This window comes from Ornithodoros turicata, chromosome 6, assembly GCF_037126465.1.
Source record: "Ornithodoros turicata isolate Travis chromosome 6, ASM3712646v1, whole genome shotgun sequence".
Lineage (NCBI taxonomy): Eukaryota > Metazoa > Arthropoda > Arachnida > Ixodida > Argasidae > Ornithodoros > Ornithodoros turicata.
This window is the reverse complement of record NC_088206.1, coordinates 29729160-29873028: the sequence shown is the minus strand read 5'-3', so window position 1 is coordinate 29873028 and position 143869 is coordinate 29729160. Positions and strand designations below refer to the sequence as shown.

General features: G+C 44.8%; 2 protein-coding genes and 2 long non-coding RNA genes across 7 annotated transcripts; 3 read left to right on the top strand and 1 right to left on the bottom strand.

Annotated features, from left to right (window-relative positions):
• Nucleotides 1–2098: 2098 nt before the first annotated feature.
• On the top strand, nucleotides 2099–4042 carry LOC135396499 (uncharacterized). 2 transcript variants are annotated; one of them, XR_010423406.1, is made up of 2 exons: nucleotides 2099–2184; nucleotides 3183–4042. It is a non-coding gene; the product is annotated as an uncharacterized LOC135396499 (long non-coding RNA). The 2 variants fall into 2 exon arrangements; XR_010423407.1 differs by lacking the exon at nucleotides 2099–2184 and adding an exon at nucleotides 2689–2736.
• A 19270-nt stretch (nucleotides 4043–23312) lies between these two features.
• Nucleotides 23313–24772, bottom strand: LOC135397786 (uncharacterized). The gene is made up of 3 exons (XR_010423751.1): nucleotides 24671–24772; nucleotides 24049–24109; nucleotides 23313–23648 (listed from the first exon to the last, which is right to left on the bottom strand). It is a non-coding gene; the product is annotated as an uncharacterized LOC135397786 (long non-coding RNA).
• Nucleotides 24773–52370: 27598 nt separating this feature from the next.
• Nucleotides 52371–57034, top strand: LOC135398431 (uncharacterized). Its single transcript, XM_064629836.1, has 6 exons — nucleotides 52371–52422; nucleotides 53063–53336; nucleotides 53385–54196; nucleotides 54279–55910; nucleotides 55955–56584; nucleotides 56820–57034. The coding sequence occupies exons 1-6, from the start codon at nucleotides 52371–52373 to the stop codon at nucleotides 57032–57034; spliced, it is 3615 nt and encodes a 1204-aa protein (XP_064485906.1).
• Nucleotides 57035–65115: 8081 nt separating this feature from the next.
• Nucleotides 65116–125257, top strand: LOC135396498 (probable ATP-dependent RNA helicase DHX34). 3 transcript variants are annotated; one of them, XR_010423405.1, is made up of 19 exons: nucleotides 65116–65678; nucleotides 65753–65838; nucleotides 67657–68417; nucleotides 86140–86421; nucleotides 95735–95939; nucleotides 95995–96209; nucleotides 99147–99335; nucleotides 99446–99631; nucleotides 106200–106430; nucleotides 106591–106737; nucleotides 106800–106945; nucleotides 110947–111057; nucleotides 112179–112300; nucleotides 112374–112532; nucleotides 114754–114844; nucleotides 114919–115052; nucleotides 123667–123806; nucleotides 124136–124233; nucleotides 124569–125257. XR_010423405.1 is itself a non-coding variant. In XM_064627506.1 (18 exons), exons 1-17 carry the CDS (start codon nucleotides 65443–65445, stop codon nucleotides 123804–123806), a joined length of 3441 nt encoding a protein of 1146 aa, XP_064483576.1. In that variant the 5' UTR covers nucleotides 65116–65442; the 3' UTR covers nucleotides 124569–125257. The 3 variants fall into 3 exon arrangements, 2 of the variants coding, with proteins under 2 accessions (XP_064483576.1, XP_064483577.1); XM_064627506.1 differs by lacking the exon at nucleotides 124136–124233; XM_064627507.1 differs by lacking the exons at nucleotides 112374–112532; nucleotides 124136–124233.
• The last annotated feature ends 18612 nt before the right edge of the window (nucleotides 125258–143869 follow it).

Genomic DNA, 143869 nt, shown 5'->3' with positions numbered 1-143869 from the left:
TCCGTACAAGGTGGCGCCACAATCAAACCCATTATTCGACACGTTCGGCTCACGTGTTTTGCTCTAGGCCTGAAGTAATAGGGTTTCGTTATGCACGTGGTTTTGGAAGGCACTGTAGGACAAACGTTTCCATACACGTTTTTCTCTTTTCAGCTGACGTAAAAAAAAAAAAAAAGTAACTGTGCTATCATGTATTAGTTTTTCATTCCATACAAGACTGCGGTGGCGCCACAATCAACCCATTATTCGACACGTTTCGGTCACGTGTTTTGCCTCTAGGCCTGAAGTAATGGGTTTCGTTATGCACGTGGTTTTGGAAGGCACTGTAGGACAAACGTTTCCATACACGATTTTCTCTTTTCAGCTGACGTAAAACAAAAAAAAAAAAGGTAACTGCTGCTATCAGTATTAGTTTTTCATTCCGTACAAGACTGCGGTGGCGCCACAATCAACCCATTATTCGACACGTTCGGCTCACGTGTTTTGCCTTAGGCCTGAAGTAATAGGGTTTCGTTATGCACGTGGTTTTGGAAGGCACTGTAGGACAAACGTTTCCATACACGATTTTCTCTTTTCAGCTGACGTAAAAAAAAAAAACGTAACTGCTGCTATCATGTATTAGTTTTTCATTCCAATACAAGACTGCGGTGGCGCCACAGTCATCCCATTATTCGACACGTTTCGGCTCACGTGTTTTGCCTCTAGGCCTGAAGTAATAGGGTTTCGTTATGCACGTGGTTTTGGAAGGCACTGTGGACAAACGTTTCCATACACGATTTTCTCTTTTCAGCTGACGTAAAAAAAAAAAATAACGTAACTGCTGCTATCATGTATTAGTTTTTCATTCCGTACAAGACTGCGGTGGCGCCACAATCAACCCATTATTCGACACGTTTCGGCTCACGTGTTTTGCCTCTAGGCCTGAAGTAATAGGGTTTCGTTATGCACGTGGTTTTGGAAGGCACTGTAGGACAAACGTTTCCATACACGATTTTCTCTTTTCAGCTGACGTAAAAAAAAAAAACGTAACTGCTGCTATCATGTATTAGTTTTTCATTCCGTACAAGACTGCGGTGGCGCCACAATCAACCCATTATTCGACACGTTCGGCTCACGTGTTTTGCCTCTAGGCCTCAAGTAATAGGGTTTCGTTACGCACGTGGTTTTGGAAGGCACCGTAGGACAAACGTTTCCATACACGATTTCCTCTTTTCAGCTGACGTAAAAAAAAAAAAAAACGTAACTGCTGCTATCATGTATTAGTTTTTCATTCCGTACAAGACTGCGGTGGCGCACAATCAACCCATTATTCGACACGTTTCGGCTCACGTGTTTTGCCTCTAGGCCTGAAGTAATAGGGTTTCGTTATGCACATGGTTTTGGAAGGCACTGTAGGACAAACGTTTCCATACACGATTTTCTCTTTTCAGCTGACGTAAAAAAAAAAAAAAACGTAACTGCTGCTATCATGTATTAGTTTTTCATTCCGTACAAGGTGGCGCCACAATCAACCCATTATTCGACACGTTTCGGCTCACGTGTTTTGCCTCTAGGCCTGAAGTAATAGGGTTTCGTTATGCACGTGGTTTTGGAAGGCACTGTAGGACAAACGTTTCCATACACGATTTTCTCTTTTCAGCTGACGTAAAAAAAAAAAAACGTAACTGCTGCTATCATGTATTAGTTTTTCATTCCGTACAAGGTGGCGCCACAATCAACCCATTATTCGACACGTTTCGGCTCACGTGTTTTGCCTCTAGGCCTGAAGTAATAGGGTTTCGTTATGCACGTGGTTTGGAAGGCACTGTAGGACAAACGTTTCCATACACGATTTTCTCTTTTCAGCTGACGTAAAAAAAAAAAACGTAACTGCTGCTATCATGTATTAGTTTTTCATTCCGTACAAGGTGGCGCCACAATCAACCCATTATTCGACACGTTTCGGCTCACGTGTTTTGCCTCTAGGCCTGAAGTAATATGCCCGTATTCACAGTCCCACTTAGCCACTGGTTTAGTGACGTCTGGTTTAAGTTGATCACGTGAGTACTTCGTCCGCCAATCACGAACAACCACCCCGCTGTCTAACCCGGCTACCGTGAGGCCCATGGCGGCCTCCATGGAGTTTGTGTGCACAACACATAGGCCTAATCTACGCTTCGACGGAAATTTTTCGGCGAAATACAGGTAAGTTTTGACTTATAAAGCTACTAGAAGCGTTTGTAAGGCGAATGTTGTTGCACTCCAATCAATATTTGCCCTCAACGTCTCATTTCGTTCGCCGTTCACACGACGTAAACCCGGCGGCCTAGCGATGGTCTAACTCCCATGTATTTGCATAGGACTGATTTAAACTAGGGATGGGGGGTAGTTTAAAGCCGGTCTACCGCGGAGCAGCTGTGAATGAGCCTTTCGAGAAACAACCCAAAAAATAGTTTTTGCTGGACGCTGTTTTCAAGTTTTCAATAGTTTTCAAGTCGAAATTGCGCAAATTAAGCAAAAAGAACGTTGTGAGGAACAGGTGAGCGAAGTAAGTGAAGTAATAAACCCGCCAGTGAGTTAAAGTTAACGATCGGTATGAAGTGAAATTTTGAAATCCGCTCTCCTAATTTAGGACCAATATCGTCAAATTAGTGATGTCAACATTGGCAGCTAGACACAAGTCACTTTCCGATCCAAAGCTGACAGGAAGTCGTGCACAAACAGCTGTTACTTCCAGCAACAAAAACGACGCTGATTGTGCGTGGTACTTTTAATACAGCCCCTAGTGCCTCTGTTATACATCACTAACAATAGTTCGTACTGTGCTGCCGTTACTGGTTCTGATTGATACATTTAACGACTTGCTGCACACTTCAGTGATCGCCGATACTTGTGAACGAGCTTTGTGTTCCTAGGTTACTGTTAAGTGTTTCCTGTTAAAAATGCATCCATCGTGTTTGTCTTCTAAACTAAACGGAGGTCACAAGAGGGAGGGGAGGTTCCATGGAGCAGTTATACCTCATGTGCCTTACAGCTATACAGCGGAGTATGGTACATGTTACCCAGCATGTAGAGGCACAAATATCAAGCACGTAGCTCGCCTTTGAAATGCTATGAGTGACATTCCAAAATAGTAGCATTGAGAGGGTACCTGGAGTTATATGTTGGATGTCCCAGTGCATTAACAAGGTACAATATTTCAGATCCGACTCTGGAAAGGACACCATATGGAGGAAGCTCTAGATCCCCTTGGAAGCTTGATTTGCTTGCCCAGAAAGATGCAAGCCCTATAGGAAAGCACTATTATGTTCTGTCATTATGAAAGCACTAATGTTTTTTGGAAATCACTATGAGCATGTTTGTTGGCGCAATTTTGTGCTGGTGAGATCTGGCTATGCTTATCGGCTTCAATGCAGAGTGCTGCTGTATATGTCGACTGGGAGAAATTTTGACAAAATAGCGTGTATTTAGGATATCAGACTTGGTTATTCGATAAAAGTACAGGTAGAAATATCCCGCAGAGGCATACAAGGAAATATTGTGAGCAATGTTTTGTGTCGACGAATTTGTATGGACAAATAAGAGCCTTCACGGGGCATATAAACACAACACTAGAGTGTCAAGCAGCCCATGTAGTCATGACGTCGATACCACTGTCAGGTGTGTGCAGATGCTGCATGCAAAATTGTGAGCAGGTTTCACCTTGCCGGTTCAGGAGAAAATCCACAGAGAAGTGAAGGTCTCAAAATTTTATAAGGACGCACATGTAAGTACATGTGTAGCTAAAATGTGTGCGCTACCACTTCCAGCACACCACACCAGAAGGGGAGGGCAAATATGCCAACAACCACCATTTCTGCAATGATGATGTACCGTAATAATAGAAAATATTCAAGGTGACAGCTACTTGCTTTTATGCTCACATTTATCATCTGCTAACAGTAGATGTGGCTTTGTAGACTGCCACCGCAAGAGACAAAACACAAGGAACCTGGCTGCAGACTTTATCAAAGCAACATATTTCTGGGATGCGATTACTGCCAATACAAGCCCATGACCATGATTCACACAGTGTTCCCCTTCATTGTGTGCGCAGCACTGCGTATGTCCAACACTTTGTTTCTTTTCTTCCAAATTATCTGTTATGGGCACAGCAGTGCCTGTACCTCATGCTTTTGAGTTGTTTCTTTGCATTAAATCAATAAAACTTGTTACGCATTTCCATAAGGATTATTATTATTAAGGATATCAAGTATTTGTTGTGAAGTACAGATGTTTGTCCCATGCCACATGCTATGGAAAAAAGAAATATTTACTACATTGTGCATGGAGACACAACTCCAATGCATTGATAGTGCAACAGAGCGGAATTCCATTGGGCAGTTTAGCATGAAAAGCAGAACCACTAGCTGACACTCTTACTGCACAGGAAGTACCAACACTGAAGAGTTGAAATTACTGCTGTACATTGGACATGAAGAGTGATTGAATATCGGAAATGCTATCTGTTACACATAACGAGCAAATAGAGATCATGAAAAAGGGAACTGTGATGGAAGGACATGTAGGGCGTGTCTGAGCCGGTGCAAAGAGAACCAGTAACACAATTACCAGTACTGTGAAATATATGTAGATCACAGGGACCTGTTGTTATTTGTAGTGCTGTTTTTCCACCTTGTACTGCGGCGCACAAGTACATTGATCTGTCTGAAACGCAGCTAGGCTGAGGACAGTCACCACGTGGCAGATTGACATTTGTATTGTCTGTGCTAAATCATGGGTATCATTATGATGTGACTGCAGATGTATGACAGATCATGTGATCTGAGAACCCAGGCATGCTCATTTTTTGCAAGATTTCCTTGTAAATCTCACATGCTATGCATTGTTGACAGCTGTCATGATACTGATGTCATGACATGGTGGCGACACGGATGTCAACGACACTCCAGCTTTACACTGGTGTGATCTGTGCACTTGTTGTGTAGTCTCATATGCTGTAAGGCGCAAATCTTAAGAATAGAAAAACACGCCCCTGTGTAATCAGGTCACAAGATTTATTCTATACATCTGCATTCACATCCACATTGCAACCATGCCTCTATTTATCATGAATGCCCAAATGCCTGTAATTTCGTTCTGTTGTGTCTGTCTTCAATGTGTTCTAAATAGCTGAGTTCGAGCAATAAGTATAAAATAGTAGAAATTGTAGTAATACTGCATGAACCAAACCAATGGTCACTTCTAATATACACTTCACTTCACTGTACTTTCAATTATGTTGCAACTTCGTTCTCCTTACACCAGTACAGGTACGTGCTAAGTGCCCACGGTTCTTCCTTTTTGACATGTCCTGTATATTACCTGATAGGAACAGGTACTCCCATTGCTTACTAGCTCACCTCTGCCTTGACTCACACTCCACTCCTAAATGCACAGCAGTGAATGAAGAATGAACGCAATATGGGCATACTACCGTCACAAAATTCTGATGTAATTAAGGGTGTTGTTATCAGCATCATTACAAATGATTCTAATATGTATGAATCTGTCACTCGAAAGCCCACAGGAAAGAGTGCCTATAGATGCTGTTACAATGCAAGACACTACGGCACTCATTTACATTTCGAAAGATTGAAGCTTCCTTCCTTCACATCATCACCAGGAGAATATGTGGCGCCTCAAGCATACTAGTTTTACTGCATAACTGGCACAAAATGCCGGTGACATATGTTACACCTTCTTATTTAGTTTGTTTCAGGAAAGCAGTTCTTCAATGCAAAACGTGAAGAAAACTAATTGTCGTACAGATATGTGGCTGGAACGTGACTAACCCTGCTTAAATGCATGAAAAACATGTCATTGTAAGAGTAGAAACCATTGCTTCAGGAATATTGCGGTTGTGTATGCAGAATTTTTCCTTTCTTCTAAAGAGGAGTTTTGCACTACCTCTACCTCTGTTTCTTTTTGTAACCCTGCCCGCTCTCATTTTTTTTTTGTAATGCACCCTTATGGGTACATAAAGTTCAACAAAGAGTAATGAAATAACTATATGCCCTTCCTGTGTGCCAACATAGATGTGTTTGCCCAAAATCTGTGAAACTGTTGTTGCTGTTGGGTGCTGTTAACTTGCAAACCATCCCCCCCTCCCCATACGTCACCTATTAATTTCCAGAATACACCAGCTGAAGACATCGCATGTTCATCACTGGCTATTGAAGTTAGGTGGTCAGCCATGCAAAAACATCTATGTTATTTTTCTGAATATTAAGCAATGTCCCACATTTCTGCTCCCAGACTTTGTCCTTGATGATGCAGTACACCGCGTTCACTACCCTAATATACTGTCTGGTTGTGTAGCTTTGTGCTGACACAGCTGAATGAATATGTCGGCTTTTGCAAAGTTACAACTGCCAAAGTGTCTCAAAAGATAACATAAAATGTGGAAGAAAGATATACAATCCTGTATTTCCTAAAAAATAATAGCAGCACATTGTAGATAAGATGCATCTGATTTCAAGTTTCATTCTTTTCTTTATATGAGCTTATTTGCATTGCATTCATTTGTCCATTGCAGCCTTCCACTTACTGTCCATTACATATCAATGCAGAAAGCTAGCAGACAATGATCAGTGCTGCTGTTTGCTTTGATATTCCATGGTGTTGTTTCTCAAGAAATAGCACAGTCTCTCAACACACAGCTGTGCAGTTTATAACTGCGTAACTACGCAGTGCACAAATGCATGGGGCACATGCACAAATTTTTCAGAGCTTTACCATCTGTATTTCAGGTTGTCTGCAATACAGGACAGTGTAGAAAACTGGGAACAGTCAGGGAACTATAGCATGACTTAAAAGCTAAAAAAGAAAATTCTCAAGAACGCTGTATAGAGCTGCTGATGTAATCGTGCAATACCTTAATTTGCACAATTGGACAGTGGCAGTTCTCAGAGCAGCCTTGCCAAAGGAGAAGCAGAGCTCACACGGGCCTCTCATGTGATTTTACTGTCAAAGTTGAGCTATCTGTGTCAGATTGAAGTGGTAACTGCAACTGCATCACCATAGAAATTCGTTCTGAACAAAAAGTCTAAATTAAAAGCCTCAGCTGGCATATTATAGCATGGCATCAGCTGTGGGGAGTTTTTAGGCGTTGGTGGTGGTGATTGTTTGGCATGTAATGGTGCAATGATAATGGAAGTGAGATTGTTTACAATGCCAGTATGAAGTCAAGAGAGGAGCTTATAAAGAATGAGCGCAGAAAAAGTCCCTGACCAGGTATGTAAGCGTTTCCTCAATAATATATGACTCTGAACAAGCAAGCACAATGCAAATAGCAGCACGGATTTGCTTGTAGCTGATGTTGCAGCTGTTGTTGTATGTGTTTGCCTGTGTCCATTGTATGTTTGCTCCACCCTTGAAACACCATTATTGAGACAAATAAGACCTTCTGTACGAGATATTTGACCAATTTTAACAGCAAAGACAAGATTGTTTGTATTTTGTGTATGTGGTATCAATAAACAACAAACTCTGAATGGCTCGGATCTATTGTAACGACACTAAAGTGTGCCCTTTTATTTTTGCAGATATGGCGTCTGTGATGTCAAGTGCGCTCAATATATGACTGTAGGACAAGTGTGTACATTCCCATTCTGTTAAATTCCAGCAACTGACAGTCACAGCACAGCCAGTCTTTGTTAGCTGAACAGAATAAATCACTTCAGTGCTTGATGATTTGTACAAGAATGCTATATGCAGAGATACGGAGATAAAGGAGGTCACAATTAACCATAGCACCGCACTGATAGAACGACAGGAGGTCACGACACTGGCAACTTCCACACAACTCACAGGCAGGGGCACCCTGGGTAACATAACGAAAACAGCGCTAACACGCACACACACAGGATGCGGATGTAAACAGGACTGCACAGTTCGTTTTCAGTCGTGCGCCCCGAACAAACGCAGCCAGCGAAGAGTTGCTTTAACGCGTTGCAGATTTGTGACACCTTGTAAAGTACCACGTCAATTTCTTGAAAGCATAACGCTATAAAAGTTATGCGTGTGGGAGCCCGATGCAGGATATGGCCACCCTTGCACCAATGTTATTGCTGTTTACTTACAGGCAGCCTACCGTTACGATGCGCCTGCACACACGCTGCGCACATGACACCAGACTTGAAAGCGTAAAAACACGCTGCTGACATGCCCCAGCGATCGAAAGGCTGTCGTTGCAATTCACCACATATGCAGCACAACAAACGATAAACAAGCGATGGTCCATGGAGGTGCAGTTATTATACGCAACCACAATCGACGACCGAACACTGACAAAAGTACAACGATCGCCTCCACGAGAATACGTACTCCTGCCTCTTCAAAAACATGGCAAACGCGCTCTTTGTACATTGTTTTACCGGTCATATTAACAAACACAAAGGCAGGCTTAACCGCCGGCCACCCACACACCATCCCGCAACCACCTGTAGCAGCGCCAGCCAGCGCCGCCTGAACTATTCTTTATCAACCTCATAACAAACAAACAAACAAAAAGAAAGGGAGTCTTCCTCTTTGCGGCTCTTCCGTCGTCTGCTAATTTCTCCCTCCCCTCACCCAACTCGTGACAATGTGAATAATGCGCATGCGTTGTGGTCAAACGGACTTCAGAGCCGGAGAGATCACGTGATCAACTTAAACCAGACGTCACTAAACCAGTGGCTAAGTGGGACTGGTGAATACGGGCAATAGGGTTTCGTTATGCACGTGGTTTTGGAAGGCACTGTAGGACAAACGTTTCCATACACGATTTTCTCTTTTCAGCTGACGTAAAAAAAAAACGTAACTGCTGCTATCATGTATTAGTTTTTCATTCCGTACAAGGTGGCGCCACAATCAACCCATTATTCGACACGTTTCGGCTCACGTGTTTTGCCTCTAGGCCTGAAGTAATAGGGTTTCGTTATGCACGTGGTTTTGGAAGGCACTGTAGGACAAACGTTTCCATGCACGATTTTCTCTTTTCAGCTGACGTAAAAAAAAAACGTAACTGCTGCTATCATGTATTAGTTTTTCATTCCGTACAAGGTGGCGCCACAATCAACCCATTATTCGACACGTTTCGGCTCACGTGTTTTGCCTCTAGGCCTGAAGTAATAGGGTTTCGTTATGCACGTGGTTTTGGAAGGCACTGTAGGACAAACGTTTCCATACACGATTTTCTCTTTTCAGCTGACGTAAAAAAAAAAAAACGTAACTGCTGCTATCATGTATTAGTTTTTCATTCCGTACAAGGTGGCGCCACAATCAACCCATTATTCGACACGTTTCGGCTCACGTGTTTTGCCTCTAGGCCTGAAGTAATAGGGTTTCGTTATGCACGTGGTTTTGGAAGGCACTGTAGGACAAACGTTTCCATACACGATTTTCTCTTTTCAGCTGACATAAAAAAAAAAAACGTAACTGCTGCTATCATGTATTAGTTTTTCATTCCGTACAAGGTGACGCCACAATCAACCCATTATTCGACACGTTTCGGCTCACGTGTTTTGCCTCTAGGCCTGAAGTAATAGGGTTTCGTTATGCACGTGGTTTTGGAAGGCACTGTAGGACAAACGTTTCCATGCGCGATTTTCTCTTTTCAGCTGACGTAAAAAAAAAACGTAACTGCTACTATCATGTATTAGTTTTTCATTCCGTACAAGGTGGCGCCACAATCAACCCATTATTCGACACGTTTCGGTTCACGTGTTTTGCCTCTACGCCTGAAGTAATAGGGTTTCGTTATGCACGTGGTTTTGGAAGGCACTGTAGGACAAACGTTTCCATACACGATTTTCTCTTTTCAGCTGACATAAAAAAAAAAAACGTAACTGCTGCTATCATGTATTAGTTTTTCATTCCGTACAAGGTGGCGCCACAATCAACCCATTATTCGACACGTTTCGGCTCACGTGTTTTGCCTCTAGGCCTGAAGTAATAGGGTTTCGTTATGCACGTGGTTTTGGAAGGCACTGTAGGACAAACGTTTCCATACACGATTTTCTCTTTTCAGCTGACGTAAAAAAAAAAACGTAACTGCTGCTATCATGTATTAGTTTTTCATTCCGTACAAGGTGGCGCCACAATCAACCCATTATTCGACACGTTTCGGTTCACGTGTTTTGCCTCTACGCCTGAAGTAATAGGGTTTCGTTATGCACGTGGTTTTGGAAGGCACTGTAGGACAAACGTTTCCATACACGATTTTCTCTTTTCAGCTGACATAAAAAAAAAAACGTAACTGCTGCTATCATGTATTAGTTTTTCATTCCGTACAAGGTGGCGCCACAATCAACCCATTATTCGACACGTTTCGGCTCACGTGTTTTGCCTCTACGCCTGAAGTAATAGGGTTTCGTTATGCACGTGGTTTTGGAAGGCACTGTAGGACAAACGTTTCCATACACGATTTTCTCTTTTCAGCTGACGTAAAAAAAAAAACGTAACTGCTGCTATCATGTATTAGTTTTTCATTCCGTACAAGGTGGCGCCACAATCAACCCATTATTCGACACGTTTCGGCTCACGTGTTTTGCCTCTAGGCCTGAAGTAATAGGGTTTCGTTATGCACGTGGTTTTGGAAGGCACTGTAGGACAAACGTTTCCATACACGATTTTCTCTTTTCAGCTGACGTAAAAAAAAAAAAAGAAACGTTACTGCTGCTATCATGTATTAGTTTTTCATTCCGTACAAGGTGGCGCCACAATCAACCCATTATTCGACACGTTTCGGCTCACGTGTTTTGCCTCTAGGCCTGAAGTAATAGGGTTTCGTTATGCACGTGGTTTTGGAAGGCACTGTAGGACAAAACGTTTCCATACACGATTTTCTCTTTTCAGCTGACGTAAAAAAAAAAAACGTAACTGCTGCTATCATGTATTAGTTTTTCATTCCGTACAAGACTGCGGTGGCGCCACAATCAACCCATTATTCGACACGTTTCGGCTCACGTGTTTTGTCTCTAGGCCTGAAGTAATAGGGTTTCGTTATGCACGTGGTTTTGGAAGGCACTGTAGGACAAACGTTTCCATACACGATTTTCTCTTTTCAGCTGACGTAAAAAAAAAAAAAAAACGTAACTGCTGCTATCATGTATTAGGTTTTCATTCCGTACAAGACTGCGGTGGCGCCACAATCAACCCATTATTCGACACGTTTCGGCTCACGTGTTTTGCCTCTAGGCCTGAAGTAATAGGGTTTCGTTATGCACGTGGTTTTGGAAGGCACTGTAGGACAAACGTTTCCATACACGATTTTCTCTTTTCAGCTGACGTAAAAAAAAAAAACGTAACTGCTGCTATCATGTATTAGTTTTTCATTCCGTACAAGGTGGCGCCACAATCAACCCATTATTCGACACGTTTCGGCTCACGTGTTTTGCCTCTAGGCCTGAAGTAATAGGGTTTCGTTATGCACGTGGTTTTGGAAGGCACTGTAGGACAAACGTTTCCATACACGATTTTCTCTTTTCAGCTGACGTAAAAAAAAAAAAGAAACGTTACTGCTGCTATCATGTATTAGTTTTTCATTCCGTACAAGGTGGCGCCACAATCAACCCATTATTCGACACGTTTCGGCTCACGTGTTTTGCCTCTAGGCCTGAAGTAATAGGGTTTCGTTATGCACGTGGTTTTGGAAGGCACTGTAGGACAAACGTTTCCATACACGATTTTCTCTTTTCAGCTGACGTAAAAAAAAAAAAGAAACGTTACTGCTGCTATCATGTATTAGTTTTTCATTCCGTACAAGGTGGCGCCACAATCAACCCATTATTCGACACGTTTCGGCTCACGTGTTTTGCCTCTAGACCTGAAGTAATAGGGTTTCGTTCTGCACGTGGTTTTGGAAGGCACTGTAGGACAAACGTTTCCATACACGATTTTCTCTTTTCAGCTGACGTAAAAAAAAAAAACGTAACTGCTGCTATCATGTATTAGTTTTTCATTCCGTACAAGGTGGCGCCACAATCAACCCATTATTCGACACGTTTCGGCTCACGTGTTTTGCCTCTAGGCCTGAAGTAATAGGGTTTCGTTCTGCACGTGGTTTTGGAAGGCACTGTAGGACAAACGTTTCCATACACGATTTTCTCTTTTCAGCTGACGTAAAAAAAAAAAAACGTAACTGCTGCTATCATGTATTAGTTTTTCATTCCGTACAAGACTGCGGTGGCGCCACAATCAACCCATTATTCGACACGTTTCGGCTCACATGTTTTGCCTCTAGGCCTGAAGTAATAGGGTTTCGTTATGCAAGTGGTTTTGGAAGGCACTGTAGGACAAACGTTTCCATACACGATTTTCTCTTTTCAGCTGACGTAAAAAAAAAAACGTAACTGCTGCTATCATGTATTAGTTTTTCATTCCGTACAAGACTGCGGTGGCGCCACAATCAACCCATTATTCGACACGTTTCGGCTCACGTGTTTTGCCTCTAGCCCTGAAGTAATAGGGTTTCGTTATGCACGTGGTTTTGGAAGGCACTGTAGGACAAACGTTTCCATACACGATTTTCTCTTTTCAGCTGACGTAAAAAAAAAAAAACGTAACTGCTGCTATCATGTATTAGTTTTTCATTCCGTACAAGACTGCGGTGGCGCCACAATCAACCCATTATTCGACACGTTTCGGCTCACGTGTTTTGCCTCTAGGCCTGAAGTAATAGGGTTTCGTTATGCAAGTGGTTTTGGAAGGCACTGTAGGACAAACGTTTCCATACACGATTTTCTCTTTTCAGCTGACGTAAAAAAAAAAACGTAACTGCTGCTATCATGTATTAGTTTTTCATTCCGTACAAGACTGCGGTGGCGCCACAATCAACCCATTATTCGACACGTTTCGGCTCACGTGTTTTGCCTCTAGGCCTGAAGTAATAGGGTTTCGTTATGCACGTGGTTTTGGAAGGCACTGTAGGACAAACGTTTCCATACACGATTTTCTCTTTTCAGCTGACGTAAAAAAAAAAACGTAACTGCTGCTATCATGTATTAGTTTTTCATTCCGTACAAGACTGCGGTGGCGCCACAATCAACCCATTATTCGACACGTTTCGGCTCACGTGTTTTGCCTCTAGGCCTGAAGTAATAGGGTTTCGTTATGCACGTGGTTTTGGAAGGCACTGTAGGACAAACGTTTCCATACACGATTTTCTCTTTTCAGCTGACGTAAAAAAAAAAAAACGTAACTGCTGCTATCATGTATTAGTTTTTCATTCCGTACAAGACTGCGGTGGCGCCACAATCAACCCATTATTCGACACGTTTCGGCTCACGTGTTTTGCCTCTAGGCCTGAAGTAATAGGGTTTCGTTATGCACGTGGTTTTGGAAGGCACTGTAGGACAAACGTTTCCATACACGATTTTCTCTTTTCAGCTGACGTAAAAAAAAAAAACGTAACTGCTGCTATCATGTATTAGTTTTTCATTCCGTACAAGACTGCGGTGGCGCCACAATCAACCCATTATTCGACACGTTTCGGCTCACGTGTTTTGCCTCTAGGCCTGAAGTAATAGGGTTTCGTTATGCACGTGGTTTTGGAAGGCACTGTAGGACAAACGTTTCCATACACGATTTTCTCTTTTCAGCTGACGTAAAAAAAAAAAACGTAACTGCTGCTATCATGTATTAGTTTTTCATTCCGTACAAGGTGGCGCCACAATCAACCCATTATTCGACACGTTTCGGCTCACGTGTTTTGCCTCTAGGCCTGAAGTAATAGGGTTTCGTTATGCACGTGGTTTTGGAAGGCACTGTAGGACAAACGTTTCCATACACGATTTTCTCTTTTCAGCTGACGTAAAAAAAAAAACGTAACTGCTGCTATCATGTATTAGTTTTTCATTCCGTACAACGCGTGGCGCCACAATCAACCCATTATTCGACACGTTTCGGCTCACGTGTTTTGCCTCTAGGCCTGAAGTAATAGGGTTTCGTTATGCACGTGGTTTTGGAAGGCACTGTAGGACAAACGTTTCCATACACGATTTTCTCTTTTCAGCTGACGTAAAAAAAAAACGTAACTGCTGCTATCATGTATTAGTTTTTCATTCCGTACAAGACTGCGGTGGCGCCACAATCAACCCATTATTCGACACGTTTCGGCTCACGTGTTTTGCCTCTAGGCCTGAAGTAATAGGGTTTCGTTATGCACGTGGTTTTGGAAGGCACTGTAGGACAAACGTTTCCATACACGATTTTCTCTTTTCAGCTGACGTAAAAAAAAAAAAAAAACGTAACTGCTGCTATCATGTATTAGTTTTTCATTCCGTACAAGACTGCGGTGGCGCCACAATCAACCCATTATTCGACACGTTTCGGCTCACGTGTTTTGCCTCTAGGCCTGAAGTAATAGGGTTTCGTTATGCACGTGGTTTTGGAAGGCACTGTAGGACAAACGTTTCCATACACGATTTTCTCTTTTCAGCTGACGTAAAAAAAAAAAAAAAAAAACGTAACTGCTGCTATCATGTATTAGTTTTTCATTCCATACAAGACTGCGGTGGCGCCACAATCAACCCATTATTCGACACGTTTCGGCTCACGTGTTTTGCCTCTAGGCCTGAAGTAATAGGGTTTCGTTATGCACGTGGTTTTGGAAGGCACTGTAGGACAAACGTTTCCATACACGATTTTCTCTTTTCAGCTGACGTAAAAAAAAAAAAAAAAACGTAACTGCTGCTATCATGTATTAGTTTTTCATTCCGTACAAGACTGCGGTGGCGCCACAATCAACCCATTATTCGACACGTTTCGGCTCACGTGTTTTGCCTCTAGGCCTGAAGTAATAGGGTTTCGTTATGCACGTGGTTTTGGAAGGCACTGTAGGACAAACGTTTCCATACACGATTTTCTCTTTTCAGCTGACGTAAAAAAAAAAAAAAAACGTAACTGCTGCTATCATGTATTAGTTTTTCATTCCGTACAAGACTGCGGTGGCGCCACAATCAACCCATTATTCGACACGTTTCGGCTCACGTGTTTTGCCTCTAGGCCTGAAGTAATAGGGTTTCGTTATGCACGTGGTTTTGGAAGGCACTGTAGGACAAACGTTTCCATACACGATTTTCTCTTTTCAGCTGACGTAAAAAAAAAAAAAAAACGTAACTGCTGCTATCATGTATTAGTTTTTCATTCCATACAAGACTGCGGTGGCGCCACAATCAACCCATTATTCGACACGTTTCGGCTCACGTGTTTTGCCTCTAGGCCTGAAGTAATAGGGTTTCGTTATGCACGTGGTTTTGGAAGGCACTGTAGGACAAACGTTTCCATACACGATTTTCTCTTTTCAGCTGACGTAAAAAAAAAAAAAACGTAACTGCTGCTATCATGTATTAGTTTTTCATTCCGTACAAGACTGCGGTGGCGCCACAATCAACCCATTATTCGACACGTTTCGGCTCACGTGTTTTGCCTCTAGGCCTGAAGTAATAGGGTTTCGTTATGCACGTGGTTTTGGAAGGCACTGTAGGACAAACGTTTCCATACACGATTTTCTCTTTTCAGCTGACGTAAAAAAAAAAAAAACGTAACTGCTGCTATCATGTATTAGTTTTTCATTCCGTACAAGACTGCGGTGGCGCCACAATCAACCCATTATTCGACACGTTTCGGCTCACGTGTTTTGCCTCTAGGCCTGAAGTAATAGGGTTTCGTTATGCACGTGGTTTTGGAAGGCACTGTAGGACAAACGTTTCCATACACGATTTTCTCTTTTCAGCTGACGTAAAAAAAAAAAAAAACGTAACTGCTGCTATCATGTATTAGTTTTTCATTCCGTACAAGACTGCGGTGGCGCCACAATCAACCCATTATTCGACACGTTTCGGCTCACGTGTTTTGCCTCTAGGCCTGAAGTAATAGGGTTTCGTTATGCACGTGGTTTTGGAAGGCACTGTAGGACAAACGTTTCCATACACGATTTTCTCTTTTCAGCTGACGTAAAAAAAAAAAAAAACGTAACTGCTGCTATCATGTATTAGTTTTTCATTCCGTACAAGACTGCGGTGGCGCCACAATCAACCCATTATTCGACACGTTTCGACTCACGTGTTTTGCCTCTAGGCCTGAAGTAATAGGGTTTCGTTATGCACGTGGTTTTGGAAGGCACTGTAGGACAGATGTTTCCATGCACGATTTTCTCTTTTCAGCTGACGCAAAAAAAAAAAAAAAACGTAACTGCTGCTATCATGTATTAGTTTTTCATTCCGTACAAGGTGGCGCCACAATCAACCCATTATTCGACACGTTTCGGCTCACGTGTTTTGCCTCTAGGCCTGAAGTAATAGGGTTTCGTTATGCACGTGGTTTTGGAAGGCACTGTAGGACAAATGTTTCCATGCACGATTTTCTCTTTTCAGCTGACGCAAAAAAAAAAAAAAAAAACGTAACTGCTGCTATCATGTGTTAGTTTTTCATTCCGTACAAGGTGGCGCCACAATCAACCCATTATTCGACACGTTTCGGCTCACGTTTTTTGCCTCTAGGCCTGAAGGAAGAGGGTTTCGTTATGCACGTGGTTTTGGAAGGCACTGTAGGACAAACGTTTCCATACACGATTTTCTCTTTTCAGCTGACGTAAAAAAAAAAAAAACGTAACTGCTGCTATCATGTATTAGTTTTTCATTCCGTACAAGGTGGCGCCACAATCAACCCATTATTCGACACGTTTCGGCTCACGTGTTTTGCCTCTAGGCCTGAAGTAATAGGGTTTCGTTATGCACGTGGTTTTGGAAGGCACTGTAGGACAAACGTTTCCATACACGATTTTCTCTTTTCAGCTGACGTAAAAAAAAAAAAAACGTAACTGCTGCTATCATGTATTAGTTTTTCATTCCGTACAAGGTGGCGCCACAATCAACCCATTATTCGACACGTTTCGGCTCACGTGTTTTGCCTCTAGGCCTGAAGTAATAGGGTTTCGTTATGCACGTGGTTTTGGAAGGCACTGTAGGACAAACGTTTCCATACACGATTTTCTCTTTTCAGCTGACGTAAAAAAAAAAAAGAAACGTTACTGCTGCTATCATGTATTAGTTTTTCATTCCGTACAAGGTGGCGCCACAATCAACCCATTATTCGACACGTTTCGGCTCACGTGTTTTGCCTCTAGGCCTGAAGTAATAGGGTTTCGTTATGCACGTGGTTTTGGAAGGCACTGTAGGACAAACGTTTCCATACACGATTTTCTCTTTTCAGCTGACGTAAAAAAAAAAACGTAACTGCTGCTATCATGTATTAGTTTTTCATTCCGTACAAGACTGCGGTGGCGCCACAATCAACCCATTATTCGACACGTTTCGGCTCACGTGTTTTGCCTCTAGGCCTGAAGTAATAGGGTTTCGTTATGCACGTGGTTTTGGAAGGCACTGTAGGACAAACGTTTCCATACACGATTTTCTCTTTTCAGTTGACGTAAAAAAAAAAACGTAACTGCTGCTATCATGTATTAGTTTTTCATTCCGTACAAGACTGCGGTGGCGCCACAATCAACCCATTATTCGACACGTTTCGGCTCACGTGTTTTGCCTCTAGGCCTGAAGTAATAGGGTTTCGTTATGCACGTGGTTTTGGAAGGCACTGTAGGACAAACGTTTCCATACACGATTTTCTCTTTTCAGTTGACGTAAAAAAAAAAAAAAACGTAACTGCTGCTATCATGTATTAGTTTTTCATTCCGTACAAGACTGCGGTGGCGCCACAATCAACCCATTATTCGACACGTTTCGGCTCACGTGTTTTGCCTCTAGGCCTGAAGTAATAGGGTTTCGTTATGCACGTGGTTTTGGAAGGCACTGTAGGACAAACGTTTCCATACACGATTTTCTCTTTTCAGTTGACGTAAAAAAAAAAAATGTAACTGCTGCTATCATGTATTAGTTTTTCATTCCGTACAAGACTGCGGTGGCGCCACAATCAACCCATTATTCGACACGTTTCGAATCACGTGTTTTGCCTCTAGGCCTGAAGTAATAGGGTTTCGTTATGCACGTGGTTTTGGAAGGCACTGTAGGACAAACGTTTCCATACACGATTTTCTCTTTTCAGTTGACGTAAAAAAAAAAAATGTAACTGCTGCTATCATGTATTAGTTTTTCATTCCGTACAAGGTGGCGCCACAATCAACCCATTATTCGACACGTTTCGGCTCACGTGTTTTGCCTCTAGGCCTGAAGTAATAGGGTTTCGTTATGCACGTGGTTTTGGAAGGCACTGTAGGACAAACGTTTCCATACACGATTTTCTCTTTTCAGCTGACGTAAAAAAAAAAAAAAACGTAACTGCTGCTATCATGTATTAGTTTTTCATTCCGTACAAGGTGGCGCCACAATCAACCCATTATTCGACACGTTTCGGCTCACGTGTTTTGCCTCTAGGCCTGAAGTAATAGGGTTTCGTTATGCACGTGGTTTTGGAAGGCACTGTAGGACAAACGTTTCCATACACGATTTTCTCTTTTCAGCTGACGTAAAAAAAAAAAAGAAACGTTACTGCTGCTATCATGTATTAGTTTTTCATTCCGTACAAGGTGGCGCCACAATCAACCCATTATTCGACACGTTTCGGCTCACGTGTTTTGCCTCTAGGCCTGAAGTAATAGGGTTTCGTTATGCACGTGGTTTTGGAAGGCACTGTAGGACAAACGTTTCCATACACGATTTTCTCTTTTCAGCTGACGTAAAAAAAAAAACGTAACTGCTGCTATCATGTATTAGTTTTTCATTCCGTACAAGACTGCGGTGGCGCCACAATCAACCCATTATTCGACACGTTTCGGCTCACGTGTTTTGCCTCTAGGCCTGAAGTAATAGGGTTTCGTTATGCACGTGGTTTTGGAAGGCACTGTAGGACAAACGTTTCCATACACGATTTTCTCTTTTCAGTTGACGTAAAAAAAAAAACGTAACTGCTGCTATCATGTATTAGTTTTTCATTCCGTACAAGACTGCGGTGGCGCCACAATCAACCCATTATTCGACACGTTTCGGCTCACGTGTTTTGCCTCTAGGCCTGAAGTAATAGGGTTTCGTTATGCACGTGGTTTTGGAAGGCACTGTAGGACAAACGTTTCCATACACGATTTTCTCTTTTCAGTTGACGTAAAAAAAAAAAATGTAACTGCTGCTATCATGTATTAGTTTTTCATTCCGTACAAGACTGCGGTGGCGCCACAATCAACCCATTATTCGACACGTTTCGAATCACGTGTTTTGCCTCTAGGCCTGAAGTAATAGGGTTTCGTTATGCACGTGGTTTTGGAAGGCACTGTAGGACAAACGTTTCCATACACGATTTTCTCTTTTCAGCTGACGTAAAAAAAAAAAACGTAACTGCTGCTATCATGTATTAGTTTTTCATTCCGTACAAGACTGCGGTGGCGCCACAATCAACCCATTATTCGACACGTTTCGGCTCACGTGTTTTGCCTCTAGGCTTGAAGTAATAGGGTTTCGTTATGCACGTGGTTTTGGAAGGCACTGTAGGACAAACGTTTCCATACACGATTTTCTCTTTTCAACTGACGTAAAAAAAAAAACCGTAACTGCTGCTATCATGTATTAGTTTTTCATTCCGTACAAGACTGCGGTGGCGCCACAATCAACCCATTATTCGACACGTTTCGGCTCACGTGTTTTGCCTCTAGGCCTGAAGTAATAGGGTTTCGTTATGCACGTGGTTTTGGAAGGCACTGTAGGACAAACGTTTCCATACACGATTTTCTCTTTTCAGTTGACGTAAAAAAAAAAAAACGTAACTGCTGCTATCATGTATTAGTTTTTCATTCCGTACAAGACTGCGGTGGCGCCACAATCAACCCATTATTCGACACGTTTCGGCTCACGTGTTTTGCCTCTAGGCCTGAAGTAATAGGGTTTCGTTATGCACGTGGTTTTGGAAGGCACTGTAGGACAAACGTTTCCATACACGATTTTCTCTTTTCAGTTGACGTAAAAAAAAAAAAAACGTAACTGCTGCTATCATGTATTAGTTTTTCATTCCGTACAAGACTGCGGTGGCGCCACAATCAACCCATTATTCGACACGTTTCGGCTCACGTGTTTTGCCTCTAGGCCTGAAGTAATAGGGTTTCGTTATGCACGTGGTTTTGGAAGGAACTGTAGGACAAACGTTTCCATACACGATTTTCTCTTTTCAGCTGACGTAAAAAAAAAAAGAAACGTAACATCTGCTATCATGTATTAGTTTTTCATTCCGTACAAGACTGCGGTGGCGCCACAATCAACCCATTATTCGACACGTTTCGGCTCACGTGTTTTGCCTCTAGGCCTGAAGTAATAGGGTTTCGTTATGCACGTGGTTTTGGAAGGCACTGTAGGACAAACGTTTCCATACACGATTTTCTCTTTTCAGCTGACGTAAAAAAAAAAAAAAACGTAACTGCTGCTATCATGTATTAGTTTTTCATTCCGTACAAGACTGCGGTGGCGCCACAATCAACCCGTTATTCGACACGTTTCGGCTCACGTGTTTTGCCTCTAGGCCTGAAGTAATAGGGTTTCGTTATGCACGTGGTTTTGGAAGGCTCTGTAGGACAAACGTTTCCATACACGATTTTCTCTTTTCAGCTGACGTAAAAAAAAAAAAACGTAACTGCTGCTATCATGTATTAGTTTTTCATTCCGTACAAGACTGCGGTGGCGCCACAATCAACCCATTATTCGACACGTTTCGGCTCACGTGTTTTGCCTCTAGGCCTGAAGTAATAGGGTTTCGTTATGCACGTGGTTTTGGAAGGCACTGTAGGACAAACGTTTCCATACACGATTTTCTCTTTTCAGCTGACGTAAAAAAAAAAACGTAACTGCTGCTATCATGTATTAGTTTTTCATTCCGTACAAGACTGCGGTGGCGCCACAATCAACCCATTATTCGACACGTTTCGGCTCACGTGTTTTATACGTGTTTTGCCTCTAGGCCTGAAGTAATAGGGTTTCGTTATGCACGTGGTTTTGGAAGGCACTGTAGGACAAACGTTTCCATACACGATTTTCTCTTTTCAGCTGACGTAAAAAAAAAAAAACGTAACTGCTGCTATCATGTATTAGTTTTTCATTCCGTACAAGACTGCGGTGGCGCCACAATCAACCCATTATTCGACACGTTTCGGCTCACGTGTTTTGCCTCTAGGCCTGAAGTAATAGGGTTTCGTTATGCACGTGGTTTTGGAAGGCACTGTAGGACAAACGTTTCCATACACGATTTTCTCTTTTCAGCTGACGTAAAAAAAAAAACGTAACTGCTGCTATCATGTATTAGTTTTTCATTCCGTACAAGACTGCGGTGGCGCCACAATCAACCCATTATTCGACACGTTTCGGCTCACGTGTTTTGCCTCTAGGCCTGAAGTAATAGGGTTTCGTTATGCACGTGGTTTTGGAAGGCACTGTAGGACAAACGTTTCCATACACGATTTTCTCTTTTCAGCTGACGTAAAAAAAAAAAAAACGTAACTGCTGCTATCATGTATTAGTTTTTCATTCGGTACAAGACTGCGGTGGCGCCACAATCAACCCATTATTCGACACGTTTCGGCCACTGATCTCTATGTATAAAGGCTGGATGGCGCATGGGAGAGGGGCTCGCGGGGGAGAGGCGTGCATTCGGGCCGCCATGTTGGGAGGCCCTAAAGCGCAGTGTGCGCCCATAGAAAACAATGGGAGGCAACGGAGATTGTGAGTATTTATAGCGCTGCAGGCGTTGATCGTTGCTTGTCATCACACAATTTTGTAAGGTGCCAGTATACTGATGTATCCTAACAGTGTTTCACAGGTGTCCTGCCGTTCGATTCTTAATTACGTTATGTTTTGCATTCCGAAACTAGACCGTCACAGCAATGCAGCGCTGGGGATTGTACTACAGTACGTTTCCCAGCCAATATTTCAACAAGAAACGATGTGAGATTAACAACCACCATGTATGTAATATCCCGTGCTGCGTTCTGGACAAAAATTGTTCCATAAAGAACGGTCCGGGAAAGGATATACTCGCATATGGCAGAAAGAGATCGTTCTGTAGAATCACAGCCGTTGTTTTAGCCGTGTATCGGTTTCGTATGATTTATATCAAGCACCGCCGCAGAAAGTGTCTTTTAGTGAACGACTGCGGTGCTTTGCCTCGCAAATATGGACACACCGAAGCAGCCCAAATACGTTGTGAGCGTGATTTAATTGCTTTACGCAATTAGAACACGCTCGTTAGGACAGTTAATGAGGTAGTAATGTAAGCTTAATCAATTAAGTTACTTAAAAGTGGTAACACCTCCTTGAGACACAAGATTTACCTCTTTTTGAAGTACAGCCCTTCTATGTTTGTTTGTTTCTTCCTTCATTTGTTCTGATTATTTGCAGGCGCGGTTGTGCCAAACTGAATGTCCTTCTCGGGTACTCACATGCTTTTGCTGAATACAACTGCAGCGTGAGCAAAGCTGCTTAGGAACGGGGCCTGCTATCCAGTGCTGACTTTGTCATGCTTGTTATGTGGAGCACGTTCGAAAAAATGCAGCTGCACATCTGAAACTCCAATGAGTATCATCGTCATCTAAAAGAGAGCGCCGTAGCACCGTTGTGAGACCAGACACGCTTTCTGAATATCTTCTATGGCACCTTCCGCAGTTTGCACAATTTTGTTCAGCATCGAAGTCTCTCACAGGAACCACTTTGCATTAACTGTGACTCCCATCTTACATTTTGATGTGCAAGGGCCTTCTTGCACTACACACGTATGGTCTGCAACAGGATAATTGCAGCAGGACGATTTGGAGCTTGAAACAGTTGTGATTTTGTAATTTTGGCCCTCGTGTACACCGTCTGTGAAACGTAAACAAAAAAAATCTAACACGATATGCTTTTGTAAAGAAGGTCACTGATGGTGAGTAAAGAGAATATACAAGTTCAAGTTTATTCAACATTTTATATCATACATTATATTATTCAACATTTTATATCATACATTATATTATTCAACATTTTATATCAAGTTTATACAACATCAAGTTTATTCAAGTTATTTCTTGCACTTATGCGTTTCAGGATACAATGAACGTGCAGGGAGGTCACAAAAGACTACATTTATTGTTTTATGACCTTGCTACAATGACAATATATATTTTAGGAATGACAATGGACAGGTACTCTCTCTAAATTTGTAGCACTCAATTTTAGGTTAGAATGAGCAATGAATAGCAACTTCCCTCCTGGTATTTTCTTATATATGATGAATTTTGAATGTAATGTGATCAAATATGTGTTAATATAGTAATATATATAAGAATATAATATGTGATAAATGAATGTGATCAACAGTAGATGTAAACAACACCAGTAGCCAGAGAAGTGCATTCTCAAGAAATAATTTTCTTCTTATAGCATATATGTGCATGCCTATTAACTGAAACAATTATCACGGTTCTCACGGTTTTAATTTCTGAGAGTGTACTGTAGAGACGGCTTAGATCTACAACAGTTAATACAAGGTATTATATACTGTGAATCCCATGTTAAAAATTCCATGTGACACATACTTTTTGGAGGTGCTGTGGTAATCAAAGTTTGCGGGCATTACGCAGGTTCTGCACCCATTTCTTGAGTATGTCGAGGCAGCTGTGAAGTAACCTGCATTGATGATGATTATTCCAATTTTTATGGTGCATCGACAACAAAGGAAATAATACATCAGAACATTGGTTTGGGTGCAACCAGTTAAAAATGAATATGTTTTTAATAAATGCATTGGACAAATGTTAAAACATCAGTTTAAAACATGGTTTACAATCCCTGTATCTTCTAAAAATTAAAACGATGAAAAACTATTCTAAAAAGAATATGGGGAACTCTTCTAAAAAGAATTATAATTATTATATTGCTGGGTGAAGGAGCCTAAAGTGTAAGGTGTGTTTCTGATGTGAACATGTAAGAAAATATGCAAAACTGAGAGAGGCTAACCACAGTGCGTGCACTGAGGTTGTTCCTTCCTGTAAAGTAGAAACCAGTGGATGAGGAACGTGATACTTACATGTACACCCAGCCGTATCACACTACACAGATTATTCACTGGGTAGCCCTCATGACGAAACCTGTATTGAGAGACCACCCTTAAAAACTGCTTCAAATAGCACGACACGCTACAAATTATTACTATCGTAACAAGCTGACGATACAGCTCAGACAAAGGCGTTATTCAAGTCGCGCCACACCACCGTTACGTAGGATTCTTTGTCACAAATCAAACCAAGGCACAAAACAATACCAATACATGAAAAAAGGTGACAATCGTGGTCTCATTATGACGTAATACCGAACTTGTGCGCGAAGGTAATTCAAAGAAATGAATGTGGCACTTGCTTCCGCAGAGAACACCGTGTACCATGCTAGCAATGCATGCAAAAAAGCGCTCGAGTGCTCGCACATATATTGATGACAACACTACCTGTGTAGTGTAACGTGTTCTTTCAAGCATATTATGCACTCAAACTGTATTTGCCGCCGGGTAAAATGCAAGTGTGCTCGAGTGAACGTCGGAAGAGCGATCAAGCAACCTGCATCCAGTGCTCGTTTTGGGCAAAAAAACACTTCATAATGGTCAACTAAATATACAGAATGAACGCCTATTTATTCCTCGAAAAAGAGTGACTCACCTGTATAAATTTAGGCCCTGTAACCTTGCCAGTACGGTTGGTACGACCGTAATTGCAAGAAGTTGCCATGATCGCTGCGGCGACTGTTGTGAGCACCGTAAGATGGCGGCCGGTTTCTTCACGCTCGCGCTCCCTATCCGCGATCCAGCCTTTTACAATCGAGATCAGTGGTTTCGGCTCACGTGTTTTGCCTCTAGGCATGAAGTAATAGGGTTTCGTTATGCACGTGGTTTTGGAAGGCACTGTAGGACAAACATACACGATTTTCTCTTTTCAGCTGACGTAAAAAAAAAAAAAATCGTAACTGCTGCTATCATGTATTAGTTTTTCATTCGGTACAAGACTGCGGTGGCGCCACAATCAACCCATTATTCGACACGTTTCGGCTCACGTGTTTTGCCTCTAGGCATGAAGTAATAGGGTTTCGTTATGCACGTGGTTTTGGAAGGCACTGTAGGACAAACATACACGATTTTCTCTTTTCAGCTGACGTAAAAAAAAAAAAAAAACGTAACTGCTGCTATCATGTATTAGTTTTTCATTCGGTACAAGACTGCGGTGGCGCCACAATCAACCCATTATTCGACACGTTTCGGCTCACGTGTTTTGCCTCTAGGCATGAAGTAATAGGGTTTCGTTATGCACGTGGTTTTGGAAGGCACTGTAGGACAAACGTTTCCATACACGATTTTCTCTTTTCAGCTGACGTAAAAAAAAAAAAAAAACGTAACTGCTGCTATCATGTATTAGTTTTTCATTCCGTACAAGACTGCGGTGGCGCCACAATCAACCCATTATTCGACACGTTTCGGCTCACGTGTTTTGCCTCTAGGCCTGAAGTAATAGGGTTTCGTTATGCACGTGGTTTTGGAAGGCACTGTAGGACAAACGTTTCCATACACGATTTTCTCTTTTCAGCTGACGTAAAAAAAAAAAAAAAACGTAACTGCTGCTATCACGTATTAGTTTTTCATTCCGTACAAGACTGCGGTGGCGCCACAATCAACCCATTATTCGACACGTTTCGGCTCACGTGTTTTGCCTCTAGGCCTGAAGTAATAGGGTTTCGTTATGCACGTGGTTTTGGAAGGCACTGTAGGACAAACGTTTCCATACACGATTTTCTCTTTTCAGCTGACGTAAAAAAAAAAAACGTAACTGCTGCTATCATGTATTAGTTTTTCATTCGGTACAAGACTGCGGTGGCGCCACAATCAACCCATTATTCGACACGTTTCGGCTCACGTGTTTTGCCTCTAGGCATGAAGTAATAGGGTTTCGTTATGCACGTGGTTTTGGAAGGCACTGTAGGACAAACGTTTCCATACACGATTTTCTCTTTTCAGCTGACGTAAAAAAAAAAAAAAAAACGTAACTGCTGCTATCATGTATTAGTTTTTCATTCCGTACAAGACTGCGGTGGCGCCACAATCAACCCATTATTCGACACGTTTCGGCTCACGTGTTTTGCCTCTAGGCCTGAAGTAATAGGGTTTCGTTATGCACGTGGTTTTGGAAGGCACTGTAGGACAAACGTTTCCATACACGATTTTCTCTTTTCAGCTGACGTAAAAAAAAAAAAACGTAACTGCTGCTATCATGTATTAGTTTTTCATTCGGTACAAGACTGCGGTGGCGCCACAATCAACCCATTATTCGACACGTTTCGGCTCACGTGTTTTGCCTCTAGGCATGAAGTAATAGGGTTTCGTTATGCACGTGGTTTTGGAAGGCACTGTAGGACAAACGTTTCCATACACGATTTTCTCTTTTCAGCTGACGTAAAAAAAAAAAAAAAACGTAACTGCTGCTATCATGTATTAGTTTTTCATTCCGTACAAGACTGCGGTGGCGCCACAATCAACCCATTATTCGACACGTTTCGGCTCACGTGTTTTGCCTCTAGGCCTGAAGTAATAGGGTTTCGTTATGCACGTGGTTTTGGAAGGCACTGTAGGACAAACGTTTCCATACACGATTTTCTCTTTTCAGCTGACGTAAAAAAAAAAAAAACGTAACTGCTGCTATCATGTATTAGTTTTTCATTCGGTACAAGACTGCGGTGGCGCCACAATCAACCCATTATTCGACACGTTTCGGCTCACGTGTTTTGCCTCTAGGCATGAAGTAATAGGGTTTCGTTATGCACGTGGTTTTGGAAGGCACTGTAGGACAAACATACACGATTTTCTCTTTTCAGCTGACGTAAAAAAAAAAAAAACGTAACTGCTGCTATCATGTATTAGTTTTTCATTCGGTACAAGACTGCGGTGGCGCCACAATCAACCCATTATTCGACACGTTTCGGCTCACGTGTTTTGCCTCTAGGCATGAAGTAATAGGGTTTCGTTATGCACGTGGTTTTGGAAGGCACTGTAGGACAAACGTTTCCATACACGATTTTCTCTTTTCAGCTGACGTAAAAAAAAAAAAAACGTAACTGCTGCTATCATGTATTAGTGTTTCATTCCGTACAAGACTGCGGTGGCGCCACAATCAACCCATTATTCGACACGTTTCGGCTCACGTGTTTTGCCTCTAGGCCTGAAGTAATAGGGTTTCGTTATGCACGTGGTTTTGGAAGGCACTGTAGGACAAACGTTTCCATACACGATTTTCTCTTTTCAGCTGACGTAAAAAAAAAAAAAAACGTAACTGCTGCTATCATGTATTAGTTTTTCATTCCGTACAAGACTGCGGTGGCGCCACAATCAACCCATTATTCGACACGTTTCGGCTCACGTGTTTTGCCTCTAGGCCTGAAGTAATAGGGTTTCGTTATGCACGTGGTTTTGGAAGGCACTGTAGGACAAACGTTTCCATACACGATTTTCTCTTTTCAGCTGACGTAAAAAAAAAAAAAAACGTAACTGCTGCTATCATGTATTAGTTTTTCATTCCGTACAAGACTGCGGTGGCGCCACAATCAACCCATTATTCGACACGTTTCGGCTCACGTGTTTTGCCTCTAGGCCTGAAGTAATAGGGTTTCGTTATGCACGTGGTTTTGGAAGGCACTGTAGGACAAACGTTTCCATACACGATTTTCTCTTTTCAGCTGACGTAAAAAAAAAAAAAAAACGTAACTGCTGCTATCATGGATTAGTTTTTCATTCCGTACAAGACTGCGGTGGCGCCACAATCAACCCATTATTCGACACGTTTCGGCTCACGTGTTTTGCCTCTAGGCCTGAAGTAATAGGGTTTCGTTATGCACGTGGTTTTGGAAGGCACTGTAGGACAAACGTTTCCATACACGATTTTCTCTTTTCAGCTGACGTAAAAAAAAGAAACGTAACTGGTGCTATCATGTATTAGTTTTTCATTCCGTACAAGACTGCGGTGGCGCCACAATCAACCCATTATTCGACACGTTTCGGCTCACGTGTTTTGCCTCTAGGCCTGAAGTAATAGGGTTTCGTTATGCACGTGGTTTTGGAAGGCACTGTAGGACAAACGTTTCCATACACGATTTTCTCTTTTCAGCTGACGTAAAAAAAAAAAAAAACGTAACTGCTGCTATCATGTATTAGTTTTTCATTCCGTACAAGACTGCGGTGGCGCCACAATCAACCCATTATTCGACACGTTTCGGCTCACGTGTTTTGCCTCTAGGCCTGAAGTAATAGGGTTTCGTTATGCACGTGGTTTTGGAAGGCACTGTAGGACAAACGTTTCCATACACGATTTTCTCTTTTCAGCTGACGTAAAAAAAAAAACGTAACTGCTGCTATCATGTATTAGTTTTTCATTCCGTACAAGACTGCGGTGGCGCCACAATCAACCCATTATTCGACACGTTTCGGCTCACGTGTTTTGCCTCTAGGCCTGAAGTAATAGGGTTTCGTTATGCACGTGGTTTTGGAAGGCACTGTAGGACAAACGTTTCCATACACGATTTTCTCTTTTCAGCTGACGTAAAAAAAAAAAAAAAACGTAACTGCTGCTATCATGTATTAGTTTTTCATTCCGTACAAGACTGCGGTGGCGCCACAATCAACCCATTATTCGACACGTTTCGGCTCACGTGTTTTGCCTCTAGGCCTGAAGTAATAGGGTTTCGTTATGCCCGTGGTTTTGGAAGGCACTTTAGGACAAACGTTTCCATACACGATTTTCTCTTTTCAGCTGACGTAAAAAAAAAAACGTAACTGCTGCTATCATGTATTAGTTTTTCATTCCGTACAAGACTGCGGTGGCGCCACAATCAACCCATTATTCGACACGTTTCGGCTCACGTGTTTTGCCTCTAGGCCTGAAGTAATAGGGTTTCGTTATGCCCGTGGTTTTGGAAGGCACTTTAGGACAAACGTTTCCATACACGATTTTCTCTTTTCAGCTGACGTAAAAAAAAAAAAACGTAACTGCTGCTATCATGTATTAGTTTTTCATTCCGTACAAGACTGCGGTGGCGCCACAATCAACCCATTATTCGACACGTTTCGGCTCACGTGTTTTGCCTCTAGGCCTGAAGTAATAGGGTTTCGTTATGCCCGTGGTTTTGGAAGACACTTTAGGACAAACGTTTCCATACACGATTTTCTCTTTTCAGCTGACGTAAAAAAAAAAAAAAAAAACGTAACTGCTGCTATCATGTATTAGTTTTTCATTCCGTACAAGACTGCGGTGGCGCCACAATCAACCCATTATTCGACACGTTTCGGCTCACGTGTTTTGCCTCTAGGCCTGAAGTAATAGGGTTTCGTTATGCCCGTGGTTTTGGAAGGCACTTTAGGACAAACGTTTCCATACACGATTTTCTCTTTTCAGCTGACGTAAAAAAAAAAAAAAACGTAACTGCTGCTATCATGTATTAGTTTTTCATTCCGTACAAGGTGGCGCCACAATCAACCCATTATTCGACACGTTTCAAATCACGCGTTTTGCCTCTAGGCCTGAAGTAATAGGGTTTCGTTATGCACGTGGTTTTGGAAGGCACTGTAGGACAAATGTTTCCATGCACGATTTTCCCTTTTCAGTTGACGTAAAAAAATAACATAACTGCTGCTATCATGTATTAGTTTTTCATTCCGTACAAGACTGCGGCGGCGCCACAATCAACCCATTATTCGACACGTTTCGAATCACGTGTTTTGCCTCTAGGCCTGAAGTAATAGGGTTTCGTTATGCACGTGGTTTTGGAAGGCACTGTAGGACAAATGTTTCCATGCACGATTTTCTCTTTTCAGCTGACGTAAAAAAATAACGTAACTGCTGCTATCATGTATTAGTTTTTCATTCCGTACAAGACTGCGGTGGCGCCACAATCAACCCATAATTCGACACGTTTCGAATCACGTGTTTTGCCTCTAGGCCTGAAGTAATAGGGTTTCGTTATGCACGTGGTTTTGGAAGGCACTGTAGGACAAATGTTTCCATGCACGATTTTCTCTTTTCAGCTGACGTAAAAAAATAACATAACTGCTGCTATCATGTATTAGTTTTTCATTCCGTACAAGACTGCGGCGGCACCACAATCAACCCATTATTCGACACGTTTCGGCTCACGTGTTTTGCCTCTAGGCCTGATGTAATAGGCTAGTAGGTCGTGCTCGGTTGTAAAAGGCTGGATCGCGGATAGGGAGCGCGAGCGTGAAGAAACCGGCCGCCATCTTCCTGTACCCACAACAGTCGCCGCAGCGATCATGGCAACTTCTTGCAATTACGTTCGTACCAACCGTACTGGCAAGGTTACAGGGCCTAAATTTATACAGGTGAGTCACTCTTTATCGAGGAATAAATAGGCGTCCATTCTGTATATTTAGTTGACCATTATGAAGTGTTTTTTTTTTTGTTGCCCAAAACGAGCACTGGATGCAGGTTGCTTGATCGCTCTTCCGACGTTCAATCGAGCACACTTGCATTTTACCCGGCGGCAAATACAGTTTGAGTGCATAATATGCTTGAAAGAACATGTTACACTACACAGGTAGTGTTGTCATCAATATATGTGCGAGCACTCGAGTGCTTTTTTGCATGCATTGCTAGCATGGTACAGGTTGGGACAAAACTTTACGGAACACGCGAGCGACGTACTCTTTCTCCGGTGCGACACCCTAGCGGCTGCCGGAAGCGAGTGAGTTCACTGTTTCGGCGGGGTGGAGGGGTGCGCTGTTAGCGACACACAGCGATAACTTCCCAGGCACGCATAAGCGACACTGGAACCTGGAACCACCGCTGTGTGTCGCTAACAGCGCTTCCGTCCCAGAGCCAGGCCCCCACAGCTCCCCCTCTTCGCGGCTCTAAAAAAATGTTTGCACGTCATAAACACGTGGTATTACTCCGTCAGGCATCATAGTTGATACCCATTGGCCGAAGGACATTGCGCGCTCCGCTATTGGTTGGCAAAGTTTCAAAAGAGCATTCTTTCGCGGGCTGCCTGTCTGGCGGGCAGTTACGAGAAGAGAAGGGAGAGAAGTGGCAGCGGCGTCTCGCGTCTCGACAATGTCAGTTGACACCACGGTATGATGGCATTGTTCAAAGAGAAGTCCCAGATTTGTTCGTGTGTCAAAGTGACTCAGCGCATGTTGTGATGTTTCCCAACACAAGTATCCTACGTACGAACAGTCTCTCGAGTTCAGAACTGGAATGCAGCTCACGCCTGAGGAACACTTGTGAGCGCCGTCGCATTTTCAAATGCAGTCACAACGGAGACAGGATTCGGTGTCCGTGCGACAAGCATTGCCCGCTTCGTTGAAACCTTCGCACTGCAGCCAACGAAAGGAGATGCTAACCGTGAAATCGCGTGCACTCCTGTGATCGTCGCTTACTTCTGGGAGTAGTGTGTGTGTGTGTGTGTTTTCGTGTTCGAACTTGGTCAACGAACGCAACGATTTGGACTCTGTAGGCACGGTGAATATTTGTGTCAGAGTCTTGATTATTGAATCAGTACGATGTTTCAAATAAATGTCTATTTTGTCAAAAAATTGCCTAGTTGTTCTGGAATACGGAATAACAAGCGTCGGGCATGAAAACCAGTAAAAGTAAAAGCCGATGGTAGCCAGCACTGGCCAGTACCGGGCCGAAAGGCGAGCCAAACTGAGAGACTCCTGATTGGCCGAAAGGTAGGCATCATAGTTCATTTTCATTGGTTGCAAGTCCAGTGTTGCCTGAATTATCTCAAACTATGGGCTCTATGGGGAGCTGTGGGAGCCTGCCAGAGCCATTTATAGGGAGAGTTTGGCCATTCTCTGATCTTTTGCCGCTTCGTGGGTGGAGCCTATTTTAAAGTCAGAGTCGTCGTTGCGCCGCCGAAAAAGCCTGAATCCAAGCAGAATCCGCTTATCAGCCATCTGATGTGCGCCATATTGATGCTGTCCGTCAGTTTTGTTGTCGCAATGAATGCAATCTACAGGAATAGCCGGCTCATGACCCGCAGCCGCCTGTGATAAGAGGGGCTTTGTTCCAAACTCAGAGAGTTCAAGGACGAAGGGCTTTCGAAGGACGATGTACGCACGTGTGTTCCCCCTTGCATCGTAAACAACGATCAGCACCAATATGGCGTCGGCGACCGGCTGACAACGGGACAACAATAGAGCACGGCGAGGGAAGTGGCTTAGCCGTGACGTCGCATGACGCGCTTCAAGTTAGGCTCCTCCTAATGGCCAAACTCTCCCTATAAACGGCTCTGATCCGTCCACCCCTTCGAAACAGTGGACTCACCCGATTCCGGCAGCCGCTAGGGTGTCGCACCGAAGAAAAAGTACGTGGATCGCGTGTTCCGTAAACTTTTGTCCCAAGCTGTACACGGTGTTCTCTGCAGAAGCAAGTGCCACATTCATTTCTTTGAATTACCTTCACGCACAAGTTCGGTATTACATCATAATGAGACCACGATTGTCACCTCTTTTCATGTATTGGTTTTGTTTTGTGCCTTGGTTTGATTTGTGACAAAGAATCCTACGTAACGGTGGTGTGACGCTACTTGAATAACGCCTTTGTGTCTGAGCTGTATCGTCAGCCTGTTACGATAGTAATAATTTGTAGCGTGTCGTGCTATTTGTAGCAGTTTTTAAGGCAAAAGTGGTCTCTCAATACAGGTTTCGTCATGAGGGCTACCCAGTGAATAATCTGTGCAGTGTGATACGACTGGGTGTACAGGTAAGTATCACGTTCCTCATCCACTGGTTTCTACTTTACAGGAAGGAACAACCTCAGTGCACGCACTGTTGTTAGCCTCTCTCAGTTTTGCATATTTCTTACATGTTCACCATAAGAAACACACCTTACACTTTAGGCTCCTTCACCCAGCAATATAATAATTAGAGATTATAATTCTTTTTAGAAGAGTTAGCCATATTCTTTTTAGAATAGTTTTTAATCCTTTTAATTTTTAGAAGATACAGGGATTGTAAACCATGTTTTAAACTGATGTTTTAACATTTGTCCAATGGATTTATTAAACAACATTTTTAACACCAGTTTTAACTGGTTGCACCCAAACCAATGTTCTGATGTATTATTTCCTTTGTTGTCGATGCACCATAAAAATTGGAATAATCATCATCAATGCAGGTTACTTCACAGCTGCCTCGACATACTCAAGAAATGAGTGCTGAACCTGCGTAATGCCCACAAACTTTGACTACCACAGCACCTCCAGAAAGTAAAGGCATATGTGTCACATGGGATTTTTAAAGGCATTCACAGTATATAATACCTTGTATGAACTGTTGTAGATCTAAGCAGCCTCTACAGTACACACTCAGAAATTAAAACTTGTCAGGGAACTGTGATAATTGTTTCAGTTACTAGGCATGCACATACATGGTGTCCCAGAAAACGTGTCATTGAATTATAATAAAAAAACTACACCACCTAGAGTCATGCGGTCAATGGCATTTGTTCTTACTGGGTTTTTGCCACCTCCTCATGTGAATGTCGTGTAACGTAAGTTTACTTATGTAAATTTTTGCGAGCTTAAGTCGGAAATTTGCCTAGTAATGGTTACTTTTTTACCCCACCAATGTGAAGAGCGTGTCTAATTTAGTCAAATTAATGATAATTGACAGGAGTATTCAGGAGCTATCCCATCGGAAAAAATAGCCGAACATCATGCTCTACGGAGGTCGCACAGAATAGCGCACGATGAATTTTTCAGCGCAATCTTTGTCACTCCGACAAAAAGAGGTTGGAAACCCAGCCCTCCCCGACATCGCAGAAAGAGATAAAACAGGAACGGCTTATCACGTCCGACTTTCGCTGGGATAATGCTTTCCCTCTCCCAATTCTAGGAACTGTTTCTTTTTCTACTATCACTCTGTGGGCTGGCTTCGGAACCTCCTTTCGTCACACTGAGAGCGATTGCGCTCAAAAAGTCATCGCGCGCTATGGTCGGGTGCTCCGAAAAACATGATATTCGGCTATTTTTTTCGATGGGATAGCTCGTGAATGTCACTGTGAATTATCATGAATTTGAGTGAATTCGGCACGCTCTTCATATTGGTGGGGTAAAAAAGTGACCTTTACTTGGCAAATTTCCGAGTTCAGTTCGCAAATATTTACAGAATTAAAGTTGGAGTACATGACGTTCACATTAGGAGGTGGCAAAAAGCTAATAAGAACAAATGCTGTTGACCGCATGATTCTAAGTGGCGTAGTTTTTTTATTATAATTCAATGACACGTTTTCTGGGACACCCTGTATACGCTATAAGAAGAAAATTATTTAATGAGAATGCACTTCTCTGGCTACTCATGTTGTTTACATCTACTGCTGATCACATTCATTTATAACATATTATATTATCACTCTTATTATATTATCACATATTCGATCACATTAAATTTAAAATTCAGCATATATGAGAAAATATGAGGAGGGAAGTTGCTATTCATTGCTCATTCCAACCTAAAATTGAGTGCTACAAATTTAGAGAGCGTACCTGACCAATATCATTCCTAAAATATATATATTGCCATTGTAGCAAGCTCACAAAACAATAAATGTAGTCTTTTGCGACCTCCCTGCACGTTCATTGTATCGTGAAACGCATGAGTGCAATAAATAAATCTTGAACTTGAATAAACTTGATGTTGTATAAGCTTGACATAAAATGTTGAATAATATAATGAATGATATAAAATATTGAATAAACTTGAACTGGTATATTCTCTTTACTCATCATCAGTGATCTTCATTACAAAAGCATATCGTGTTAGACTTTTTTTGTTTGCGTTTCAGACTGGGTACACGAGGGCCAAAATGACAAAATCACAACTGTTTCAAGCTCCAAATAGTCCTGTTGCAATTTGAAGACCATACGTGGAGCTGCATTTTTTGGAACATGCTCCACATAACAAGCATGACAAAGTCAGCACTGGATAGCAGGACCCCGTCCCCAAGCAGCTTTTCTCACGCTGCAGTTGTATTCAACAAAAGCATGTGAGTGCTGGAGAAGGACATTCAGTTTGGCAGAACCGTGCCTGCAAATAATCAGAACAAATAAAGGAAGAAGCAAACAAACATAGAAGGACTGTACTTCAAAAAGAGATAAGTCCTGTGTCTCAAGGAGGTGTTACCACTTTCTAAGTAACTTAATTGATTAAGCTTGCATCACTACCTGATTAACTGTCCTAACGAGTGTGATCTAATTACGTGAAGTAATTATTTGGGCTGCTTCGGTGTGTCCATATTTGCGAGGCAAAGCACCGCTGTCGTTTACTAAAAGACTCTTTCTAAGGCGATGCTTGATATAAATCATACTAAACGCATACACGGCTAAAACAACGGCTGTGATTCTACGGAACGATCTCTTTCTGCCATGCGAGTATATCTTTTCCCGGACCGTTCTTTATGGAGCAATTTTTGTTCAGAACGCAGTACGGGATATTATATACATGGTTGTTGTTAACCTCAAGTCGTTTCTTATTGAAATAGTGGCTGGGAAACGTGCTGTAGTACAATCCCCAGCGCTGCACTGCAGTGACGGTCTAGTTTCGGAATGCAAAACATAACGTAACTAAGAATCGAACGGCAGGACACCTGTGAAACACTGTTAGGATACATCAGTATACTGGTACCTTACAAAATTGTGTGATGACAAACAACGATCAATGCTAGCAGCGCAATAAATACTCACAATCTCTGTTGCCTCCCATTGTTTTCTATGGGCACACACAGCACTTTAGGGCCCACCAACATGGCGGCCCGAAGGCACGCCTCTCCCCCACGAGCCCCTCTCCCATGCGCGATCCAGCCTTTATACATAGAGATCAGTGGGTATCACTGATCCCTATAGTAATAGGCTGGATAGCTGATTGAGGGTGCAACCGTACTATGGTGGCTCTAGTCACCATAACCGTACGGTCATCGGCCGCCATCTTGGAAAGCTCAAAACATTGCCGTCCGCGACTCAGCTGCATATTCTTTCTACATGACCATAGCACTTACAAAGAGTTTCATTCAAATTTTTGTAAGTGCTATGGTCATGTAGAAAGAAAATTAAAAATAAAAAATCTCGCCCCATGCATTTTCAATGGCCTATTCCACACAAACACCGCCATTTTTTCTTGTGTCAGCTTCACATTCATATCACTTCACATAGGTGGCGCTGCCTACAACGATGTTACATGCCGATGCACCAATCCTCTTGTTTCAGTCTAGTTCTGTATACTGGTGCCACCTGGGGAGCTATTCTCGATGAAGTAATGCGTGCATTACTTCGTTTGCAAGCTATCATTGGTCGCCGAGCGAAGAAGGCGTGAAGATACCTCACGCGCACGCAACCAATGCTAAAGCAATTTATAGCGAATTCGGGTGGTCATTTCGTAGCAAAACGGCCGAGCGCTCGGAAATTGCTAGGTCAGCGACCGAGCTGGATCACGTGACCGTTGCCACCCGAACATGATTGTTAGGAATCTAGCGGCTTTAGGTACATGGATCACGCTAGGGGCGTCGCGGTCGCAAGTCTTCGAGTTCTGTCGTCTGCTAAACCACGTGATTTCAACATGCGGGCCAATGAGGGCACTCGCCACCGTTGCAGTGCGGATGTGACGACACCGGATACAGTTGAGCAATCTGCTGCTCGATCGTTGTGAGGCCGGGCAAAAAAAGTGCTAGCTGGGTCATTCCACGCCAAACGACCCGGAGGCGTCGCTCGACCCCCTCAAATTCTTATGAAAAAAATTGTATGAGCTCTTTATTGTGTATATAACATCGGCCAGAAATTCTAAAGTGCAATTATTAACCCTCTCGAGTTTTATAGCCCTCTCAAGTTCCGCTAAATGCCACAAACCTTATTTTACGTATGATTTTTTTCTGAAGCTTCCATGACACTCAGACGCGTTCTGTAAACTGTGAACTCCGTGCAAGGAACATGTTTATACAACCTAGGCATACAAATTCAGATTGCTTATAATTACGACAGTTTTTCTGAGACGCGAAGATGGCGAAAAAATGTGATAGTACTTTGGAGTGCTGAGCGTCTGTTTTTAGCCTGATCGCCACGAAAAAAAAATTACATGGTAGCCAATACATGTGCCAAGCTAAGTACCAAAAATTAACGTCGCAGCTATAACGGTTTCAGAGTAAACAAATAAAGAAAACGTCAATTTTCCAAAAAATGCCTATATTCACCCCAAAAATTCGCGTTGTGGAGGCCGAGATAGAAAATTTCCGACAGTGCAGACGGTTAGTACAACACTTCTTCTCAAACATGTCGAAAAATCTCGAGGGTTATATTTTTTTAAACGCAAGAAATTAATTTTTACATTGCACACAGTGCGCGTGCTCACGGCGCCCGTGCTGTGACCCTTCCGTTCGCCCAAGAGAAGGAACACAGTCACACTGTTTTTTTTTTTTTGATTGGGTGTTAGCGCCGCGAAGCAACTGTGGCTATGAGCGACGTACAGATGTGGGCAGACGGAGAGAGGATAGCAGGAAGGAGTGGGGGACAGTGGGGTTAGTATGCGTCCTGGGCCGACTTCAGGGGGAACTGTGCCGACATTCGTCTGGAAAGTCTTCGGAAAACCCAGGGAAAACCTCAGACAGCACAGCCGGCGGTAGGATTCGAACCCATCACCTCCCAGTCTTTCAGCACGACCTTGGTTACCACCAACGAGCGGACGCCTTAGCCCACTCGGCCATGCCGCTGGTCAGTCACACTGTGTTCTTCTATTTATATTGCACTTGAGAGCTCAAAATGTGATCAATCACAACGTTATAAAGTTACTACAAACTTGCTAGACATGCGGCAACACAGTATGTACAATTTTGTCTTAGGGAAAGCATGTATGTCCCAAGCGGACACTTGAGTTTGACGAAGTTGTGGAATCCCCTTGCGCCGGGGATGGTTATGGCCTTTTCATATGTGTCAGAGAGCTCATCCAAAACCTTGTACCGCACACAGTCCAAAACCAAAGCTCATCCAAAACCGCACACAGTATGTTACATCCGGCTTTCCCAAAAACACGAAAAATATACATATGCTTGAGGCAATATGCCGTGCTTCCCGCGCGTTAGGCACTCGCAAAAGCTGACACGTCCTGCTGGTCGAAGACAACGGCGAACAAGGTGCACGAAAATATTCCAAGAGGGGTATTAGTACATCGTGAACTGCACAGCGGGTTTTATGAGCCCGATCTGGTGATACCATCGTTGGCGGTTGTAAACTGGCGGAGTTTTCCTCCTTGTCTCCAGCGCTGCGCGCACAGCTGTGTCTGGAGTTTCGTGCGACAGTCTTTCACACCTTACAATGGATGACAGCTTGCCTGGTCCAAGTAGACGGATAACAACTCTGCCAGGAGAACCAAGGTACGTGCGTATAATTATGCAGTTGTGAAGAATGTCTAACTGAAACAGAAAAAGAAAAATTACCGTAATCCTCCCTTGATACCTCAGTGGCTCGCACACACTATAGCTTTTAGGGCATTTTCTCTTGTAGGGAAATGTGTCATGACTCATAAGGCATACAGTCAACCCTCGATTTATGAACCTTCGATTTATGAATTCCCTCGTTTTATGAACACGAGCACCAGGAACCAAACTTTTTACATATGCATTCTTCCCTCGTTTTATGAACCTCGATATCCGAATAATGAATGGAATTTCTGGGAACCAACTAGGAGTTGCCCACCGTTTTTGCCCTCAATTTATGAACGGATCGTTCCGAGGTCAACAGAAACCTTCAAAGGGATTATTCCATGGTCTGACGCCTGAATGGACAAAACGTTTTCCAGGTATTGCACCCTCGGTTCTTAACCCCTCGAAATCCGAACAACAAACGGGTTTTCCGGGGTCGCACAAGGGGCGACGAAGTGCCGCTGTCACCCGGAGATTAATACGTAAACGAATGTTAAAAATCCCGGAGGAAATCCGGGACCAGTCGAGTGCGAATGTGCTGACATCTCTTCTTTCCAAGATTGACACAGCGGAAGGTCCAAAGCAAAATTAAACAATTTAGTATTGCATAATAAACAGAGTGTGAATGTGCTAAAGTCTGTTCTTTGTGAGATTGGCACAGCAGAAGGCGTGGTCGAAAGCAAAACTACGCAATATAGTACATTATAAACACAATCCCAACTCGGAAATACTGTTCCATTTGCTCGATAGTACTCACTTCACGGATTTTTCGATTTATGAATCCCTCGATTTATGAACAATTTTTCGGGGAACCGATGTTCATAAATCGAGGGTTGACTGTATATATTTTGTTTGGCACCGATAACATTGTAGCGCCTGGACGTCAGACAGGGTGCGTAACGCTGAATCTGTGCAATGATTAGCATTTTCACTTAGGCCTGTTACTCGTATAGAAGAGCTCACGACGACTGCACGCTGAATGGCGCTCGAATGCAGCCTCAAACTGTGCGCTTTTATGTTCACAGTACTTCTGATGAGAAAGGAGCATTGCCACCTTGCTCCTTTGGACTACTGGGCTGTCACAAGAGGACAGCAACGAGGGAGATATCACTACGGTGCTTCGGGGAGTTGACTAAGGAACAACGGAAGTTGATATGCCTCCGTATACAAGGCGCACACCCGATACAGTTGCGGATATGTGTGCTCACCACCTCAACATGTATTTGAGAAAATACATGTCAAGTGTCGCTCCCAAAAGCTGCATCAATCCCTTGCATCTACACACAACTACACGACGAGGTACGAAGACGGTGACCATCACATTGTGCGAGAGATTTCCACATTTGTCACTCGTGCCTGGCAATCGCATCTGCCCTTCATGTTACATGCATATTCTTAAGACCAACCCTGAGATAGCAGTCGCTGAGCAAGAGCCTGCCAAGGACTCCGCGTCAACGTGCCCACTCGTCGTCTTCATCCTCAGCATCGCCCCCACTCGCATCGGGTCCCCTGCCAGAGGAAGGTACTCTGGACTCTCTTAATGCTTCTCTCGGAGCCGTCAGTGAAACCCCTGTCAGGAAGGACCGTAGTTACAAAAGACGTGAGCCATGCGTGGAGAAAACGTTGAAGATAATTCAAAACCGATTCAAACACATGATATCCAAAAATTTGAATGTGAAGCCACGACAAGAACTCGATGTTTTTTCACGGGAATACCGCGTTCTGTTATCTGAAATTAAAACAGCTACCCAAAAAGCAACGTCCCGAGGGAAGAAAGTTTCGCTTCTGACCCTGGCACCAAAATCCTGGACGAAAAGAAGGATAATGAGGTTCTTTGGTGTAACCGGTACACACACAGTACGCACACAAAATGATAAGAATCAAAGGAATGGCATAACCGAAGTAAAATAGGGAAGTCGACAATTATATGCTATGTAACCTGTCCGTATTCCGCATAGTAGCGGCCGTGACTAGTAGGTGAAGATATATTTTTTTTATATTTGGCTGCGATTCGTGATATCGCTTTGTGAGATGACGAGAGGTGTGATCTTTCGCCACGAAATGTGGTCATTTCACTAGTTTATTTCAGTCGTCTCCATCGCATTACGCGGCGCTGATTGCCCACAGTTTGTCGTGAGACGATCGTTGCATTTGCGAGTAAACGGAGGAAATCAATCCCAAGAAATTGCATTTGCATTGCAAAATAGTTATCGTGCGACAAAAATTCCTCGTAGCAAAATGGATGCGACAGTACTCCTTTCCCTTGCCTACATAATAAACATTTACCGTGGTGGTCGTCGAAGACGTTTCGGCAACACACCGGGCCGCGTTTCCATTGAATGCCGTACCCGAAACCGAACGCGATTCTGCGCCCGACGCGTTAACGCGGTACCGCACGCGAGCGTGTTGCTTTTTCTGGAAACGGGTTCGTCGACCCGGGTGACCCTTTTCTTCGAGTCTTAAGTAAATTTTCGTTCGAAAAATATTCGTAACTTTTAATATCCGCGACATAAAGAATTCGCATTATGTTATACTGTATACAGAAAATATCAATCCATTCGATTAAATTCCCTGACATCGTGAAAGAGTGCTCGTCAAAGTGAGCGACCTAAAGCTTGCGTATTGTGAAATTGTACATTCTACAACACTGATCATAAATCGCAACACTTGTTCAAATTGTGATTAAACTCTTACCGCTGTGTGGTAGTCAACACTTCTCCTTAATGTGGATCGATAAATTTTAGCAATTAATCCACAATCAAATATCTTGTATAGTATGTGTAAGTATAGGCTCAACTTTTTAATCTATATCTTTAGAAAAATGCAAGAAATAGCGTGCAGTTTTGATTTTGAAAATTTAAAGAAGAAAATTATCTTTAGTGTGGAATTTGCGTGTTACAACGTTAAGAGCTAAAGACTTATAAAATTAAAGTATGGCCTTTCCATTTGTAGTGCCCAGATGCCATGACACTAAAATAATGTGATAGGTTTTCTGTATGGTTACGTGAAATCTCGAGTATATTTTGTGAATTGGATCTACGTTTATGTGTGACCTGCGCTGATCTGGTTATTATAATTAATATAACATATCTTCCATTGTGTTTATGCATAACGCTCATCTTCATTGTACATTGGTTAAACACTTCTGATGGCTGTTGTGTGATCCGCTTCTCCCAAAATCTGATTGCCACTTGGAAATTGTTTCATATACGTTTGTGTGCCGTGTGTTACGAAGACTACGTGATTAGAAATGTAGACTTGGCCTGTACGTCGTGCTCGTAAAATCTTTCGTTTGCATTGTGGCATCTGATAATAGATTCGCTTTTCGCGAAGGCTTCGTATATCTCCCAGGCAGTGAACCCCAATGCGATTGTAAAAGTTGTCGCGAACGACCCGCCGCAATCAGTTATCTTGCCTTATTTCCCGTTTTGCCATATCTTGGCCCCCACTGCAAGCCTTGGACGGCTCCTTTTTCCTACTCAAACAATGGACAACTGTGTTGACAAAAATATTTATTTATTTGTTCCGCACTCCAATCGGGTTGCTTGTCAAAGAGGCCTTTTCTTCTTTTACTAAGTCTGGGATAGTGCAACTGATTGAGAAATATACATGCACTGTGGAATTTAATTCATGAAATATGATAAGTTTTCACATGAGATTAGAGATCCTTTTTTGTAATCATAGACCGATGTATCATGGCTCTAAATTTCAATGACCGATCCTTCTCCGGCAATTCTATCCATCGGGTGTTGAATTTGTACAGAGTGTAGTCGAGTAAAACCTATTTGGTGGTCAGGTCTCATTCCATATGAGAATTCTTACACAAATTGTGGAATATTCGTTTCCTTAGCGATCATTGTTCTCAGTCTAGCCATGCTAAATGTAAAGTGTTTTTCATTGTGATGCGAAGAATTCATTATAATGATGACAAAGATTACAATTATTGTTTCATTTATACACTTGTTTATTTCGATAAATTACAGTTCTATTTCAAACTCTGAAGTTTTCGTTTGTTGTCTTCATTGATGAATTCCGAAGACATTAAATAGTTTATTCTGATTATTGGGCGCTTGAATCCAGCGTTGATTAATGCAGGCGCTATGTTGTCGCCGTGTTTGTATTGCTTCAACAACTTGCACTTTGTCGCGATGAATTTGCAGAGTCTCTTATTGATGCTTCCTTTCTTTGTATGAAGGTTCTTGAATGGCGTACAAGAGAGTATTAGATGAAAATCGTCCGGTGGTCCACCGCAATTGATATGTTTGTTGAGTTTCAACAGGTGATAATACATCAGACCTTGTACGACAATATTAAACTTCTGTTGATTCGACATCGTTGCAGAGACTGGTAGAAGAAAATAATTGCGTTGCCGTGGTAGTGGAATATATCACATGATAAGATTTTATGTACTTTCCATCTCAGATATGTGTAATTTCAACAAATCCGTAATGAATCGTGCGATATAGACCGCTTGTATATGATAATTTGATCCGACTGCTTTCTTGATGTATGCAATGCCCATTGCAATGATTACAATTACATCTGGTCTAGTGTATTTTAATTCTTCGTTGGCAAACCTCAAAAACTCCGCCATCAATCCCAATGGCCCTTCCGACGTTGATGTGCAGATATTTTTATAAGTATTGTAGATTCGGCATATAAATTCTTGCACCTTCAGTTCTGTAGTTTGTACCATATCTCCGAATACGACCATGTCTAGGACGTATTGAAATGCAGCGATAATGAAATCGTTTCGCGGCTCCTCCTTTTCGAAGCAGTTTTTTATCACATCTTCCCATGACTTATGGTATCGAGTACAAAATCTGTCCATCTTTTCAAAGTAGAGCAGTTGTCTCTTCTGTTTTCAAGTGCACGTCTACACTTAATTAAAAGCATATCTATGTTTATTTTATTGATTAAAATTTTATTATCTGATTTAGAATGCTATAATCTCCACCTGTCGTGAGAATTATTGTTTTGATTTTGTTTCAAGTATTCACTCGTCTGATACTCTATGAGTTGTGAACTTACCGCTCGAGATAATTATTGTCTTGTATTTGTTCCAATTGTTCACTCACATGACATAAGTAAGTACCTCTAAGATGGGAATGCCTCATAACTCTGAGTTGCATTTCACATTTGATATTTCTGTGTGGTTCATTATAAATTTCTGTTGCAAGATATTACAAAAATTGATGTAATTAGATCTGTTTCTCGTTTTTGATTGTGTATCGTTGCTACCAATTAATAATTTGGACTTTCTCTACATCTTCAATAACAATATCGCATCTCTACAAACTTAGCCGACTTGTCAACCACTTTGACGAAAGATTTCCGTTTCAGGGAAAGGATGCGAAAAGATAGTGACCCCAGCGAGTGATATCGACATCTATTTGCGCTGCACAATAAAATATATCGCCTTTGAACTCTCTTATCTGACCTCTAGAGCGTTCTGTTTGCTGGACGAAGGAATATAGCCCCCAACCCTTTGAGTGATAAAGCATGCGCGGTGCTATGGTCACATAGATAGAGACATAAAGTCTCCTGGCTTTGAGGAAAAGAATGAAAACAGTGCATATTTTCTAGGTCTTGGATACCTTCATCAAGGTTCGTAGTGTTTGTTAGAAAGAAAATTGTATATTGGTCGATTTTATGATGGTTCAGTGATAGATTATCTTCCTCTATTGTTGTTTGCGTGCCGCCGCGTGTTCCTCTGTTCTTCAGCGTTAAGTCTGTGCTATTTCGCCTTTGATAGATTGATTAGCTATTATTTCTCTATGTTTGGATGTTGCGCAGGTTTGGCTCTCTATTAATTGTAGCTGTTGATTGTGTTGTTTCTCGTTATTTCCTTACGTCTATGCTGTTCACTTAATAAGAAATGTTGAGTAAGTTGAGTAATGTTGGAATATGAAACTGAGATTCCCTATTGCGCTCGAAAAGTTATGACAGATATTCACGGTATTGCATTGATGGTTCTCACGTATAGGAATATTAATTTTCTGATGAGTTTGATTTTCTGAATGATAGATTACTATGTTGTTTTGATTAAGAATAACTTCTTTGTAGTGGTGTAGATTTAATTTCGTCTCGTGTTCGTGTCGTTCTTTATTCTGTTTGTTGGCTAGGAGTGTGCTATGTGGTGAAGTGGAATATCTTCTTTGTATTGGTATAGATTTTATTTCCTCTTGTGTTCGTGTCGTTCTTTGTTCTATTTGTTGGCTTGGAGCGTGATATGTGGTGAAGTGGAATATCTTCTTTGTATTGGTATAGATTTTATTTCGTAGTGGTATAGATTTTATTTCCTCTTGTGTTCGTGTCGTTCTTTGTTGGCTAGGAGTGTGCTATGTGGTGAAGTTCATTTTTAACATGTCTATTTTCTGATGAGTTTGATTTTTTCTTCTGATTTTCCTCTTGTGTTCGTGTCGTTCTTTGTTCTGTTTGTTGGCTAGGAGCCTGCTATGTGGTGAAGTGGAATATCTTCTTTGTATTAGTATAGATTTTATTTCATCTTGTGTTCGTGTCGTTCTTTGTTCTGTTTGTTGGCTAGGAGTGTGCTATGTGGTGAAGTGGAATATCTTCTTTGTATTGGTATAGATTTTATTTCCTCTTGTGTTCGTGTCGTTCTTTGTTCTGTTTGTTGGCTAGGAGTGTGCTATGTGGTGAAGTTCGTCTTGTGTTCGTGTCGTTCTTTGTTCTGTTTGTTGGCTAGGATCGTGCTATGTGGTGAAGTTCGTCTTGTGTTCGTGTCGTTCTTTGTTCTGTTTGCTGGCTAGGAGTGTGCTATGTGGTGAAGTGGAATATCTTCTTTGTAGTGGTATAGATTTTATTTCGTCTTGTGTTCGTGTCCCATAGTCTTCCAGTGTCTCTGCTGTTCACAGTTAATTACATACAACTATCAGAACTTCCCGCTATTGCAAAGATGGTTCTCGCGTATAGGAATATTAGACTTTTTATAATACAACTTATAATTTTGTTTATAATCATATTGATTAAGAATATCTTCTTTGATTGAATGTGGTGATCGTTTTGATATGGAGTAGCTATTATTTCCCTACATGTCGGTTAGGTTCTATATTAATGCTATGTGTTGATTCAAATTATTGCCTTATGTCTGTGCTATTCACTTCAATAGAAATTAAATTTGTGTCACACTGGAATATTAGCTAATGTGCTCGAAATTACTTACACCTATCAGATTCTTACATCTCAGACTTTTTATAATTTTGATTGTAACCGTATTGATTAAGAATATCTTAAATGCGCTATCACTTCTGATTCATTGAAAACTTCCTCTAATAAAAATATTGTGTTTGATTTGTGATACCTATTCAATGCTATTGTATCATACCTGTAATAAGTATTGTTACATGTATTGTTTTCCTTCTATTTCAGATTTTTGGCTAAGTTTTTTCCCATTCACGCAGAGTCATAACATAATTCCTAATGACTTTAATAAATATATTTTCACATGTACTTTTGTGTATGGCTATCCTTTGCATGTAAACTGCACACCTGTTGTAGCTGGAAAATTACGATTGAAGTCGACCCAGGCTGAAAAATGACGAAAGTCGGCGGCACGGGTTGAAAAATGACGAAAGTTGGCGGCCCAGGCTGAATGGTAAACGTGCACGCAGCCCTCCGGCCACGCGACGCCCAAGTAGGAAAATTGTGAAAGAAGTCAGCCCAAGGTGAAGGGTAAGCACGCACAAGTAGCCCTCCGGTCACGCTCCGCCCACCACAGCAGCCCTCCGGTCACGCTCCGCCCACCTGTCACGGGAAGGAAGTCGGCCCAAGTAGGAAAATGGTGAAAGAAGTCAGCCCAAGGTGAAGGGTAAGCACGCACAAGTAGCCCTCCGGTCACGCTCCGCCCACCACAGCAGCCCTCCGGTCACGCTCCGCCCGCCTGTCACGGGAAGGAAGTCGGCCCAAGTAGGAAAATGGTGAAAGAAGTCAGCCCAGGTGGAATGGTTAGCACGCAGCCCTCCGGTCACGCACCGCCCACCACAGCAACCCTCCACCCGAGCACCGCCCTGTTACAGGTGTTGAATGTTTTTTCGGGTGGGTTTTTCTCCTTCACCTGATTGGCATCACAATTCCCAGCACTATTGGCTTTAATAAATATATCTCAACTTGAATGACATTAATAAATATATTTTGACTTGTACTTTTTGTGTATGACCCTTCTTTGCATGTCTCTGCATGTAAACCGCTCACCTGCTGTATCGGAAAAATATGTGAAGTCGGCCCAAGAAGTCTGCCCAGGCTGAAAAATGTGAGAGGATAAGCGCGCACGCATCCCTCCCCCACCGATAAGCGCGCTGACAACCCTCCCCACACGCGCCGCGCAGGGAAAAACACGCGCAGGGCTCAGGGGGTCCATGTCTCTAACTCTCATGGGGCTTGTTTCTGCCCCACCTATTACTACTGATGTGTAAAGAGGGAAATAAAATGCGGGGGGAAAGCAAGAAAATTGACAGACAAAAATATATTTCAATATGTCTAGCGGTATCACATCTCGGGAGCCCCATGACTGCACAGGCCGTATTGTTGCAAGACACAAGGAAGTAAATTCACCAAAACTGACCCACAGCGGCTACCTAGGCAAAGAAATGCTATGTGTGAAGAGTCATTTTAAAATGGAATTGAATATGAATAAATTAAGCTACTCGTTGAATAACCGTAATTGGATACATATACAACATATATTGGAATACAAACATGTACGGTACGTATATGTATGCGTAAGTATAGCGCTTACTCTCTCTTTTTTTTTTTTTTTTGTTCTCCATGTGCCTGGTCTCTTCAAATATATTCAATTTAGTAAAAACATCAATTCGATTTGGAATTCGAACATTGAATTCCATATTTGATTAGGAAATGGAATAGGATATACGATTACTCGCTTCGGTGCTCAAAAATTCAAACATTCACACCGTCCTATATAGTAAAAAGTCAACGTCCGAAGTCAACCAGTTCACGCGTACCAGAAGTGAATTTTCCTCAGGGGACATTTTTTTCCGGGGACGTTTCTTCCAGGGAACATTTCTTCCGGAGACAATTTTTTCCGGGGGCATTTCTTCCGGGGACATTTCTTCCTGGACCCGTGCTCTGGGGAAGGGGATTGGCTTATATTCTTTTCTCTCTCAGCAATAGTATTCACGCCTAGCACTGACAATTGTTTTGTAACAGCCTGCTTTCCGCCCCTAACAGGCTTCGCTGTCATAGAAGTTGTCAGTGGCACTGGGAGACCGAAGTTGATTCGTCATGCGCAGCGAAGGGCGCAATTGTTATGATTCGAGCCTATTGTGATAATTGTAGTTTCATTGTGATAAGTATTATAATAATAACGAATAAAGTTCTATGACATTTGACAGCAGGGCTGCTTGTCCGTCGCGTAGCGAAAAGATTGCAACGAGACAGCTGTTGTACGAAATGCCGCAAGCGTTCATTGTACACGCACGCATTGCTTACTAGGGGTAAAAATAGGATGATACGATTTTTAGCTCTGTACAGTTGTTTCGATCCAAAGCCAATATGTTACTCTGTGGAAACCTTGCAAGAATGTCAGAAATACAAGCGAAGGGACACTCAAGAGCCAAGCTCTAAACAACAGCTTTGTTGCGTTCCCCTGTGATTCTCTCTTACAATGAGAAATGAGATACAACAACCGAAGTAATGTCAACGCGTGCGCATTCTCGTTGTTTTTCCTCGGTCGTTCGTCCTGTGGCCATGTGTCACGTTGACCCGGTTGCAGCAGCACAGTGGATGCCAATCTCCCGTGAGGTGGTCTATTTCCAGGTCTCGCGTAACGGACTGTTACACTGGTTACACACTGGTCATTTCAGATCTATCCGCTGCGCCGTGGAGCACTACGTAGAAGGTAAAGAGCATGTTGGTTGGAACTCATCAAAGGAAGACGTCACCTTTGTCGAGAAACACGCCCCCGGGTAGCGGTAGGGAGGATTTGTGTCAAATAAACCTGGGTGGCTAGTTGAACGCCGTCCGTGTCTGTCGTGTTTGTGTTCGTCCACCATGATGCGTCGCCGAGAAAGCACGAATTCAGCTGAAATCGCCCGCAGAGCGCTGTCCTCACTTCCGCACTTCGTTCGCAGACTATGGCGCAGACGATGTCCCCAGGGGTCAACTGATTTCGGTATTATCGCTGCTGAGTAGAGTTTTCATGCTGCTCTCATTTGGTTTGAGCAACGACCGCTCGTCAAAACGCTTAGGAAACGTTCCTGGGTGGGTTTCCGCGAATCTGCAGTTGTAAATGTAGAAAGGCGCGTGTAAAAAAGGGAAAAATAGATTTCCCCCATTTCCTGTCTTTTTGCTTTTTACGTACATCTGGTAAAAACGTCTGTGATCTTGTCAGCATGCTGGCCGGCATGAGCCCCACGCCATCATCATGTCTTCGTGTGCGTGTGTTGTTGTATTCTTGTATTTTGTTTCGTTAGAACGGATGCGGAAATGTTTTCTTCCCTCTCCTGCAATAATTATACTTGAGCCACTACGCGAGGTATGGTGGCCATAGGCGAGGGGTTCCGCGTGGCATTCGCACTTTAGGAATTAGCTAACTCTGAAATTAGCCGCAGGAATACCGCTGGTAGCCTGAATAACGCGGTCAGTCGGGGACATTTTTGGGGCGGGAACGGGACATTTCGGTGTGGAAGTTTCGGTGTACGGACTTTTTTTTTTTTTTCGGTGATATTGTTTCCTACAACCATTCTTCGCTGTTTGCGAAGGCAACGACGATAACTACTGTCATAATAATAATAATTCGAGGTTTTACGTCGCGAGACAACTGCGATCAGTTACTGTCATGAAACAGGTTCTCCGTTCATGGGCTTATCCCCTTTACTATATACTGAGCCTATACTGATATTATGACAATAACGTGAAGGTAATGGCAAATGCTATGAGCACGATATGGAGAAATGCAACGAAATAAAAGCAAGTTTCTCACAGACACGTAGCTGATTGACGTACTGTCAGTGTGACTTCCCTGAGAGAAACATGCGACGCATATGACACGCTACTGCTATTTCCTTTTCATGTTCACTCCCAAAATCGAAAATTCTCTTTCCACACCCAAGGTCATCGAGTATAGCTTTATAACAGGTTTGCTAGCCAATTTCAGATAGCTTTTAATTATGACACCCAAGTACTCATAACGTTGTACTCGCGTGCTTTGGCCCGAAGAGGACAAGCCACTTCGTCGCGTGACTCAGAAGAGGCACCCGAACATATGTATGTATATCCAATATCTTGTACATCCCCGAAGGAGGAGCAGCAGTCGCCAAGTAAAGATGCTCCAGAGCAGTCGTGTGGTTTGAGCATCTAGACGAGCGAGAAGTTGTCTACACATTGAACACGCGACCATTAGGATATCTCGCGAAACATTCGTCCTGAGTGTCAGCTGGATAGACTGCTTGGAGGGGACCTTGCCCCAGCATGATAAAGTTCCGAGGGGCAGTGAGGCAGACACTCAAGCCCCCACGTAGTAGTTGTGTTAGTGTATATCACACAAACAAACGTCGTTGACTAACAACGCAGTGTGGGGTTGGTATGACATTTCAGACGCGACGGAGCTACGGCAGACGAGGACACTACGGAAAAGGGCGGTGTGGTGCCTTTCCGTCCTTTCCGTACTGTCCTCGTCTGCCGTAGCTCCGTCGTGTCTAAATGCCGTTGATCACACATTTTCCGCGGCACCCTTTTTTTTCTTTTCTTCTTGTCTTGATGGGAAAGTTATGCATCAACTTGTACAACTTCAGGAAGGTGAATTGCATTGTTGCATTTTTGGTGATACGATATGCCATGTAAAACAGTTGAAATGGTTGCAGAAATACCATGTTTTTATTTTTATTTTACTAACTTATTTAACTGACTAACTACTGACTACCACGCCTTTGTGGCTTCATAAGAAGAACTATTAGCTGGAAAGCCACATAAGTAAGGACGCGTACATGTTCACTTGCAAGAGTCAAGGACGTCGGCAGATGGAAGGAACGTTATACGGAAGGTTTTCGAGATCGTGCAATGCGAAACACAAGAATACATAACACAGAAGTAGTCCCACAGCGCTAATCTAATTTTATGAATCCCCCCCCCCCAAAAAAAAGGTAAATTTTATCACGATTTGCTGTTTCTTGTTCTCTCTCTTTCTTTTGTTTTTCTTTTTGCCATAAAAAAAGCATTTGTCCGACAAAATCCCCTTGCCTACATAACGAATGTTTATCATGGTGCAGACGGTACCTGAATTCAGTCATACGCGTTACATTACCGCACACACGTGCATGATTCGGGGACGGTTTTTTCTTTTGTGTGTTTGCGTGTGTGGCTTGACACGTTTCCTTGTCGACAGACAGTGCTGTGCGTAGCGGCGCTACTAACAGAGCAGCTCTTTTCGCTACGTTTTCAGTAGCGGAGGAGCGCTCGAGCTAAATTTCTAACCAATAGCGGAAAAATAATTCCCGCTACAAATTTTGGTAACGTGTCCGATGCTGCTACCGCTACTTTCCGGCTACTTTAGTGGGCAAGACAAAAGAAGTAACTCGTATTCCACGCCATTTCACTTCGACAGGGCAGTACCCGTGTCACAATCCGGCACGACCAAAGTGATATTTTCTAATTTGTGTACGCTCTTATTCTGCCTATAGAATAAAGTTCAGAGCTGGTATCGTCATTTTTCGTGTTTATTGTTCCTGCATAAAACAATATTTTATTGCCTAAGCGTTGTGTGGGCTATACTCATCATGGTTACATGTTCGTCATAAAAAAAAAATAGCTTACGAGGCAGCTTGGCAGTAGCGCCAGTACATATTTCCTTCCGGTAGCGGTACCGCGCTACGTTTCGGAATGAGTAGCGGCGTTTCAGAGGATTAGCGAATAGCGGTACTCCGCTACCTAGCTGCCGACCGAAGGGACAGGACGCAGGCAAGCTGGTGCATAACCCTGTTCCTTCCGTTCGACTTGAAACAATGAAGCAAAAAATAAAAAATAAATAAAGGAACAACACGAAGAAGCGTGTGTTTGGGAGACGGCTCCCTAGCTCGTAGCCTTTTCTGTGTTCACATTCATTGCCTAGCAGTGACAATTCTTTTGTAGGAGCCTGCTTGTTGCCCCTAACAGCTTTATCTAACACGCAGGATGTCAGTGACACTTGCAGTAACCGAACATGATTCAGCATGCGCGGCGAGGTGTGCAACTGTTAAACGTATTGCGATAATTAGGTTCATTACGATAATTATGTTGATACCGATTACAGTTTCCCTTGAGACCATGGCAGCTTGCGCACCGAAGATAGTGCTGCACGAAATGCTACAGTCGTTCATTGTACCGCTAGATTTGGTCCACAGGCGCACTACACGCACGTATCGCTCTCTAGGCGCAAACATAGGGTTCTACGATTTTTAGTTCGTTCACAACAACGATTATGAGCCAAGGCCAATATGTTAGGCCGAGGACACGTTGCGAGAATGCGAGAAAGCAAACAAGGAAGCACACAAGAGACACATTTCGAATAACAGCCTTATGCGTTCCCCCACGATTTTCTTTTACAATTAGACAGGTGACCGAAGGAATGTGAATGGGCGCGCTTATCCATTATTTGTCTCGGTCATCTGTCCTCCTCTGGCCGTGTGCCATGCTAACCAGATTGCAGCAGGTCAGTGTGTCGGAAATCTCGCGCAAGTTGGTCAATTTCCTGCTCTTGCATAACGTATTCAAAGTGTTAGAAGACTTTTGTGGGAGAATAATCTATACGATAACTTTTCACGAGACCGCGGGACGTTGGAGAAGGTAAAAAAAAGAAGAAGACGAGAACACATGGTGAGACTAAAGGAATGTACGGGTCAAATTTCAGGTATGTTAGTACGGGCATTGTGATATTGCTATGAACATGCCCATGCTGAGTTCACCGTACTGCGGAAGCGGCCATTCGCTTGGCGAGGGTAAAACAACGGGATGAGGCAGTGTAGCAAACATAGAAAAAGAGATGGAACACAGCCATTAGAAATTGGTAAATGCATATAATGTTTATGATAACATCCGGGTCGACCTGAACCGCATCACATCGTACACTCTTGGATAGCCGCAAGTGAAAGTTGGCACCACTGTGGTAATCTGAAAAAGTCAAAATGCACAAAAACTTGGCAATGCCCTCATGGGCAGAAATGAAATATCGAAGTGAGATACACAGCAGAAGACAGTTCCAAACCTAGAGAACGCTGTCCATCCTCACACTTTTACTCCTGTGCTGTACCTCAGACTATAAAAAAAAAAACATCGGGGGAGAGTCGTAATACAGGTGCTTCTCAGTCCTGCCTCCAGAGTCAAGGCAATGACACTAGACTAAGACCACTGATGCCTAAGACCATACAAGGGGGGCAAAGACCACAGCTTGGATTGCCTACGGGGAATAACAAATAAATAAGAGCAAGCGCACTGCACCAGTACAGTTACAATCACTTGGTTACAACTTACCGTTTCTCTCTCGCCAACCGCCGACGCAGCTTGCGGACTGATTTCCGACCGCAACTCCGCGGTTTCCGAGGATTCTTGCACGGCCGTGTCATTGCCGCGCGTTTCCAGTTTGTGCGAAGCGGCAGCAGCAACGATACTATGAACGTGCAGCCTACCGCAGTGCAGCGGCGCTTCCAGCCGCCGGACGAAGAAGCCGACGAGACAGCAGCGCCACCCTGTGCGAGCTTAACATTCTGGCTCGCAGCTTCTCATCCTCACGGACGTTCAGTCCAGTTCAGCCTTCGGACAATAAACTGCTGTCCCCAAACTTGGAATACACTCTCATTCCTACACTGGTGACCCGTCCAACGGACAGCAGCAGCAATGCAGCCAGCAGTACCAGGTGACAATGGGGCTCCTAGTCAACCGCCTGCCCCGCCTACTCCCGCAGCCGTAAGCTCCGTCGCTTTCCGCCGTTCTGGCACAGGAACCCGGCGATATGGTTCATTCAAGCGGAAACCCAGTTTCAGCTGGCTGGCATATCACAGCAGCTTACCATGTACCGTCACATCGTCGCTGCCCTTCCTCCCGAGGTTGCGATGGAAGTCGCAGACGTTCTTCAGGCTCCACCACCTCGCGATCAGTACTCCCGTCTCAAGACCGCCATCCTGGATGGCACCACGCTAACTGAGCGGAAACGGCTGCGGCAGCTGCTTAACACCGAAGAGCTGGGCGACCGCCGCCCATCCCAGCTGTTACGTTCCATGGAAGCTTTGCTCGGGGACCACGCCCCCACTTTCGACGCACAGCTTCTTCGCGAGCTCTTCATGCAGCGCCTCCCATCTCAGGTCCAAATGATTCTGGCTGCCGCGTCAAGCCTGCCACTTGCCAACCTCGCAGAACAGGCTGACAAGATTATGGAAGTTGTCGGCCCGGGTGTCTTTACGGTCACACAGCCATCCCCAGATCTTTCGGCCCCCGACGTCAAGGCCCCGCCTGTGCACCGCAAGACGACGTCCACGCACGTCTGGACACCCTTTCTGCCGACGTCTCCCACCTGCGCGCGAGCATTGACGCCCTTGCCAATGCCCATACAGACCGTCGACGACAACCCCTCCGTCGCCGCCGCTCAGGAAGCCGCACTTCCCAATCTCGCCGACGCTCGCCTTCCCCACGCTCTGGAGATTCCACATCCACTCCGTGGTGCTGGTACCACCATCGTTTCGGCGACAGGGCCGAACGCTGTACCCGCCCCTGCGGATGGTCGGGAAACTCCCAAGGGGAGCACTGACGGCGACCAGCAGCACCCCGACTACCCCCACCGGTCGCCTCTTCTATGTCACAGATCGTGCCACTAAGTTACGCCTTCTGGTGGACACAGGCGCAGAAGTCAGCGTCCTCCCTGCTACACCTTCTGACCGGCGTCTCCCGCCCTTATTCCACCTTACGGCGGCCAACAATACCACCATCCCAGTTCTCCGCCAGCAGATTCTCAACCTTAACATCGGCCTACGCAGGAACTTTTCCTGGCTTTTCCTGGTAGCCAGTGTCGGCCAACCCATATTGGGGGCAGATTTTCTGCAGCATTTTGGCCTCACGGTTAATGTGCGGAACAAGCTACTTCTCGACACATGCAAAAAGCTTTCCGTACACGTCATGAACGGCAACCGACCTCCCTGCGCCGACACCGTCACGCTTTCTGCATTGACATCTCCATACGCCTCGATCCTTCGAGACTTCCCTTCTCTCACTCAACCACCGGATTGGACGAGACCCGTCGCGCACGACATTGTGCATCACATCTGCACCACTGGACCACCTGTTTTTGCGCGACCTCGGCGTCTCGCCCCGGAAAAACTCAAAATCGCCCGCACGGAGTTCGAGCACATGCTCGCTATTGGTGTCGCCCGACCTTTCTCCAGCGACTGGTCATCTCCGCTGCATATGGTCCCCAAAAAGACCGGGGGCTGGCGACCTTGCGGCGATAACCGCGCTCTCAACCTCGCCACAGTTCCAGACCGTTACTCCTTGCCTCGCCTGCAGGATTTCACCGTCAACTTTCACGGCTTTACCATCTTTTCTAAAATCGACCTAATGAAAGCATACCATCAGATTCCCGTTGCCCCCGAAGACATCAAGAAGACCGCCATTACCACCCCATTCGGTCTGTTTGAATTCCAACGGATGCCTTTCGGGTTGCGCAACGCAGCACAGACCTTCCAGAGGTTTATTCATTCCGTCACCAGAGGCCTTTCTTTCGTCTTTGCCTATATCGACGACCTGCTTGTTGCAAGTTCTACCCCTGAGGAGCATGCTGACCACCTCCGTCAACTTTTCGCGCGACTGGCCGCTCATGGCATCGTCATCAACGTCCAGAAGTGTGAATTTGGCGTTGAGTCTACCGAATTCTTTGGTCACATGGTCTCTTCCACCGGCATCGCTCCTCTCGCAAGCAAGGTCAACGCAATCACCAGCTTTCCGCAGCCTCAGTCTCTCCGCCAGTTGAGACGTTTCCTCTGTTTAATTAACTTTTACCGGCGATTCATCCCTCACTGTGCCACCACTTTGCGCCCACTAGAAGCTCTCCTCAGTTATCGCGGCGGATCGAAGCTCCTTCCCTGGTCAGCTGAAACCGAAGCCGCCTTCTCGAAGATCAAGGTGGAGCTCAGCGCGCAGATACAGCTGTACCATCCCAAGCATGGCGCTCCGACCGCACTAATGGTGGATGCCTCCAACGTGGCCGTGGGCGCGGCCTTACATCAGAAGTTTGACGACAGCTGGCGCCCTATAGCCTTCTTCAGTAAGAAGTTGAAACCCGCCGAACAGAAATACAGAACGTTCGACCGGGAGCTCCTTGCTGCGTACCTTGCAGTCCGGCACTTTCGCCGCTTTTTGGAGGGCCGAGACTTCACGATCCTCTCGGACCACAAGCCTCTCTCCTATGCTTTTCGCTCTGCTAGTGGCCGCTACTCGCCTCGTGAGATTCGGCAGTTGTCCTACTTGCCGGAATTCTGCACGCAGTTCCAGTATGTGCAGGGAAGCGCCAACGGTCCAGCCGATGCCCTCAGCCGCATCGCGCCGCTCTCTGTACGTGCACATCCGTCTCGCCGGAAGACGTCGCCTCCGCTCAACCCTCCGACCAAGAGCTCCTCCGACTCCGTGAGACGCAGTCGTCTTCCCTAAGGCTGGAAGACATTCCGCTGCCCGGCACGGACATTACGCTGTGCTGCGAAACTTCGACCGGCCGTGCAAGACCTTTCGTGCCAGCAGAGCTCCGGCGCGCTATCTTCGCTTCCATTCACGACCTGTCCAACCCCGGCGCCCGACCTACTCAGGAACTCACTGCCGAGCGCTACGTGTGGCCATCCATGAATGCGGACATTCGAGCTTGGGTGAGGTGCTGCGTCGCTTGTCAGCGCTCAAAGATCCAGCGTCATACCGTCACCCCGCTTGGCAAGTTCGCGCCTCCCGACGCCCGCTTCGATTCCGTCCATCTGGACATAGTTGGTCCTCTTGCCATCTCGCGCGGATACCGCTACCTTCTCACGGCCATTGACCGCTTCACCCGCTGGCCAGAGGCTACGCCCATCACCGACACAACCGCCGAAACCGTAGCCGCCACCTTCCTAAGCAGTTGGATCGCCCGTTTCGGTGTGCCCTCACGTGTAACAACAGACCGAGGTCCCCAGTTTGAAAGCCGCCTTTTCACCGCTTTCACCACTCTACTTGGCACCTCGCGCGTAAGAACAACTTCGTACCACCCTGCAACGGTTTGGTGGAGAGGTTTCACCGGCACCTCAAGGCGGCTTTCATGGCGCATCAGGTCCGCTCCCACTGGACAGATACCTTACCCCTAGTGCTTCTTGGAGTCCGTTCTGCCTTCAAGGCCGACCTTGGCTGCAGTCCAGCGCAGCTCGTCTACGGCTGCAGCCTGCCAAGCCAAGCTCGCCCTCCACCCCTTCCGAGCTCCTCGACCGCTTCCACCGCGTCTTCGACAGCCTCCGTCCCGTACCCAACCCGTGCCAACTCATCCTGCAAGCCCTACGTCCCGCAACAACTTGCCACTGCCACCCATGTTTTCCTCCGCATCGACGGAGTTAAGCCATCCCTCGTTCCCCCTACACTGGTCCCCATCCCGTTCTGCACCGCTCTGACAAAACCTTCCGCATACTCGTCAACGGACGGGAAGAGACAGTCAGCCTGGACAGGCTTAAGCCCGCCTTTCTGGAGAATGCGGACCATTTCGTCTCGTCACTCTCGAACACCACAGACTTCGACTGTACCCCTTCGGCCAACGACTACCAGGCCCGAACACGCAAAACAGTCACCTGGTCCGATCGTTCCTCGCCGTTTTCAGCGCGGGGGGGGGGCACTGTAGCGGCGCTTCCAGCCGCCGGACGAAGAAGCCGACGAGACAGCAGCGCCACCCGGCGCGAGCTTAACATTCTGGCTCGCAGCTCCTCATCCTCACGGACGTTCAGTCCAGTCCAGCCTCCGGACAATCAACTGCTGTCCCCAAACTTGGAATACACTCTCATTCCTACAGCAGTATCAACAGTTCAAATCAGAACACGACAGTCAGCACGGCACGAATGAATCCGTCCCGCAGCACAGCGGCGGCACAGCCAGAGCAGTGCGCAACCAACGTGACGTAACGAACACAAGTGACGCAAGCGCCACCTTTCGCAGAATACTGGAGTTGATCACACGGTAGTTACATGCTCCGCCACCGAAAATCCTGTATAGTTTCGGTTTGGTCGGAATGTTTTGGAATGGCTTGGGAACGTAATAACCTGCGCTATGCTCTTCCAATTATGCTGAAATTTTCAGCAATTGTTTTGCGCATAATTGCCCATCCACTGCCACTTCTAGGCTGGTGTGGTGACATTAGAACACCTCGAAACAGGAAGCCAAAGAAAGGCATTTTTTCATGTTCTTCTGAAGGCGCTTCCGGATTATCGGGGTCATATATCAATAAGAGCGAGACGGTCCACCCTCCACGTATCACAGAACAACACAACGCAACAAATTGTGCGCCGCTATCTGCTCTCCCTTTTGCGCCAGTTTTGTACAAAGACCACCCATAATCGGAGATATTGGCATGTTCCAGGCCTTATGGCGACGCAACCGCATGCCTGGCCGAAAATCGGAAGACGGTCCGCCCGAGTCAAGAATCATAGCTTCCGAATTGCACCAGTTTCACCACCAACAGACGAAAATGAGGGCTACAGGTCTGGTACAAAGTTGCCTCTTTTTTAGGGGGAAGTGAGACCATAGCCTTAAGGCTTGTCCCACCCTCACGAGGATTTCTCAGACTTAGTGTCCTTCACAAGATTCTGTTTCTCACTGGAACTATGGTGAGCTAGAATGACTGGTGTGCTTACCGGCCTATCCAATGCATGGGAGCGCTTGGTCGCGGCTTTGGCACTCGACGACGTGCGATTGTTTACCTGGATGCGCTAAAGCTCGCTGCGCGCCACGCTGAAGGATTTTTGTTGGGATCCGAGGTACTCTTCTGTTTCGTATCACGTGCCCTTTCCGTGAAATGCAGAGGATCGCACGCGCCGGCCGAGAAACGGAACAGTGTCGATGGGTGGTTTATCAAGAGCATCACGAGCTCAGTGCCAGGTCGTTGCTTGCTGAGGTTATCTCTCACTCTCTTCCAATTGATAATTTGTTGCTTACAACAATGATCGTAAGCGATGCAACAGTGGTCGGTCTGTGCATATCGCCGTAGTCTCACTCAGACTTGAGGGATATTTGCGCTTCGGGGAACACTTCGAGTAGGATTGGCAATGCGTTTGGCGTTCGCTCGCAGCGCGTGCACAATCTATAAGCAACTTGTACAACTTGTACCCCGCCGAAAAGCTGATAGCCTCCTCAGCCGGAATTGAATCCACAACCTGACCTCAAGCAACTCAGGGTTTTAGTAAAGGGGCCTCACAAATCACTGATTGTAAAATACGTACGCGTACACTTGGTTAGATGAAGTGCAATGGCTGTTCCTTGCAATCTAACTGTGCTTGTTTTCTCGCATTCGAAATCGGCTATCGCATAAGGACCGCGTCCAGGCGCAAGTGTGCAAGGATTGTGTATCGAAGGCAAGGGAAGGGCCACTACAGGACCTCACAGTGTCACCCAAGACAGCACGGTTTCAACAGAGAAAACAGCAGCAACAAATCGTATATTTTCTCATTTCACACAGTTTTCAGAAACCGTTTCTCGCAGTGATTCACAGGTTAGAGCGCAGGAGTCGGACTCGTGCGTAGTGCAAGAATTAATGGTTTGTGATGCGTATTCTTTCGCGTTTTATTAGGCCGGTAAGTGTCCGGGATCAGTAGGGAAGCCCACCAAGTGTGCCGATAAACGGTTTTCCACGGTTTAATCACGGGTCAAATAAACCCTCGTCGCTTCGGACACCGACCGGGTGTCAAACGTAGGACCGCGCAGTGCTTTACAGACGATTGCCTCATCAATACCGCGATCCTATGTACTACACCGCAATGTATTTGATGCGATATAAATTACATCTAAGCATGCGACATTATCTTCACTTGTTATCCCTTAACGATAAGCAACCCGACGTTTCGTTGCTTTTCTATTCATCCTGTTCTGAACCCCTTAGCTGGTGTACGTACAAGTGAAAAGAACTTCGGTGATAATGTGCCTGCTGTTCACAGTCACATCATAACTACTGCTTGTTGCTCGCTATTTTCAAGAAATGATCGAGACTCCATGTAAGAACCGAAGGAAGTGTGTTTGTGGAACCCACTCATTGTTTTAGCCCGTACAGCCTGTATCAGTAAATCTCGCGCTTTGTTATTGTGCACACCATCATATAAGGCCAATAAAATTTCTTTATATATAACTGGTTTGGTGGAATGCCTGTATGCCAGTAAAGTTGGAAGTAAGAACGACAAGATAAAATCTGCAATGAAATAAACATCATACCGTCCTTGTTTTCCGAATATTCACCAGCTAAATGAGTGAAAGTGTGAGTAGTTAGATAACAATGCCGAATTTCTGAAGAAAAAGTCTATAAATTACGGAACAGCTTCGTTTGCAGTGGACACAGAAAACAAACTTTTCCTTAAGAACGAAGATGACAAAAATAGCAGCCGCGCTCGGCATGTATCATGATACCTGATAACAGCGCCACGATGTCATCACGAAATGATGAAGATTAGTGAAATTACGGGGGCAACCCTGAATGCTGTATCAAAATAGGACGGTATGCAGTGTCTGCGTAGCATAAAAGGTAGTGGATACTTCGGAGCGATCTGCCCGCCTGTCTTGCGGCACATGCTGCTCGGGCGGGGGGGGCGTTCTGGGCCGACTTCATAGGCAACTGTGCTGACATTTGTCTTAAAGTGTACGAGGAAAGCCCAGCCTCAGACAGCACAGCTTCGTCCGAGATTCGAACCCGGGTCACCTCCCAGTCTCGGCATGCCATGTCAACACAAAAGGGCACCTCACATTCTAACGCATAGTGACCCCCAGCACCAGGTGGGCCGCCGCAGATTTACCAGCGTTCACGGAGTGGCCCGGACTTGACCCCCTTTGGTATTGCTGGTTCTGCTGAAGCTATCTTCCAAAATTTGGCCGGATTTATTAGGAGGACATCTGCTCCTGAGCACTAAAGTTATGAAAGTTCTCTCTCTCACTCTCTTTTATCAGTCATGATGTACTTTGCGAACTTGGCTGCTCTGTGGTGACGTGCATGAAAACAAAGTACAGGTCACTGCTCAGCATGGAGCGAACACTAAGGACGTTGCGCTGAGAATGCACCCTCGTTTTAAGAGACGCTCTCCTCAGCCAGTAGCAAGAGTCTATTCTGCTGGACCTGTTTTTGTTTTCCCCTTTGGTAATGGTACCAAAGAGGAAAACAGAACAAGGTATCTACACTGTATCACTGCTCTCCCCCTTTCCCAGCTTTTCGCGATGCAACAATCTTAAAGAATATGAAGACCAATACACAAAAATGATCCAGAAATTCTGTTTCACAGTTGATATATAATCAGAATGAGTCAGCTGGACTAGAAAGCATACCATGCTTTCTAGTCCAGCTGATTCATTATGATCATATATCAACTGTGAAATAGAAAGCTTATTGCATCGCAAAAAGCCGGGAAAGGGCGAGAGCAGTGACATAGGGTATAAGCCCTGTTCTGAAATCGTAAGCAAAAACCATTGCTTCTACGACGAATGTATAAAAGAGACAGTGTTCCTACGGACTGTGACTTTCTGTCTAAACAGGATCTCACCTTCTACTACCTCTAGTATGATGTTCGCGACAAATACATAGTACACCCCGACTTTTGCTTGTCAAACGATTAACTGTTATGAAGTAAATAAGGAGATGTTCTTCTGTTTGCATAATTTGATGTCAAGAATTGGCTGAGGAATCTGACTGATTTTCCAAATACTCTGCATCTATTAGTACATGACGCTGTCTTTGGAAATGGCGTCTTAAGCAAAACTTCAGGGGCATGAGTGTGGAAGGATTTGTGCCACTTTCAGAGCGTGTGTCACGATGGTCAGTCTGTCGCGCCCAAAAGTTTATACATTGTGCACCAGTGTATCATTGCATTATACCACAAGCGCATCATGTTGGGTTGTACAACAATGACGTGTAAAAACCCCTGCAGCCAAAATTTTAGCAGCCTTCCAACATGTCTCAAAACGGAGGTATTTTATTACCAAATAGGGGCTGGGCATATACAGACAAGCAGCAAGCAGCAAACGAGTATGTACTCTGCTGTGAATGCAAACTACCTCAAGTATAACTTTATGACTATCGAAGTCACCTCCATATACATTAATTTATACATAACGTATCTGTGTGATGTACCCAAGGAGACTGGAATGGAATGCCGTTGTGCTACCCCATAAAACATGTGAGAGCGTCACACAGAATTGTACATAACAAGAATACTCTACTCGAGTTACTTTGCCTTAAGTGGTTTTGGGAAAAAAACTTACAAATACTTTTAAAAGGCAGTATTTAGTATCTTGACTTGAATACTTTTTTAGTATCTTCTACAAGCTTGCAGCAGTGAAAGTCCACTCCATTCCTCCCTTTTATTTATTTCTTTCTTTTTTTTTCTTTAAGTTATATATGGCTAGGCGAACACCCTCTCGAAGAAAGTATGTATCTACAAGGTCACTAATTACCTAAAATTCATTAATTAACCTCTTTAATTAGGGGGTTTTGCGCAGAAGCGATGTAGCAGAACCAGAGATATTCCTTATCCCCCGAAGAAAATTATCTCCCGATTATCCCAAGAAGGAATCGAAAGGCATTGAAACACTGCCCAAGCAGCACAATGTACTGAAAGTCAAGTGCAATAGGGGTGGACGGTATGTGTCCTATCAATCCTCTTTAGATTCAGGAGTGCGTTCAAGGCCTTTCACCTACCCGTCCACCCCTATTGCACTCGACTTTCAGTACATTGTGCTGTCTGGGTGCCTTTACCACAACATTCCAAAACGCGAACTCCTCCGTCCGTCGTGATCATATCTCCGAAGCGTGACGTATGAGCACGCCCACATTTTTTTTCTCTCTCCCCCTGTATCTGCCAGGTTGCCTCTACCTGAGAAACGTCATCATGACGTCGGTAGACACACCGAAACCAAAACAGATCGGAAGGGGAGAGCTGGGTTCCACGAATTATCAATTGTTCGCTTCCTCCTACTGAAAGAAAAGTAGGACCGAAGGTCGCGTCCTTTTCAAAGACCATCGTAATCCCCCCAAGACCGTGGCTTTCGGGCGCGACCTTGTTCGCCACTAGCTTTGAACGTAGTTCAACTCTACCAAACTCTCGTGGCGCTGTCGAACATTATGACGTCATTTGTTTACAAACAGGTAGAGGTCTATTTCGGCCATCGCGGGAACTCACTGGCGCTCCCAGGTGCTCTTTGCGCATGCGGTCACGTGGCCTTGAGGGCGCAATCAGCGGCAGCGGGCCGAGCCCTTGGTAGCCACCTAGCGGCAGGTCCTTCGTCACGACACGGTTTCAGTCGCCGTTCAGCACACAATTCATTCTAGTTCACCACACTGGAACAACAAAAATGCTCCGACTATTCTCTAGAGATCTGGCCTAGGATTTTCCCTCTCCCTCGCGCGCCCCGCCCACCCGGAGCGCGCCAATGGGAGGACACGTGGGCGGAGTCGACTTTCATTGCCATCTGGGGGCAGAGGTTCGAACGTAGACGGAGACGTGCTTTTCGCGATGCTACGTCCACTGGGTCGTTCCATCCATCATGGCCCTGAGTTGGCCCATGTTCCAGAGATGGCGCTGCTCGATCTGTGAACCTAGGGACGCGCGTTCGTTGGGACCACGAAAATGGTCGGCGATAAGTACTGTGTCTGAGCGATGGCCGCGTTTGTTTGTTTGGTTGGTTGTTTTTGCTTTTAATGAACGTTTTATGATGGCTTGTTTTTGCTTTTAATAAACTCTTCATGATCGGCGTCCTTGGGCGATGCCCGCGTTTGTTTGCTTTGTTAAACATATGGAACACGCGCTGTTAGAATGATCTTGATAAGACGTCCGCGGAATCGTTGCGCCCGTGTTTGGTTGATAATAGGGCGTTCTTTGGCGTGTGCCTTCCCTTTTATTGAGCATGTCATGCGATTCGTGTGCGATGCGCTCAGGGACGCCGATCATGAAGCGTTTATTAAAAGCAAAAACAAACAAACAAACGCGGGCATCGCTCAAAGACGCCAATCATGAAGCGTTTATTAAAAGCAAAAACAAACAAACGCGAGCATCGCTCAAAGACGCCAATCATGAAGCGTTTATTAAAAGCAAAAACAAGCCATCATAAAACTTTCATTAAAAGCAAAAACAAGCCATCATAAAACGTTCATTAAAAGCAAAAACAAACAAACAAACGCGGCCATCGCTCAGAGACGCTGATCATGAAGCGTTTATTAAAAGCAAAAACAAGCCATCATACAACGTTCATTAAAAGCAAAAACAACCAACCAAACAAACAAACGCGGCCATCGCTCAGACACAGTACTTATCGCCGACCATTTTCGTGGTCCCAACGAACGCGCGTCCCTAAGTTCACATAGAGTCACTGTACCCGTACAGTACCCGTACTGGTACAGTGACTCTAGGTTCACAGATCGAGCAGCGCCATCTCTGGAACACGGGCCAACTCAGGGCCATGGTGGATGGAACGACCCAGTGGAAAGCGACATCGCGAAAAGCACGTCTCCGTCTACGTTCGAACCTCTGCCCCCAGATGGCAATGAACGCCGACTCCGCCCACGCGTCCTCCCATTGGCGCGCTCCGGGTGGGCGGGGCGCGCGAGGGAGAGGGAAAATCCTAGGCCAGATCTCTAGAGAATAGTCCCTCGATTTGCGTCGTATTCGTGCGGTGGTGGTTGCTGGCTAGGAAGCAACAACAGACATTCGGATGGGACGCGATCGCACCAATCCAGCAAGAAAGTACTTTTCGTATGACATCACGACAAACAAGTCCGTCTATGTCATGCGCTTCAAGAAAGGAGAAAGCCTATTTGAACAGACAGTCCCCTACAGGAACCAGGAGCTACCAATAAACCTCTACCCAAGAAACGTCATCATGACGTTGGTAGACACACCGAAACCAAAACAGATCGGAATGGGAGAGCTGGGTTCTATGAATGGGCAATTGTTCGCTGCCTCCTATTGAAAGAAGGACCGAAGGTCTTTTCAGAGACCATCGTAATCCCCTCAAGACCGTGGCTTTCGGGCGCGACCTTGTTCGCCACTAGCATTGAACGTAGTTCAACTCTACCAAACTCGTGGCGCTGTCGAACATTATGACGTCATTTGGTTACAAACAGGTAGAGGTCTATTTCTCAGCCGCCTATTAATATTGAATACCATGTATGCGGAATAAACGGGTTTACATTTTGCAACATTGATTTTTTTTTTCTGGGAATGAATATGCACACCAGAAGCGGAACCGGTTAAAACCGGTATGAACTGTTATTTTTTTGCTCCGCAGCAGAACCGGTACCGGACCGTTTCTGATAGAACCGGAACGAAAACGGTTCGACACCCTGAGCACAGGCATTGTAAACGAAACTAGAACTGAAGGTTTATGAAGTCGAAGGTGATACGTGATACCACGTTTGATACACACACGGACCACACGGATACATACATATGCTCGGAAGAATCCAAGCCAAGCCTATCCAACCCGGCGCAGAAGGCGAAAGTGAACTATAGAACCGTGCAGCTATGTATGATTTGAAGATTTGTCGCAAGACAACGTCCATTAGATAATTCTGTTATCGATAGAGCACTACTGTCTATACCGTCTGTAATTTCGACGGTATCGTTCATTATTGCTGAGCCTAACGGGCGTTTGTGTTTCACCTAACCTAACCTAACCTCACTACAGAATTTGCACATTACAGCGCAATTTATTACTAGGGACACGCGACTTCCGGTTAGCCTTGTTCCCAGGAGGGGGGTCCGATATGGGAATTTTGCAATTTCGCTGACGACATGGAAGGACGTCGTGAACACGATAAGCACAAAAAAGGACGGCGCGAAAAAGATAAACTCTCCCGAGTTTACACGAAAAAAAGTCATCACAAAAGGGAACGACTTGAGGAAAGCTCCAGGAGCAGGCCAGCTGCTGAACATGTACGAGATGTCCCGCAGGAAGCCGAGAAAGACTTCTCGCGCTTCCGACGTGAAATTTCAAGCATCTTTTTTGGTGACAGTAGCCCAATTCTGAGGTATATTACCCATGTTCGACAACGATTGCTGACACCTTCTCTTTTGGTGTACGTTTGCTGTTTATAATTTTCAGGGACTCGAAGCAGTACAACGATTTCTGGACGTTCTTAAAAAAATACCAGACCCAAAAACACAAGCATTGCAGCCAAGACTGTTCAGGTAGAGTTCCAACGAAATTCTTGTCAGGAAGCACTTCCTATGGTTTGGATTTGCAAAGTTAGCGTATGGACAACGACGAAAAACCTTTGTCAAGGAGCAAAAAGAAACACGCACAGCACGTACTCTGTCTAGTGTAGTAGTTCTCTGTGTAGTACGTCTTGTACTACCATGGCCTCTCGCTTCTTAATTGTCCCAGGTTTTTTTCGGCGTTTTACAATGCCCCAGCTCTCCTGCACCCTAGCATTTTTACCGTAGCGTACGTCGGTATATCTTAGGGCCAGTGACTGTGGGATAGGGGGTGTCAGGTACATGCACCGCTTCTAGTACACACAAAACACACTTGCCCTACACAAAAGTACAACATAGGCTGACTTTGACCTAGTAATATTGCACTCATCAAATTCTTTCATCCTTTTAGAAGCAATATTTTTGTTTGCACATTTTTGTTAACTAAGCAACAAATTGTCTGTCTTAAAGAGCCCTGGAAGTCGTATTAAAATTTGAAATAAGTCTTAAATGGCCGTGTATCCCATGAGCCACAGTACAAAACATTCTAAATTCTAAAACGTGTTGTACAGGTCCCGACAAAAGTTTATGGAAAACGCGAGCAGTGTATTTTCTCCTTCGTGCGACACCCTACCGGCGAGCGGGAATGGGCTCGTTTACTTGTTCAGGGGGGTGAGCATGTGCGCTGGTAGTGACACAGTGACACACTGCGGTAGTTTCGGTATGGCTTGGATGTGCTCGAAAGGTGGTTTGAATTGGTGTCGCTGCTGTTGCCCTCCTCCGCCCCTCTGAACAAGCCCGCTTCTGCTTGCCACTAGGGCGTTGCGCCAAGGAGAAAATACACTGCTCACGTTTTCCATAAACTTTTGTCGGGGCCTGTACTAAACAGTGGCAAGTAGATTTGTGACTGTGTGGTGCACATGGAAGTACATGAGAAATACTCACCGAGTACATATATAGAAATAATTTTATGCAGCTAGCATTCTTGTTACGTAAAATATTGAAGCAGTCGCATTCAAAGAGTCATAATCCATGGCCTTTTATGTTCCAAGTGCACCATCCTGTAAATGTTTAGATCCCGCTGATCCTTTTTCCGCGCCATAGAAAATTACCGCTCCTAAGTAGTCAGGATATGCTTGCACTCTTCTGTGTGAACAGGTGCTTGGTTGTGTTCCAGCCCAACCTTAGAGCTTCTACAGAGTGGTCCACCAGCCATAGTCGAAAATCATAGTAAATGACGTCATGCAGTCAAGGGAATTTTTTTGTGCCAGGAACAGTTGCCACATATTGGTACTATTTTTATTTAATTTCAATCTATGGAAATTTATTTTCTTGAATTGAACTCTGAAATTTCACAAGTCTAGCTAACATTTTCATTGTGGAAATGTGTTCCTCGTGGTCATTTTACTGCATAGAGCACTTGAAACGCACTGTAACGCAACAACAATTGCTGACAAATTTGCAGAAAATCCGCGGAAGTGAGTCTTTGGCTCCTTTGACATGCGTCATCCAAAACCACAGAGCACTTGTAGGAAAGGAGAATCACTTGTTCAACTACCAGCTGTCATAATATCGAGGGTAGAATGTGCGTGTTTGACCCCCATTTGAGCAGAAAACCTCAGTATAATTGTCGGATGGTCAATTCTCACAGTAACGAGGAGGATTTACACGAGGAGGGAATGGTTCCCGGACAAAATGGTCATAAAACGACACATTATTACACATTGGCACATTAACGAGGTTCGACTGCATTTTCAATGTGAGATAGATCAAACACTGGATTCTTATGGGTCCTTCCCACAATTTTTCTAGAACATGATCGTCCCTCAATCTCTTTGGGCATCCCGCAACACTACAACCCTGTCTACAAGGTCAACATCTCTGTGTTCTCAGGATCCGCACGAGAGCTTATGTTGAACGCAGGTATTGTGTCCGAGTACGATTCTCGAGAATCTCTACAGGAAGTGGACGTCGAAGAAGTTCGCAAGGTCTTCCACCTCTACCTGAATTTCCTGGAAAAGCAGAAATTTGACAGACTAATTAAGTTACGTGAATTCCAGCGAAATCTCCCGATCGCGCAGCATCGGGGAACCATACTGGGCGCTCTGAAGGAGAACCAGGTTGTTCTGGTTGCTGGTGACACAGGTTGTGGAAAGTCGACCCAGATTCCACAGTATCTGTTGGATGCTGGTTACGAAGGAATTGTCTGCACACAACCACGAAGAATAGCCGCAATTTCACTCTGCAAGCGTGTAGCTTTCGAGACTTTAAACGAGTATGGGACGCACATTGGTTACCAGATTCGTTTCGAGAAGCACCGCAGCAAGCATACCAAGATGCTGTTTGTAACAGAAGGCTTGTTGCTGAGACTGTTAAGTGGTGACGCCATGCTTAAGGACTATAAAGTGATCCTCTTGGATGAGATTCACGAGCGTCATCTCACTTGTGACATACTGCTCGGTGTCATCAAGTGCTTGGTGCAGCACAGGGACGACTTGAAGGTCATTCTGATGTCAGCAACCATCAACATTCAGTTATTTGCTCGATACTTCCATAATTGCCAAGTTGTTCAGGTAAGGTTTGTGTTTTGTAAGCGATTACACTCGCTGTTGAGGACGTTTTCTCACTGCTGAACAAGATTTCCCAAATGATAACTGAGAAAACAATGTTTTGAGCAGGATAATAATTGCTATAGTTAAGGTTCACATCAAATGTGTGTGTATCCCCTAGTCAAAGTCGCGTTGAAACAACCAAACATAATCAAGGCTGGTACCATTTCTCTCAGGCGATGTAGTAACCTGGTCTACTTGCAGTCGGGTCATTCCACGCCAAGTGAGCCAGCGATGCTGCTCGACCACCGCCGATTTTCACGAAAAAAATCGGAGATTATTGTGGTGGTAGACGTATCCCAAATCCAAAATATTAGCCTCGAATAGCGAGGCGTTCCGACGCTAGGGGGCTCTGAAGTTCACGCTTAGAGCAGAAACCGTGCCCCTCTGGAAGTGTGTTGTGAGCGTTCTACACCACAAAAGAAACCCAAAATTTAAACGTCTTTTCTAGAAGGACGATGCCACCAACTGACCGAGTCTCAATAGTCTACCGCAAAATTTGGGATTTGCAGGATTGTGGGAAACACTTCAAAATTTGCCCAACTTCAACGTTTTTTATAAAAATAATTACACCATCTACCAAAACTAAATTTTTCAGGTGTGAAGTGCCTCAGGAGTAGTCGGTAATAAAAGATATATGAACCCTTTCTCAACTATCTAGGTGTTGTAAAAAATTCGTAAATTCTCGGAAATCCTTAAAAAGTCCACATTTCAGGGTTAAAATTTTCAATGGCGATAACAAGCTAGAAAGATGCGCTTCACACAGAACTGTAGAAGAACTCCTCATTTATGCGTGGAGAAAAAAATTTTGAAGTTTTTTTTTTTTTTATAAACTGAAGAAATATTTTTATTTCGGCGCCATCCTTGCGACGTAGGCTTTGCGGCGCGGTCAGCGAGTATAAGCGCTTGCTGATCCTGCTGGCCTCGAAAAACCTTGAGGTGAAACTCAAGTTTTAGCAAAAGGAATGCTGGAAGCTGTTCTACAAGTGGAATGAGTCAATATTGCGAAGGTAATTTGCCTATTTCGCTAGAGCTCTTTTGACTATCTCAATGACGGGGCTGCACACAGTTCGCTGAAACTACCGACCACACATACGCTCAAATGCACGAAAGAATGAGCACTTGTGAGGATATGTCTCACAGGCATTCTGGAAGTAGACTCTGTTTGGAGTATCCGGTTTTCGGCCAGCCGGGTGACTCATCTTCACATGCTTTCGGACGGTTCAAGGCTCTCCTTTCACTTCTCATGTTCACTGCCTTGTTTATCTTTCCTGGCGGACTTGGTCAGAGGGCAGTCCGCACGAGGTACACATACAATGTCTTATGGCAGCAGTTTGACTCCGTCCTTGTTCCTTTTTGGAACTCAAATGTACAACACATTCTGCGCAGGAATATCCTATATTAGCAGTTTTAAGAGACAGTTTCAATTTCGACAGACTCGCACACGTGCAACTTGTGTTGCTGGTTTGTTAGACCGCCACTTTTTGATGGTGGTCGTCATTGCACTATCGGATATCTTGAACCTATGGACGCCGGTGACACTTCGGCGACTACTAGCACCAGCGAAGGACACCCATAGCAGTGAGTGTCGAATCGCTCTCCCCCTTTTACCATAGCTTGTTTTACCCTAACCGTTTCACGGGAAACAACGAATTAGAGCAACATATTCCATTACCTGGCTTTTCTCTCCTTCTCGTTTGTTCGCGACTGGTATTCCATATGAAAGTTCCTCTATGGGATTACAACGACTAGTATATCTTCAAGGAAATTCAGCTACAGCACATATGGCGATAGATATTTTTGCCCCTAAAATTAACCTGTAGTGTATCGGAACTCGCTCTTCATATATCATTTGATTTGATTCCCCCCTGGTGTCACAGTGACCCCATTTTCTTCCGTGACATTTTCTTAAAATCATGCGTGTAATTTCTGTAAAACCTTTTTTTCTTGTCTATGTTTTCAGGCATGACCCTAATGATCCTCCGCCGTGTAGCTTTGGCCACTGCACTACCATAACCGCACATGGTGAAATCCGCTGAATTACTCCAGTTCTGCGGTTCGAGCATTGCCGCTCAGCACATCGTATGCCTTCGGTCCAGGCGCGACAGAAAATGCGTACTGGCATGATGGCCAGGATACTGTTCATCCTATCGTTTATTTCCGTGATGTTGACAGACAGGACAAAGACCTACAGCACAAGACTTATATGTGATATCAGACTCACTAACGCATGACAACTCAGCTGTGCACGTTTTTCAAAGGCAACTCCTACAACGCTTCACCGTGAACAATCCTCACATTTAGAAAGTTTCACATTGAGTATTTTACAGGTGGTGCCGCGTCATAGCATAAAAACAAAACAAAAAATTCGTCAATCTCTGCCCCATATATATGACTTTGGTATCAGCTTCTTGGCATTTTTTGTGTGATTGGGAAGGATCCCTGTGACAGTATCGGGGGAAACGTTGAAGAGGCTCGCAGCAAAAGCTTCAGAAACCAATTCTTGACACCTGATGATCTCGGTGACCATAAACGAAATTGAAATGGAAGCTTTGACTTTGCTCATAAAACCGCCCTTTAAGTACAGGGTGGGTGATATCTCAATGGAAGTACTAATTTCTGTGACTCGAAGGAAGGAGGGGCGCAAAAAGGAACTGAAGGTGTACATGGTCGAAATTTATAGACATATTTTAAGCAGCATGGCGGCAGGCAGCAAAAGGGAAAAAGGGAAATGAGTAGTCAAAGTGAACTTGAGCTGTCCTTTGGAGCTGGTTGAAAGAGCTCCTCTATATGCAAAATATTGACTTAGTTCACTTTCAGAAAACTTTCCTGCATTCCTTTTGCTAAAATTTGAGTTTCACCTCAAGGTTTTTCGAGGCCAGCAGGATCAGCATGCGCTTATATTCGCTGACTCCGCTGCAAAGCCTATGTCACGAGTATGGCGCTGAAAAAAAAAGGATTTCTTCAGTTTATCAACGAAAAAACTTTCCTGATTTTTTCTACATGCATAAATGAGGAGTTCTTCTATAGTTCTGTGTGAAGTGCATCTTTCTAGCTTGCTATTGCTATTGAAAATTTTAACCCTGAAATGTGGTTAAGGATTTCCGCGAATTTACAAATTTTTTACAACACCTAGATTGTTGAGAAAAGGGTTAATATTTTTTTATTACAGCCTACTCCTGAGGGACTTTACACCTGCACAATTCCGTTTTGATAGATGCTGTAGTTATTTTTATAAAAAATGTCAAAGTTGGGCAAATATTGAAGTGTTTCCCACAATCCCACAAATCCCAAATTTTCCGTTAGACTATTGAGACTCGGTCAGTTGGGGGCATTTTCATTCCAAAAAAGACGCTTAAATTTTGGGTTTCTTCGGTGGTGTAGAATGCTCATAACACGCTTCCAGAGGGGCACGTTTTTTGCTCGAAGCACGAACTTCAGAACCCCCTAGCATCGGAACGGCTCGCCATTTGAGGCTAATATTTTTTATTTCGAATACGTCTACCACCACAATGAACTCTGATTTTTTTTCGAGAAAATCGTCGGTGGTCGAGCAGCATCACTGGATCACTTGGCGTGGAATGACCCAGTTGTAACATAGTAGCCTGTGTGAAGCTTGGCCTGTTGATGTTGGTGTAGTGTAAAGGTATCTTTTAAAGGCACGGTGCAGCATTTCTTACAGGAAATTGGAGGGTGTAGATTTGATCCCCTGCTCCCAGCACATTTTCATCAGGTGCCGTTCTTCACAGTACAAATAGTGCTACCCTGCAGCACTTCCAGCTGATAGGCAATGCTAAAGTATCAGTGTGTACTGTCACATATTCTCAATGATTATAAAGGTAATATGTATTGGATTAGAACAATTACTATTCCCTTATTTGTGCACAGTAGATAAGCTGTGCCCTAGTGCCCCTTATGAATTCCAGGCCTTATTTGGGGATTGGTGATAGGGTCACAAAGGAGATTGTATTCTCTTACATGAGGCAGTGGTGCATTGTCGCATCTATTTATTTATTTATTTATTTATTTTGGTACCCTCAGGGCATAAGCTTTACAGAGGGGAGTGGGACAAGAAACTAAAGAAGAAACGACAGGCACATACAAGGCAATTTCAATCATAACATAAAAATGCAAAAAAAAAAAAATAAAACACGCAGACAAGGTGGCCTAGCAAAACTAATCACTGGCAGAGTAATGAATTGCTACTGATTTCTTGAAGAGTGTAATGTCAGTTATTGATGTTAATGATGATGGCAGTTGGTTCCACTGAAGCGATGTTCTAGGTATGAAGGACTCAGAAAACGTTGTAGTTGCACAGCGATGAATACCCACTTTCTGGCTATTATCGACGCGACGCGATATGTAATGAGGTGGGAGAATGAGCGATTCCTTCAACGAAGGGTTGTGGTGATAGATTTTATGAAAGAGGTTCAGGCGACTCAATTTACGGCGCACAGACAGAGGTGGGATATGGAGGCTACTTTTCATTGATGATACACTAGCGATGCGATTGTAATTGCCGAGAATGAAACGTGCTGATCGATTCTGAACAGCTTCAATAGCGTGAACGAGCGATTCTTGATAAGGGTCCCAGATAGCTGCCCCGTATTCGAGTTTTGGTCTAATGAGTGTTTTGTACAGTGTTAACTTTAGATGAAGAGGTACTAGATAAAAATTACGTTTGATGTAACCCAGAGTGCGATTGCCACTACTGATAATGTGTTCAATATGCGTGCGCCAAGATAAGTCCGATGTGATATGAACGCCTAGATATTTATATGATGAAACGTGTTCAAGTATGGTGTTGCTGATGCTGTACTCTGAATAGTTTGAGGTTTTGCGGCAAACTCTAAGGTGCTTGCATTTATTAATATTGAGCTCCATACGCCATGTGTTACACCAATCAAGGACGTGGTCTAAATCAGATTGGAGAATGCTGGCGTCGTCACTCTTCGTAATTTCACGATATAGCACGCAGTCATCAGCGAACAGTTTTATGTTTGAACGAAGGCTGTTGGGTAAATCGTTAATGTATATGAGAAAAAGAAGTGGGCCCAACACCGAACCCTGGGGAACACCGGAAAGGACTGGGATTAGATTGGAATCGTAATTGTTAGCCGTTACATATTGGAACCGATCGCTCAAGAAAGACCGAATCCACTCCAGAACCTGGGGATTAATATTGAGGAAGTTGAGCTTATGAAGCAGTAACTGGTGCGAAACCTTGTCGAAGGCGCGTTTAAAATCAAGGAAAATACAATCTATAACTGAGGACCGATCTAACGCTATGTGGAGATCGTGAGCAAAACAAGCAAGTTGCGTCTCACAGGAAAATGATTTGCGAAACCCGTGCTGGGAATCGCTGAAAAAAGCATTCTCTTCTAGGTGACGCACTAAATGAGAGTAGATGATATGCTCAAGTACTTTACACGGCACGGATGTTAATGAAATAGGTCTGTAATTATTGGGGGATTGTTTATCGCCTGATTTGTGTATTGGGATGATCTTACCCAACTTCCAGTCAATGGGAACTTGTCCTTCAAGCAATGATTGTTGAAATATTTTAGAGAGAAAAATTGATGAGTAGACAATAGTGCTTTTCAGAAGTTTTGGAGTAATCAAATCGCTGCCCGCACTGGATGACAATGGTAATGAATCGATGATCTTGCCAATTCCCACGTCATCGACAATGATGGGGTCCATGGGCGGTATGTTTCGCATACTGAGTGGAGGGCATTGTATGTTACAAACTGAGCTGAAGGAGTTAGAAAAAGCCATGTTCAAAATGCCTGCGCACCTCTGGTCAGACTGTAGGTTGCCAGCTGAATCAAGCAAGGAAATCTGCAACTTATTCTTAGGGTTTACCGTGTTCCAAAACTTCCTGGGAGATTCGGCTAGCATGGAGGGTAACTGACTTGAAAAAAAATTGGACTTCGCATTTTTAAGAGCAGCACTATAAGCGTTCAGAGAAGCAGTATATTGCTCCCACTTCTGGGGAGATGACGTTCTTCTGGCTTGACGATAAAGCCGCTTCTTCTTGTTTTTTAGTCGTTTTAAAGTGCGGTTGTACCATGGTGATTCATTTCGTATGCGGATGACGCTTACAGGAATGTGCTTATCCATAAGCTGCGTTAATTTCGTCTTGAACATCAACCAGTTCGACTCAACCGAGCGATCATCAAAGCCATCTATGAAGCAATCAAGGAAGTTACACAGTTCATCACTGATAGCTGCGAGATTGGCTCTCTTATAGTTGCGAATGAGTTTCGTGCGTATGTAAGTGAGTTTGTACAAAGAAATGCAGTAATGAGACATCACTTAAACCATCGGAATGTACTACAGGTGATGCGAGGTCAGGAGTTGTGGTAAGGACTAAATCAAGAATGTTTGAAGTAGTAGCAGTAACGCGAGTCGGGTTCAGAACAATTTGGTTAAAATGGAAATCATCACACAGGCGAACAAAAGCGCAAGCATCATTGGATGATGGGACGCCAGGTGGCTCAACATTCCATAAGATACCTGGATAATTGAAGTCACCAAGAAGGAACACTGGTACAGACGGAAATCGCGTCGTGACAATATTTAGTGCGTCATGTAGATTGTCAACAAAGTTATTATCAGACGATGGTGGACGATAACACACGCCGACAATGATTTTGTTATGATGTGAACCAACTGAGACCCAAAGCATCTCCAGCGTGGTAGGGACATTAACAACAGCAGATAATAAAGACTCTGATACGGCGATCAGTACTCCGCCACCAACCCTTAATCCTCTGTCGGCTCTATACACCGCAAACACTTTCTCACAATTAAACAGCTCACAATTTGATATTTTGGTTGAGAGCCATGTTTCAGTAAGGACAACTACGTCGGCCTCAGTGGTGTCGATGAATGAGCTGAGTTCATCACGTTTGTTTATTAAGCTTCTAATGTTTGTATATACAATAGACAGGCGCGTGCCGTGACACCTTTCAGTGCCCCTGGGGATTTCCTATCGACTCGATCGAAGCTGACGTGAACTGGAGATAGAAGGCTGTGTTGCCTGGGTTGAAGCATGGCTTTCTGTACTTCGCGCAGTTGAGATATTGGACCTCTCAAGCACACTTGAACCATTCTGAATGTACGTATGAATTTCAGAAATAGTGTCACTAACGAGGTCATAACAAAAACATTTCATATTGATATACAACTTATTGTATTTCAGCTTAAAAGGGGCATTGCACGATTTGCCATATTCGATTAACTTCTTCCGAGCAAGTCTGGTATTGGTACTAAAGTCTTCGGACACAGCAATCTTCAAATCCCTCAAATTATGCCTAGCTTGATAAATAGTCTCACTCGTTTTGAATGACGCCAACTTCGCAATAATTGGCCTTGGCCTACAATCAGTGTACGCTCCGATTCTATGACAGCGCTCGACTGAATCACTAGAGACATGGATTCCCAAGTTATCATTTATGAGAGACAGTAGCTTTGTCTCGGATTGGGTCCACGTTTCAGATTTGTCGTCGGGTATGCCGTAAAATACAAGATTATTGCGTCTGGAACGGTCCTCGAAATCAGAAAGACGTGCCCTAAGCGACTGATTATCTGACTTAAGCTTAGCAATATCTTGTTTCGCCTGTTCCAAAGAAGAAACATTGGCTTCAACTGCCGCTAAACGTCCACAGATATCAGTAATTTTACAGGACATTTCACTCTTGAGACCTTTGCACTTCAGCTACGGCGTTCATAAGCTCAGCCTGGCCTTTTTCAATTGCAGAAGATCGATTAGTTAAGTCCTGTAGCATCTGCAACACGGTCTCTAGCTGCTTAGTTTGAATAGGACCTGGGTTTGTTTCGACGTCACCACACTGGAGCAGTAGTTGCAAAATTACATGAGCACATTCAGCAAGCATTTTCACGACGACATGTGGGCACGGCAGCTCTACAAAGAACAAGTCGCTGGTTTTCTTACGAAATAGGGAAATATTGGCCTCAACATGACTCCACAGTGCGGGGTGTTTGCTCCACGTGCTTCGAAAAGACATCACCAGTTGCTGGTCCTGAAGCTCTCTTACCTACCTACAATACCTACAAGATGCAATTAAAGGGCACTGTAGTGCACAAATGGCAGTCTGGTAGAGCCTATAAATACATGTGTTGATATATACGTGGCTTTGCTGTTCTCTTTTTTGTTATACCCATATATCGCTTATTGGCATTTCGTGACAGATTTAGTGGCAGAAACATATTTAGTTTGTGACGTCTAAGCACCCTAATTAGGGAGTGACTTTTTCGAGTTAAATGCCTTTCTCAGATTCGGGGGATAAAAATCGGGCGCTATTTTTAAATCTGTAATTCGGGGAGAAATCAGGCGATAATTGTGCCTTCGGGTGTTATCGGGTGTTTTTGTTTCTCCTCTTGTCTGTTAAGTCCTTTCCTAATCTCTCTTCGATATTTTTATTTTTTTGCGGGATCGTGACTTTCCAGCTGTAATCCCCGAAGGCATAGACAGTGTTGACACACGTGGGTGTATTGCTGGGAACGTAAGTGACCTATTCTTACAGGTGTACACGTGGCGACCTTTGTTCGTCTTCAGTGGAAACGTCATTTGAGGATTTCATAGTGACTGAAATTCGAGGAGAAATCGGGTTTAACCCGAATTTGTCAGAGGTCAGTTCGGGGGGGGGAATAACCGGGCGGAATCGGGTTTAACCCAAAAAAGTCACTCCCTAACCATAATGTATGCCTAGTTGTCGCTGCGCCACAAAACTCCCAATCATCATCATCATCATCATAATGTATGTAAACATGCGTCGGAGTATTTTGTATGGGCCGAAATAGCGTTTGAGAAGTTTCTCGCTTAACCCTCGTCGTCGGATCGGAGTCCACACCCATACCAGGTCTCCTGGGCTAAACTGTGTGTTTCGTCGACGTAGATTGTACCTCCTCGTATCCTCGCATTGTTGCTGTCCGATCCGTAGCCTGGCGAGCTTCCTCAGCTCGTTGGGTGAAGTCCAGGGTATTGCTTTCTTCTTCACTGGGCTTGTGAGGCAGCATCGCGTCGAGCATCGTTTCTGCATCATGTCCGTGCATAAGGTGAAACGTCGTGAACCCGGTTGTTTCTTGGACTGCCGTGTTGTAAGCGAACGTGACGTACGGCAGTATTTCGTCCCACGTCTTGTGCTCTACGTCAACGTACATCGAAAGGGATCCGGAAAAAGCGGTCCCGGAAAAAATGGTCCCGGAAAAAATGGTCCCGGAAAGAAGGGTCCCGGTGGCACAAGGTGGAAAAAATGGTCCCGCGGGCAGGCGATATAGCTTTGCCATCGCTTAAACACACATCTTTGGTGTGACAGTGATATATGTATTATATTTTGTGAACACGGTGTTTTATTTTCCTCTTTCTTTTATTGCTTTGAATTTTTAGATAGATAAGTGCTTTATTTAGACATTCAATACATTACAAATTATAAATTGCGTAGTGAATTGCGTAGTAGTAGCACATGACTACCCCGCTTGTTTAAAATTGCTACCCCAAAGTTGGCAGTAACTCGATCGGTGCGGGACAGATGACATTAGTGCACAAATACGCTTGGATTTATTCAAGAACAAAAACAGCGGGCAATTACATGTCACAATGCTATAGTAAGACAGGAAAAAATGGTACCGGACCCAGCCGTTATTTTCTTTCTCCCGCACATTCTTCTGAATACTCTTAGTACGTTCGTGCATACCGTGCATGAACAGTCTATGAACTAGTGCCGAAACAAGTTTTTTATTGTCACTCCTGTGTTCTTTTCTGTTCTTTCCTTGTAGTTATCATTATTAGTATTTTTTTTTTTTTTTTCAGTAAACATATTTTTTTTATTTATAATACTTCTGGCGCATGCGCCGTAGAAGGAGGGACATACAAATACAACACTAAACTACATCTCTAAATTACAAAAACAACCGAGGGCTGTGCACTGCCCATATACTAAATAAGTAGCAAGAGTAAATAAATGCACTGAAAATAAAATAAATACAAGACGAAAGGATGGACATAATCATGGCTCCCGAAGGAGTTCAGTGATGCATGCTACAAAAGAAGTGAGAGTGCCGCAGTCAATAGCTACCTGTGGCAAGCCATTCCAGTTATCAATGGTTTTGGGGAAAAAAGAATGCCGCAAGCAGTTGGTCCTAAAGCGGTATTGCACCAAATGTTTAGTGTGCTTAGTGCGACGACTACCAACGTTAGATAATGTTAGATACTTGCGTTTTGCAATACAAGTCTCGTCATTAAGTATGGACCAAAGGAGTTTAAGACGTTGTATTTTGTTTCTAGCATGGAGGCTCAAGATTCCTGCCTCTTGGAGCATACGAGTTGGAGAATCGAAACGAGAATATTTGTTATTTACAAACCGGATTGCTTTCCTTTGAATTAGCTCAAGTTCTTTTATCTTTGCTCCTATCTCTGGGAACCAGACGAGAGACCCATAGTCAATAATGGAACGTACTAGTGTTTCGTAAGCAATAAGCTTTACCTGCCGATCAGCACTACCAAGATTTCTCCTCAGCATGTAAAGCTTTCTACTGGCCCTACTAATGACTTCAGCTATGTGTTGATCCCATTTCAGATCCTCGCTAATTGTAAGGCCTAGGTACTTGTGTTTACCGACCTTCTGTAGAGGCCGCCCACTGACGGAATACTTGGAGGGAAAGACATTTTTCTTTTTCGCTGTTATCTTCATGTGGACGCTTTTTTGTGTGTTAATGGACATCTGCCAAGAATCGCACCAATTTTTTACAGAGTCAAGAGAAGATTGTAGGCATTCTTGGTCTTGATGTGAACTTATCTCTTTATACAGCACGCAATCGTCTGCGAAAAGCTTGATATCAACGGAAACTACGTTTGGCAAATCATTTATATATAGAAGGAAGAACAAGGGCCCAAGGACTGATCCTTGAGGGACTCCGGAACTTACAGTAGACGTACGAGAACGTGAACCATCAAAATATACGAATTGCCGCCTTTCAGTGAGGTATGATTCTAGGCATGATATGAGTTTACTATTTTTAAAAACGGAGCGAAGTTTTAAGAGTAGCTTTGAGTGCGACACTCTGTCGAACGCTTTCTCCAGGTCTAGAAAAATCACGTCCATCTCTTTAGAGGAATTAATAGACATCGCAATATCATGTACAAACTCGATGAGTTGGTAAGTTGTTGAAGAACGCTTTCGAAAACCATACTGAAGTCTGCTTAACACAGAATGTTCTTCTAAGAAACCAGACAAATGACAGTATACTATGTGCTCAAAAATCTTCGAACAACTAGACAGCAATGAAATAGGCCGATAATCATTGACTGATAACGCTTCAGATTTTTTTGGAACTGGTATTATCTTTGCTAACTTCCAAGCACGAGGAATTTGTCCTGAATCGTATACCTTCCGGAATATTAACTCTAAATAAAGTGATATCCACTCCGCATAGCGCTTTAAAAAGGCATTTGGGATACCGTCAGGCCCTTCGCTCTTTTTCGTATCTAGGCTGAGCAGGAGGGACAAAATACCAGGCGAATTAAAAGACACATCAGGGATTTGAGGGATTTCTTTGTCATTGACATGCGATGGGCTACTGTTGTCGTCAACAGAGTACACTGAGACGAAGTGGTCATTGAAGGAATCTGCAGTGAGGGTCCTACTCGCAGGTATTTGATTCATGCTTCTCCTGTTAGGAGTGAGATAACGCCAGAACTTTTGTGGGGAACTAACCATAAAAGAACAATTAAGCAGGACAGCCTTGTGATCAGATATGCCTTCGATAATGTCACATCGGAAATCCATCATGGTTGGATTAACGAACATCAGGTCAAGCAAGGAAGATGTGGCTGATGTAACTCTCGTAGGGTCAGACACTACTTGTTGCAGATTATGTTTGAAAGCAATGTCAATTAATACATCAGCACTGTGTCTGTCCCTACAAGTACCTCTGGTAAGGTTATTCCAGTCTACACCTTCCAGGTTAAAATCACCGCACACAATTATCTTCTGATTATTTTTGATTAAGTCACTTAGGTAGTCATTGAGCGTCTCTAACACAGATGGAGCGGCGTTAGGGGGCCTATAAACAACTCCTATAATCACATTTCCAATTGCTGTGTTTAGTTTACACCAAGCACTTTCTAGACTGGTAGGAGGGAGGACAATGAATTCTAAATTTTTCTTAACCAACAGTGCAACACCCCCTCCTCGGGATGACCTGTCCTTCCTAATCACAACATAGTCGTCAGGGAATATCTCGTCCGAACTAATCTGGTCGGAAAGCCAAGTTTCCGTAATAGCAATAATATCTGAATTGTGTTCAATCAGCATTGCTTCAACATCAGATTTTTTATTTACAACACTTCGCGCATTGAAACATAAAACAGAGAACGACATAGATTCACTTAGTTTTTTTCAGTACGTGGCTTTACTGAGGTTTCTTTAACACTCCCCCCACCCCATATATACCCCATATATAATATACCCCACCCCACCCCACTGGTATAACCCGCATACTTTTATTCGAGGCCGCCTCCTGACCACGCCTGGGATAGAGTAGATTACACAGACAAAAAGAACTCCGGCCAAAGCCGGAAAAGAGAATAACGTCAAGTGTAAGCGCTAACCGAAGGACAGAAAGCTTTTCACCAGTACCACGCTTAGGCTAGAGTAGGTTACACAGACAAGAAGTTTACTGACCTAGGTCTAAGAACTCCGGAAAAGAGAATGACTTCAAGTGTAAGCGCCAACCGAAGCTACTACCCGAAGCCAGCTACCGATCGAGTTATTGCCGACTTTGGGGTAGGAATTTTAGTCAAGCGGGGTAGTCAGGTCCTACAACTAGGCAATTCAAAGCAAGAAAAAAAAACGCAAATAAAACACCGTATTCACAAAACATAATAAGCATAATAACTATCTCTGTCTGAGGCGCATCATCTGTCACACCAAAGATGTGCTTTTGTGCACAAGCGATGGCAAAACCATTCCATGCCTGCGGGACCTTTTTTTCCGCCTTTTGCCAGTGGAACCCTTCTTTCCGGGACCATTTTTTTCTACACCCACATCGAAATCATGTCGGCAAGAGTTTTGTTTAGGCGCTCGGTGAGGCCGTTTGTTTGTGGATGATACGCCGTCGTTCTGCGGTGGACGGTATGGCTGAGGCGGAGAATTTCTTGGGTGAGTCTGCTCGTGAATGCTGTTCCTCTGTCGGTGATTATGGTTGTGGGAGCTCCGTGCCGGAGTACAATGCATTCAACGAAGAACTTCGCCACTTCAGCGGCAGTCCCTTGAGGGAGGGCTTTTGTCTTGGCATAGCGTGTTAGGTAGTCCCTCACCACGATTATCCAACGATTTCTGGAAGACGATCGCGGGAAGGGTCCGAGTAGGTCCATCCCCATCAAACGGTGCCGACGGAATCGGCTGAAGGTATCCAGATCAGACGCACTGGTGGCGTTTTTCGGCGTTGACATTCCCTACACATTCTCACATACTGATGGATAGCTTTGGCCACTAGTATTTTTCTCTTATGCGGGCCAGTGTTCTGCTGTACCCCAGGTGAACCGAAAATGACTCGTCATGACAGGATGCGGGGATTTCCGGGCGCATCCCTGAAGGTACAACTAGAAGCCATGTAGCGCCTTGTGACTCGTGATTCTGTTTGTAGAGGACACCGTTACGTATGGAGAGAAGCTGGGGAGCGATCGTCTGAAGACGGCAGGGACATTGCCAGCGCGAGTTTGCAAGTGGTTGATGAGAGGCCTCAGTTCTGGGTCGCTGTGGTGTTCTGAAGCCATAATGGTCGCATTGACGAGGCCCAGGAAGCTGTCATCGATCTCGTCGCCGCTATCTGTTCTCTCGAGTGGTGCCTGCGACAAGCAGTCTGCGTCGTTGTGCTTTCTTCCCGACTTGTAGGTGATGGTGACGTCGTACTCCTGTAGCCGAAGACTCCACCGTGCTAATCGACCCGACGGATGGTCTGTCACTACTTTGAACGGGCGTCCGTATAAGTAGGGACGCAGCTTCGTAATGGCCCATATAAGTGCAAGGCACTCCTTCTCTGTTGTCGAGTAGTTTTTCTCGGCCCTGGACAGCGTTCTGCTTGCGTAAGCGATGACACGTTCGAGGCAATCTTGTAGTTGAACCAGCACTGCCCCGAGACCTTCATTGCTTGCGTCGGTGTGTATTTCGGTTTCGGCGTTAGGGTCGAAGTGTGCCAGCACAGGTGCAGTCTGGAGGCGTGTCTTTAATTCGTCGAAGGCCCGTTGCTCCATAAGAAGCTCCATCCTTTGTCAGTGCGTCGGCGATAGTAGGCGCAGAGACCAAGGAAGCTTCGTACGTCTTTAACGTTAGAAGGAACAGGGTAATTGGCGATAGCTGCTGTCTTTTCAGGATCCGGGCGTATGCCGTCGCCGCTTACGAGATGGCCGAGAAACATGAGTTCTTGGTAGGCGAATCGACATTTTTCAGGTTTTAGCGATAGTCCCGCAGCTTTGATGGCCTCGAGAACTTGTTTCAGTCGTTCTATGTCTTCCTCGAAGGTTCTTGCGAAGACGACGACGTCATGGCAAAAGGGCAAGGGTGCAGGCCAGCTGGTACATGGTGAAAAAATGGAACCCGAGAAAGGGACAGAGGAGGGAGGACACGACACGTTCTCGAGTCGTGTCATCGTGTCGTGTCGAGAACGTGTCGTGTCGTCCCTCCTCTGTCCCTTTCTCGGGTTCCATTTTTTCATGATGACGTCGTCGAGGTACACAAGGCAGGTTTGCCATTTTAACCCGGCCAGTACGGTGTCCATGACACGTTGAAACGTAGCTGGAGCTGTGCAGAGGCCAAACGGCATAACCTTGAATTTGTAAAGCCCATCCGGATTAAGGAAGGCCGGTTTGTCACGATCGCGTTTGTCGACTTCCACTTGCCAGTACCCCGTCTTAAGGTCCATGGAGGAGAACTTCGCATTTTAGAGACAATCGAGTGTGTCGTCGGTACGTCGATAGGTAAACGTAGTTTTTTTTCGTCGTTGAGTTTTCGGTAGTCGACGCAGAACCTGGGTGTTCCGTCTTTTGTCTTCACGAGTACTACCGGCGACGCCCACGGACTGGTCGACGGCTGGATAATGTCGTCGTCCAGCATTTCTTCTACTTGTGCTCGGATGGCTTCTCGCTCTTTAGGTGACACCCGATACGGCATACGATGAATCGGCCGGACATCTTCGTCGACTATGATGCGATGCTTTCCTACCGTCGTCTGTCGCACGAAGTGGCGAAATAGTCACTCGAAGCCTGTAGTACTTGCAGAAGGGTGTGCTTCTGCACCACAGTTAGTTGAGGGTTTATGTTGAACGGGCGGTCGTGGTGTTCTGTGGCGCAGTCGGTGCGTGTACTGTCCAGGAACAGCTATTTTTGTGCCACTTGTGAGATGCTGCGGTTCCTGGCTAAAGTTCGTAATCAGTAGCTGCATTTTTCCGTCTCTGACAGGCACAATTCCTCTTGCTATCCCGATGCCGCGTTGTAGGAGGAGATGAATGTTTCCTTCGGCCAACAGAGCCATTCGGGGCTGTGTCACTCACAGCAGTAATAATACGGGATGGCAAGGGAGGAAGGTTGACCCGCTGACTTGCTATAGTTGCCACATGCGTATTTGTGCGCTTCTCCGGGCTTATACGCGTCAGCCACGCATTATCGTCATCTTCCCCTTCTGGCGTCTCTAAGGAAATTACTCCATTGGTGAAGTCGATGACCGCTTTATTTTCTTGTAGAAAGTCCATTCCGAGGATGACGTCACGTGGGCAGTTCGGCAGGACGACGAAGCTGACGACGTACTGGATGTCGACTGGATGTCGCACTTGTATAACTGCCGTGCATCGGCCAGTCGGGGTTTTACGTGTCCACCAGCAGTCCTGATGTCAGGCTCATCCCACTTCGTTTGCACCTTGCGAAGCTTCTTAGCCAACGTAGCACTCATAACAGAGTCGTCGGCACTGGTATCGATTAACGCGGTCGTCTCATGGCCGTCGATGAGTATTTGCAGGTTATTGGTAATTTTTCGAGCGGTGCTGCGTTGCTGTTCGTCGAGTTGGAGGAATTGTAACTTTTCGTCGGTCCGCAGCTTCACCTCCCGGAGCTGAAGTCTTCAGTTTTCCCGGTTAGGGCTGCGCCACACAGGTCGTCTTGCCGGTGACTGTGAACATGCTCTTCCTGGCGACCTGCTGCGGTGGGGGACGCTCGGGGACAGGTCATGTCGTGAGCCAGCAGAAGCATTCTGCTGCCGTAGATAGTCTTCAATTGCGGCGGGGCGACTACCGCGCTGAGGGCGGGGGGGTCGGGTGAAAATCCGGGTAGACCCAGTCGTCGGTACGGGCAACGGCGGTAGACATGATTGGCTTCGCCATAGTGGTAACAAAGCAGCCTCAAGTCTGACGTTCGCCATACATCTGTCTTGCGAGTGCCTTGTGCGCGTGGCGGGTAGCTGAGTGGTGCAGGTTGGGCGGGTTGCGAATGCGCCCAGCTGTTGCCGTACTGCGCTGCCTGCGGTGGCTGTCGTAGTGCAGCGGCGTAGGTTGGCTTTGGTACCTCGGCGACGGGTGGCGGTGCTTGAAGTGCCTGCTGCACCTCCTCCTTGATTATCGCCCGGATGGAGGCCAAAGGAGCTCCTGTTCCTTCTGGGCGGAGGAGAGCTCGTACTTCTTCCCGAACCACCTGGTCGTCACCGGGTATTTACGTAGAAGAGGAGCGTAGCATTCTGGGAGGGGGCCTGGTTGTCGATTGATAGCTTCTTTCGCTTTTGTGTTTCAATCGACAACCAGGCCCCCTCCCAGAATGCTACGCTCCTCTTCTACGTAAATACCCGGTGATGACCAGGACAGCGTCATTCTGATGATGGGACTCGAATGGGACCCGAAACGTTAACTGTATTTTGTTATGTTTGTTGAAAGCCGGCGCGTTTCAAACTATTAAAGATGTCTACTCCCGGCAATTTGAAATATATTCAGCGGTAGACCACGCTTTCTTCGACTCAGTCGTTACTGTTCTTCCAGGCCGTTGAGCAGGGATTGCCCCGCACTTCCACCAGATATGTCACGGATGAAAACAGGCGAGTGAGACGGCGAATAATCGGCGAATGCTTTATTCTAGCTGCTTAGCTGGCTAACTCAAGAGCGGTAGCTCTTAGACAGAACTAAGGTAAAAAGAATGCTCCGACTGGGAGCTCACAAGCTTTTATACACAGCGGTGAACATTGTAGAAAACACGCGTCGGTGGAGAGAAGGAAATACAGAGGCCTCTCCAAGGTCGTCGGTCCGTCCTTGAGATTGATGCGAGTGAAGGAGCAGATGCTTCCAGAAGGATCGCTTGCCATGTAGCGCGACGTGTCGCGGGCCCCAGCCCGTCATTTGACGCCTCGTTGCCTGTTGTTGTTGTTGCGTGTGGTTGCCCCAAAGACGATACGTGGCAATATACACCATGGGAAAATAACTGATATTTTTTAGGAAACACACTGCATCATAATGGTTCTAACAGAAATGCTTTTGTTTTGCTTCTCTACGTTTGTTGTATGTACATATGCCAAAATGAGTGAGTAGTTTCTGCTTTTGCTCAATATCTGAGACAACATCAACAAAAGCTCTTGTGGAGTTTCATGACAGCATTTTTGCTTCTGACTGCAACTGACTTTTTATCCAGGTGCCAGGCCGACTGTTCCCCATATCCATCCAGCATATTCCAGTGCCAAAAGAAGAGCTGCGTTCCAAATCTGGCCGCTTGAATCCTGCTCCATATGTACGTCTTTTGAACCTGATAGACCAGAAGTACCCGTCCACTGAGCGTGGGGACCTCTTGGTGTTTCTCAGTGGCACTGCGGAGATCTCTGCTGTACAAGAAGCTGCTCAACAGTACGCAGACCAGAATGGAAATTGGATCATTCTGCCTCTTCACAGCACTCTTCCCCTTGCAGATCAGGACAAGGTTGGGAAATTGAAACGTTGCTTCTTGAGGAACACGATATCAAAGCGTACTACCATGTTGGGCTTTCCAACATTCCCGTAACCTGCCACCTCAGATACCTATCTCGGTACTTTGCGAGCACCACACATTCTGGGGTGGGATCTCTCTCTGTGCTTGGTCACACCGTGATATGTAGAGGTGAGTGCGGGTGAGGAAATTCGTACCCACACTACCCGCAGCCACTGTGCGAGCACACCCGCATTTTATCTGCAGCATAACTGAGTTTCTATTTGCAAAAAGCAAAATTTCAACTCAAATCAGATCGGAGAACACTATCATTCAGAATGAAGGTAGCTTCTGAGTGTGGCATAGGGTTAAAAGACCTTTTTGTGTATATTTTTCATGTCCATACAATGGCCGACATGTGCATGGCTTGTACAATCTGACCACCAGGGTTGTTAAAGTTACTTTTCAAAAGTAACTAAGTTACAGTTACAGATACTCAGCTTCAAAAGTAATTAAGCTACAGTTAGAGTTACTGACAGGAAAATTACCGAGATACAGTTACAAATACCTTGGAAAAGTATCTGAGAACGGGTGCAGTTACTTTTTGCAATTCTGTACGCAGACCATATCTTTCGCCTTTGGCTCATAATAGGTGTCACTCTAGAGCCACAGAGACATCCCTTCTTGGGTAATCATACGTAATTGCAGGCAAAATATTGAAAGGAACGCCTAAACTGGGGGTAACCGAGACAGGGACCGATGAGACGCTTAGAAACTTCGTCTTCGGCTCACAGTGGAGACATTTCAGCTCAAGATTCCCGTTCTCCTTTGTTCCGATTAATTTAAAATGCTCTCGATATTGTGGCTACGGTACCTCTGACAGAACTGAGGCAACTTTAGTCGGGCTGCTCATAGTTACAGCCTCACAGACGGCGTCCGCGCCTGAGGTGCCGTCGACGCCTTCAAACTCGGTCATTCTCTGCACAACCGTTCAGGCCGCCAAGAGAGTGGCGAGGAACAAGGAATGTCATGTGCGAGTGCGAGGGCGTGAGCACATGCAGCAAGGGCGAGGAGTGGAGCTCGACGCGGTGTCGACTAGGGAGCCTCGATGGGTTGCTGCAGCTTTTCACGCGCATGGAGGATCCCTAGTGTCAGCGCGCCCTTCGCGCCACCTCGTGCTCGGCGACGGTGTTTCGTTTTTACTCAAAAAATACTCAAAAAGACAAATACAAGTTACTGAAAAAAGTAAATACGTTACAGTTAGAATGTTTGAAAATGTATGTAATATTTCCTCACGATACACAAAAAGTATCTAAGTACATGTACTCAGATACTTTTACTAAGTTACTTAACAACTCTGCTGACCATGATATTGTCGTGATCTGACACATGCGCAATCTGACCACGATGATCAGCTCGTGTGTTGCCCGATAGAGTTGAGTAGAAAGCAACCAGAGAGATTTCCATGAGCACATGTTTTTTCGCCTAATGTTCGGTGTCGTATTTGTCAGTCACCGAAGTGAAAACCACAGGTGCTCCGGTGAAGGGTCAAAGACTGTGGGATATGTCAAAAAAGTATACTTCCAGATATTTTTCTTTATGAAAACTGAGGAAAATGCCAAAATTAGTTACTAAGTTAGCATGGCGAAAAGTTAGTTTCGTAGGTGCAGGTAACGCAGGTTCACCCATAATATCTGGGGATGCACCCGCGTTGTACCTGCAGCGACACCAAATTTCTAGTCGAAAATCACTAAACTACAGGTTCATCTGCAGGTAACTGGAGGTATACCCCCACCTGCACTCACCTCTTGTGATACGATGGGCTTAAACACACTGAACGAATGCTATGAGACACACGGACCGATCACACACAGGACACTTGTCCCGTGTGTGTTATGTCTGTGTGTTTCTTAGCATTCATTCAGTATGTTTACTTTTATCCAACACCCTCTTTTTGTTTTGTCTTTGCGTGATTAGCTTTTTTGGACACCACAAAAGAACTCCTATTTTTGTTCCATCATATAAGGCTGTCGTTTATGAGGGTTATTGATCAGGGCTCACCTGTGACACTGGCACATATTTAGATAACATTAGAGCATGGCAGAGCTGAACATAGCGTTTTTATTTTTCTCTCTCCCAAGCAAGCAATGGCCGACGTTTGGCAAAAAGTCAGATGACAGCTGGCCAACGACTCCTTCGACCAGCCAACATTGGCGCAATGTTGCATAGTGATAGGCAGAACAAGGTTCGGCAAGCCATCGGCCAGGGGACAGATCCGTACCAAGAAGCGAGCTCGTTGGCCAAGCACTTGCAAAGCACAGCTAGGTTGGCAGGACCAAGCTTGGTCTAATATCGGTATGTCGCCTTGGGGAGGGGGTAACGAGGAATGGTGTAGCAATGCATAAGTTCGACTTTCGATGGGCCAAGTGAATGTCTCAAACCAAAAGCAGTAAGAAACAAATGTTATCTTCATGGTGAGTTAATACTGTTACGAACAGCACAGCGTCACGATCCCAAGGGGAAGAACAATGTCGGCACAAAGGCGGCAAAATGTACGGTGTCAGACTAAAAGTTGTCGGTCCGACCTACGTAAAAGCGACCGGGCCAAGGTCGGGGATTGACATTGGCCTAACGTGGCCTGACTTAATTTGCCGGAGGTTCGGCTAACGTATATGGCCGAACTAAACGACATAGTGCCAAGGTAGTGCCAGCATAAGACCGAGGTTGTTTGCAGCTTGGGGTCTCCCTTGCCAGCAATCTATTTTTTTTATTGATGGGCTGGCCATAGGCCCCACAGTCATAGAGCAGTAGGCCCGATGTTGGACAGACGTTAGTTATACCCAATTGTCCCGCGGTGTAGGGTAACGATTTATCATCCTTTGTTTGTTGCTCGTGCTTCCCACGACGGACAGTGAGCACGCCGTTTTAAAGGACAAATTTCCCACAGTGGAACAGCGTTTCAAAGTGAAAGAGTATAGATGGAGAATCTTAAAAGCTCGCAATATGCCTGTGACCACCACAATCAAACAGCTCCCAAAGAAAAGCAGTTGCATTTCTCGTATTGCCAACTCTAGGATGAGAAAAGCTTAAGCATTTCTTTCCTGAGGAAGAACAGATACTACACATAGGTTGTCTCGCGAGCTTCCACAAATTCGAGAGTCCTGTTCGTGTGTGAGTCAAAATGAAGGGTGAGGTGCCTAAGTTTAATTTGACGCATACACAAACAACACTGAAATGAGGAATTGCTGGTCGTATTAGCTCAGGATGAAGATAACGTCTCTGTTTCTTACTGCTTTTGGTTCGGGACAATCTCTTGGCCAAACGAAAGTCGAACTTATGCAGTGCTACACCATCCCGTGTTTCCCTCTCCCCAAGGAAACATACCGAGATTGCACCAAGCTTGGCAAGAGTTTGGCTGGCGAACCCAGCCGTGCTTGGCAAGTGCTTGGCCAGCGAGCTCGTTCTTGGTACAGGTCTGTCCCCTGGCCGACGTCTTGCCAAACCTCGTTCCGCCTATCACTATGCAACATTGCGCCAACGTTGACTTGCCGAAAGATTCGTTGGCCAACTGTCATCCGACTTTTTGACAACCGTCAAAGCGTATTTCTTTCTTCTTTTTTTTCTAGTAGAAGCTCCATTGTTTTCGGGTTTGTTTGCAATGCAGGACCGATATTGGCCCCTTCTATATTATGCAAAACTGTCAATAGCACTCCTGCAAGTCGCCGCACAACGTTGTTTGCCGACAACTGTGAGCAACATCATACTGACGTCTGTCAAAGGTGCAGTGGCCGACTAAATCGCATGCCGACCAAAAACTGGCCACTGGCCGATGGTTCGCGATAGGAACTTTCCACTTGGGATAGAGAACAGGATATGGTTTGAATCTCACGATATGTATTGCTATAACCGAAAAAAGAGTGGCTGTGCGTTCTTTTCAGTGAATCTCTTCACGACGACCACCAGATGCTGGCGGGACGATGCATGCCAAGGCTTTAACGACACCTCAACAAGGTGTCAGGGCGTGCTGTGAGGCCAGCATCTGTTGATCAACATGCTCTGTTAGTGACATTGTCCCATGCTTGTTTCAATCATTCTTTGCCAATGAAGTCGTCTGCCGACTGGCTGCCGATGGCCGGCCGATCATTGGTAGTAGTCAAATACCCATTGGGATGGCAATGGTTTAATGAGAGAATGACAATGCGCGTGACATGCCCCTTGTCATCGTCATCGCTACACTTCCCCTCTCCGAAGTCGTGAACCCCCGGGCACAATGGATGGTGACACGATGACTGAGATGAACAGTGGTCAAGAGACTTTGGTGGAAGATGGTGCGGACGGCGTGGATGCTAACGGGTTGAAAGATGCTGGCGACGTGGACGACAAGGCACACGGCTAGGAACGATGTTCGGCAACGATGGGGTGATGAGGCGGATGTCATGGGGACGCTGTGCTGCTCGCTGGAAGGTCGGTGGTCCAAGGGCAGGACCTGAGCCATCATGGGGTGCTGCTGTCACGGGCGTCGGTTCTCAACGGGGCTGGGGGCTTCTGGTCAGGTCAGGTCATCATTCGTCTCATAGGTCTGATGTACCAACCAAGGCCAGGAAGGCCAGCCTAACTATTGCCAAGCTTGCCCCAACCTTTGCTTGTTGCTTAAGCTGTGTTCCCTGCATGTCTAAAGCCTAGGTGGGCAAACTTGCTCTATCTGATTGTGTTCAGGTTGCTACCAGGATCAGGTCACATGCACAATTAGCAATAAGTGCATTGTATTCTTTAATGCTTAATTCAATACCCACATGGAGTAATTTATTATTCCTATGTCTATTCCCGAGGCACAAATTGAAGGGAATGAGTCTGCATGCTCGTGAAAGCTGCTGACTTGTTAAGGATGAGTGTGACGTTTGTGGAACAGAATGTGTGATACACCTATTCCAAAACTGCCTTCTTTTAAAGCTTTGGCTTGTAGCGACCTCATCACCACCAACATGATCCCTTTCTGCCTCGTGACTGACCGCGTGATTAAGCGAGATTGTTCCTTTTCAGCTTTGGATTATATCTATGTGTCTCATAGCTCCTTGGTTAGCAATTTGCTAAATTGGTGACCCGGACGCGATCTCAACGACTCCCACCCAACTCCGGCACACTTAATTCTCATGACTACGCAAGCGGGAGACCAAGCTGAGTGTAGGGAAGAGGAAGAGGGCCATTGTGGGACCCCTTCCATCCGCCCAAGGTTACAGGTACCAATTGACAATGGTTGACCGATTCACGCGGTGGCCAGAGGCAGCCCCCATGGTGGATGCCACCGCTCAAAGTGTAGCACCGTCTTTCTTATCCACATGGGTAGCTCGCTTTGGTGTGCCCACCAGTGTCACAACCGACCGCGGAAGGCAGTTTCTAAGCACACTCTTTACCCGCCTGCTGCATTGACTTGGAACTATCCACCTTGCTACCACCGCCTACCATCCTTCTGCTAACGGTCTAGTGGAACGACTGCAACGGACACTTAAGTCAGCACTCATGGCAGAAGGACATTCGTCATTATGGGTAGAACGTTTGCCCATCTCGTTGCACTGCACCACCAACCAAACATCGGCGTCGCCACCGTCAGGTCCACTTCAACGTTCCCACGACTGCACCGCAGCCTCGTCACTGCGGCGCAAGCCTGTAGGGAAAGAGGAAGTTTCCAACTGCTGCTGCACGCGCCGGGTACGCGAAATAAAAGAATTCTTTCTGCTGTCTGCTGGTCGTAGGGATGCATGATTATTGTATGCGGGCAACCGCTACATGAGCAACCAATGGAGATCATCGCTACCGGCACTAATTTATTTCTACTGCCATCGTTTTGGTCTGCAGAGCTTGCCTTATGGTTCCTCCAGGCCGAATCACAGTCAAAAGACGAAATATCACTATGTCGTCTCGTCTCTCTCGGCTTCAGACATGGCAGAAGTTAGAAATGTATTCCCACGGATACCCAAAGCAAATCCATACGACGCTCTCAAAGCAGCACTTGTAAAATGATTGACAGCATTTAAGGCAACATGCCTCCAGCCGCCTCGGCGACCGCATACCCACCCAACTTCTCCGGAGGACAGCAAGAGCGTTCGAGATTGACATACATGGTCGGTCACACACTGTCTCTCGAGACCGCCATTCTTGACCCCACTCAAGATCAGCATAACATCTGCCTTGCGCACCATGCTGATTTAACATCAACAGATAAACCTGCCACCGCATTATTGCTAAAACCACGACATGTTCACTGGAACCTCCCTCCACATACCTAGATCACTTTCTTGGGGGGGGAGCCTGTAGCGACCTCATCACCATCAACATGATCCCTTTCTGCCTCGTGATCGATCGCGTGATTAAACGAGATTGTTCCTTTTTGGCTTTAGATTATTTCTATGTGTCTCATAGCTCCTTGATTAGCGATTTGCTAAAGGCTCTTTGTTGCTGTTGTGTACAGCTCCAACACAGCTATTCTCATGTTTCCTTTCATTGAATACAGGAAAAACATATTACTTTAAAGATATACATCAAACCAGCTGAGATTTTGCAAAGATTACAGGCACAGTATGGGGAACAAACAGTGTCAAAGGGAAGAGTGTATGACTGGCACAGACAGTTTGGCAACAGTTTGACGGGATATGGTGATGAATCGACCACATAGACATGTTCGACTGCTCTCACGCCGGTAAACATCGCAGGCATTGAGCAAGCCATCCTCGAGAACAGCCCAGCATAATATTAGTGTTGCCAGTGTGGAGACAATCATTCGTGAGCACTTACTGTTCCGCAAAGTCTGTGGAAGATCGGTTCCCCAACGTCTCATATGTGACCAGAAGGTACATGGCAGTCTCTGAGCAGCTGCTGAAGCGGTTTCAATCCGAGGGGAACCAATTTTTGCAGTCAGTCATCACATGTGATGAAACCTGGATGCATCATTTCACTCCAGAGACAAAAAGGAGCAATATGGAATGGCAACATAAGCCTTCGCTGCCGCCAAAGAAAAGAAAGATGCAGCCGTCTGCTGGTAAGTCCATGGGAACTGTCTTCTGGGACATGCGGGGTGTTGTCCATGTATAATTCTTGGAGCAAGGGGTACCGATTAATGCCCAGTAATACTCCACATTGATAAAGGGTGCAGTGCGAAACAGCATTTGCGAGAAAAGGCCTGGGATATTGTCTGGAAGCCTCGTTCTTCCTTATGACAATGCCCGGCCTCGCACGGCGAATTTGACGGTAGCAACCCTGGCTGAAATGTGCTGGGAGACTTTGGCCCCATGCCCCTTACAGCAAAGGTTTAGCCCCAAGCAATTACTACCATTTGTTTGGGCCCCTTAAAGAGCATATTGGAGGAAATACGTTCCACATAGATAAAGCCCTCCAGAAAGATGTCCTGCAGTGGCCACGAAAGCAACCCACTTCTTTGTATGCCAAAGGCATCAAAGAGTTGCCATAGCGATGGCAGCGGTGTATAGATGTGCACGGTGAATACTTAGAAAAACTGACATAGTTTGGTGATTCCTGAATTTTCCTCAGTCAACCTTGAACGACTCTTGTAGGTCGGATTGAACCTTCAAACGAAACATTTTTTGCTATACACAGCTCCAAATCCAAGCCTGTAGTGTAATTGAAGAATTCACTGTAGCATCCATGCATCAGCCCAGCAGATCAACTAAAGGACCTATTGTACAGTGAGGATCCAAAGAAGTGCAGTTGTGCCCCCTAGTCCCCTGTCATAATCTGTATTCAGTGATCTTTCTGCATTTGTTAACCACAAGTCATTTTAGTTAACTGAGAAGGTACTGCAATCATATGATTTGCCTGTTGCCTCCTCCAAAGTTGCCTCCTTTTATGGCCTATCAGGCCATATCCCCATAGTGGTGTCCACTTCATGATGACCTGTCTGGGAAGTGCTGGGAAGTGGGAAGTGCAGGGGAGGTGCTGTTGCACTGAGGAGGACCACAGGGTCTCATTTGCTACAACATGCCCAGCTCGGGGAATATTAGGGTCAGCAATGGATAAATGACCCATTCTTTGCACTGACACTACCTAGTTGCCTTGTGGTAGGCTGTTGGAAGTAGCCAGGCAGACGTCCTTTCTTAGTGAATGTAATAGAGGTTTATTACATTCTGTTCCATGAAGATGACAGACAAACTAGTTCTTGAAGCCCCACCCTTTGAAGAGGAGATTCTGGAAGGGGGTGTCACTTTTAAGCAAGCCTGTGCGTTAGGTCCAGTCAGCATGTCGCCTGCGAATGAGGCTACCATCACTCTTGGTGCCACCATTGCCCCTGTGGAAATAATGGGCTGCTTATCCTTTGGTGACCTTGATTTTCCACAAGTAGAAAAGTTGACTGACCAGGTGGCACCTTGTGCTCTGGCGTGTTGCAACATAGCCAACCAACCAGGCGGATGTGGCCCCATTTCTGGAAAATATTTGGACGCAACAAACATCATGGTCATTTGAACAACATGTGATATAGAGAACATCAGGTTCCACAAGTTTTTTTAAAAAAAAGAGGATGATTTCGAGAGCCCATGTTTGTCATCTCCAGTACCCAGCCAGAAAATAATTCATTGCCTGATTCACATTTTGCATGTACCAATCCGTGAAACTGTGTGTAATGTGCATAATGTGAAATTAAATTCAATTTTTATTTTCATGGTGCCCATGAACAACCGTAGTCTGAATATGGGGCTGTAAACACACGGGGCCAACTGCATGTGAAATGGGTGACGAGCACGTAAGCAGCTACGTAATGTGCATGGAAGATACCTCTTCAGTGTCTTCAGGGCTCTGTAGTGAGGAAGCCCTTTCTCTAGCTCTGCCACAATTGTGTCACAATTGTGTATTGTATATGATTGTGCGTCAATTGTGCATGATTTGGATAGACACAATAAACAATAATAACAACAACCTAACTCAGCTCAGCTCTTGGCAGAAGATGTCAGCTCGCTGCAAGCTGGCCGAAAACCTATTTCCGTTTCAGTTTCTTCAAGTATGGTTTCTACTGGGCATTTGGCATGGTTCAGCCCTAAGAACACGTTCTCTTTTTTGCTGACTAGGCCCACTCGACAAACCATGGACCAATTGATATTTCGAGTGCCTCGTGACAGTAGAGGATTACTTGTGTGGATAAAGTATGTGCGCTCTGACTTAATGAACATGCCGATGAAGTGCTTCTATCTATGCCAGATGATTACTGCTTCGTGCTGTTAAACGGTGTAAGACTTGACTGTAAGCCCAGCATAAATTGTTATGTTTGTGTATCGTTTTTGCGTGTGTTCTGCCTGTGACTTTTCTGTGGTTGCCTTGTTTCAAGGTTTTCGACTATGCTCCAGAAAATATGCGTAAATGCATTTTGTCAACCAACATCGCAGAAACCTCTGTCACCATTGATGGTGTGAGGTTTGTTGCTGACTCTGGAAAAGTGAAAGAGATGAGCTATGATGCGGGCTGCCACATGCAGAAACTCAAAGAGTTTTGGATAAGCCAGGCAAGTGCGGAACAGCGAAAGGGCCGTGCAGGTAGGTTTCTTCGTGAATTGACATGCCCATGATTTAATGTATTTGGTGGACGCAGGTCGCACGGGGCCTGGTGTTTGTTTCCGGCTGTTCTCCGAAACGGAGTACGAGGCCATGGCTCCATACTCTACACCGGAAATACTACGGGTGCCACTGCATTCCCTTCTCCTTCAGCTTATCTCATTGGGCTTGCCTGATGTTCGCCAGTTCCCTTTCTTGGAACCCCCACCTGTAGAGAGCATCCTTGAGTCTCTAAGGCTGCTCAAGGATCAGGTACTCATCATATTTACTGTTATGTTTACAGAAATAGAACATGAAAGTATGTATCTCCAAAAATGCAAAAATTGGAACTTTGAGACATGCACAAGTACGAGAGTAATCCTGCACACCACTGAATGAAAGATATCACAACATGAAGCATCATGTCATCCACTAGTGTCACGTAATGTCACATATTCTGGTTTGTTTTTTGGGCCACGCTGGTACTCTGCTTCTGACTTGAAGCAGAGTACCAGCTTGTATGTTATTGGTTGAGCTCAACCAATAACTTGTTGGTTGAGGTTCTTGAACAGTACAGCGAAAAGGAGAAGGAAACAGGACAAAAAGAAACTGAGAAAATTTAAATAGCTTTTAGGTTATGATGGTTACCATTGTTGCCATTTCATTATCAATATGGACTAAATATTTATGTGGTAGTGAGGCTGAAACCTTAACAAATATTTATTGTTAGTGAAAGCTTTCGTTCATAGTCCACGTTTTCCTTGCAACGACTGCCCGCAAAATGTCTACCAACTCTGTAATTCCCCTAGAGTATAGTGTATGATGCAGAAACATGTACATAATGTGTCAGACTTATGTGCTCTCAGAATATGTCAGCTAACAGTGTTGTGTTACGTGCAAGACTGTGGGTCTTGAGAAGAAAGGGAGAGCTCCATTCATCAGCTGGCAGAGGGCCATGGCAGTGTTGCTAGTCAAAAGACGTTCAAGTGCTGAATATACAAAGTGTTTTATTAGTTATTTTTTTTTTAGTAAGCACCATTATTGTCGTTTTTGCAGTTGGGCTGTACGGCCGGGCAGACATCCTCTCGAAGAGGGTATGTACACTACAAAGATTACCTAAAATTTATTAGCTCTTTAATTAGGGGGTTTCAGGCAAAAGCAAGACAATAGTGTGGGAGACAATCCTTGTTGAAAGCCATTAAATTTTTAAAGAATCCAGAAGCACGCACGTATGTTGAAATATCTATCGCCGAATTTTGATATGCAAATGAGGCGAAACCGTGCCAATTAGGAGCTTAGAGAGGGCATCACTCATTCCATGTCAGAGGGCCATGTGCTTTGGAGTGATAGAGATGATAGGAGTAGGTGCCCGTCTGCTGGCCAGACCAACCACGTGGCAGCCCAGATAAGCGTTTGTCGGCAAATTTAATGTGCTCCTGAGGCACAGTTTTGGTTTAGCGAAAATCAGCAATGGAAATTTTGCGGCACGTGCTCGTTTCAGGATTTTGAAAAGATGGAATAGCTTCCAACGAGGGTCGTCTCCCATTTTGCTATCTTGTTTTTGATCGAAACCTCCTAATTAAAGAGTTAAATAATGAATTTTAGGTACTTAGTCATCCTGTGGTTACATACTCTCTTCGACAGGATGTTCGCCTGGCTGTATAGCTCAGCTGCGAAAATGACATCTATGCTGCTCTCGTAGCTTTTTTATTTAAAAAATCTGTAAATGATAAAGAACAAAACACTGTGTATAAGACATAAGATAGACAATAAAGCATATAACGTGCATCATAATCTCGAGAGGGAAGTAAAACCCTATCAGTTACTTCCCACTTTGTGGGTCTCCCACTAGAACACCTTTACATGTGTAGGAGCAGGCTTCAAACAATGATAGAGATGCTTTGCTTGCTTGGCAGGTTATCACTCAGCGCGAGCATGGGATCTTTTGAAAAATAGAGTGTGTGCCATCCTTTTTAGTTTTTGCACTTTGTCTGTGGTAGTAGCTGAATAAATGTCTGATGCTCCTGATTACATACACTTGATTTTAAGAATGGCTTCTGCAATCACGTGGGCATGCTTGGGAGCCTTTCTGAGAGTAACCAATACTTGGGAACTATTTAGAAAGGATTTGATGAATTGTAAACCAGTCATTTAGGAACTACGGTAAACCCTCGTTATATCGAAGTCGACGGGACCGCAAAAAAATTCGATATAAGCGGTATTTCAATAAAAGGGGAGACACTTCAAAAACAGTAAATCCAAACCCAGGAAAACGTGAAAATGCGATGTCATCGCGACAATATGTTATTGACGTGCAGAAAACGCAGTCACCTGGGTTTGGCGCGTAGCCCCACTGCCGGCGAGGAGATGTTCTTCGAGTTTCCGCAGGCACGTCATCAGTTCATTATCACCGCCGCTGCATTCTACCCTATTGCGAATCAGACGCAAAATATTCCGTGTTTCCGCCGCCGTAGGTATTTCACGGGGTTCTTCTGACTCGTCGTCCGAAGTTCCATCGTCGACGTCCCGACGACTGACGATAATATCCACAATTTCGGCGTTCGTTACAGGACTGACAACGGGAACATTTGCATCCGCCCGCGCGAAGGTATCAAAATCATCTTCCACTTCTTGCCCTACAAGGTCGTGCACTGTTCTGTACAGGCTCTCAGATTCCTCATCGTCTTGAAATTCAACTTCTTCAACTGACTGCGCCGCAACACGTGCACGACAAAAGCCTTTTGAAGCACTTCTGCGGAGCTATCGTGCATAAAAGACCAACACTTAGCAAATGAACCACGCAAAGCAACCATCCACGGGAGAACGGTGAATCATCTCACGTGGTTGGGTCACATGACCGGTCCCTCTCTCTCCCCTTTCTCCCATCCATGTCAACGAACCGTCCTCGTGCGTCCTACTTTCCCACTCTTCGCTGTACGAAAGGAAAAGAGGTTGCATGAGTGATTGTGTTTGGAGAAAATAAAGAAAAGAAGGGTAAGGTGGCTTTCGGGAATGTTTTGGGTGGCGACCAGCAGCCTACCGTCGGGCGTGCGCTTCGTAATATGCGGAGTTAGCTCTCCTCACACTTCGAATAATCTGGTTGTAAATACATGTAAATGCACGGGGATTTCACCGTATATCGAATAAAGCGGTAATTCGAATAAAGCGACTTCTATATAACGAGGGTTTGCTGTACATATTTCTCTCCAGGGTGCCCTGACTGAAGAAGAAGAGCTGACACAATTGGGGAAAATCTTGGGCCAATTACCCGTTGACATAACTGTGGGGAAAATTCTTGTCCTTGGTTGCCTCTTCCGGTTAGAGGATCCAGTGCTTTCCTTGGCAGCTGCTCTCAGCGTACAAACACCTTTCACCCAGAAGTCATTCCGTGATGCCTCAGTATGTGTCCATTTGCGCTTCTGAAAAGATTAAATGTGTTTTGCTTTGAGATCAGGTAGCTGGAATTACCTTGTAATTGTGTTGACACTTTAATGGTAATAATTTTGCAGACTGCAAGGAAAGAAGTGGACTCTGACCATGGGGATGCCCTGACGTTACTCAATGCCTTCCACCAGTGGTTGTCTTTGAAGTGCTCAGGGGAGAACAGTACCAAATGGTGTCGCCGATTAGGTCTCGAAGAACAACGTTTCTATGAACTCATGAAGCTCAGGCAACAGTTTCTTCACTTGTTGGAGGTATGCTTGCTATTGGGCTATTGCTGGAAAGCAGAGCTTGCTAATAATGTCATGATGTGGTCTGCAAGATCACAACAACAACATAGCAACGAGGGCAACCTAAAAAGAAAGCAAGAGAAAGAAACCTTTGTCTTCTAGTTTCTATTGTCTAGTAATTAGTTTCATCCATGGCTGTAGTTAGGTTTCCATCCATCCCAGGTAGCTAAAGAAAGTATCCTATTTGAAAGGGAGAAGCTTATAGAGAGAAGGCAAAAGTCATTGTCGTCACTGGTGTTCATGTAGTGTAGTAAACTGCCATAACCCTTGGCAGAATCATGCATCTAACAGGTCTTGTGTATAATGTAGTGCGAGTTATATTATAACAGGTATTCGTGAGTAATCCTGGCCATATCATGCAAATTCACAGATTGCAAGGGACTTTCTGTAGTTACAACCTTCAGGTGTCTTGTTGTTATAATATCAAGTGACTTACGTTGTAATCTGCACATTGACCATATCAGATGTGCTACTTCCCTGAAGTTGTGCTATTTAAAAAGAAATCTAAAGTCCTACGCCAGCTACTAAACTTGAAACCTATAAGTACTGTGTATGGTCCACTCCTGAATATGCAGTTGTGGTGTGGGACCCATTCAGAACTCAGAATATGTACAGTGGAGACAACTTATAACTTGGGCCAGAAGTTTTCGGGTTTTACTCTTTTTCAGATTCGGGGAGTAAAAATCGGGGAAATACGTTTATACCCTAAATTCCTGCAAATATCGGGTGAAATTCTTTGCACTGTGCTAGTGCATTGTGGTGCAGGGAGAAATCGGGTCTTATATTAGGATGAAAAGGTTTTGGGAAATGCTTTTTTCTCAATTCGGGGTGTAAAAATTGGGTGCTATATATTGGATGGCCAAATTCATGCAAATTCAGGTGACTGACAGCAGGATGCATCTTCCAGTCCAAAAGCTTTATTTTATATCGGTACAGTCGCAGGATTCCTATACTATTAATATGTAGTGCACAACCAGAAAAGGAATTCTTTCTTAAATGCATCATTTCAATGCTTCTAATACAACAGCAAAACCTTACAACACAGCTATGACATGGCAACACATGTACTCTCTCAAAATGTTTTAAAAATTCAAAGGAATGAACGTACAATTGTTAATATGATGTCATCTGTAATTACCATCCTTTGTTAACATACAGCATCATTGCCATCCTTAATGTCTCTGCACCCATTGACGAACGGTCGGGCCTCTGAACGTAACGCAGCTGGCTGAAGGTGCGCTCAACGTCACAACTCCCATTGGGGATACACAGTAAGCTCAGAGCTGCTGACCTCAGATTAGGGTACTTTGTGTTCTTCACCCAGTATTCCATGATGCCCAGGCCATCATTTGTTGGGATGTCTTCCTTTAAGTACTGACAAAATTATTCTTGCACAGATGCAGGATCAGTTACAAGTGAAAAGAAGCTCTGGTATGATTCGAACTCTTGGCAAGCAGCATGCTTCTGATGGGAGTCGAGGATCAAGGATTGCTTCCATGTTTCGTTCTGCGTCACTTGGCCCCTTTCAAGTTCTGTTAGGTTCCTCATGCATGTGGCATTCCATTTGGCATTTCCAGAGCTCTGCAAAAGTCCGCTTTCAATGTACCATGCCGTGCCGACGCCACGTGCTCTCTGATGCAATCATAAGGCTTTTTTGCTGGATCTGGTGAAATCTCCAGGCAGCAGTACTTGCAGACCAACGTGAATTCCGCAGGTGTTTCACCGGAGTCCTGAAAAGCGTCCAGGCGCGCCTTCTTCTTAACCTCAAGATCTGAGTACTCTCTCGCCCAGTCGTTGGCTGTCTTCTTTGGTCTGCCCATCAGGACAGCAGGCTTTCATCCCAAGAATAGGTGTCACACAAAGGTGCACGTTGCGAAACTGAACGAAATTCGTGTGATAAGTGTGACCTAAAGCGTCCGACACGGACGCATGACGGATCCACAACCGGGGAGAACGCAGAAAGCCCGCCGCTTGGTGCGCATGCGCAAATCAGATGTTGGATTGGATTTACTCGTCGCTCGGCTCGACACGGATCGAGACTGGCCGGTTAGCTTGCACCCTCCTCTATGTTCTACGTTTGGCCGGTTTCTCGGGTTTTACTGACATCGTCGGGGTGCAAATATCGGGTTTAACCCGAAGTCTGATAATTGCATTCGGGGGGTACAAACGGGGAGAAATAGGGGTAAACCCAAAAACTTCTGGCCCTACTTATAACTAGACCCCAGATTTCTAGGCAATGCCTACTTTTTTTCCTGTGAGTCTAATAATGCCTTTCTGATGCAAGAGCACTAGTTAGGTGATATGGACGCCAGTAACATTGGTCTTATTTTGCCTAAAAATGCCTATTTCTGAGTTCCTGCCTAAAGGAGCAACTATGCCCCAAAAAATGCCTAAAATGACATTTCCTTGATGATCATTCTTTGTTTCAACGCACTCAGAGATTAAATGGACACCGCTGCCAGTACTCCAACTTGTTCGAGAACGAGAAAGAACGGCCGCCGCTCGCGCGTCGTCGGCGCCGGCGTGTCTGCAGACGCGCATCTGCAACGCGAGTTGAGGAGTCTTACAACCTCAGTCGTCAGTCGTGGTGTGTTGACCGTTACAAACCTTGCAACATGCCAAAGGTGAAGTCAAGCAGGCCGAAGCTGATAAATGTTTGGATTGAAAAGTTCGATTGCTACACCACCGATGGGGATGTAGTATTCTGTCAGCCGCGTGGGAGAAAAGTAAGTTGCGTTCAAGTGGCATCCCAATTTAGAGGGTTGACTGATTGGTTAAAGCTGAGGCCAATTGGCAAATTATTTGTGCCAGACAGCAACGTTATTTTGACCTGCTTGCTGGCTGATCGTTCATGAAAGCTCATGAATGCAGGTCGCAAGAAAAAATATCATCTGGACCAGCATGCTGCCACAGCGACCCATACGTTCAACTGTTGTAAAGACCTCCTGTCTACGTCGCGGCAAATCTTCCTCAAGGACTGCGCACCAGATGCAAAGAAAAGTGCACAGCACGCTGATCTGTGCACAGCACTTGTGGCAGTGAATATTCCTTGGACCAAGCTTGAGAATCCTGCTTTCAGGGGTTTCTTGGAAAAATACTGCAACACAAAAATTCCATGCGAATCCACACTTAGAAAAGACTATTTGGGATATACGTACGAGGAAGTGCTTTCCAGCATTCGGTCTGAGGTAGGCGACTCCAGCATTTGGATTTCAGTGGGCGAGACGACGGATGCCAATGGTCGATACATTGTGAACATGGTAACTGGAAAGTTAGAAATAAGAAAAACGGACTCTGCCATTCCTGATTGCTAGTAGGCCACCCGAGAAAAACGAACGGCGATACAGTCGCGTACTTCGTCACCACGTCTCTTAAGATTCTGTATTCCTCTGGGGCTGACGACGAGAAGGTACTGCTCCTGTACGCTGATGCTGCAGCTTGCATGCACCACGATGCCACGCTGCTAAAGGTCTCCTTCCCGAGAATGACGCACGTCACGTGCCTCGCGCACGCATTCCACTGAGTTGCAGAAGAAGTGAGAACCAATTTCACAGAAGTCAATCAACTTGTCTCCTCAGTGAAAAAGGTGTTCCTGAAAGCCCCCGCTAGAGTTCAGGCATTTAAGGACAAGCTGCCTGACGTACCACTTCCTCCTGAACCCATTTTGACCCGATGGGGTACATGGCTGAACGCAGTGGACTACTTCCACAGCCACTTTGAAGGCCTGCGCTCTGTGATTCTCTAGAGTTCTCAAGAGATGAAGCAGAGAGCGTAAGGCGTGCACCGGATCTCTTTGAGCTGACGAACCTTCCTGGAGATCAGGCGTACATCTCATCGAACTACGTCTTCATCGCTGACAGCATCAAGCGACTGGAACTGGAGACTTCTGGTCAAGCACTCTGCGATGCTGTTGCTACAATTGCTGCTGTGCGAGAGAATTTCGAGAAAGTGCCGAAGGGGCCAGTCGCCGACAAAGTAGCGAAAAAGCTGAAGTATGTTCTGGAGGAATATCCAGGGTTTAAAATCTTTGAATCAGTGGCTGGTGTGCTTGCCGTAACTGAACTGATGACGCCAGAGGAAATACGCCCCTCGAAGGTTCCAAAGTTCAACTTTGAGACAGTTACTTCGGTCGACGTTGAACGGAGCTTCTCAGCGTACAAGCTCGTATTTAGCTACATGTGACCAAGTTTCACACCCACAAACTTAGAAATGGTGCTTGTGTCATATTGCTACCATAACCTCACGTGAGGCAGACTTCATTTCTATTCTAATTTTCCCCACTTATTTAATGTTTGCTATGTTTTTATGTTTTGTAACCCATAGTCGTCGACGGAGGTGAGAAATTCGTTTTGTGCGAAGAGCATTCTCGCATGTCGTGTTCTTCAATTACTACTTGTTACTTCCTGATGTTACCTCTCTGAGGGAAATAAACAGAAATCCGTCGTCACGGGAATGCCGAGGCATGAAAAGCGTGCCTAAATTTATTATGCCTATTTTGACGTTTTGATGCCTGAACGTAGATGTTTCGGGCCTTTTATAGGCGCTAAAATCGTTATTTTTTAGAGCCTGAACATCCGGGGTCTACTTATAACTAGGGCCTGACTTTTTCGGGTTTTATTTTTGGCCAAATTCGGGGGGTAAATATCGGGTGATATTTTTCATTCGAAAATTCGGGTGTATTCGGGTTAAATCCCGTTACGGCATATTCTGTCGTCAGGAATTCGGGTGTATTCGGGTGATTTTTTTTGTTTAATAAAAATTTGTCTTAACATGGAACTAATGTTTAGCAATGTTATCAAACTTTATTTTAATGCACGCTTATGAGTGTGCCACGCGACCCGGATGTTTTCGGGTAGATTCGGGTTAAACCCGAATTTTACAGATTTTGTTCGGGGGTAAATATCGGGCGGATACGGGTTTAACCCTAAAAAGTCAGGCCCTACTTATAACGTAACCGCTTATGTGGCTTTTTCCAACCCCCAATATTTTTCCCATAGGACATAATGCTTAGGAATACCGCGTATAATGGTCCATCCCGATGCGGGATACCAGTTATAGTATGGTCACAGACATCCTCCTCGATGTAGGTGAAGGACTGAGCGCATTTGTCGACAAATTCCAAAGCGCGAATCGCCCACCGTGAAGAACGCTTCTGTTATCTCCTCATGACAAGGTGGGCAAGGGGGTCATGCAAGGAGGTTGGCTACCCAGGAAAGCTTCGAACTTGTCTTTGCATTACATCACCCGTCTTTCTGATGCGTGATGCCATCTGCGACCCGATCAACGCACAAGACGTGTGGAACAATCTTGTAGCGATGGCTTTGTTTCTTTAGCGGGCACTTTTGATGACTTTGTTAACGCGGGATGTGAGTACACCGATGTCTGCGAGCGAACAACCACCGATGAGGCAATCATGCAAGCTGTCTTGGACTGTGAGGCGTGCGTGCCAGAAAGTGACTCAATGGCAGCAGAGGTGTCCAGCAAACAGGCGGTAGAGATTGTGCACAAACTGAGGGACTTCTGGACCCGGAATGGACTAAGCGACGAGGCATTCAGTTGCCTCGCCGCTGTCAAGGATGCAATTGTGCAAGACACGGTCAGGAAACGACGCCAGACGAAAATCACAGCGTTTCTACAGGCACCCTGAGAATGTTGAATAGATTGTTTTCTCTGCAAGGAGTCTCCACGCTGTTCAGTCCGGTTCACAACATGGTATAAGAGAAAGGTGGGGGCTCAATCTCGCGCATGTATTGGCCTAAAAATGTGATATCTGGCTGTATAGTGCAGTACCGCCTATAGGCACCCGGCTGAGAGGCAAACTGCCCGTCACGTCAGACACAGGTGATGTTGCCAATTGGCGGACAGTCTTTTGTGAGCAAATTGCAAAATTTGCAAATAAGCTTGCAAACTTTGCTATGAAATATGTTTTAATTTGACCTGGAGCTAAGATCGTATTTAATCGTTGACCCTCAAGCCTACCGGAAGTGTAATGTAGCCGTTGATTGTCTGCATGGATACCAAGGCACGTTTTCCTCTCTCAGCTGCTTCTTTGTGAGAAAATGTCTCTGTTGGTGGCCTTTTGAGAGCTGCTGCATACAGAACGATTCCCAGACACTTTGTGTGTCACGTAGCCTCCTCCATCGCAGACAACCTGCATTTTGCCATATTTCTACTTATTTCGAGGGCACATATATGACAGCATGGTTTGTTGTCCAAACTGAAACCATGCACGCACGTGGTCCTGCATGATCCCAGTCGTCCACAATTACCTGAAAGGACTGGATGTTGATGACACAAGCCCGCTTTGAAAGGATGTATCCGGCAGTCATGCCCTGCTATTTTTGCATGGTAACAGCGCCCCTAGTGCACTGAGTATGGTTAAAAATGTGTGTTTATGATAGTGAGGGATCTTAAGTAGTATTTCTGGCAAAGTACTTGGAATTTCATGGTCCCTCTAATGAATTAAAATGAGGAATCTTGGAAGCACTTTCCGCTGAATAGGGTAACATGGAGAATCCATTGCTTTCTCTAGGAGGCAGGCTTGGTAGAAGAACGTACAGCTGAAACATGTAGCAGCAGTGAACGCATGGAAAGGCATGGAGAACTCAAAAAACTGCGGAACTTGCGCAGACAGCTTTTACTACAACGGGGGTCACGAAAGAGGTGCATACTGGACTTAAACAATGACCAAGAGGACGCAGAGGACAGTATAAACCTTGGAGACGTAAATTTCCGGCTCCGGCAAGATCCTTCTGAATTGCAGGTGTGTGGTTGAGTCTGTGGGGCAGGTTCCAGCAAGTTGAGTTTGTTAACTTGCACTGCCAAATTTTCTTTAATGCCAATATCTTATAAGAGACATCCCCAGGGATGGTCTGCTCTGAAATTGCGCATCAAGATTTGCAAGAATTTTTTTTTTCTATCAGTCTCTACTTCAGAAAAGCAGAGGCTATTCCTTGCGTGACCTAAAGCTTCTCAAGACCATCCTTTGTGCTGGGGTTTATCCCCAAGTGGCTCTCCCGGACGATCACAATTCTTACAAGCGAGACTCTGACCAGCTGTTCCACACTAAGGTATGGTCCTGAATTTTGCTGCTATACAGAATTGGTCAAGTGCTATTCTGTTGAACTTGCAGGGCAAAGGCTTTGTGGTGTTGCATCCAAACAGTGTCCTGGCACTTGACCCAGACGTCCTTAAGCTGGATGACATGAATGTGCACGTGGTGCCAGCATTTGGCTCCAAGCGTCCTGTCAGTACAGATCACCAGATGGTGACATACATGTAGGTGGATTGCAGGTGATATGGAGTGACAGGTTTTTGTGGCATGGAATGTTTTTAGGATTGATTGTGAGATTACCAGTGTTTTACTCCTTTACATGTTGAGAGAGAAAAATATTAATATTCTTTCCCAGTTGGTCATACAAGAGTTGTCTGTGATTAAAATTTTAATTTACATATGGAATACAGTTCATGTATACAGGGTGTTTTTTTTTTAAATCCTTTACAGCTTTTTGTTAAGAAAACCTGTGAGGGCAGCACTGATGCAATGATTCCTGTGGCGGGTTACGGGACCACGTAGACGCCCTGTGGGAAAAAGCATGTAACTACTGGATGACTAATTACCTACAAATCATTAATGTACTTTTTAATCAGATGTTTTCATAAAATTGTGAGGCAGCAGAATTGGAGGCGACCATTATTATTATACGCTCTTTTTCAAAAATCCTGAAACGAGCATGTACTTTGAGGTATAGATCGCCAAACTTTAGTATGCAAATGAGGCAAAACCAGAACTACGCACTTCTCAAGTGAAGAAACGACATCGCTTCGGCTTATCTTGGCTGGAAAGCAATCTGTCTTATCTGGCCGGCAGATCAGCATTTATTCAAATTGGCTCGATCGCTACAAAACACATGGCACTCTGACGTAGCACACCAGCTCCCATGGCATAGTGGTTAGGATGGTCGCTTTCCACGCCGAGACTGGGAGGTGACACGGGTTCGAATCTTGTCACCGACTGTGCTGTCTGAGGTTTTCCCTAGATTTTCCGAAGACTTTCTAGACGAATGTCGGCACAGTTCCCCCTGAAGTCGGTCCAGGACGTATACTAAACCCCCCCCCCCCCTCTGTCCCCCACTCCTTCCTGCTGTCCTCTCTCCATCTGTCCACGTCTGTACACCGCTCATAGCCACAGTTGCTTCGCGGCGCTAACGTAATAAAAAAAAAAAACTGACGTAACACCCTTTCCTTCTTTTTGCACTCGAGAATTGCGTAGTTCTGTTTCGCCTCATTTGCACACCAAATCATTTGAAGCTCTTGTGGCAGCCTAGAAAGACAAGATGTAAAGACAAGACATCTTTCTGAGTTGCCACAAGCGGTTAAAATGAATTGTCACCAACTACCCCGCCTTATCCCGTTAGTTGCATATCAAAGTTATGCCCCTGCCACATGGACACGAAAAATGACATTAAGTGCGTAATGAGTGAAGTCCTAATGTAATTCGTGCTGTGCTATACGGATATATTTAATGGAATTCGTCTGAATGACAGTGTCCGCTTAATGAGATCACCACAACTCATTCGGCCATGAAATACGTACCCTCACTCCCATTGTCTGAGCACAACAACAATTTAAAACTCCCTTAAAGCCACTCTGTACTGCACACTGCACAATTATTTTATAAGTTAAATGAAAACGAGCATTATTTTTGTCAAAATGCCTTGCGTTGTTAACAATTGCTTTTTTGCATATTTGCTTTTGACGTAGACCACCACCTGACAGCAACATGACAACAGTTTTCCGACATAGTACAAACCACCGATTATGAAATAAAGCGAGTTTTCCCATTTGTGGGATATTATGGGTATCTTTAATCTCTTTGAACATGTTTACACTCTTCAAGTACCCCATCTCTTAGGCGGCTAGTGCGAGACCCACATCAACATCATCGCGTTTTATGTCATTACGATCTGACGTGTAGCACGACTATCATAAGAAATGGCATTCACGACCTGACTGACATTACACACTCATGTCATTTTTTCTGCCTGTGTGGCACGGGTATTATATCTCGAAATATGTGCTCATTTCGGGATTTTTGAGAGAGGATGTGGATTCAAATAATAGTCGTCTCCGATTCTGCTGTCTCGCATTTTTGCGAAAAACTCTAATTACGTACTAAAAGTCTGATTTCTGAAGTTCGTTAATGAATTTTAGGTAATTACTCGTTCAGTGGTTACATGCTCTTTCGCATGAGATGTCCGCTTGGCCACGTAACCCGCCTGCAAAAATGGCATCAGTGCTGCTCTGACAACTTTTTTTTATATCCGTTACAGATAAAAAAAAATACAAGTGTACATGTTTACAAGCATACCAAGAAAGGCACACTTCCTCGTCTGTGCCGACAGAAAACTACAGGCAGACGACGATTTGCACTTCTAGGAAATTACTTTTTTACAACATTTTTCCAGGTGTTTCTATTGCACTAGGGAATGTACTCTGTGATCCATTAGGCTAAATCACACATGTGCCATCAAAAATGGTACATTACCGTAATTTCACGCGTATAAGCCGCACCGCAGATAAGCCGCAGGACGCGTTTTTTGGGACGTTTTGAAAATTTTCTGGCAGATAAGCCGCACCCGCAGATAAGCCGCAGGCAGTACGAGACGACTGATTTGTGCGACAAAGGGGACCATAGAGAAGGCCATAAACCCTGTGGTCCATACTCCGGGATCGGCACAGTGTACAACAGAGGAGGTCAGTTCTGGAGTTCTACCAAGATCGGATTGTGCCCTTGTCGGGTGTTTTTCGTGGACTGATGGGTCAGTGATCTTCCAGAAGATGTGAATCACTGTCACCACTTTCCTTAAAGCTGCACCAAGAAGATCAATCTACTCGAATGTGGACCCGTCACTGTTACGCACATTTCGTGCATCGGCAGGGCAGTGCTGTTCCAGAGACACTGTCGGCCCTTTTGTTAAAATCGGCGTATGGGGAAAATACCAGGAAAAAATAGTCATCAGATAAGCCGCACCGGTGGATAAGCCGCAGGGCGCCCGTGAGAAAAAAAATCGCGCATAAGCCGCGGCTAATACGCGTGAAAATACGGTACATAGCCAACTTTTTACTTTAATTGCAAACGTTATTTGCTCGCCATTGAAAATTGATCAAAGTGCTTTGAGGTCATGCCAAAGTTCCATGAAGATATATACAGTTGGTCCTACCATTTTCTGTCAGGTAGATTTTCAAATTTTCTCCACACGCCTGTTTTATCTTGAAGAAATGGAGCACCTGTCACAATCTTAACATTCATTAGCTTTTTCTGGTACTTTTTAAAGGGATCCATTGCAGTCCATTTTGAAACTATGGTGTCATTCTATTCCCCGTTGACCACAGACCACGGCAGCGAAAATCCCACGCGAAATAGTGGAGCAGTTTGACTGCTATTCGATGGAATAAGTGACAAAAGCAGGCACCAGAGGTTGGGAGCATGGCGGAATTCCCTCTCCGGAACAATGCGACCACCAATCACAGCACGGCCTTGCAAAAAAGGATGCCGCGGCGGTGCGGGTGTCTGGACAGTGCCTTTCTCCTCTGAGCGAGGCCCTCTCACTGGCCTAGTTGTCTTGCGCAATAAAACACCCAACCAATCAATCAATCAGTCAGCCCTCGCACTCCTCCTGCGAAGGAGGGATGTCACGCTAATCTTGTTGCCACCGGAGCCTCTGCAGCTGCGGAAGCGGCGCTGATCTTTAAAATTTGGGTATTTAGTATCTAAGCACTTTTCAGACGAAGAAATTAGCCAAATAAATTGTCGGCCGATTCCTAACATAGTGGTACCTGTTTCGTAGATGGGTTTCTGGATGTGACTGTCCATTTAAGTATTTAGGTGGAGCGCCATGTCATGCTGTGATGTCATGCCATCAGTTAAAAGGCAAGCAAGTTTAAGAGGAGTTGTGAGATTGAGGGAATAAAGTGTGGGGAACCCCATACCTATGTTGCAAACACCATGTAAGGGCCCTGTGTAAGGTGTCAAGTGGGGTGAGTTCGGATGAAGTTGCACAAAACGAAGGTTTTTGCCAGGTCTAGGTGTATAAAGTTTTGCCATATGGGAGAAAGTACATTCAGAAACCTCACAAATTCAACTTCAGTTCAGGTTGTATGACTGCTTGGTGGTATGCAAGTATGGTTCTATGCCAGTCGCATGAGGCACCCGGCAATACTAGTGACAATTCATTTTATCATCTTTGGTTCTTATAGTCCCTTTTCTTTGTGGGTAGGTCTCTTCTGGAAACAGTCAAGCCATACCTTGTGAACTGTGTGCGGGTCTGCTGTGTCCAAACCCTGCTTCTGGCATCCTCTGCCATTGATTCTAGCTGCACTGTGGCTAGGTAATTCTTGTTTTGCTTGATACCTTTCCATATACTTCTTGCTCTCTTACAGAAAGTATATATGCAACATTTTCATAGGTTGCGCACGTCCGTAACTGTAAGACTACTCTCTCCAACTTTAGCTGGGATGTTTTGAAAAAAGTAGGTGGTGTATGTAGCAGTTGCTCTGATATTAGCACACATATTTAAACAGTGGATGTAACTGAAATTTATGCATGGGTGCAAAGGAAATGCATTAAGGCACATAGGCCACAACTGGCATTTGAGCACAGAAGTACACATTTGTTGTTCGTACAAAAATTAAAAATGTGTGATTGTGTCAAAATGCCAATTTTTTTTGTATCCTTATGCCAGGTCCCACGAAAGAAACATTTTAATTCATCTCCTTGAAAAATCAGTGGCAAATAAAACACGATTATTTAGAAAGTCATTCAATTTCAGAGCTTTGAACTGGCCATTTTCTGTTTCAGCAATGGCATAGCCATCTTGATAATTAGCATTGTTAAACTTCTGACTACTTCCAAATTCAAACATTTAAAACTTAAGCATGTTGAAGACTCTAGCAATATGTGGAGTATCGCATTGATGTACTTGAAGGGGCACTAAACAGCAATTCAGGGTGCACTTTCTTTTTCTTTTTTTTTTCTTTTCTTTTTTTTGCACTGCGTTACATTGCAGACGGTGAAAGTTTTCCAAACGTGCTAACAAGTACAGGATGACTGCTGACAGACAGAATATTCACTGGTCTCTTTCATGCTTGTGCGTTAGGGGAAGATACATTTTTATTGGAAAGGGACAAGGGAAAAGTTGGCCATACACGAGATGGCTTCCTAAAAAAATGTTTTACCCCGTTTTAACCTGTACCAAATTTTTAACCTGTACGTCAACACCTTATCTAAGACAGGCCATCAGCTTCACTGCCCACATTTTTTAGGGAAAAAGGTTTCTGGGACATAATTTTTAAGCAACGGAAGCAAACTCACATTAGTTTTGTTTTTAATTCAGATTGTAAGAAGGTCTAAAGTTACCGGCATCCCACATTTTCACAAATAAATGAAAAAAAGATATGCACAACAGACGAAGGGACGCAGTGTGCAGCTGATTTACTTTTTTGTTTACAGATTGGTGTTTGATGAGTTTGTGGAAGTAGTTTTCCCAGATCCAGAAGCAGCGTGCCAGTTGGTTCTGAAGGCAGTACATGCACGCAAGCTTTACTCCAGGCTGCTCACAAGGCAGCTCGAAGGTACGATTGTGCTTATGGGATAACTTGTGATATACGGGATATGCAACAAAGTGTTTTGCATTGGTTTCTCCAGAAGCGACCAGAAGCAGTGGCCACGTGAGTCGTGTCACCAGGAGCCTGCAACGTAAATTAAGGGATCGCTTTAATGATGTTTTGTGCACTTTGATCATGTACACAGTCAGGCGTTTACTTCCAGCAGATCTCAAGCACCTCTACCTGAATGCAGCACAAAGTGAGACACTTCACTTGAGTATTCTCTTTGTTCAGATGGTAAGGCACGGGTACTTGTGCCATGCATATGGGTAATTTCACTGTGTGCTCCAAAAGTAGCTGCAAGATGTAGGGAGGTGCACTTTACTTGAATATCAAATTATTTTTATGCCCAAATGTTAACTAGTTAAACTGTGTTCTTGCTGATCAAGAACTTGGGAGGCACCAGAACAAACATATTTATGTTTGAAGTTAAGAGTTCAGTTGTAGTATGATGACACACATAGCATCTATTTTATGCTGCTTGCATGTAGAAAGACTGTTTATTCATAGCGCTATGTGTTTTGGGGTGAAACCCAATAAAACACGTTTTCACCCCCCCCCCCCCCCCGCGGATCAATCTGGCTAACTATATTCTACCACCATCCCACTACTTCAGCGCCACTAACAATGAACACGGGAACTGATAGAAATGCGAAACGGAATCCTTATATTTTAAGCCTTTCTTTGGTATTACGAACGTAATTAATAAACTTATTGCAAACAACACAAAAATTTGGCAGATAAAAAAGCTAAAAATGTACTAAACAACATAGCAGACGACACATGAGCGTCAGTTTTGAAACACGAACTTTCGAAGCGAGTGCGAAAAATGAACCTCTTCACGCTAGGCCCTGTGAGACGTAACTTGCATAGGACTAACGTAAGACTTGCACCAGAACAAGTACTAATATTCACCTGACCTAACCTGCCCAGGTGAAAAATGTCTGCAATCCCAAGTGGTTCATGAAAGGATTTCCACTTGAAACCACTTGCGTACAAAGTGGTTCAAAGTGGTTTCAAGTGAAAATCCTTTCATAACCACTTCGGATTGCAAACATTTTTCATCTGGGTAACCTCAGTCACGTCAGATGCAATCTACGTCAGCCCTCTCGACACATGGAATATGTATTCACCTGACCTAACCTAACCTCGGTCACGTCAGATGCAGTCTGCGTCAGCCCTCTCGACACATGGAATACGTATTCACCTGCCTAACCTAACCTCAGTCACGTCTGAGTCACCTAGTAACCTAATCTGAGTCACGTCGGATTCACAGTCTACGTCAGCCCCATCGAGACACAGAATACGTATTCACCTGGCCTAACCTAACCTCCTAACCTCGGTCACATAGGATGCACAGTCTACGTCAGCCCTCTCGACACATGGAATACGTATTCACCTGAACTAACCTAACCTCGGTCACATCAGATGCACAGTCTACGTCAGCCCCATCGAGACACGGAATACGTATTCACCTGGCCTAACCTAACCTTGGTCACGTAGGATGCACAGTCTACGTCAGCCCTCTCGACACATGGAATACGTATTCACCTGACCTAACCTAACCTCGGTCACGTCGGATGACCAGTCTACGTCAGCCCTCTCGACACATGGAATACGTATTCACCTGGCCTAACCTAACCTAACCTCGGTCACGTCGGGTGCACAGTCTACGTCAGCCCTCTCGATACATGGAATACGTATTCACCTGGCCTAACCTAACCTCGGTCACGTCGGATGCACAGTCTACGTCAGCCCTCTCGACACATGGAATACGTATTCACCTGACCTAACCTAACCTCGGTCACGTCAGATGCAGTCTACGTCAGCCCTCTCGACACATGGAATACGTATTCACCTGCATAACCTAACCTCAGTCACGTCGGATGCACAGTCTACGTCAGCCCCATCGAGACACGGAATACGTATTCACCTGGCCTAACCTAACCTCAGTCACGTCGGATTCACAGTCTACGTCAGCCCTCTCGACACATGGAATACGTATTCACCTGAACTAACCTAACCTCGGTCACATCGGATGCACAGTCTATGTCAGCCCTCTCGACACATGGAATACGTATTCACCTGGCCTAACCTAACCTCGGTCACGTCGGATGCACAGTCTACGTCAGTCCTCTCGATACATGGAATGTCACGTATAACATACGTGAAAGATGATTTTCAACAACAAGGCTTCACTCTAGGAAGTTACTGTATGCGTGGAAAATGATAACATTTAGTTTCCAATTGGACACCATTTTTAAATTAGTTGCATGACAGATAATGTCACATCATCATTTAATCATCTGTGACAGGCTTAGACCTAATTAAGAATTATGTTTACTCCCAAATTTGAAGGATTTCAAATGAGGAACCCCGACTGAGTAATGTGTCTTATTACTGGAACATATATCCTATAGGTTCAAGAGCAGTGCTAAGCTCTGGGGAGTCCTTTGAGCCTAACCCACGAAAGGGTGGCGTGCTTCTGTCGGAGAACTTCACCTATGGCTGGTGGGCTGTTACCTTATATTGCTAAATTGCTGTGTGCTTGGATTCAAGTAAGAAGTATTGATATGTTTCTACAGCCTAGAAGAAACTGCCTTGGCTGTAGACCCGTTCACAGACTGCAAATGGCAGTGTCACATCTGCAACAAGGAATTTCCTTTCTCAGTTTTGAGCTCCATTCTGCATCTGGAAGAGTGTGACAAAGGAAGTGAAAGTAAGGCCCCGTGTTTTATATTTCAGAAATATGTGTACCGTAATGTCTTGTTACATTGTTGCTGTTCAGACTCCCTTGTACAGTTTGTGTGATGAGCAGGGTGCTTGAGGACTTAAACAACCACCAAGTTGGGAAGCTAACGGCCATGGTATTAAACGATCCTCGACACGAAACTCCACCTTGACTCCTGTGAGGGGAGGAAAGAAGTAATCCACTTGAAGTAATCCTCCACTTGAGGAGCCTTTGGGCTTCAAGGAAAGACCGACTCTGCCACTAGTACTCGAGGAAAGCAAGAATCATTTCCTCATCCCAGATAACGTCAAGGTCGAGCTTTGAAGCACTAAACTGGTATTGAAGAGCTCGTGTGGAGGATTGAATTTAGGATCGTTTAATAATAGGGCTCTAAGAGTCTGTAGTCGTATGCCATTGGCTTGTCTGATATTTGTTTGTTATGCATTGTGTATATTAATAGCACTGCGAGGGTCCTTGTAAGCTTCACTATACCTGGCCATTCCCAGAAAAGTTGGAAAACGCTATGTCAGTACCCCCTTATTTCGCGATCCGTATTTTTTATGCCTGGCACCCACATGCGACTGCTACCCACTTGTCGAGCTTAATACACTGTGTGTCTACACGTGAGAGGAGGTGAACTGGAGAGAGGTCATGTGACAGGCCAAATAAGGGAGAAACTCGCCAAACACTTGGTCATTGTTTGGGGATATGGCTTTGCATGCTATAAGTGTCACTTTGTTGTCGATGCTGAGACCATACTGGAATGCACAGGGTCCACCTCAAACTTGTTTTACCCTTATTTGAAGCCCAACCACTGCATGGACCTTTACAAATGGGGAAAGGAGGAAGCTAGAGGAATGCCCAGTCCCTTGACTTACCTGCATATCATATTAAGTGCTTGTGAATGAACCTCCTTACTAAGAAATTCAGAAAAATTTGTGACGGATTAGGTAGTTTCGTGGTTCCCACTGGTCCTCGGAACCCTTGAATACCCTGGAATTTGAAAATGCCATTTTCAAGGTTTGGGAAATCCTGCAATTTTTTGCAGTCCTTGAAAGCCCTTGATTTTGCATCTTATTTTTGTTCTCGTGGAGCTACTAGTGCAAATTCTGTTTATCTGGAGTCAGGACTGTAGTTTCGAAACCACAGGCATTAAGACTCTTTGCAATAGGGATAAGCATCAAGAAATTAATGGTGCCCTCTGTTATACTAATAAATTTTTCTTTCTGTCCTATGATCTTTAACATTCAGTAGTAGTCAATCACATTTGTCGACAGATCACTATTGTGCAGTCCCCATGTATTCTCTCATGTGCCACCTGTAGCTTGTGAATATTTTGTTAAATATTGAAGCCCTGGTCATAAACTGTGTTTTATATCCCAGACAAAATGACGGCTGAGCGTTAAAAGGGCCCTTAAAGGTGGTGTCCGGACAAAAAATGCAGTTGAACTGAAGGTGCGATCGGAATAGGTGGTGCCTGAAATACATGTAACCGGAATATTTTGTTTTGAAACAGTCGGAAACATTAGAAAATGAATTTCATCGGATGTCGCAGCCGGCTACGCGCTCCCAGCTGGATTCAGGCTACAGTGTGCAGACTGAATCGGTTATGAAGGCAGGCTGTCCGTCACAAAATGTGGTCTTCCAACTCGTAATCTTGTGCTGTACAGTCACTAGAAGCATCTGCGTTCATGCTTTCGCTGGTATCGGTTTGCAACCAGCCTGGCGACGCCGTCAGCTGCGCGATTGAAAATCTCGCCGCCAATGCCAATTACGTCACCAGAAGAGGCGAAGCAGGGAAGGGCTCTTTCAACCGGAAGCTGGCAGTTGGTTTCAAGTTTGATATTTTTGATGCTTTATAAAAAAGCGTGAACTAATTTTGCAAAACTTTTTTTGCGTGTGTGTTTTCTTCTTGGAAGGCATCTCCAAATGCGTATCACATTAACTTTAAAATTCCGGATTCCTCGCGGACACCACCTTTAGAAGACCCTCGAATTTTTGTACCAAAATTCAGTGGGAACAAGGAGTTGCTACTTCTCCTGTACATTAACTAATTTTATTGACAGAGTAGCCTTTGCAAGGTGTTGGTCACTGAAGACAGTAATCTTGACTTGCAAGAATTGCAAATGGTAATAGCAGAAATCAAGCTATTGTGAACTCAGGGCCATTCACACAACACGCTATGACAGTGAGTCTCTGCATGTGAGAGGGAGAGGAGGTAAAGTGTGTAGAAACCATGTGAAAAAGCGTCTGTCCGCTCACAGGACGGCAATACGAACGTGCCCGTATGCCTTTCTTCAAAAAGCCATTCACAGGAAAGGACCGATCAGTGGCCTATCCAGAATTGGCAGCATGGGGGGGTTGCAAAAAATTGGGGGGGGGGGGGGGGGTCATGATTACATTTGCGGCATAACAGCTTAATGCAGTGTATCCCAAACTGTGGGTCGCAGCAGATTCAGTAGGGGGTCGCAAAGCAACTTGCGAGTGGCTCGGGTTTGGGGCTGCAGTTTCTGCTGAAGCCACTTCCCAAATTTTGGGCAGGTTTGGTAGGAGAGTTCTTGCCCTTGAGTACTAAAGCCGTGAAATTTCTCATTTCCTTTGCCATGATGTAGTTTGCGAACTACAACTTGCGAAATCGAAAAGCCAGGAAAGGAGGGGGGTTGCGATGTTTCATACTTTTGGTGGGTTGCTGGGTTGGTGGTAACAGCATTTGGGAGGCGCTTGCTTGATGTACTATTACCGACATGTGTCTAGAGCTGAAATAACAAAGTCCCCAGGCACAGGAAAAAGTATGGAGGTGTCGCCAAACATTTAGAGGGTGTAAGGGGTGGGGTCTGAATCAATCACTGGGACCGACGAAGTTGTTCCCCAGGCACGAGGGAAAGAGAGAAACTGTGAGGTTGCGTGGGCAGGTGGCCTGCCTGCATAGCACATTATTGGAACCCTAACGGCGTACAGGCTCTGACTGTAGAACATCTCCTATTGGGAATGTGACCTTCGGTATTGCAAGTTGTCGAGGAAACGACAGGCGGGCAACAGATGCAAACACTGGACCAACATAGATTCTTCAGGCATGAAAATGGCTTCTTAACGCTTCCTGGAGGAAATGGTCCAGAGATCATATGCTGTGTCTTCAGTTTCCAAATCTTAACTGACAAGAGATCTCAAGCAATGTTTGCAGTATCAGCTGGTCCTGCTTAGAGACTAGCGGCAGCTTATATTGTTTTAGTGGCTCACATCAGTGGAGCGGGTGCGTCCTGGGGAGCTATTCTCGATGAAACTAATGCGTGCATTACGTGCACGTCACGAGCTCTTGGGTGGAGTCCACGCGACACGCTCCGGCCGAACGCATTTCTAGGGACATTTGTCCCTAGCGAAGTCATTTCCAAGTACATTCTTTGCAGTGGCATGCTCTGTTGTAAGAGAACGTAACGAGGTGGCGCTACGTACAAGATGTAATAAATGTGGGAGCAAAACGCATGCGAAATCGTAATGCTGCAGTAGTAACGTTCATGAGAACATTTTATTTCCAGCTTTACAGTTTCAGCAAAAACTTGCAGAGAGTCCTTTATGTAGACATGCATGTGAAGATTTCCAAAGCGATACAGTGGCGCCACACCTTACGCTTTGACTTTTACAACATTACATCAAAGGGTTGTCCCTAGATTTTCCCTAGCCGGCAGACACAAGCCAACATCGTGTTAGGCCATACGTCATTTTGACGTAAGCAATGACGTATGGCATCACTTTTAATGCAGAACAGTAAGGCAGCGTAGGGGGTGCATTACTTTGATCAAGAACGGCGGTATGATCGACATAGCGTACATCATTTGGGTTATGGTATTTTATCATGTTCGGCAACTGTTTTCACGACTCAACGGTGGCGTACACTGCATTTGTTTGGGATAATGATGACCGGTGTATGTTGTTGCTGGTTCGTACTTCACCACATAGCACCGCACGTCCGATGTACTTCACCACACAGCATCTCCATTGAGCCGTTTCTTCAATGTACCGTCGTGCAAGCAAAGGGATGGCCTCCGTAGTTTACACAGAATTTCTTCCTCCGGGGGGGTTCTTTTACACGCTTTTGACAAAGTATTGTAAAATGTCACAAAATTTAAGGGGGGTCTCTTCCAGATTTGGGGTGTATTAGGGTGCGTGTGTGTAGGGCCGGGGGACGGATGTCCTCCCATTCGAAGAACTTGGCAAACGCTGATTCTCAAGGGAAATAAAAAAGGCGTTGGCTATGCGGCTGTGCATGGTCACTTCGATGGTCACTGTCGATGGCCCGAGCTCGCGAGGATGCGGTTGCATCATATGTTCCATGCACGCGACGATGCCCGCACATAGCGAATAACTATTGTGTATTTGTCAAACGAGTAAATTATAGAGGAATGTTCTAAAAGTTTTTGTGAAACTGCGACGGTGTTCACAAGGCAAGAACTAGCAATCGCTCCAACGGCCATTATACACTTGCACAAATTTTGTTCGCGCTCTTCGCGCCACTCGGTTTGTTCAGAATTGCAGCAAAATTTCATGCGCGAGCGCCACCATACTGTCAGCAACTTAGTAATGCAATGCGCTCACATTCACATATTTTCTTCTCTTTAGCTCTTACAAGTCCGAGCAAATTGTCTCGTCGCAATTAAGTTGCATATTGCTACACTCTTACATATTTCCACAAATCTTTCCTTCGCATTGTGCTCTTCCGTTTCCGGCAACGGAATACAAGGGCGGTCTCGTGAGGCGGTCGCCTAGTGCAACAATGCAACTGCATGCTTAATTGTTTTAGCATTGGTTGCGTGCGCGTGAGGTATCTTCATGCCTTCTTCGCTCGGCGACCAATGATAGCTTGCAAACGAAGTAATGCACGCATTACTTCATCGAGAATAGCTCCTTGTGTCATGAACATTTCCAGTTTCTTTCTGTGCCAGGTTTATTAGATGACCTATTCAGTCTCTTCACCATCTTGAAGTGTAATTATGACACATCAAGAGGGGAAATGATAAGGAAGATGTCAAGAGTCTTATGATTTCAGTTTTTTCAGCCTAAGGGCATGAATACCTGTTCACTATTTTACTTCAGCGTTAAATGCAATGCGACACAGAAAAGTTCCTCATCTGAACGGTTTTTGAAATGTTCGGCTTTTAAAACTACGATTTTTTCAAGCCACTGCCAATGGTGGTGCCGAACTGCTCCGAGCGAGGTCAGCAGACAAATGTTTTATATGATGACTGTAGTGCATGCTTGCCCGAAGTACCCAAAGGTCAACCACCATTAAAATCGATAAAAATCCTGGTGCAGGGCGACAAACACAAGACAGACACAAACAACACAACAAACAAGACAAACACAAGACACAGCACTGAACTGACAAACCAAATACTTTTTCCAACTCCAGCTGCCTATATCTGCTCTCCCCTCTTCTTTCCACCTCTCGTTGATTGGCTACTTCCTTTCATGTTTGCGTTTTTTTCATTATCTTTACTGACATAGTTCTTTGAGATAGGCTGTTCTATGTTCAATGAGATGTGAACTGATGGGCTGCTGACGCATCTTCGGCCTGGCTTTTTTATATTCATTGCTTCCTGGTAAAGCAATGCTCCGACTTGCTTGCTTTTATAAAGAATCCTAGTACTCTCGAATTTTGGCTCACAGCTCTTACAAAATTTAGGATGTTTGGTAAATTTACCATATCCCCTTTTTTGCACACGCATTATTTTCTTTTAGTCGACAATTTACACACCTCGATGTCATCCCAATGTACTCCTTCTCACACTTCAAAGGAATGGCATAAACTACCCCAACTTTACAATCAATAGATTTCTTTTCGTGTTTTATTCCGCATTCTTCCGGCTTTTCTTTGTTGACTCTATTTATCATCTCCTTCAAGCAAGTACTCTTTTTTAAGACCGCATCCACATTAAATTTTGCAGCTAACTTCTTCATCCTGTGCGATGCCTAAGGCCCCTGGTTTTCTGCTGCAGCAAATTACGTGGTTTTTCGCGGCAAGGAGTCCACGGCTGCTTGAAGCGGGAAACACTACTTTCTTGGATAATGTGGGAACAAAAAATATTTTATAAACTTCAGCATTACATGATATCTTGTGTTCTCCTCTGACAGCAAATGCCATCTGTCGCCTACAATCATTTTATACCTGCTGAAAGATCTTTCAGCATCTGCAATGTTTATAGGAATTGACAAATTCTTGATCGCAATAGATGCTAAATTCGGAGCAAGCACCCTCATTCCGTTCCAAAACCCAATTACCTTATTTACTCGCATAATTTGCACACGTTTTCTCCCTAAAAGAGTTGAAAAAGTTAAGAGTGCGCAGATTGCGCGGGAACGTTCGTTAAAATATATGCAAACGACGCAACATTTCAAAATTTTAGTTGCCGGTCATATATAGGCTCTCGGTAGAGCCGATATTGACGTTATCACTGCATTGCGCAAGTGCGAAGGAAGCACAAAATACCGTGCAACCGCCGACGGTCGGGAGGCAAAACGGCGGCCCACTACCGCTCATATACCGGTGAAATCACGACCTATTAGATTATAGCGACCTTGTCATACGGACCCCTTCCCAGCGCCGCATTTGGTGGCTAGCGCTGGCGCTACTCATCGGCCCGGTTATTGCTTCCTGAATTTCTACAATACACTATACTTCAGCTTACCTTAGTATGTTTGTACAAGCGGTGGATGTTGCACGAGGGATGCTTCTTTCTAAAGTTGATTATCATCATCATCCTACGCGTTTTCATAGGAGCTGTTGCTGTCGTCTGCTACGGTAGTCGTACGTCCGCTTCTGTGCGTTTCCATTCAAATTCCATTCAAATTCAAATTTCCATCGTCCAATCATGATGTAGATCTCGCGGGCCGATGCGTAGCGCCCCTAGCGGATCGTGCCGATGGGCTCCCCATTGGGTTTGCCGATTATGACATGGTCGCTATAATCTAGTAGGTCGTGGGTGAAATACATCGGACGCTGCTGGAAGACGCCGCTAGTCGCACTTGACAACTGAAAGCACGCTATGTTCGCAAACTTTGCGATGTTGGGCTGTAAGGTTTGTCCAGCGTTTCTTTCTGCGTTTCGTAGTTCGAGTGACATAATCCTTCATCGCGTCAGTGGACCATCACCCGAAAGTGTGTGCAAATCAAACAAAAGCACCGCAATATAACTTCGGTAGCATTGACAGCGTTGCGAAAAGCAATCGCCACAGTCGCTGTGATGCGCCTGCCAGATATCCGCGCACGAAACCCGCGGGTGCGCAAATTACGCGATTTTTTGTTTTCGTGTCATTTTTAGTGCTAAACTAAAAAACATGCAATGCGAAAATTATGCGATGGCGCAAAAGAGGCAAGTAAATATGTCGAAGGGTCTGTGTACCTTGGAGCAGTTGGGACCGATCTTTTATCTTACGCTCTTTCGCATGAGCGTGCAATACTTCTCCTGCGACGCTGTACGTCGCAACCGTCCACATTGCGCCAATCGGATTTCCACGAAATTCCGTGCCAAACGAAGGATTCTGTGAAATTTCGCGGAATCGCAGAAAACACGGGGCCTTAGCGATGCCTTATGGACATATGGAATCTCTCCAAATTTCTTCCTTTTTGCCTTTTTAGGTTTTTCATCAAATGTTTTGCTACATCACTTATGTTCCTGGGTACCCTGCGCTTTCCGATCTTTGAACTTGTTTTCCACAGCTCGTTCTCATTTTATGCAAACACAATCTTTTTATTGCATTGCCGATTACACATTGAATAACTGAATTTTTTAGTGTTTTTGAAACACTCGAGTGATCTTGTTGCTTTGCATAAATTTGCAGCATTCTCCATCATTTCTTGTGATACAAATATAAAAAAACTGGATACTCCCCTGGTTTTCTTTCTCCATCGTAAATTGAAAACGTTGCCCTAATTCCTGAAATACTTCCTGTACTTTTTCCTCCTTCTGCTGCTCCATCATGCATATTAGATAATCATCTACATATCTTAGAATTCCTTTCACTTCCATTCCCGAGGCTTTTAGTTTTTCACATATTTTCTTATCTCGCCAAAACCAAATTGCTCAGCAATGGCACTATTTTTTATCCGATACGCACACCCTGGTTTGGCAGTATACTCGTCCCTTTGCTTCGATAAGAGTGGAATCTAAGTGGCTGCATAAAGTCTTCCACTGAGCACCCGATCTTGTTTTGAAATCTGACACATCCATGTTCTTCTCTGGTTGCTGGCTCCAGCTCCCTCTTACAACTGCTTGCATCATCAAGGAAACAGAAAAGTATGCACTTCCTTTCTCCACCATGAAAGGTCACTCCAAAAACCGGCAAAGAGCTGAAGAGTTGAGGGCGACGGAGGAGCTCGCCCAGCGCACGACCTTCGGAGAGAATAGCTTCGTTACGCAGGATCACAGAAACATAGCATGTTGATGTGCATGTTGAGAAGACACAAATCAATATTCACAATTTCATTTCTTGAAAAGTTTGGGAATGGTGTCACAAACCCTTTAATCATGTTTGTGTTCTCATAGCAAAGTATACTGTTCCTTGTCTATGTTTGCTGGAGCATAATGCTGATTTTTACATGTGGTGCACAGATGAGACAACCACAGTAACGACAGAACAGATGGACTCATGTCGACGTGCCTACTTTTGCAAGACATGTGATCAGGAACTTTCCCTGACCCTCCCAGAGATCTTCAAACATCGCAGAAGCCATGAACAGGGTGATGTCTAGGTAAGGGAATTATAGCTGTAATTCCAAGTAGCAGAATGTACATGAGCTATTACCAGAGTCCGTCTTTTTCAGTTACTGCCTGTCATTACCTGCTACTAACCCCAAAACTGTGAATATCAGGGGTTTTGTTAAACTTTACTTTCTTTTAATATGGCGACTTAGTAGCACCCAACTAACACTGAAAGAGCAACAAAGACTTGTGCAGGTTTCATCTATGTTAGAAAAGAGAGAGAAGGGATGGGGGATGTTAGAAGTGCCCTAGAAACCAATGCCCACATATTCTGCCCAACTGAAGACTGATAGGAACTGTTATTTTCTCTCTAACCAAGGCTGGTACCTACAATGTCATTTTGGAACAGGAGGAAGTTAACTGAAGTGGCAAACAGCAATTGCTTGTGCAGAAAACAGTTCAAGGATGACAGTGCAAGTAGGGTGCCATATTTAGTGATTCCGATGTCGAAGTGCATTTAGGCAAGGACATGACAGTTCTCGAAAATCAGGGATACACCAGCCCGCTTGCATGCTACTTTTATGTTTGGCATTCATCTTCTTATTGGACAAGCTTGAAAGGAATGTAATGCAAAATTGGTTCCAACTAGAGCAAGCTAAAATATGTTGTGAGCTCGCTTTAAATCATTTATCATTTGTAACAGCAATGACTTGGGTTATGTTCAGCAAAAGTGTAAAAACCCATCAGATTTTATAATGACATTTATTTAACCATTTCTCAGTCAAGTTACAACCATTTGTTCTCCAAAACAGCTCATCAACGATGACATCGACTGAATGTCTGCCTTGTGCACATATTCATGTGTCATGATGGGGCAGCAGGAAAGAGTGACATGTGTGCATACCTTGGGATCTCCTCAGGACTGGAATGTGCATAGGATGTGGAGTACAAGAACACTAAAGGTGCCACAGCTTATGGTGGCCTTCTGTCTTCTATCCTGGCTCTCCTAAAGAACAACAATGCTGCAGCCTGCTCCATTACTAGTTGCAGCACACATTTACTTACGGTACATGCTGTGACCCCAAGGCACTCAGAGGGGTTTAATTCTTACGCAGACATACAAGTAGTAAAGATTACAGAAGTAGTTACAGAAATGGGCGGTTGATTACACTGGCTCTCAATACAGCTGAATACAGCTGTTGAAAGGTACAGGGTCGTTCAATAAATATCCTCAAAACTTAATGTTCATGCTGCAGGGTGTAGTGTAGGTCTTCTCCTCTGTATGTTTAGGGCCTTGTGTTTTAGGGTTAAACCAGGTTAAAAATGTTTTTACCGGTGCCCAGTGATTTCATCGAAGCTGTTTTATTGTACGCCATTTCATTGAATCCCACTTCACCCAACACATCACCATGTGGCTGTACAAGACATGCAGATATGTATCAGGGTGCTTAGTAAACAGAAAATGTTTGTTTCGGGTAAACAACTTTGATGTTTGACCGTCTATTTGCTCATTTACTTGAACAGTGTGATAACGGTGTTCCTGACCTTTGTTACGGTCTAGTGTAGGATAGTCGATAGAGTAAATTACAGTTAAACAGTGTCATAATTTAGGCTGGTTGGTTACGAGGTACTGTGAGGTAGTTTAGGTGGGTTACTGCGAGGTACGCAGAAGGACATTCGTCCTTCTGCGTACCTCGCACTGGGGTTTTTATCGATTTTAGTGAATTACTGTGTGACTGTTTCCCTGTGAATGTCTATTCTACTCGTTAGTCAAATCAGTTTCTGACCAAACAAAAAAAGAAGGGCAGTCTTGATAACATAACCAACTATCTATCTATCAAACTATCTATTGCGAGACTACAAGAAATATACAGGTATTTTTAAAATACACTGAAGTCTACGGTATAAGCTATTGAAGCATGTTGATTATTATAAATACATGAGTGTCATTATTATAAACGATCTAAACTTTGATAGTCATATTAAACACATGTTCTAAGGGAGGAGCGGAAAAAATGTCCCCTCAGGAACATCCACTTTTGGAACGCACATGGACTTGTTTTTGATATCTCTGGTTCCGATATTATTGACTGCTTATTAAGAGGGGATATCACCCGTCGCGGCCCCATGTATTTTCTATGGGGCAAACTTTTCCATTTTTCTCGATAAATACTCGTCCGATCTTAACAATATCGGACTCATTTAATAGCTTTTAACAATTATGAGAAAATGGATTCTTCAAATTTCCAATTTTCGCTTGGATTTTTCGTTGAGACGTTGTAGAACGTCTGGAAAATAGCCAAAAATTGACCTTGGACTTCTGAAGCGAATAGCAGAAAAGAAATCATCCTAGGCGACATTTGCTCAATCCATTTTCTTCTAAAATGTGTCCTGAACGTTTTGGTACCACTATCTCACGTGTAAAGTCAGCCGTTCAAGAGATAAATGAAAATATCTGAGTGTATATACAGCGCTTCCTCGGGACAACTTTTTCTGCCGCCCGGTGCTGCCACGACGCGGGCTTTACGTCCAGAAGGTATTTATCCGCCAAGTGTGACCCTTATTTCAGCATACTATCCGAGTTTTTCTTTCCCATGTAAAAAAGGGGAAGGGCGCTAAGCTTCACTACAGCGGGGCTATTCTTTTTCCTGCCGGCCTTTGAGAAGCGGGCACAAGTGGGCATGTAATGACTCAGCCTGCTATTCTCGGTATTGGGCTCGTCCTTGCAGTTCGGACTGTCCCGTCGATTCGCTTGGTCCTGTGCGCGTGTTCGTTCCGAACATCTGGAAGCGTCGAAAGATATGTTTGGCGCAGGGACGAGCGGTGATGATGAGCTGAGCAACTGAAAATTCGGCACCCGCCAAAATATTTTCTCCTGTATACGAAAAAACACCCTCGAGATTTTTTAATATGTTGTAGAGGAAGGCTTGTCCTATAAAACTGCGTTGGTTTCAGGCGTCTCTTCCGACCTCTTCATCGCGTGTTTTGCGCTCGATTGTAGCGAATTTTGGAAAAATCACATACTTCCTCTTTTTTTCCTGCAATGGCTATGAAAGTTACGTGTCTGGCGATTTTTCCTGTTGAAGTATTCCTTGGGGCCTTGGCAGGAAAAAATAGTCATTAAAATTTAATGATTTGATTTTCCCCCAAAAAATCGCGAAGTAGGAGGAAAATTGCGAAACTTCCGGCCTTTGTATACCTGCACCGATTGCAACACGACAACCGGGATTTGGACGCTGTGTAGAGCATAGTTTCCTCTATAGGCAAAAGAAAACCGCACAGTTCTAGGTGCTTTCTATGAGCCGCAGTTGCCGTTCACGCTAGGCACGGTTTTCGCCAGCGCTGCGAACTTTGCTCGTGTGTAGCACCTGCCACATTGAGATTTGGGAAGAAATGTTTCGTGGTGTGTTGTTTTGCACTATTAGGGACTGCTAAAAAATTTTCGTAAAAATTTGGGATCGTTTTGTGGGAGCCGAGCAGGTCCGCTGGATCATTTCGCGTGGAATCGCCCAGTTGCGATGGTTGCGTATTTTGTGTTCTGCGTCTGCAATTGACAAGCGAAGCTCTATGTTCTTAGTGTAATTTTGTTGTAATGTGCTCCATGTACAGTACAGTTATAGCCCTATTTATTAAAGTCAGTTACCTGGCTATCTGAAACCCAATCCATTCTCTTTCCCATAATATGCAGGTGAAAGTTCTCCAGGTATTTCTAAAGCAAATACCACTTTCAATGCTATCACTGGGGGTGTGATAGGTCAGCTTCATGTATTATTGTGAAAAGAGTAGACAGAGCGACGAAAAAAAGTCGGACAGCTTGGTTTCCGCAAATAAGGCAGCGAAAAGCTACCCGGTCGTCCCTGACGGTATCTCTCGTGAACGCGGCCAGATAGACACTGAAGCCACAGCTCGACCTCTCACTACATGCCCCACTTTATATGTGCACAGGCCAAGGGGATGGTGAATCAGCCAGCTTTGTGTTCATGTGAGCAAGAGCAGCAACGGAACAAGGGGGGAAGAAAGAGGCCGGCGCAGACTCAGTGAACCGACATTGTGTAGGTAGAAAGCAACGATGACCCAAGACCGATGACACCCAAGGGAGGTAAAAGGGTTACTATACTCCCCACACAAAAAGAAAAAGAAAAGAATAACGAAAGAAGGCTTCCACACCCCTGAAAGCGGGTAGTGGACCTCTCAGCTACATGCCGTCATGCAGTACGAAAAAACAAACAGAAAAGGAAAGGAGAGTGAGGAGCGGAAACAAGCAGGTTGAGCGGCTATGATGGCGGGAGCTCTGCGAAGAGCCTGTCAAATACTATGTATTTTCCAGTTGATCCGACTTGGTGAATGGACATGTCGTTGTACTTGGCTTCCCGTGCTAACGAGTTCAAGCCCAGCGCCGGCTGCGTTGAATGATTTTCTTCTCACGTTGAGATGCGCACATGTGAACAGTTTCTTGCGATGTCGGTCTCGTTTCTAGGAAGAAATGGTCCCAGAAAGAATAGTCCCGTAGGAATGGCCCCGGAAAAAAGGATACCGGCCAGCGAGAGAGAAAAGAAAAACGGTCCAGTTGACTTTTTTTCTCTCTCTCTCTGTCTTTGCTGTATCTTTGCAGTATGTTGCTTAGTTTTCAACAATGTCATCTTATCTCAGCAATGAAAATAAAGGAAAACTAAATTTTGTGTCAGAGTTATACCGCCGTATTCTTGAACAAGCCTCCACTCGACGCTTCGCCTCGACTCCAACGAGTGGAGGAAAGTGGCGCTGCTCCACTCGAAGAGCCCATGCGTTTCATGAACCCGCTTCGGGGATTCCTCCGCCAAGGCGCTCCTCGAGAAACCCTCCTCGAATAAAGCTGTATAGTCTCGTCCCCAGCCGTCTTTCGGGACCACTCGAAAATGTTAATTATTGTGCTTAAAACACACTTATGGCATTAAAAATAAATGTAATTCTTTACTTTATTTCGACCAACGTACATTACAAATACAAACACAAAGGTCTGCAAGTGTTTGAAGAAGGGTGCAGGTGTTTCGAACAGGGAAACAGTCTGATAGGTTTCCTAGTTTTCTGGTCTGGCAATTACAACCACAACGGCAGCAGCTAGCTTAATGGCATGGTCACCTCGTATCAAATAATATGAAAGATGATGTCACTGCTTGTCACTCTTGTATTATGTTACAATATGTGGCGTGAATGACTGTTTGTTAGCGGATGGGTACGTTTACCCAACGCCTTGAGGGTAGCTATAAACAATCAAACAAAGAAAACAGATTTTACAACAACATCCCGAGTAAAGAATCGGGGAGACCATTCTTGGGGAGTCACCGCGAGCATGTCGTACGAACTTTTATGGCCCTCATTCGCGCTCTGCCTAAACGGTGGAGCCTGTTATCCCACCCAACAAACGGAATTCGTACTATTGGAACAACAACTACAAAAAAAAAAATATGACTATGACCTGGGGTGACACTATTGCGACATCTCCCAAATACCCTAAAAAAAGGGGGAGGGATGCGACAGAACTCTCGCGACCGTTTGAGACGAAAGATGGACGCTTTGCCGCTTTGTCTTCGACTGCAAAAAAAAAAAAAGAATAAAAACGAGAGGGAAAAAAAAAAAAACGAATGGAAGATTTGTTGAGCCGTTTCGGTGATAGCTGGAGCAGGGGTTGGGCCAGCTTGATACAGTATAAAGATTACGGAAAAACATTGAGGAGGCAGATCAGATGTTTATTCTTTTTAGATGTGCAGTCAATGCACTGTTTCTTTTTTTGCACCACTTTTTGCGTGAAAACATCCTTGAGACACACCTTCTTTGTGCTAAATAGCGCGACAGAAGGAAAATTTATTATACCTTGTCTTGAAAAGTGTGCTTGCGAGAAGGTGTGGGATTTTGTCCCCAACGCGGCACACCGTCGTTTCTGACACATTCACAATGTCTCCCGTGGCAGTTCGAAAAGTCCAAACGCCATAAAATCATATGGCGATGGGCAGCTGTAGCACAGCAGGTAGAGGCAGCCCACGATTGCACACATCTTCCTCCAGCGGCAATATATCCAAAAGGCTTCGTACGGTTGTCTTCATGAAGCGGTACCGTATACCATATGAGGAACTCGTGATCATCAAAATGGTCAAAAGGAGTTTGATGTCCCCTTATTGAATGTTGTCGCTCAGTGGTAATGTTGTCAGCACCCAGTTAAAGGCCATCGTGGCACAAAACGCAGTCGATGGACGCAGCGAACGACCTGTCTTTCGCCATGACACCAGCCAAACTCGAGTTGAGGAGCGTTCTCGAGGTAGCACCGATGCTACCTCGAGATTTTCGAGGAATGCATGGAGGAATTCCTCCACTCGAGGAGCGTTTCGAGTCAAGGTCGATTTATGAAGCGCAAAACCGGCCTCGAGGAGCAGCTCGAGTCGAGTTTCGAGTAGAAGAAGAATACGGCGGATAGTGTATAATAGCACATATGTCACATACTCAATCGTTTGCTATAGTGCACTTAAAGTATACGTACAGCGCGGTTCTGTTGAGCACCCAAAATGTTTTTATGGACGTTGAATGATTCTGATAAAACTACTTAATTAATTCATTACGTATCATTTACCGGTTTAAGGGCCGAGTTCTCAATGAGACAGTCTTTCTTTCCGCTGCTTATGGGGCATGCACGAGCAACACCGAGCACCCTTTTCCCGCCATTACTGGTCGTTATTGTTTAGCTTTATTTATTACAAGTAGCATTCTTTTCGTATTTTTATTTGCTAGCATTCAGATTATTTGCTAAACGTTTGTTCTGGCATTAATTTATACTTCAAGACGTGCACGCGCGACAGGGTGGTGGTGGTGGTGGTGAGGGTGAAGGGGCTTGCCGTTGTCGGCCTCACGTATGTGGGCAACGTCACGACTGACGCCCTGGGGAAATGTGCGTCCTGGGCCGACTTCTACGGGCCGACAGGGAACGGTTGCATCCCTGCGTCCGTGCATAACGTATAAGATAATGGTAATATCACATGTTCAACTCCAGCCCAAATTATCGTATTCGGACATTCCAACCTGATACTTTTTCTGCGCGAAGATACAAAAGGGAAAGAAAACATGTATACGATGTGTATGTGTGTGCTTTTTTTTTTTCTTATTCAGTACCGAGCGAGAACAAATACACAAGTCATACTCTCGTGTAAAATTTGTACACAAAAGGAGGTGTTCAGTCAAAAGTGGCGTTCAGTCAAACGTCTTGAACAAAACCGCATTCAACTGAGCAGCATTCGGTCAAATTGGCGGACCACGTGCTAGCCACTGGGTGCCGATTTCGGGAATTGTCGCAAAAATGAAGTTGCTGAAGGTGCACGTTCATGGGGTAGACAGTTGGTACCATCACATGCGAAATTCACAAGTTAGTATTTTTTGTTTAATTGGTGAGGGTATTACAAACGAACATTGCATAGCATAAGTACAGCCCCACTGATGCCAACACAATAAATTATTTCGCCATCGTGAACAGTTTTCTACTCTTCTAGCCGGGAGATTTTGGTGAAGCAGCAAAACGATACACAAGTCGAACAGAGTGCAAACCAAGGAAGCGGCCGACAGACACATGCGTAGATGCGTTTGTTCCCCAAAGCTGCGTTCTCCTCAAGATCCCCTCTTTTCTTAGGAGATTAACCGCGCATCCCGAGCGAAGTCGGGGCGAACAAAAACAACAGGGTCACGCATGCTGTGGGGACTACATGCCACCGCGCTGTATCGCGCGCTTCTAGAACAACGGCACTAGTTACAGCACTCGGCGCTCCTAGCGCCACCTCGTGGATGGGTAGATCCCGGCGCCATCTCGTGCCCAGAAACGACGAAACGCCGCGGGTGATATCCCCTCTTAAGTCTTTTTACTTGGAAGTATGTGGGCCCCTTTTCACTGAAAACAATGTCTATTACGTGCTGCACATCTTTTTATTAATGCGTTAGTATTAGAAGCGTCGTTTCAAGGAAAAGTGTCTGTGTCGATCCCTAGTCAAAACGTGGAGAGGGAAGTAGGCCGCGTGAGGAGGAGCGCAGTTGAGAGTAAATGAAAGTAGGTCACGGAGCGGAAGGGCCAAAATACGCGCACCGCGGCGGGTGACGTCACGGAGAGGAGCACGTCTGCGGAAGCGGTCTTGGCGGCGCACCAGATATGCGGGCGAGTCTGAACTTGCGGGTGTGCAAGGTGCGTATGGGCTGAGTTCAAGTACACAATAGAGTGTGAACCGATTACAAGTGCCGGATTAAGTAGGCGCCAAAAGAAGACGGATTCCGAGCGAAGGCGACGAGCTGCCGAAACCGAGGAACAATGCAAGCAACGTCAGGCAGCGGATGCCGCTGCTTGGCGCCGAAAACGGGCGAACGAGACTGAGGAAGAGCGAAAGCAGCATTTCAAAATACGCCGCCAGTGTGGAAGAAGGCTCGCGTCGCTGTTGTGGCTGTGTCGTTAGTAACAGTTAGCGATAGTTAGGGGTGGATAGTAGTAGTGGATGGGTCGGCTGAATTTCCGCCGCATTAATTACATTAATTGTCCAAGTTTTTGTTTGTTTCTTGTTATCCTAAGAAGTATATCTTGCATGACGTCAGACTGACTGGCGTGCAATCGCAACTCTGGAATTTTGTAACTAGATTTTAAGTCTGATGATACAGCTATCCTTTTAGGTTTCAGGAAATAGCTGGAAGTACCTTCTCTGTACTGTCTTCGGTACCTTTCTGTGCTGTCGAGGTTTTCCCTGGTTTTTCCAACAGATTAAGTCGGCACAGTTCCCGCTGAAGTCGGGCCAGGACGCTTACTAACCCGAGGTCCTCCACTCTTTGCTGCTGCCCTATCTCCATCGGTCCACGCACGGTGTAAGATATATATATATATATAGTTAGGTGAGGAAGCTCCCCCACCGCTGCCCGCGACGCGCCGACCAGATAATGTTCAAGGTCGTTCAGGGTTCTCCCCCTACGCAAGATGTGGCGCTGACAATCGTGGGCTTCTGTCTTCCAAACTTTGCACTGGCATAACCGCAAAGTATGGGGTTGCTGAAATTGAACTCTCGCGCACTGTAGCGACGTGATAGAATGCATATAGCTTGTTTGGTGTTTTTGGAGAGTTTACATGTTGTAGAAGCTTGTCAAACATATTTTACTAATTTAACAAATTAACAGTATTAATTTGGAATAGCAGCGTGTTACAATAATAGCCACTACGAGGACTTCGTTCCATTTTTGCTTCGTTTGCACCCCGCGAGGGAAGAGCCTTGGTTCTCTTGTTTTGTAGATATTTTTGTGAAATAAAGGGCAGCTTGCACTGTGGTATCGGGCTCTCGGACCCATGTTCTGTGCTTATATAAGCTGGCGTCTTTGGCCGCTGCGTGTAGTTGGACCTCCGCTTTTTTCTCGAGAAATCCAAACGTGACAACACTCTGAAGACGACGCAGAATCAGTGAGTGGCTGCATGCAGAGTAATGGGTAGAAAGTGTTTCGTTTCGAATTGCCGTTCCGGCTATGATTTCACGAGCGAAAAAGTATCTCTGTTCAAAGCGCCGTCGGACGCTCAAAGGCTAGCAATATGGAACCGTGCAATCCCTCGTCAGGATCGAGACATTCGACCTACTGACAGTGTGTGCGAAAAGCACTTCATGGACAGCATGATTTCCAGGGTATACCACTCCGAAATTAATGGACATATTCTGCTGCACGAGAAAAAGATGTGCCCCGTGTTGTTGCCGCACGCTGTGCCAACTATCTTCCCTGGATGTCCGAAGTATCTGTCCTCAATTAAGCCTGCTAGGAAGCCTCCGAAGCGAAGATCCGTCACTGACGTCCCTTCGTCATCGAGGTCCAAGGAGCGATGTGTCGAGTCTATCGAAAGTGATGTCGGTGAAGGTGGTGATGCTGCTGCAATTGGTCGAGATGTACTTAATGACGACGATGAAACTGCTGGAGTGCCCCCGAAAGAAATTCTCATCAATCCTGTGTTGAATTACGATGTGCTGCTGACGAAGCTCGATGAAGTACGCCTTCCGAACGAAACCTGGAATTACCACGCAAATTCGCACTTTGAAGTTGAGAGAGTCATGTTCTGTCAGATGGTGGCGACAAAGGACGTAGAATGCTCACCTACCTGTGTAAAGATGTTGTCCATATCCCCGGCTTCAGACAGGCGACTGGTCCTTCGGAGTTTTTGTCTACGACATACACGTCGAAACAACGTTGGCTTTTGGAGGGATAGATGTCAATTCAATACCCGCCCTAACTAGTGCCATCAACAACTTTCACAACATACATGTGTGTCCAGGTGGACCTGATTTCCAAAAGTACCCTGCAGCTCACCCAGAATGTGCGTATGTCGACAAAACCAGCACGTGGAGACATAAGAAGTGTACATTATACGTGGATGGGGAATCGCCTTGTAAACACTGTCATGGCTTGTACGATACATTACGTATCCATACCATGCGGCGGCAGAAGAGAACACATCAACTGAAACGCGTACGTCTTCCGCTAACACCATTTAAGAAACAGCGTGTTCATGTAATCCGCAAAGCTAGAATATTCTCATACCGTTCAAGAATGAGACTATACTCGCAGCAAAACAGCGCTTGGAAGAAAAACTGCTTTTGTGCCAGAAGCAACTCCACGAGCTGGAAGAAGAGCAGCTGAACGATATCATCAGTAGATCCAACCTTCCTGATGCTCAACAAATGATTCTGTGTGAATGCATTGCTACTGGTCGATGCAAGACAAAAAAAGGTCGCCGATACACTGAGGATTGGTTGCTGTTATGCCTACTTTTGAATGTTCGCTCACCTTCTGCGTACAGATTCTTGCTGGCCAATGACATCCTGCCACTGCCGACCGTGAGAACCATTCGCAAATACATATCTTCTGTCGGCCTGAAATGTGGCTTTGACGAGGCATTCTTCAAAGCGATGCAAACAAAGCTTCGTAGTATGTCCAACTTCAAGAGACATGGAAACCTTGTGTTCGATGAAATACAGGTGAGGAAAAGCAGGACATGCAACTCAAAAGATATGACATATGTAGGTCTAGTTGACCACTGTGACAATACAGAACCCACAACTGAGTTGGCAGATCACGGCCTTGTGTTCATGTTTGCACCGTATGCCGATAGCTATGTACAACCAATTGGTGTGTTCGCATCTCGAAATGCCACGAAAGGAACAGTTATTGCACAGCTTGTCCTTCAAGCTATTGTATTACTGGAAGGTGCTGGTGCTCTTGTTGACGGAATTGTATGCGACGGCGCAAAACCAAACAGGCGCATGTGGACCGAACTCGGTATATGTGGGAAGAAAGGGAATTGTACCAACTTCTTTGAGCATCCACTTGATTCAGACAGGAAAGTGTATGCATTTTCTGATGTTCCGCATCTGGTGAAATGCATAAGAAATCGCCTGCACAAGAATAAATATCTAAAAGTGAGTGGCAAGTTTGTAAAGTGGACAGATTATACTGCCCTGTACAGAGAAGACAAAGTCGTGCCAGCTGGATTTCGTGTGTGCCCTAGGCTCACCCAGTCACACTTATATCCGACGAATTGCGACAAGATGCGTGTGCGCCTTGCAACGCAAGTATTTAGCAACTCTGTAGCCCAGGGATTAATCTTCTACAAAGATCGCGGTATTGGAAGCCTCGCGGACTGCGACGGGACAGTCGAATTCACAAGAAGAATAAATGGCATGTTTGATGCCCTAAATCATCGCTTCTCTGCTGAGGGAGTTACGTACAGAGGAAGGGACTGGTCCACACTTGAAGATTCATTAAAGTGGCTAGACAACTGGGAAGAAGAGGTTCACAGTGGTGCAATATTGAAAGACATGTTCCTGACAGCGAAAACTGCCGAAGGATTGCGTGTTACTCTGAGGTCAACGTTAGATTTATGTACTTATTTAATCAAAAATTGTGGCTTCAAGCATGTCCTTACTGGGAAACTAAATCAGGACTGCTTGGAGCGCTTTTTTGGAAAAATCCGTCTTGCAGGAAGTCAGAACGATCACCCAACCATGACAACGTTCCTGCAGTTGTATTGCATGCTGTCAATGTACAGTATTTTAAAACCACCAAAGTTCGGGAATTGTGAAGTCCTGGCCAACGAGGCACCTATACTGAAACTCTCAGACTTTTTCTGTGCATTTAAGAACAATAATAATCATGACATCTTGCAGGAGCTGAAATCGAGGATTGACGCGCTAGTGGGCACCGAAGAATGGGAATGTGACGACATAGTCGTAGGCGACAGCACCTCACCTGCAGTAGCCAATTGTATTTTGTATTACGTCACAGGCTTCCTAACCCGAAAAATGAAGAGGCTCACATGTTGTTCAAAGTGCATTAGTGCTTTAACTGTTCACGCGTCACAGGTGCCAGAAGCGGCACTCACAAATGTCAAGAGTAGAGGTGGACTGCAGCATCCAAACATGAAACTGTATGCGATCTTGAGGGCTGCAGAATACTATTTTTCTGCCCATGCCAATGAACAGACAATTTTTTGGGACACGATCGAGCACGTCCTTGACGTGTGCACACTAACATTTCCCTGTGATGCTCACAAAACCGAGTTACTGTCAAAGATCCTGCAGTATTACGTCTTGATGCGAATGCGTCAATACTGCAAGCAAATGAATGCAATGGACAAAAAAGAGACCCGTGAAAAGAAGAAAAGTTCACACTTTTGCACAACGTAGACATTTTCGCTTGAGTGTTCTGCCATGCAGCGAAGAGAATAAATAAACTTGTACTTGGAATATTTCGTTTGAACTGCTGTGGATTCGAAAATAGTTTGAAAATGGATACGCGTACACCAACAAAGTTTCTCTCGACAAAACAATAAAGAACAAAACATGACACAATGGCTGGAATAAACGCCGCCCACAGCATCGGTCTCTGTCATGATTACTTTAGCTGGCGCGGATACACACACGGAAAGTAACTATAAATGTTGGCAGTTTCATCATAAGTTGGAGCCAGTGTCAGCCTCTATCTTTGCTTGCTACCCTTTTAAAATGCCGGCTTCCGTGCACGCATTTACTTCAACGCGCTCTTCCCATCCCACGCCCCTCAGCCGCCTCAGCCCACCGTCCTTCGCGCCATCTCGTGAGAGCCGCGGAAAGGCGGAGGCGAACATTAGGAGGCCGGCCTGGAGCTTCCTCACATAACTATATATATATATCTTACACCGTGGGTCCACGTCTGTACGTCGCTCATAACCACAGTTGCTTCGCGGCGCTAAAACGAAAGTGAAAACTTTTTCTGTGACACAAATGTAAAGTGCCACAAAACGGCGTACGCTGTCCAGTTTTAACTAATCAGAAGAGGTCGTTCGGAATGACTAGGAGCGTGCACGATGATGGGTAAAAAGGAAAATGAAATGCAGGGGGGAAAAGCAACAAAAGTTACATGCAAGAAACTCGTTGCGCCTCGGGAGCCCCTTGACTGGTTCCGGCTGCTTTATAGCAAGAAACAACGGAGTAAATGCACCCAAACTGACCTTGGTCACCCACAATGACCCCCCTAGGCAAAGAAATGCTATGTGTGAATAGTCATTTTAAAACCGAATTGAATACAAATAAATTAAGCGACTCGTTGAATAACCGTATAGGATACATATACAGCATGTATGCCTGAGATACGCATACGGATCCGAATATAAAGTAGTGCTCACTTTGTTTTATGCACTCCCTGTGCCGACCCTACGTGTGCAGCTTTGGGACTATTCAAATAAATTCGGTTTGAAAGAAGTATCAATTCGATTCGAACATTGAATTCCATATTTGATTCGGAAATCGCATAGAATATACGATTACACGCTTTGGAGTTTGAAAACATCGAATATTCACACTGTCCTAGTAAAAATGTCAACTGCCAAAGTCAAGGAGTACACGCGTACCAAAAGTGGACGTTCCTCAGCAGGGGACATTTCTTCCGGGAACAATTTTTCTGGACCCGTTCTAAAGCTACTCGACGACTTCGGAGGTGAAAAAGGAACAACAACAACTTTATTTTAAGATGATGAACGGGGAGTTTCATCGCCAGAGGCGATGCTCTACCCCATTGCTGGTGGTAATGTGGACAATGAGATAATGAGCCCCTTCACAATAAGGATCGAAGTCCGATTGTGTCCAGAAAGGTCAAAAGAGCGCAGAGCGTTGATGGGCTGGATTCGGCCAGGGGCCGATGATTAAAGAACGATATAATCTAATGAAGACAATGAGGATCGCTGAATCCACGCGTAACCCTTGAAAGAAACCCCAGTACAGAGTAGTACGTGCTAATAACATGTTCGACAAATTTAGACTTGTATACTGTCTACGAAAACACCCAAGTCACGAGCTACGAGTGATCTTTTCAAAGGGCATCCCCCAGCATGTACGAGAAGGCAATAGAAGAACGTTTCCTGGTAAAAGACATTACACATGTTTTCGATGCGTTTAAAATTACCCCGTTCTGCCCACACCATTACTTTGTTAATTTCACTTTGAAGAACAAAGCAATCATTTGTTGAATCTATAGGCATGTAAAGCTTAATATCATCAGCGTACAGCAGTATCTTCGCCAAGTTAAGACATAAGTCGTTAACAAATACGTTAAACGGGAGAGGTCCAAGTATTCAGCCCAGGGGAACCCCATGTGCAGCGTAATACGGTTGCGACAAAGAGCCAAACTCACGCACGGAGACGTCACACAGACGTCTACTAGCCTGCTTGAACTCCTCTGACATCAGAGCTTTTGCCATGAATGCGGAGATGTGATCTTCACAGCACATCTCCGGTGGCCGACCGGATGAACTACTATCCCCATCAGTTACGACGCACCCACGTGTGTGATATCTCATGTGCGTGTGTCGTGTGTGTGCGAGTGTGTAGGCCTAATCTTTTTCATCGTCATCCCACTCATATACGAGGGGCGTTCAAGTCAAACCGGAACCTTTCATTTTTCGCGAAAGTAAAATGAACTTACAGGCGAGAAATTGGTTTTATTTTTCCACGTAATCTCCAGCTCCACTAATGCACTTGTCCCAGCGTTTCGCGAGGGCTTGGATGCCAGCAGCGTAGAAATCCTTACCGGCGCGTAGCAACCATGGTCGGACCGCATTCTTGACCTCGTCGTCGCAGCTGGGCCCCCAAGGAACGCCTTCAGTGGCCCGAAGAGATGGAAATCGCTGGGGGCGAGGCCTGGTCTGTAAGGGAGATGTGGCAGCAACTCCCAGCAAAGTTCCTGGCGTGTCGTGAGATGTCCGGTATGCGGGCGTGCATTGAACTGTAGCAGGAGGACTCCTTTGGTGATGAGGCCCGGCCGCTTTTGCTTCAGCGCCTTATGCACACCCCTGAGAACCTGGCAATAATATGCACTATTGATCGCACTACACTCTTAACTCGGTACCCTTTATTGTAACTTTTAGCAATGTGTAACCTTTATATAGACGTAGATTTCCAAATATCGTAGAGGTTACACGACCGATACCTCAATCTATTTAGAGGTTAAACATGACTTGTAACGAGACACTGGAGGAGCAATAGATGTTGCTTCGGTGTTCAACGGAAATCCAATCGTCGTAACTTATAAATGTACCCTTTATAGGAACGTTGTAACTTCTAAACGAATTCCACGTTTGAATTTCCTTCGTTTGTTTTTCTTGTTTGTTTGCATGGTAACCTGTATAAAAGGTACTGCTCAAAAGTCACTGTGTTCTCGTTCAAGACGCACATTCAATCATTCAGTACGAGAGTGTCGGATCAGTGTGCGTTACATTATTGTGTCTCTGCGTCTGTACGAACTGCGGATCGTGTTCAGAACTGTGAAGAAAGCACAAGTGTCAAGTGACGGAACTTCATCAGGATATTTCTACGGTATGTTCACTACAAAGTTTACGTGGTTACGTTTTTGCTGGACAGTCTAGGAACACTAATCACAGCACAGTCTGTCTCTCTAACACGGTTGAACGGTTCAACGCAGTGTGTACGTGTGTGTCTTACGTCCGTTATTTGCTTAGTCATTTGTCATTCTTGTGTTTTACTTCTTCATGTGCTTCTGATTCACCATAGCCGCGTCGCTGGTGTGTCATTCTGACATGTCAGAAAGGAATAGAAATATTTTTGGCGTACTGGAGAGGAAGTTGCAACAACGTGAGGACTGCAAAGATTATACCTCCTTGAAACTGAATGCCGTTCACCACAGCTGAAGTGTTGGTATTGCGACGTCCTCGTGCTCTTGCCTCAACTGTAGTTCCAGGTTTGCCAACTGAATAATACATATGCTCCAGTTGCAATTATTTCTTTCTTTCCTTTGTTGTGCACGTGAATCTGTACATGTAGTGATCACTCACTTTTCGCCACTGGATGCCCTTAGATGAATTAGACGGATAGCCATATGTTCCGAATAACAGTATGCGTTCTGCACTGATGAGAGCTCATTTTGAGCACCATTTGTTCTGTAGCGTCTGTGAAGAGTCGAGCGTCTTAGAGACACCCATGCCTGGCGAAACTGTAATTTTTACGTCGGTGTGGAGGTTAGGAGACAGTAACCTCTATTTATAGGTGATCTGTGTAACGTGTATAGAGGGTATTGCCCATAGGTTACATGGTAACTTCTGAAATAGAGGGTAAACATTTTGAAATTTTTACCCTTTACTAGAAGGTACCAGGTTTAGAGTGTATATGCACTATTGATATCGAGACATGTTATCCGTCGGTTCTTGAGGATCAGGTGCTCCACAAGTTGGATGTTCTCAGGAACTCTGACACTGGGCTCTCACTGAGCCGCCCCGGCCGGGGTCGTCCTGCACTGATGTACGGCCGTCTCGGAACCGTTTGCACCACTCCGAGCCGCCTTGTTGCGGCTAAGTGTATCGTGGCCATACTGAGCCTGAAGTCTTCTGTGAATTTCAGATGACTTTACGCCTTCATTCACGAGAAACTTCATGGCAATTCGATGTTCGATGTGCGCGCTCACCTCGTTGTCGGCCATCTTGTCCAGCACGTGTCTTCCATTTTGCACAAACTTTGGACCACCACGTGGTGAACGCGGAGGCCTGTCGCGTGTGAAAATGACCAAAAAGTAGCAGCACGAGTCATTTGTACACCCAGGAGACAGAAAGTCCCGATTTGACTTGAACACCCCTCGTATTAACCCACGTGCACTGAGGTATGATACCGCAATTGTTGCGGTGAATCACTTCATCCCGTCGTCATTCATGACGTTGTTGTTGCTGTGCAAGAGAGCGCGCAGCGGCGACGACCTCGCCCAGCGGCTCCTCGTCTCCTGACGGCAGGTGGCACAGCGTGTTTCACTGCTCACCGAGAATCATAGCGAGAGCGACTACAGGTTTTCCCGTCCATTTTAGTCCAAGTGCCATCTGAAATAATCCAAGCGCCATTCAATAAACCTCTACCCGACAAACGTCATCATGACGTTGGTAGACAGACCGAAACCAAAACAGATCGGAAGGGGAGAGCTACCGAAGGTCGCGTCCATTTCAGAGACCATCGTAATCCCCTCAAGACCGTGGCTTCGCCACTAGCTTTAAACGTAGTTCAACTCTACCAAACTCGTGGCGCTGTCGAACATCATGACGTCATTTGTTTACAAACAGGTTTTACAGGTGTGTATTTAATCCGAGTGCCATCTGAATTAATCCATATGCTATTCAATTTAATCCGGGTGCCATCTGAATTAATCCATGGTGTTTTTAAGCACTATAACTGTGTGTTCACACGAGGGACATCTTTGTAGGGTATTTTAGTGGAAGAAAAAGTAAAAGAAGAACTGCTGATACAACTGAAGTTGTGCCGTGTCTTATGTGGAACATTCGCATGACGCTGGGATATTGGGAGTTGGAGCGGAAGTATAGCAAACGACGGCACTGGTGCTGTCGTCCGCTGCAGAATATTTTCTGACGGAACTGTTGGATATTCCACGCAGTTAGAAGAGCGCGAAAATCCATGACTCATATAGCAAACGACACAACTGGTGCTGTCGTCTGCTACAGAATATGTTCTTTCTGAGCTGCAGGATATTCCACACGGTTAGAAGAACACGAAAACCACCACTCACATAGCAGACAACACCACTGGTCCTGTCGTCTGCTACAGAATATCTTCTGATTGAACTGCAGGATATTCCACATGGTTAGAAGAACACGAGGAGCCGCCACTCATATAGCAGACGACACCATTGGTGCTGTCACCTCCTACAGAATGTCTTCTGACTGAACTGCATGATATTCCGCGTGGTTAGCAGAACGCGAAAAGGTATGATGCTCATAGCAGACGACACCAGTCTTCCTGTCGTCTGCGAAGGAATATCTTGTGGCTCTGCCGCAGGATATTCTCTGCGGTTTGAAGAGCACGGAAAGACATCCTGCAGCTTAGTTACAAGATATTCCGTGGCAGACGATAGGACCAATGGTGTCGTCTGCTACGTGGGTCATGCATTTCGTGCTCTTCTAACCACGTGGAATATCCTGCAGCTCAGTGGGAAGACTGTCTGTAGCAGACGACAGCACCAGTGGTGTCGTCTGCTATGAGGGTCATGCCTTTTCGTGCTCTTCTAACCGTGTGGAATATCCTGCAGCTCAGTCAGAAGATATTCTGTAGCAGACGACATGACCAATGGTGTCGTCTGCTGTGCTTCCGCTTTAACTCTCGATATCTCGGCGCCGTGCGAATGCTCAACATAAGACGCAGCAGAAGTCCCATCAGCAGCTTTTTACTTTTCCTTCCACTACATGTCTGTAGAATATTCTGCGGGATGTCCCTCGTGTGAGTGCACGATTATAGTGCTTAAAAACGCCATGGATTAATTCAGATGGCACCCGGATTAAATTGAATGGCGCTCGAATTATTTCAGTTGACACTTGGACTAATTCAGATGGCACTGGGACTAAAATGGACGGAAAAACCTGTAGTCGAGACGCGGGAAGGCCGGCGCTGCAAAAAGAAAGTAAGTAAAGAGAAGCTGGCAGCCGAGGGAGCAGATTGAAAGGCTAAACTCGCTGTTTTTGTGCGAATGTGTGTCCCAACTCCCAAGGATTGTAATCCTAATTTCTAGTTCTCCTGACATATTTGTTGTGGAGTCTTTCCATGCCCCTTTAAGCATCTGGATTGCAGTCAGCACTTCAGAGGAATCGATAAAAGGTACATGAAGATAATCATCTGTTGTTATTAAAACCACTGGTAACTTGCCCCTTGTGAGGCGTAAACCGAAGAGAAATTATCCGCAAAAGCGTTGGAGATATCAGAAGGCAAATCAGTCCTCTTTCCCGAAGGATCATTAACATGTGATACTTTCGCAATTGGAACCAATTCCTTCGTATAATTTATTATCGGGCTGCGAACTAGTTATTTTGAACACACTCAAGCGGTTATCCAGAATCCGAAGCACGGACGGATGTTAGAAAAAATTAGGGGGGGGGGGGGTCCTTTAGTTACGTCATTATACCTTAACATATCATTACCGACAGGTGTCTAGAGCTGAAATCGGAAGGGCACCACCTGTAGGGGGTACACAGCTGAAAAAGTTAGGGGGCGGGTGTCACTGAACATTTAGGGGGTGTAGGGGGTGTCTGGATAAATCACTGCTGACTCAAGCTAACGCATTCTACGACAGTACAAAGCCTCGGCTTGTTTTCTATGCGTACTGTATAACGTTGCATACGAATCAACATTATAGCGATCAACATCTCGTAATGCCTTGAAATGACGATGGAACTTCAATTTCTTACGTAGCGCACGCCGAAGTTGGGTAGAAAACCAAAAGGGATAATTTTGTTTTTTTGCACAACTCCTAGGGACATAGAGACCATTACGTACTTTTTTTAATAGCAGAGGTAAATAATAGACCTCTACCCGAGAAACGTCATCACGATGTTGGTAGACAGACTGAAACCGAAACAAATCGGAAGGGGAGGGCTGGGTTCCACGAATGGGCATTTGTTCGCTGCCTCCTATTGCAAGAAAAGTAGTACCGAAGGTCGCGTCCCTTTCACGGACCATCGTAATCCCCTCAACCCGTGGCTTTCGGGAGCGACCTTGTTCGCCCCTAGCTTCGAGCGTAGTTCAACTCTACCAAATTGGTGGCGCTGTCGAACACTATGACG

Coding starts and splice junctions, on each gene's coding strand:
- LOC135398431 (XM_064629836.1), top strand. CDS start 52,371: ATGCCCATGCTGAGTTCACCGTACTGCGGAAGCGGCCATTCGCTTGGC. Junction 54,197..54,278: donor TGTACCCGCCCCTGCGGATG/GTCGGGAAACTC, acceptor TCTATGTCACAG/ATCGTGCCACTAAGTTACGC. Junction 55,911..55,954: donor TAGTGGCCGCTACTCGCCTC/GTGAGATTCGGC, acceptor TTCTGCACGCAG/TTCCAGTATGTGCAGGGAAG.
- LOC135396498 (XM_064627506.1), top strand. CDS start 65,443: ATGGAAGGACGTCGTGAACACGATAAGCACAAAAAAGGACGGCGCGAA. Junction 65,839..67,656: donor TTGCAGCCAAGACTGTTCAG/GTAGAGTTCCAA, acceptor CAATTTTTCTAG/AACATGATCGTCCCTCAATC. Junction 114,845..114,918: donor GAGAACTTCACCTATGGCTG/GTGGGCTGTTAC, acceptor ATGTTTCTACAG/CCTAGAAGAAACTGCCTTGG.